The 127,804-nt window shown below is 49.9% G+C and overlaps 5 protein-coding genes and 2 long non-coding RNA genes across 15 annotated transcripts in view; 4 read left to right on the top strand and 3 right to left on the bottom strand.

Moving 5' to 3' along the window:
* The first annotated feature begins 8,663 nt into the window (after positions 1 to 8,663).
* Positions 8,664 to 62,356, top strand: SLC23A2 (solute carrier family 23 member 2). Of its 2 annotated transcripts, none has more exons than XM_027736635.2 (16): positions 8,664 to 8,777; positions 33,221 to 33,500; positions 34,786 to 34,884; positions 40,403 to 40,519; positions 41,870 to 42,027; positions 46,322 to 46,410; positions 47,680 to 47,750; positions 48,874 to 49,055; positions 52,223 to 52,343; positions 53,003 to 53,159; positions 55,873 to 56,020; positions 56,568 to 56,673; positions 59,570 to 59,699; positions 59,822 to 59,959; positions 61,106 to 61,201; positions 61,701 to 62,356. In XM_027736635.2, exons 2-16 carry the CDS (start codon positions 33,369 to 33,371, stop codon positions 61,931 to 61,933), a joined length of 1,977 nt encoding a protein of 658 aa, XP_027592436.1. In that variant the 5' UTR covers positions 8,664 to 8,777; positions 33,221 to 33,368; the 3' UTR covers positions 61,934 to 62,356. The 2 variants fall into 2 exon arrangements, with proteins under 2 accessions (XP_027592436.1, XP_027592438.1); XM_027736637.2 differs by lacking the exon at positions 8,664 to 8,777 and adding an exon at positions 31,807 to 31,823.
* A 6,886-nt stretch (positions 62,357 to 69,242) lies between these two features.
* On the top strand, positions 69,243 to 85,478 carry RASSF2 (Ras association domain family member 2). Of its 5 annotated transcripts, XM_039384629.1 has the most exons (13): positions 70,192 to 70,435; positions 70,542 to 70,707; positions 72,084 to 72,225; positions 73,750 to 73,837; positions 75,553 to 75,628; positions 76,257 to 76,408; positions 77,964 to 78,052; positions 79,871 to 80,022; positions 80,496 to 80,597; positions 81,501 to 81,552; positions 82,383 to 82,504; positions 83,960 to 84,057; positions 84,256 to 85,478. In XM_039384629.1, exons 4-13 carry the CDS (start codon positions 73,779 to 73,781, stop codon positions 84,323 to 84,325), a joined length of 972 nt encoding a protein of 323 aa, XP_039240563.1. In that variant the 5' UTR covers positions 70,192 to 70,435; positions 70,542 to 70,707; positions 72,084 to 72,225; positions 73,750 to 73,778; the 3' UTR covers positions 84,326 to 85,478. The 5 variants fall into 5 exon arrangements, with proteins under 5 accessions (XP_027592464.1, XP_027592463.1, XP_039240563.1 ...); XM_027736663.2 differs by lacking the exons at positions 70,192 to 70,435; positions 72,084 to 72,225 and adding an exon at positions 69,243 to 69,326; XM_027736662.2 differs by lacking the exons at positions 70,192 to 70,435; positions 72,084 to 72,225 and adding an exon at positions 70,001 to 70,067.
* Positions 78,859 to 79,714, bottom strand: LOC120323887. Its single transcript, XR_005564800.1, has 2 exons — positions 79,529 to 79,714; positions 78,859 to 79,237 (listed from the first exon to the last, which is right to left on the bottom strand). It is a non-coding gene; the product is annotated as an uncharacterized LOC120323887 (long non-coding RNA).
* A 9,714-nt stretch (positions 85,479 to 95,192) lies between the features above and the next one.
* LOC113996032 (prion protein) lies at positions 95,193 to 98,980 on the bottom strand. The gene is made up of 2 exons (XM_027736645.2): positions 98,887 to 98,980; positions 95,193 to 96,112 (listed from the first exon to the last, which is right to left on the bottom strand). Exon 2 carries the CDS (start codon positions 96,099 to 96,101, stop codon positions 95,316 to 95,318), a length of 786 nt encoding a protein of 261 aa, XP_027592446.1. The 5' UTR covers positions 96,102 to 96,112; positions 98,887 to 98,980; the 3' UTR covers positions 95,193 to 95,315.
* Positions 98,981 to 110,534: 11,554 nt separating this feature from the next.
* Positions 110,535 to 116,240, top strand: LOC120323886. Of its 3 annotated transcripts, none has more exons than XR_005564798.1 (4): positions 110,535 to 111,647; positions 112,194 to 112,260; positions 113,134 to 113,292; positions 113,742 to 116,240. It is a non-coding gene; the product is annotated as an uncharacterized LOC120323886 (long non-coding RNA). The 3 variants fall into 3 exon arrangements; XR_005564799.1 differs by having other exon boundaries at positions 113,134 to 113,866; positions 114,164 to 116,240; XR_005564797.1 differs by having other exon boundaries at positions 113,134 to 116,240.
* PROM2 (prominin 2) lies at positions 111,649 to 119,476 on the bottom strand. Its single transcript, XM_027736641.2, has 23 exons — positions 119,242 to 119,476; positions 118,737 to 118,786; positions 118,411 to 118,613; positions 118,196 to 118,316; positions 117,934 to 117,997; positions 117,763 to 117,852; positions 117,460 to 117,659; positions 116,857 to 116,931; positions 116,715 to 116,778; positions 116,441 to 116,600; positions 115,873 to 116,025; positions 115,404 to 115,527; positions 114,762 to 114,853; positions 114,593 to 114,677; positions 114,325 to 114,471; positions 114,149 to 114,220; positions 113,951 to 114,043; positions 113,798 to 113,851; positions 113,367 to 113,447; positions 113,118 to 113,186; positions 112,875 to 112,964; positions 112,228 to 112,334; positions 111,649 to 112,117 (listed from the first exon to the last, which is right to left on the bottom strand). Exons 1-23 carry the CDS (start codon positions 119,474 to 119,476, stop codon positions 112,054 to 112,056), a joined length of 2,493 nt encoding a protein of 830 aa, XP_027592442.1. The 3' UTR covers positions 111,649 to 112,053.
* Positions 119,477 to 122,211: 2,735 nt separating this feature from the next.
* Positions 122,212 to 127,804, top strand: part of DUSP11 (dual specificity phosphatase 11) — a 5,778-nt gene continuing 185 nt past the window's right edge. The window contains exons 1-9 of one of the 2 annotated variants that reach the window (XM_027736668.2): positions 122,212 to 122,269; positions 122,768 to 122,843; positions 123,843 to 123,974; positions 124,456 to 124,579; positions 125,184 to 125,244; positions 125,537 to 125,583; positions 125,760 to 125,835; positions 126,378 to 126,506; positions 127,640 to 127,804. The exon at positions 127,640 to 127,804 is cut by the window's right edge and continues 185 nt beyond it. In XM_027736668.2, the coding sequence (XP_027592469.1) occupies positions 122,235 to 122,269; positions 122,768 to 122,843; positions 123,843 to 123,974; positions 124,456 to 124,579; positions 125,184 to 125,244; positions 125,537 to 125,583; positions 125,760 to 125,835; positions 126,378 to 126,506; positions 127,640 to 127,804 (845 nt within the window). In that variant the 5' untranslated portion in view covers positions 122,212 to 122,234. Of the gene's footprint in view, positions 122,270 to 122,767; positions 122,844 to 123,842; positions 123,975 to 124,455; positions 124,580 to 125,183; positions 125,245 to 125,536; positions 125,584 to 125,759; positions 125,836 to 126,377; positions 126,507 to 127,639 lie in introns of those variants that run through there. The other variant, XM_027736672.2, reaches the window with a different exon arrangement.

The raw sequence follows: 127,804 nt of genomic DNA, 5'->3' as shown, positions 1-127,804 counted from the left end.
GAGCAGCACAAAGGCAGCAGCACAGACCCACGAGGTTCATGGAGAGCTTTTCCAGCTCTGCACTTACAGAGAGGAACCAAACTGTGCTGAGTCTTCTTTGGGAGGACATTCAGCTCCTGGGAAACAGCAGGTTTGGCACTGAAGCCAAAGTTCTGAGGAGGAATCACTGTTTCATCCTGGGCTGTTAGAACAAAGGAGAACAAATCCACCAGTCACTACTAATTAATTTTATTTTGAAATATTTACTTGGGCTGAAGTAGTAGCTGCTCTTAAGTATTTAAAGGATTAGCTTCCTGCTAGTCTTTCGTGCCTGCAACCATTTATTTAAGCTGTTGCTGCAAATCGTGCTGTTAACCTGTCAGGAGAGGCTTTAACCTTCCTTCCCCTGGCAGTGGGAAGTGCCTGGTGCACGTAGTCCTGCTGATGGGACAGGGAGAATTAATACACCCCCAGGCTGGTCTTCTGGGCTCTTTCCCCAGCTTCTTCAAGGAGGGGGAAGAAGAAATGAAATGTGGTGATAATTGTCCACACTAGGATATTGTAAAGCCTAGGGAGGGGCTGTGAAAAGTTTAGGGAACATGAGCTGTTTGGAAATGCATCCCACTCCTGTTACCAGGGTAAATAATTCCCGCCCCTCCTGCTGAGCTGCCAGCAGGCAGCAGCTCCACTGCACTCAATGCAGCAGCCTGACCTTCACTCGTGTTTCTCAGACCTTCCTGCATTGTGTTTGGTGCAGGTGGTCAGACCAACCCACCCAAACCAGCTGCCCAGGGAGAGTTCACTTACACAGAGCAACAGATTCTGAGCCAAGGCTGTGTTTGGCAAAGGGAATGTCAGTGGATCTAGAACAAATCCATGAGGAGTTGAGAACTCACCTCAGCCAGGATTATTTCTTGCTCTTACACACATATTTAGTGTAAAAGGGAAAGATCTCAGGTCCTTAAACCTTCAAATAGTAATTAGCATCACCATATAATTTTCTAGCAGTTGTTTTCATTAACATGTCATTAGAAGGAGTCTGCCAGCTCCTATAATCCTCATTTCTCTTGTCTCTCAACACTAACAGTCCATGTCACAGCACGACTCCTTCCCTGCTATTTTGGGTGGTTCTTTTCCAGACAAATGCCTTATTTTCTCTGTATTTGGTACTGCAGGTCAAGTGAATCCTCTCTGCCTTTCGTTGCACGAGAACAGAGGCAGGATTGTAACTCGGCCAGTGCAAATGTGCTCCTAAAAATAGGCCAGTGGATGGTCTCCAACTTCAGACACAGAAAGTGTGTTTGTAAAGGTTTCTCTTTGTTGTGTGGCCACATTTCAGATCGCTGAGGAGACACTTCAAAGTTCAGCTCCCAAACAGCTCGTGGGTTAATCCTCCCGCATGAAACAAAGGCAGCTCTTTGACTGGACCCGCGGTCGGATGTGACTCGGAGCACTCGGAGCTGGCAGCAGCTCCACTCGGGATTTATCATCCCTTTAGCAGGGTCAGTGCTCCAGGACACTGTCCCAGACAGATGCCTCCCCCCCCCCGGATACAGGCCGGGTCTCCAGAGGGAGAGGAGGGCCACATCCCTTCTCCCACCTCTGCCTTAGGCATGGAAAACAATTTCACAGTGGCAAGAGGGGCCAGAGCTTGCAGGACACTGCAGTGACACTGTTTGGCACCAGTGATGAGCAGCAGAAGTGGCACTTCAGGCAGGGAAGGAATCAATTGATTAAAGGGCAATTTGGGAGGAGAAGTTGGAGTTCATTGTTCCAGGCTCTCTCTGGATTTCCTTTTTGTCCTTCCTCTCCGACTTTGTTTGGGCTGTGAGCCCTCCAGGGCATGGCCTGTGCCTTCACCTGTGTGCAGGAACCCAGTGGGGGAGCTGTGCCGAGTGAACTATAAATAGGAGCCTGTCCAGCCCTGTGGCATCCGAGCTTGCTAAAATTGCCTGCTCTGCACTCCTGTGACAAGTGTTGACTCAGCTGTCGGGGAAAGGAGGAACTGAGAAGTGTCTCCACAGGCGGTTCCAGCGCTGGGGCTCCCTGTTGAGCTCTGCTTTGGGCTCAGTTCTCCCTTTGCCTCTGGGAGTTCTGCTTTTTCTGTGTGTCAGTGATGATTCCTGGTGTCTGCCCAGTGACATCTGGGCAATTCAGTTTCAGAAGGACTTGTGGTGTCACCTGTTTCACTGCCCAGCTTGTGCCTCAGCACCTCACGCTTTTATTTCGCCTTTTGCCCCTTGCTGGAGGAGGTTGACTCTGCAGCAACGTTTTTGTGCCATTCCCGATGTCACTGTGTGGTTTTGTCGATCTCTGCTCACGCTGGGGATTAAATGAGTGACAGGGATAAAAGGAATGAGGAGGTCCAAGCCCATCCCTTCTCTCTGAGAAGGTTGTGGATGTTCTTTGGGAATGACTTTCAAGGGGGTTAAAGCAGGGATTGTGCCTGCTCTCACTTCTCTGCCGAGGGATGAGTGAGCAACCACGAGGGTGCTGCCTGTGCTTTGCAGAGTACAGGACCTTCACTTGAACTCCCAGTGCAGGTGGCTGAAGAAAACCTCTTTTATTCTGTACTAGAAAATTCTTCTAATGTACTTAAAATGATTTTGTGCACCATGTCCACACCCTGCTCAAAGTAGTTGAAGTGGGAATAAGTTGCTCTGGTCCTCCCTACCCACACCTGTCCACAGAAGCTGCAGTTTATGGACACAGCTTTGAACAGCCACACGTGAACGTGACACGAGGTGGCAAATCCCAGCTTGGCTCCTGCTTGGAGACCATCCCTGCAGATGCCACAGGCTCCATCCTGGCACAGAACACCAGGGTGAGTGGGAGCTGTCAGCCCTGGGCTCCTGCAGAGCCTCTGCTGCTGCCACCACCGCTCAGAGGCAGGAGATGTGGCCCCAGCGACTCAGCATTTTGGCAGGACAACCTGGCAAAAAGGGAGCAGGGGGGATAAACGCATCCTGCTGTCCTGGGCCCCTCCTGCTCCCACTCTTCCCGGGATTTAAGGGCTCTCTTGGTTAATTTGAGGGGCTGTGCTTTTGAGAAGAGGACTGGGAATGAACTCGGAGAGGTGACTAAGCCCATCTCCTCCTCTGTCTGACAAATCCAGGCTTTGCTCCTGACTCAGCAAATGCAATGTCATCCCTTGGGTACAGCCCTGAGGTAGCAGGCAGAACAGCATCAAGGAAATCAGCTTCTCCTCCAGAGCACAGCTGTCCAGCTGAGTTAGTGTCACTGGGAGCATTCCTTATTACCCTTCCTTCCTTGTATTCCTGCTAAAGCTGGGGTGAAAACCCTGTGGCCACTGTGGTTTGAGCACCACTGAAGGGAGCAGAGGAACCTGTCCTGGGTTGTTTGTACTGTCTTGGATTGTTTGTTCTGTTCTGGCTGCCAAAATCTCCTCTCCATTTACAAAATACTTTGCATATCCCAAGCTGAAGGAAGGTCTCCTCTCTCCAAAAGCCACAGAGGTGAAACCATCATGACACGACCAGCAGGGACCCAACAGTTCTGCAACAAGGCAGATTTTTGTCTCCTGCTCACCTATTGATTTATTTATGATGTGAATTCAGGCAGCTGTAACTCTGCAGTCTCTGCTGTTTCTCCCCTGATATCACAAGCACAGCAGCACCTCTTGGATCTCTGGCTGAACCCTCTGTAATTTGAGTACTTGGCCCAAAGTGGCCTGAGAGCCTTGAACCAAAAGCTCTCTTTGCTACCAGGAGCACTTTGCACTAATTAGACTTCATAAAATTCTTCCTGCTTCCATTTTCAGATGACAAACTGGAGAGTTGAGCTCAGCTGACAGACCAGAATTATGTCATTTCAGCTTCAGAAATCGTTCTGAGGAAAAAATACAGTTTTTCTAACTTTATTTCCATGTAACATTGGGGGGAACAGCAAGTTACGGCTGCTCCCAAAAGAAATGATAAATTCCTGTGGCTCAGGGAGCAGGAGGTGTTTTCCACTCAGGTGGCATTTTAACCAAAGGTTGTTCACTTGCTGTCCTCCCCCCCAGAGAACAGAAACCCAGGGTCTGCCCAGCTCAGAGTCCTCTTCCCTCCCCAGTCACCACTGCAGATTACAGAGAGAGAGAAGCAAAAAAATCACTGCTGGTGAGTTGTTAATTTTTTTGCCATATTTTGGGGAGCTTCCATTCAGCCCCAATGCAGCTGTTGAAATAGCAGGAGTTTCATTTTTATTTTGTCTAATCCACTAAAAGATGTTCCTGTTATCCATATCCATGTGTGCTGGGCTCTTCTTAACCTCTGGACTCCAACTGTGGGATTCACATAAAATATTGTTACTATGAGGTGAGGCAGACTCTTTTATTTTTATTTTATTTTATTTTATTTTATTTTATTTTATTTTGTTTTATTTTATTTTTTAATGTTGTAAAAACCAAACTCAAAACACACCAAGAAAACAAGATGGGGGATTGCAAATGAGCTCTGGATCCCAGACCCAACCCAGCCGAAGAATCACCAAATGGTTTGGGTTGGAAGGGCCCTTGAAGACCATCTCATTCCAAGCCCCTGCCATGGGCAGGGATGTCACTCACTAGACACCACCCCCGGATGTGAAGTTCTGAGTTGGTGTTTTGGAGATCCAGTGCTCAGATCAATGATTCACATCCCGACTGAGACAACACTTGGGTTTGAAAGGGAAATTCTGAGCAAGAGACGGCGGCCAAAAACATTTCAGAGTTTAAATTTATGCCAGTAATGTCCATGCTGCACCTCAGGAAAACCCTGACCTGCAGCCCTGTCCTTCCCATTGGATTCCTACAGGGCCATGAATAAAACTGGTGTGCTTGGGAAGTGTCCTTATGAAAGATCCATCAGATTATTGCGATAGTTTCGTGTCCCTGGCTGTGGAGAAGGACACACAGCCTGGGCTGAAGGCTCAGCTGTACTGGTGAGTACAAAGAGAGAAACTGGGATCCCAGAAAGCCAGGCTTACAGGAATTTAGGCCAGTTAGGGCAATTCCAGAAGAAACTGAGGCTGTATAGTTTTATTTAACACTGGATGGAGTGGGAAGACTGGCAGAAACCTTCTGTAGTGAGTAATTGTCTGGGTGCAGCAACAGCTCAGCAGCTCAGGTAAATCCCTGAGTGAGCTTTGAGGAGCTCAGCTAATCCAAGTTAGATGTGGGATAGAAAGGAAAACAACGGGAATGTGCCTCGGATCTCAAAGGTCTGCACGCTAAATGTTTAATGGCTGCTAATTTCTTTTCCTCGTGAAGGACGTGCATGTGGCATATCCTGTGGCTCCAATTCCAGCTTTTTTATGGTCCTGTGAGTCATCCAGGCAGAAAGCAACTGAATGCTTTGATACATACCTAACTTCAATAACAGGAATCATATATGCCAATAATGCCCGTAAAATGATCCCTACTTCTGTAGCAGGACAGCGTGACAGCATCAGCTGGGCTCTGGCTCCCCGAGCAAGTGAAATGCCAGGGAATTTTCTCAAACTTTACAGCACAGAAGGTCACCTGGAAGGGAATTTATCTATTTAAGAGGAACAATGGACTGGAAACAGCTTTACTGGCTTTGAGACTGTGGTTCCAGGAAGTCCAGCTGTGTCAAATTCAATTCTTGGAGCACTAAATCCACCTTTATCATCTTTTCCCTGCTTGTCCTTGGGATTATCATGACCCCGAGGTCTCTTTATCTGTTAAATTCCAATGTGGCTGATGCATTTGAACTTCCCCCTAGTAGATCTCTCGCTGTACTACCTGGATTTCCCTCTGCCACCTTTCACCTGGGGAGGGCGGGTTGGAAAATTATAACCCTTAAAATAAAATAAACAGAGCTGTGTCTCTGTCACTGATTTCTGAGCACGGGAAGGCCTTGTAGGGAGACCGAATAGACACAATCCATCTTCCTGCACAAAGTCCTGTCGACAGCAAAACTGCTGCAGCCTTAATCAATCTGGTATGACTAAAATGCCCCTCACATCACTCTCCACCTGACCAGCAAAGGCTTTTAACATTTAAAAGCTGCACTAAGTCTCTGTATATGCTTGGGACGAGGCCAAGTATCGAATGATGCCAAGGGATCGATACTGATGATCTAGAGCAGCGCTGTGACTTGGCCCTGCCCTACATAGTTCTCCATATGGTTCATTGGAAAACCTTTTAGAGGCTTAACAAGGAGAGCATTGCAGTGAACGTGGGCAAAAATGCACGAGGATAAGCACAAAGGCTCCAGGGGCCTCCTGGGGTCTCTGGTCTTACAGTAAGCCCTGGGGTTTAATGGGATCGGATGAAACCCTCTGTGCAGGGAGGTGGGATGGAAGGGGTCGGACAGCTGTTGAACAAACACTCTGTAAATGTTCCTGCTTGGCAAACACTGAGCAGACAGCCACGGCGGAGGCAAAGACCTGGAAGATCAACAAAGACCTGCAGGTCTGGGTGAAAAGCTGCACTGGAGCACAGTCAGTGGCAGGGCTCGGGGAACACAGGCTTTGGGATCCACAGGCTTTGGGATGCGCTTGGGGCTGTGAGGGAGGAACCTTAATAAAATAAGCAACAGGATTTGGGGGCTGAAAGCTCAGTGTGGGTCAACATTACCTCAAGGACACTGTGTGAGGGAGCAGGGTGAGAGTTGTGTTGTGCAGTGGGGAGAAGAGGCAGAGATTAGCAGAGGTGGCTCTGGGGGCTCAGCCCCAGCTTCCCAGGAAAGCCCTGAGCGGCGGAAGGTGCCGTGAGCTGGTGTGTCAGAACTGCATGTCCTGGAAAGCGCAAGAGGCAAATTAAAGCAGTTAACGCTGTCAAAACCCATTAGGAAAGTGAGATGTTGCCCAGAGGGACGTGAGGGAGGCAGCGTCCAGTGCTGGTACCAGAGCACAGATGTCAGTGGTGTCTGAAAACAGTGGTGTCTGAAGTCCCGCCATGGGCTGGGGGGAGATTGTGTCAGATTTGTCCCATCTCCCTTCCAGGAAACCGTGGAAATCTCAGAAAAGTGGGATTGTAGGAAGAAGGATGTGGGTATGGTGGAGGTGTCATCTTTTGGGGGACTCAGCTTCCTTAGCCTCCTCTAGGATGAGAGGACATGGCATTATGCTGTGCCAGGGGAGGTTCAGGTTGGACATCAGGAAGAATTTCTTCACAGAAAGGGTGATTAGACATTGAAAGGGGCTGCCCAGGGAGGTGGTGGAGTCATTGTCCCTGGAGGTGTTCAAGGAAAGACTGGACATGGCACTCAGTGCTCTGGTCTAGTTGGGATGGCAGTGTGGGGTGATAGGTTGGACTCGATGATCTCAAAGGTCTTTTCCGACCTAATTGATTCTGTGATTCTTTTGCTGCTCCTTAAGCTCACTTTCCTATTGTAAAAGTCGGATTTTTCTTAAAAAATAATAATTTAAAAAAATCCCAACAAACAAAGCAAAAACCCAAAGCAAACCCCCAAGAGGGCCAGGGCCACCACTGTGGTCCCTTCCAACCTTACACATTCCATGTTTCTGTGGTTCCATGACTTGTCTTTCTAGGATAAACCCCTAATATGTGACTATAATTTGAGATATTCCAGAACCACCTGGACACAACCTTGGGATGACCCTGATGGAGCAGCGAGCTTGGACCTGATGCCCCACTGTGTTCCCTTCAATCTGACCCTTCCTGTGTGTCTGTGATTTGGGTCTTTCTAGGATGAACAGTTAATAAATCGCTGTAATTTGAGATACTCCAGAACCATGTGGATGCAATTCTGTTCCACGTGCTCTGGGATGATCTTGCTTGGGCTGGACCTACTGTGGTCCTTTCCAACCTTATACATTCCATGTTTCTGCAGTTCTGTGACTTGTGCCTTTCTAGGATAAACCATTAATATGTCACCGTAATTTGAGATACTCCAGAACCACCTGGACACAACCCTGTTTCTTGTGCTCTGGGATGACCCTGCTGGAGCAGCGAGGTTGGACCAGTGACCTACTGTGGTCCCTTCATCCTGACCCATCCTGTGTTTCTGTGACTTGTGTCTTTCTAGGATAAACCATTAATACATCACTGTAATTTGAGATATTCCAGAATCATGTGGATACAATCCTGTTCCACAGGGATGATCCTGCTTGAGCAAGAAGCCTGGACCCACTGTGGTCCCTTCCAACCTGAAGGCATTCCATGTTTCTGTGGTTCTGTGACTCGTGTGTTTCTAGGATAAACCATTAATATGTTACTGTAAGTTGAGATATTCCAGAACCACCTGGACACAGCTCTGTTCCATGTGCTCTGGGACCTTGAGGTCCCCCTTCTATGGTGCCTTCCAACCTCACACATTCTGTGGTTCTGTGACTCCTGTCGTTCTAGGATAAACCATTAATATGTTACCGTAAGTCGAGATATTCCAGAACCACCTGGACACAACCCTGTTCCATGTGCTCTGCTGGCCCTGCTTCAGCAGCAAGCTTGGACCAGATGCCCCGCTGTGGTCCCTTCGACCTGACCCCTCTCCGACTGGTGCTTTTCTAGGGCAAACCGTTACCACGCTCCTATAATGTGGGGTTTTTATTAAGGAAACAGGGGAGCTTTTCCCCCGCGGAGCCGCGGGGCCGCCATGGCGGCCGAGCCCTGAGGGCGCGGGCCCGGCCATCTTGTCGGGGGGCGGAGCGGGGCCCGTCCCGCCCCGTGCTCTGCCTGCCGGGGCCGCCCGGCCCCGCCGCACTCGCCGCGGACGCCGAGGGGAGCGGGTGCTCAGCGGCCGCGGGGAGCGGAGCCCGAGGGGAGCGGAGCCCGAGGGGAGCGGAGCCGCAGCCCCAGCGCCATTGCCGCCCTCAGCCCGCGATGGCAGGTGAGCCCGTCCTCGCCCTCCTCCCGCCGCCGCCCGCCCTGGGGGAGCAGCCCCGCCGCGCTCTGCCGTCCCCGCCGCCCCGCGGGCTCCCGCCCGCTGGCAGCCCCGGCCCGGCCCCCATCCCCGCGCGGCTCGCCCCGAGCTCCCCGCGGGCCGGGGGCTCTCCCCGCAGCCTCCACCATGTTGCCCGGCCGCGGTTCACCTTGGCCGCGCGGCGTCCGCCCCGTCCGCACCTCCGTGCCCTGCCTTTCATTTCGTATTTCGCGTGCTGAATAAACCCTCCCGTGTTCGCTCTCCTGCGGGCTCGGCATCGCCTGCGGGGGCTGGGGAAGGGGCGCGGGGGGTGCCCGAGGTGGCACCTGCGGCGGGGTCACCTGCCCGGCGGGGCCGCGGGGGGATCGGTCCCCGGGTGGGGTGTCGGGGGTTCTCTGCCTTCCTTTGGCATCATTGGGGTTTTTTATTTGATAATTGGTTTTTTTTTTTTCCTCCTTTAATCTGAAACAAAATGGGTGGCAGAGCCGTGAGCTTGCAGATGGGATGGAGAAATGCAGGTTAATTCTCCCCTGGTCCTGAAGGGGTGGCCTCGCTCTTCCCTGATCCCGTTCTCGTGATACGCTTTAAAGGTTTTTTTTTCCCCCTCTTTTAATTATTTGTATGCCTTTTTCTTTTTTTCTTTTTCAGTGCACATCGAGGTAGTAAATATTTCAGTTTTCTGCTTTTGACTTGAAAGCCGCGTTCGATATCATGTGTGGTTTTCTTTTGTTTTAAGGTACATTTTGGGTAGAAATAAGTGATGTATGTAGCTCAAAAAAATGCCTGAACAAAGCTTGTTGAAAGCCTTTGATTAGATTTCCTCACTAGAATAACAACTAACAACCATTCCTGTTATTAGTGGCTTTTGCCTTTTCTCGGAAAAGCTGGGAATGAGGCAGAGGCTTTACAGTTTCATTCTTATCCCTTCATTTTGGAGCTGTCGGTGTCATTTTGGAGACGGGGGAGCCCAGCCCTGGGGGCAGTTTGGGTTCCCCTGGCCAGGTGAGTGCAGGCAGGGCTGACCCCAAAGGCAGCAGCAGCAGAGCCAGTGGAAGATTCTGGCAGGGAAGGGAAATCCCCAGATGTGTTTTAAGACAAGGTAAAGACCTTGCCTGTTAATTTTTTCCATCTTATCATTTCCCTCACACAGCTGAGTCTCACTACAGTTCAGTGCCAGGTAAATACAAGGTTTCCTGTTGCTGATGAGCTTTATTTTTCAATAAAAACACCAAATGCTGTGTTTTCACAGGGAGCTTGATATGTCTGTGTGTTCTCACTGCAGCACAGTGCTGCCAGGCTTGAGCAGGCTCTAAATTACCCAGTTTAAGCTTACAAAGTAAGCTGGTTTGGGTAGAGCTTTTCCTGGCAGGTGGGGTTTGATGCAGGCTGTAAAACGAAGTGGAGGAGCAGGACAAATGCTGGAGTGATGAGCTGCCCAGTGCCAGAGCCAGACTTAACTGCACACCTTGATCTGCCAGGTGATTTCACTGGATCAAGGATTATTGCAACAAGTAGCTCAGGTTAGCAAACTGGAAAATAATCCTGGAGATATGTAGAACAATTGGATTAGTAGTTGATGAGCTCTCACCACCCTACTCCTACCTCCAGTCATGATCCAGATAGCTGGAAATGAGAGCAGTATTAACCTGGAGATGCACTGAAACAAATTCAACCTTGGGCGAGCAAGGAGGTTAAACAAACCCCGAGATTTTTATCGTGGATTTAAACAAGCCTCTGGCATTAGTCAAAATGCCAGTAGGACTTAAAAGTGTCTTGTCAGAGCCCTGGGGATAAGAGGAGTTAACACTGGGATTCTCAGGGGTGTGTTGTGCTCTTACTGGGCCTTAACAGGCCGCATTCATATGGTTTAAATCCATGGCAGTCTGTCACCGGGCTGTAAACCCTGCCCTGAGCCAGGCTGAGCCTTGCTGAGCTGCTCTCTCGAGGCCCCCGGCTCTCACCGAAGGAGCAGGGTGGGAATGAGGTTCTCTGAGCAGGGGCCTGTTGCTCGTTCTGCATCTTCGGCACGGAAATAGATTGGAAGGGAAAACAGCTTTTCGAATGGGATAATTTGGACTGCAGGTTGATGGGTGTTTCCTTTGAGGACAATTTAAACAGCCCCCATCCATCACCCCCTCCCGGCCCTGCGATGACCCCCTCGGAGCTGCGACCCCTGGGTGGCTGCTCAGACCCCTGGGTGGCTGCTCAGCCGGGGATTAGCCCCTAAAAACCTTGTGTTTGTATGGAAAACCGCTTCTGTCTGGGGAATTTTTACCTGCTCCTGACCCTCCCTGAGCCCAGGTAGATCTCAATGTGCCTCCCTAAATCCGTACTGGGTGGAATCTGTGTCGGGGGGACACACGCTTTTTAAAGCTGCTGAAATGAGCATTTCTGTCTTCTGTAGTTTAGTCTAACAGGGAGTTGAGTTCCAGCGGAGAAACAAAAGTCGTATCTTTGTTGGTATTGTTTGGGTGGAGAAGCTGTTCTTCGGGGGGAGCTCGAGATAATGGCAGTGTTTGAGGATTATGTTGGTTTTTTTCCTAATAGAAAACTTTGACTGTGGATTTTCCCCACGTTGTTTAGAAGACTCGTTCGAAGATGCTGCATTTGTATGCAGTTGCCATTTCAAACGTTTTCTGCCTTCCATTCTGTCAGTATGTTTTGGGTTTTCATTGATTTTCTTCCTGGTGTAGCCAAATCTGCCAACTTCCTCCACGTGCTGGACTGTCCTGTAGTGCTGCGTGGCTTTGTTGTGCTGTGTAGGTTGATTGGAGACCATTGAAAACTAAAAGGGGGTAACTTCACCCATTCTCAGTGTGGATTCCTCTGCAGGGGGCTGTTAAGCTGCTCTGACGACCTGGTCCGACCTGCAGCATTTAACCTCTCCCAGTCCCGGAGTGCAGGGAAGCCACCTGGAACACCCCTGGGTGACAAACTGCTGTCCCACCCAAGGTGATTTTTGGAAGATCATTGAATCAGGGAATGGTTTGGGTTGGAAGGGACCTTGAAGTTCGTCTCATCCCACCCCCTGCCACGGGCAGGGACACCTTCCACTAGCCCAGGTTGCTCCAAGACCTGTCCAGCCTGGCCTTGGACACTTCCAGGGATCCAGGGGCAGCCACAGCCTCTCTGGGAATTCCATCCCAGCACCTCCCCACGAGCAGAGGGAGGAATTTCTTCCTGAGGAGATCTTGTTCCACTGTAGCTGTTCTTTGTGTGAACCACGTTAAGAAATCTCAAGCCCCGAAAGTTTCTGTGGGGCCATTTCTTCCGTAGATGTATTTTACTTCCAAACACTTTAGCATTTGTCCTTACTGGAGAAAATGCAGATGGCTGCACAGGGCCCTTGTACTTCCACTGAGGATGATGGTTTATATGTGGCTGGAAAAATGTATTTTTGTATCAAGTGTTGTTCTTTATGAAGCCTTAGTGGTCAGGACACTGACTGACAAATTACAGGGGGGTTTATTTTACTTAAAAGCTGCAGGAAAAAAATATTGACAGTTAGGATGAGTAGAGAGATGTGCTCCATGATGTAGGGAAGGCAGGAAGGAAACAAATGATTCCAGTGGAAGCTCTTGCCGTGGTCCCCAGCATTCCCGGGGTGTTCAGACACTGCCAGCCTGGTGGGGCTGCACTAAATATTTCTGTCAGGACCAGGGAGCACATTTGCTTTATGGCCAAATGTTTTCAGTTGTTGTGAACTGTCTCGGGACAGGCTTTCTTTGATGGCAGGAAAGAAATGTGATGGTGTTTGGCTGTTTTCAGGTTATGGGAAGGAAATGCTTGCTGTCTGAATGTTCTGCTGGAGATGGATCTAAATGGGGATTTCTTGCCACGGTAATTTGGCCATGAAAGGAGCAGAGCTACTTCTTTGGAAGGGGAACTGGGGTGTTGAGACATCTCTGGCAATTGGTGGGGGAAGGAAGGAGGAGGGAGAAACCCGTCTGCTAGTTCAGAAACCTCCTGTTCTAGTTTTATTTCTTCCTCTCAACATTAATCTTGACCATTTCTGTTGCCAAACAGCAACACGAGTGTGTGTGGCACCAGGAATTCCATGTGCCTGGTCATGCACGACCTGTCCCCTGCGGTTTCCTAACCCGAGGTGCTCCAGAGGGCTGATGAGCTTATTTTTTGGTCCTGAATGTTGTCATCAGTCTCGTAAATAGTGACTCATCCTTCTCCCTGTTCTGCACAGAGCTGTGACTCTTTTCCTGGCTGTGCTGTGGCCCCAGAGCAGGGTTGGGCTGCTGGGCTTGGAGAGCTCTGGGATGGTTTTGGGAGGGAGGAATTGGCCACCAGGGTCCCAGCCAGGCTGTGCTGGGGAGTCCCAGAGCACGATTTGGTTGTCTCTCCATCCTGTGTTGTGGGAGAGGATGGAAATTGGGTTCCTATCCCACAGCTCCTCTGCTGCAGAATGACTGGGCTTGAGGTAATCGTAAAACTACTATTTAATGGGTTTATAATTAGAAACTCAATGATCTAAATCTCCCTGTGTCTCAGTTCTCAGGCCAGAAGATGCAAGTGCTGGCTTAGGGAGGGGAATGCACTTAACCAACCAAGCGTCTGCTCTTTAAAATTTTATTATTATTTTTAAAAAGCAGCTTCAGGACAGAATAAACATTGTCCTATTTTGGTAAAAGGGAGTTTCACCAGAGTTCCTTCTCACCACATTCAGGCAACCAGGATATTTTATTCCTCCCCCAAAACCTGTGTTACTGTAATAATGTCGATGTGTATTGGTAAGAGAGTTACACGGAGGGAGGGCATGGCTGGGCTTTAACTTGCGTGTTTTGGAGACTGATCCATCTCTCTCCTTGGAACGAGGGATGTTTGCATCTTGAACTTGCGTCACCAAAACGCCTGAGAAAACAAGCCTTGTCTGAGACTTGTATTTTTAGGAGCAGAGGAGTCCAGTTGTAGTTGTGGAGGAGGAGCTGAGAGTGGCCACAAGGTACCTGGGAGTATCTGAGCTCTGAAAGCAACAACTAAGCTGGTTTCTGTGTGTTTGGATTTATCCAGCATTTCCCTGTTATCTCCTCGGTGATAAACGGGACTGTTTAAATTTCTCACCCACTTTACACTTGCTTTAGATTAAAACTGCTTGAAGGATGGGCTGGAATGAGTCTAAATGGTGATGGGGGGGTTGACTCACCATTATTTAGTTTTGACTGTTTGGAAATGTTCTGACTCACTGAACTGATGCCGACTGGCTCAATGTCCCCTAGTTTGCGATTTGGAATTTATTTTTAAATCAAACTATTGCAGGGCCTGTGTCGTTGCAACAGTTGGCTGAAGCATTTTGGGAATGCCTGGTAGCAGGAAAGTAAGTGAAAAGCGACTTCAGGGGGGGGTTTATGCCCTGACATTCCTGGGCATTAACCTCGGGTGGGGAGCTTGGAGTCCTTTGGGCTCTAAATGGAGCGACACATTTTAATTGGATTTACTCCTGTTTTGCATGGCCGTGAAATGGCAGCCCAAGGCAATAATGCCCGTTTTAGTGGTTTGCTGGCTGTTACACACCCGGGAGATTGTAAAAGTTAAGAGAATAAAGTGCAGCTTTAATAGGGAGGTGCCTTAAACACTAATGCTCTCGGCTGTGTTTATGTGCTGAGGTGGTTAATGTGCCTTTAGTGGATTTATCCCACTTTTCCAGCTCTCTGCAAGTCCTGTTCACCTGCTGTTAGCAAAGGGAAGGAGATGCTGGAGATCTTTGACCCCCAGAGCCTCCATCAAGCACATCTTTGCTGAGCACTCTCTTCTCTAGCCCAGAAGTCACCCTCTGAAGGGTTTCTATTTTTACTGATCTTACTCCTTTTATCCCTTACCTGGCTGGTCCTGTATTGAAGATGAAGCTCGGTGGTGCTGCTCTGCTGTGGTTTTCAAGCAGATAGTGTGTAAATGTTCTGAGCAGCATTCAAGGTCACAGAGGGGATCTCAGAAAACAGACACGTGACTCCCTGTCATGACTTTCACTTTTTATTTAGGAGCTTGGAAGGGGAATAAAATGCTGCACTGCAAAGTTTTTTTTTGTGTGCTGAATGAAGTGCAACTGTCTCAGGGCTAATAGCACTTAGTGGACTGTGCTGTGGGAAAGTTTAAATTTCCACGGAGTCTTTGAATCCCTATGACAGGAAAAAACATCATAAATTCTAAGTTTGCTCTGTTTATTATTTTCCCTTTGTGTGGAGAATCCTGCATTCAGCCCCTCACTGTGCCTGAGCAAAGGAAACACATCCTTGTTTTTGCAGCCTCTAAAGCACCAACCCTTCACAGGTTATAGCAGTTTTTTTCTCCCCCTCTTTTTAATTTTTTTATACAAAATGAATTGTTTCTGAAAGTTCACTAAATATTCCTGATGCAAGAAGCATTTGCCTGGTCGTATTTTAACAGAGTGGGAATTTTGATAGAAGCTGAAAGACTGTTATTTCCTGATAAGCATTTCATCATATAAAGGCAAAACCTAAAGAATAATTGGGACTGACAAGAAAAAACTGAAGATGCAGGTCTGGATTCTGTAGGCTCTGACTGCAAGACATAGTTGCAGTATTTTCATGCTGTTCTGTGTCCTTTCATATATGGGAAGAACAACAGTTACCAGTAGTTTGCTGATATTGGATGTATTTGCTTCAGTACCATTTCATTTTGTGTGGAATTTTGGGAGGTTCTGCTGAGCAGAATCGTTATTATCAGTATAATTTTACAGGGCTCTGGTCTGGTTTATTCAGCCTTTTAGACACTTTCTATCTGTAGTTTAGTTCAGCTGACTAACAGATGATTTTAAAGCTCAAATAAACCATTAAATGGCTGGATGAGTGAATGGATTTTGATATTTTTAATACCCAGGTGCCGGGGGGTTGTTGTGGTACAAGTCAGGATGTTTTCCTCGTCCATCTGTCCTGTTGGCAAATACCAGAAAAGGCAGAGGACGGGGGGACTGAGCTCTTCTGGAGTCGTGATCCTGCTCATAAAAACAGATGTAAAAAGCCACCCCTGCAGCAGGGGAAGAAAGAGCTGCTGTGATGGGGAGCCTTGGTCCTTGTAAACATCCCCTGCTAATGAGCTGCTCTGCCTTGGAAGGGATCAAACACATCTAATGCTTTTCAGGGAGATGCCTAATCAGGCACAATCGAATCAAGCAAAGCTGTCAATTAAGCCCTTCTATTAAATTTCTCAGAGTTATTAGAGCTCAGTATTATCTGAGCTCTCCTCCTTGGCTGTTGGGGTTTGGTAAAGATTTTATGATCAGTTTAACCCCAATTTTGGTTCTCTCTTAGGTGCACTCCATCTGCGTCGGGCTTTTCTCCTAATTATTCAAAGGGCAGAATGTGTGCTGAAATCATATTCCTCCAAACAGCAGCAGCAAAGAGACCTTGCATTTAGGCAATGCCAGTTAAGGAAGGATAATTGAGATAATTTTTTAAAAGCAGTGCTGTACACACATCTGCCAAAGAGCCCTGAAGGTGAAGCAACCAGTAAGGTACAACGTTAAACCCACAGTAAATTGGCTAAGAAAGGATTGATTTCCTGGCAAAAATCACGAAAAAGTATTTCACTAAAGTTTGCTTTTTTTGGACTTCTTTCTAAAAGTCTTGCTGAAAACAAAAAGTTTTCCTTCAGTAAACCATACATTGCATAAATATTATTGTAAGTACTGTGAACACTGCTAAAATATTATAATTCTCTGTGCTTTTCCTGAGCAGTCAGTTCGGTGTTGAGAGCACTGTTCCACTTCTGTCACTCCAGCTGCAGAATTCACTTAACCTCCTTTAACAGTCCTGTTGCTGGGAGGGATATTTAATGCATTAATATATATTTAATGCATTCTTAATTACCCTCTTACGCAGGGAGGAAAATGTTCAAAGCCACTGAGCTAAATTACCTCCCCCATCCCCGCATGGTGACACGGTGTGACGTACAGGTGGGGTGGCAGCTGGGTTCCAACAGGTCCTGGGTACCTCCTGCTCCACTGTAACCCCTGTGGATCCAGGGGATGGATCACATGATGTACAAATGCACATTTATAAGGAGTTGATGCTGGTTGCTGGGAACGAACCACTTCCACCTGAGCCTGCCTGGAACAGGAGCAGGGGAATCACCCAGCAAGCCTGGCTGAACACAGGCTCCATAAACACTCCAGGCTTGTTGGGAAATTAATAAATTAGTAATTGGTTGGCTTAACGTGTGGGAATCAAGTGCAGGGCTGCTCACAGTTGTTTGGTGTGTGGGCAGGGAGGAGGGAGGGCTGGGCTGGCTTCAAAGTCATTAATGGCAGTAATGACTTCATTTTTCCCTGTGGCTGTGGGAAACCAAGCTGTGCTTGGGGCCAAAGCTCCTGGGGCAAGCAGTTGGTCAACAGTTATACCAGTAGTGATATTAGCATCTATTACTGGTAATAAAATGAATAATAGCACCTGGTATTGATAGTGTAATTCATAATAGCACCTATTATTGGTAATATAATTAATAATTGCATCTGTTCTTGCTCTGTGGCACCAATAGATGATCTGCTTGTGCTCTGCCTTTTACCAGTTCCATCTGAAAATGATTCTTGTGCCATTTGGGAGTTTGGCTCCACGTAGAACTCCAGGGGCTCTAAATCCCAGTGTGGTGACATCTCACTCTGGGAAGGGCTCGGGGCAGCTGTGCCAGGATTGCACTCCCAGCAATCCTGGAGCCAGAGGACACCTTTCCTGCAGAACTGAGGGGACTGGGAACCCAGCAAAGCGCAAAAAGCACGTGGAAAAATCACACTGACTCTCCCCCTCAGCGCTTGGAAGCCTTGAAATGTTTCCTCTCCAAGTGGTATAAATTTGCTGATTATTCCCAGGAAAGATTTGGAAGTAATCTCGAAGGAGTGAAAGTTCACAGAGCAAGGAGGGCATAACTCTCCCAAGTGGATAATTAAAAAGAAAATTAAAAAGCGTGCTAAGTTGAGATTGACTTGTGGCCATGCTTTGAAGATTAAAAGGGCTCTTTTCCTTTGGGATGCAGGAGGTTGGGGTTGGTGGGAGCTGCTGGAGCACTTGGGCAGCACTGCAAAGCTGCATTTGCTGTTTGCTTCCTGAGCCATGGAAGAGATCCCAGGATCACTGCTCAGAAATAGGGGTCTCTGCTGTTTTCCTGCTTTTCTAAGACACTTAGTCTTGCAGCTGGAGTTTTTTAACCTGCCTGCTCACAGTGTAGTGCAGGGAGATTTTGAGGCGTCCAAGCAATTGGTTTATTGAATGCAAAACCCTGTGAATGACTTTGGGTAGAAATGTTTTGCTTTCAGAAAATGAAAATAACGGCAACTTCAGCAAAAGGATGGGACTTTGCACAGCCTGTAGCAAGATTAGTCTGCTGGAATTTTCTGTACAGGAATGTAGCCCACACTTTAGAAAGTTATTAGCACCAAAATCGAGAGAGAAAGCGGAAATGGGAGTGTGCAAACGAGGTGGGAACAGCAGTGGAAGGGTCCCTGCAGGTTGTTCCAAGCCCCATCCAGCCTGGCCTTGGACACTTCCAGGGGTGTCTGGGAATACAGGAAGGTAATGATGCCTTCAGAGCAGCCACTTCTCATGGTGCTCTGTTGCCCAATAAACAGGTTTTCTTTTGTCAGTTCTTACAGAAAAATGATTTGAGCTTTTGCCTTTAATTCCCAGCATACCTTGAGGTCCAGGAAAGATCTGGGATCTCACTTAGTTTCTGGATGTGGTGAATACAGTAGCAGGTCCCAAAAAGCACATTCCTTCCCCATTAATTTTGGAAGTGCTTTGATCTGTGCCTGTGGAGTGTAGGGCTTTGGCTTCAGTACCCTTTTGTTGTTGTTCCTCCTTGAAAATGATGCCTTACTTCTTGCCCAGAAATCAGCCACAGGTATTTTTGAAGGCACTTCCATCTTGTAATTAGTTTTTTACTTAGAACTGTTGGTCTGCTTTGAACATCTGGGTTCCTCTTATAAGGGTTTAAAAAGACACAGTTGCAGGAAAAGTTCTAATAAACACTGCAGTGGGAGCTGGGAATTAATTAGGATTTTAAGAACAGAAATTGGGGCACGAAGCTGGAAAAGTGGAATTCGCCTGACATGGATTATCCCCAGGTGTCCTTTCTCTGGGAGAGGGGGATGTACATTTGGGTGTGTGCAGGCAGGTACAAGGGGGGATGTGTCAGTAGGACCCAGGACTGTGCCTCACTCTGGAATTAACTGGGAAGCTTTCAAAGCAATTACAGTAATTCCTGCTGTATATTTGATTATTCAGCATTAGGGAAGAGCAGTAGATGGTTTCATATTAAAGCAGATCTTCTGGTAAGTGCTTTTTCAAGGAATTTGTAATTCAATGGATTTATAAACATTGCTCTAAGATCAAACTTAATAACTTAGTCTTACTGCTGCTCCCAGTTGTGGGTGGAAGTGGATCTATTTATTCTGCTGTGTGTGATGCTATTTTCTGTGTTTGCTGTATTATGTTTAGTGTGTTCTGGAGGACGTTCATGGGAGGCTGCTGATTAAATTGAAGCTGATGTAAAAGATTACATATTTGCTGTGGCTTTGGGAGGAAGAACACTTAAATTAGGAGATTGCTACAGAAATGTAATCAGGAGACTCATTGAGCTGTCAGAAATGAGGCCTCCTCCACCTCACCCTCCGGATGAGACAGGATGTTCTTCCAAGGAAGATGTGCCTCTTCTGACAGTGCTTGTGAGGCATCTGCCAGGCTGGGGCACTGAGATCATGGAGCAGGGAACCTGGGAGCAGTGTTCCAGGGACTGCATCACTCCTGCCTTTCTGGGAAGTGTTTTTCTTGTTCCTACCTGGACAGATGAAGGTTCGCAGGAGGGATTTGGTTTCCAGGTTTTGCAGTCACTGGGTCACATCATGATCACTTTAAGTGATGGGAGATACCCATTGTGTGCCACCCCTGTGCAGAGTTGTCAGTGCAGGGAACTTCAAAGAAGGGTTTTATCCTGCCTGAGCTCTGTAAAACTAGAGAAAATATCCTCAGAATAAATATTCCAGCTTGGAACATTGTCAATACTTCACCCATGTGTGCCTGACAGCAAACGTAATTTGGCTGGAGCACTTGGAAGTGTTGGTTCGTCCTCAAACTGAACACTGGGTATCTGAGAAGAAGGCAGAAAAATGGATTTTCTCATAATAATCAAAGTGAACTCCTCCTAGGAGTAACATTTCCAAGCAAGAGAAATGTTCCTTTTTGCATTTCTGATATTAAGCAGGTGATAAAAATGATGAGTGGCTGTGTCTGATCATCACAACAGAGCTCCCTGTGCTGAAGAAGAGCAAGATAAATTGTCTGCTGTGATTTCAATAAACACAGAGAGCTCTCAGCTGTTTATTCCCACCTGTCACAGCATTTTGAAATTTGAAGCTGCACTGTAAAATACTTCAGTGCTTCAGACAGTGGAGTTATATCTTGAATTCACCTCGAGCGTGGCTGTGATCCACTGTGAGGAATTTTAACCCCAAACTCCACAAGTAGATCTGTCCCAATATTGGTCATGGAAGCTGGGATTGAAGTGGAAATATCCAGATATTGGTTTATTTGACTTTAATCACTGAGTGTAAATGCTAAGTAATCAGAAATAAATTGTTTGAATGATGAAATTCTCCTCTCACTGGTGATGAATTTTGGAGCGATTAGTTTTAATTGCAAGGTAAATAGACAAGTCTTCTTTAATTGGATGCTTAAGTAATGTTAATTGCATTGAACTCAATTATACTTTGAACTGTGATATTCAGGGCAAGAAGCATTTGAGTGCTTGGCATTGTTTAATCCAACTGTTAAAAAAATTCTGGACATTGGAGTAAGAAAGCAAAAGTCGTTTTTCTTTCAACACCTAAAATTTTTCTCTTGCCATTGATCACTTAGTCCTGTGGCTCCCTGTGAACACATCAAATGCCTTGAATCTAAAATCATTCCCAGCATATTCCTGAAAAATATCATAGATCAGGGATCTTCAGGCAATGTGGGGACCTGCAGTCCATCAGTTTGTGTTTTGGGGTCTTAAGATATGATGATGCTTGTGTTAAGGGCTGTAAAAACTCTCCATGTTGAAATTTAGATGTTTGTGATTGTGAAAACACTTGGAATTCGGAATGAAAAAGTAAAGGGAAGAATCATTGGAACGGGAGCAAGTGGAGGAGGAAACTTTTCACCATCTCTTTGCAGTGGGGATTAAACGCTGGAACATCCGTGTGTTTGTGTGCACACATTGCATAAAGTGGAGATCCTTGGATTCCTTCCATGGATCCCAGCGAGGGATGAACCAGGAGCCTTGCCCAGGACAAGTATGTCCAAGATGAACCAGGAGCCTTGCCCAGGACAGGCTCCCAGTTCTCCGTGCCCTGTTCAGGCGTTGGTGCTCTGCTGCAGGAACAGGCACCCTGCGATTCCTGAGCCGCGGCCGAGGGACGAATCCCAACTTGTGTTTGGCTGCGGGGGCTCTGGGGCCGGGGCAGCTGGGCGGCTCCACACCTCTGGGTGCAGAAGGGGCGTTTCGGGTGCCCTGAGCTCGTCTCTGCCCTGCAGTGCTGGCTCCTGGCCGGCTCTCAGCTGGGTGCGAGCGGGGGAGGCACTGCCGGGACATTGGGGCAGGAGCTGCTCCTTGGGGCTGCTTTGTGCTGGTGTGCTCTGGTTATCACTTCTGTGTCAGTTGTAGACTGATGGTGTCTCATGAACAGTGCAGGAGATGATGTGTTTGGAGAGGTGAATCTGGTGAGGAGGTGGTGGAACTCGGTGGGAACTTGTGGCAGGGGCAGTGATGGGGTGAATTGTAAAGTTCAGAAGTGTGAGAGCAGCCTGAGGCAGTGCTGTGCTCCCTCAGAAGGGGAGATGGGTCAGGGAGAGAAGAGGATATGCGTGGGGAGGGACTGGACATCGATTATGGAATCATAGAATCGTTTAGGTTGGAAAAAAATCATCGAGTCCAACCATTCCTCCAGCACTGCCAAGGCCACCACTGAACCATGTCCCCGAGTGCCACATCTGTGTGCCTTTTAAACACCTCCAGGGGTGGTGACTCACCCGCTTCCCTGTGGGTGTTCCAGTGCTTGACAACCCTTTATTTATTTTCTGTTGGATTTGTTGTTTCCAGTCTCTCACTTCTTCCTGTGTCCCTCTGCATCTCACCCCTAACACTACACAGTTTTCCGCTGGGGAGGTGAGTGAGCCTGGCACAGTTGTGTTGGGTGCTTTCAGTTCCCGCCAGGTTTTGCATCACTAACCCTTGTCTTGGGAAAGAGCTTCGGGACCTGTGACCTCTCCAGAACGTGGCTACTGCTAATAAAAATATTTTCGTGCAAGTGCACAAGGGCAGCTCCTGGAGAGGAGAAAACCCCCGTCCAGCTCAGAGCTGGGGCAGCCAGGCATGTCAATATTTACGCCACTTGCATTTTGGGGGCTGGGATTTCTCCCTGCTGCAGTCTGTGTCAAAGCCCGGAGGCTCCCCTCGGGTTCCTGCCATGCTCGGGGCTGTTTGCTTTGCGTAAGCCCGGCGGAGGTGTGGAGGAACCGTGGAGTAACCGGGCTGTGTGTGCAATAACCCCACGTGTGTAACTGTGTGTGTGCAATAACCCCACGGGTGTAACTGTGTGTGTGCAGTAACCCCACGTGTGTAACTGTGTGTGTGCAATAACCCCACGTGTGTAACTGTGTGTGTGCAATAACCCCACGTGTGTAACTGTGTGTGTGCAATAACCCCACGTGTGTAACTGTGTGTGTGCAGTAACCCCACGTGTGTAACTGTGTGTGTGCAGTAACCCCACGTGTGTAACTGTGTGTGTGCAGTACCCCCACGTGTGTAACTGTGTGTGTGCAATAACCCCACGTGTGTAACTGTGTGTGTGCAGTAACCCCACGTGTGTAACTGTGTGTGTGCAGTACCCCCACGTGTGTAACTGTGTGTGTGCAATAACCCCACGTGTATAACTGTGTGTGTGCAGTACCCCCACGTGTGTAACCAGGTGTGTGCAGTAACCCCACGTGTGTAACTGTGTGTGTGCAATAACCCCACGTGTGTAACTGTGTGTGCAGTACCCCAGGCTGTACCCGGCTGTGTGTGCAGTACCCCAGGGGTGTAACTGTGTGTGCAGTACCCCAGGGGTGTAACTGTGTGTGCAGTACCCCAGGCTGTACCCGGCTGTGTGTGCAGTACCCCAGGCTGTACCCGGCTGTGTGTGCAGTACCCCAGGGTGTACCCGGCTGTGTGTGCAGTACCCCAGGGTGTACCCGGCTGTGTGTGCAGTACCCCAGGGTGTACCCGGCTGTGTGTGCAGTACCCCAGGGTGTACCCGGCTGTGTGTGCAGTACCCCAGGCTGTACCCGGCTGTGTGTGCAGTACCCCAGGCTGTACCCGGCTGTGTGCAGTAACCCCGCGTGGCCGTGTGTGTCCCTGCCCGGCGTTGTGTAACCGTTTGGGATTGGCCACACCGCAGTTACACAACGTGGGGAGCCCCGCCGCTTATAAAAGCGCTCCCAGGGAATGTCTCCATCCTTCCCGGCCGCGCCTCCCTCTGCTCCCTGAGCTGGGAGCGCTGGGGGCACCTCTCCACGACTTGGGTTCTGAGGTAAGACCTTGGGACTCACAGAATTGCAAAAATTCAGCTGCTGTAGTGTCAGCATTATTAATCTGAAAAACCTGAGCTTGTCTGTTTTAATAACTTAAGTCCTCAAATCTTTAAGATGCTGAAATGTTTCATTTTAAAGTGTTTATCGCTGTCTGCTTTTAAAATGTTTATCACTGGAAACGCAGAGTCAAAAGTGTTTCCCCTCTGTCCTGTTTACATGTAAACTTCTCCTTCCTTTTAACTTTTAAAATGGGAAAAATTTATGTGAGGTTTATGTAGTAAAAGGGAGATTTTAAGAAAGCTTGAGCACGGAAGTGCAGCCTCTTGGTTAGTTTTTGGAAGTTCACTGAATTCCAAATCTTACTAAGTGATGTTAAATGGAAGTGAAATATTTATTTCTGGAGAAGCCTAATAGATAATCAGTGTAAAACTTTCCCAGTGTGTGACCAGCTGCTGGGTTTGTGTTGCTCACTGCACTCAGTTCTCTTTCAGGAGTGAGGACCTGGTTCAAAAGTAACTGTAGAAATCAGCCTTTGGGAAGGAGCTTCGTACCCAGAGTTGAAAAAGTTGGCACATGACCCCGATTTGCTTAATAAATGGAATTTTTCCTAGATGAGCCTCTAACTTCACCTTTGTTTTAATGTGATTAAAGTCCTGGAAAGAAGGGAGCTTTCATCAAAGTGCCAAGTGCAAGTACAAAGCAAGCTGAGAAAGGACCCAGTGTGTGCTCAGGTTGCTTTGAGGGCCGTGAAGGAGCTTAACGAGCTGTGTATTAATATCCATAATAACGGGGAGGTATCGGAATGCTCAGGTTATTAATTCTCCCCAGGGACACTGCGAGGACTCCATACCATTATAAATCAGATTAATGTGCCATACACTCTGCTGGGCTCCAGGTAGGACTGTAGAGTTTTGTAAGGAACAGTGATACAGGATTTCATTCTTATTCCCCAGGAGTGTCGTTGCCACCCAGAGAACTCTGCAGGTGTCAGTTCAGAGCAGTCACTTGATAACAGGCTCTAAAATCGTTATGTCCTAGATTTTCCTTGGAATTCCACTTCTTTGGAATTTATCTCAGTGCTTCAGCTGTGTCCTGCTTTCATGGTCAGACCTTCTTCTCTGACCGTGCAGAGCAGTGATGGGATCTCATCCTGGGGAGGGTGGCAAACACTGCACGGAAACTGGGCAAAACTGCTGCCTTTTGGAGCAGTAAAATGAGAGTAATGGGGTGAAAGATGAGCAAGGGACAGCTTGGCCAACAGTGCTTTGACCAAACACACCTTCAGGTTGACCTACACTGGAAAAACTCATATTTCATATATTTTAGTTTAGAATCACAGCCTAAATAAGCTCCTTTTTAATAATTTGACTAACCAAATTTGTAGTTTTTGAAAGCTGTGAGATCCTTTGTTAAACATCTCATTCAGCTGGATTTAAGTCCCCTTCTCAACCAGCTCATTCACTCAGGAAGTTAATGAGATTTAACTAATGTGCTTGAAATCAACGGAAAGGTTTGAGCTCGGCATAGCTTCCCTGCCTGTCTTTGTGCAGACTTGCCCTAATAATGTTGGTCAGTTATTAAGACACTGTTCTGGATGGCAGTCAAAATACCAACTACTTAAAAATTCATTAGTGCTTACAAAGAAAGAATATGTTTGTGCTTTGAAGAGCTACTTTGAAGTGAAGTGAGAAACCAGCTCAGGACTGAAACTTCTTGACGTTCCCATCAGCTCTTTTGAAAACAGAAATTTAACTTTTAAAACTCAGATGTTAGGAAGTTTGGGTGTATTTAGCAGTATTTTGTCTGCCTCTGCTGCAGGTAAAGTGACGTCTCTTTGGGTAGTTTTGCATTAAATGTGGAGCCTGCTGTCCTTTTTCAAGTGTGGCTGCAGTTCAGTGGAGGAGGGGAATCATCTTCTCTGGAGCTTCTGAGGATGTGGTGGCATCTCAGGGCCGTTTCAGGCCATGGGAAGGAATTCTGAGTGCAGGAGGCGCCTGGTGAAGACAAATCCCAAGTAATCCTGGGAGCAAAAGGCTCAGTTTCAGACAGCCTGAGGGAAAACTCGATTTAAGACTAAAGCAGGAGGATGTTTTTTACATATAGCAACAGAAGATTTAAGTGTGGGTTCTGGGCACCTTTTTTCAGACCTTTGAGATGGTGAAAATCCCCCAGAAGGTATAAAAACACCCTTTGGGCGCATCTACAGATCTGGACAGTGGGTGGGACCTCCCAGGTGCTGTGTCCAGGTCCCAGTCTGGGATGTAGCTGTGAAGGAGTTGGAATTGTGGTTGTGGTTCTGCAGACAGGGCTTTGATTGCATCGTTGAAGGACTTGTTGGGCTTGATGAGCCTCGACGATGAGAGGCTTGTGGAATTTTTTTAACCGGGGGCAACCTTTTTGCTTTGTAGGAATACATCCAGCAGCTCTTTGGACAGCTTTGAGTAGCAGAATTAGTGCTTTTTTGGTGGCTCGTAATTTGGTCATTAATACTTTAAACCCCCTTGCTTTGTTTCATGTGTAAAAATTTATAAAAAACAAGTTTCTCAGGCAGCTTTAATGTTAATTTATCTGTGCTGTAAGGTGGGAGGTGTGAACAGCTGTGCCAGGCTGGACAGGGAGAGGGGGAGCCTTGTTCCAAGGTTCTTCTGGTGTTAAAATAACATTAAAGTGAGGATCCAGATAAATCCAGTGCCTGGAGCTGGTGCACAGCAAATAACAAAGAAGAGCCCGTTGTTTTTAATACCTTAATGGCACAAAATCAGTGCAGAAGTTTTGGGCGATGGTGTAACTACAGCCAGTGGCAATCTGGAGAAAGCTGTTATTCCATAATTAACTGGGAATTGCCTTGCCTTTGTGTGGAGTTGTGTGTCTGGCCAGGGGTAGCTGTACCCTGTGAGCAAACTTTGTCTAATTGGAGCCTCCACAACATTCCTTAATTGTCTGCTTTGGAGCACTCCTGTTTCCCTGGTCTTTGGTACAGTGTGTTGGTGATGGAATTCCTTTCAGAGCTCCCCCGATCTCTTGGCATCCGTCCTGCCACTCCCTGCAGCCAAACACAGCTCCCTGGATACTCCCAGCCCTGCCCCTTCCCGTGTCCCAGGGATCCAGGCTGTTGGCAGCTCTGTCCCACAGCCTGGCCTTTCTCCATCCTTTGCAGAGCAGGATGAGCTGCTTGGCCTAAGCACACGTTTTTAAACCAAAGAAAATCTGGTGTGTTTGTTATTGGTTTCAGTTCTTCACAGCTCTGACACTGCAGGAACTGAGAGTTTGCTCTTAGTTGCAGTTTCCAGCCTGTCCTTCCCAGAAGGAGCTCCCCAGTGCTCCCAGCCTTGGGCCTGAGTGACTGAAGTGGGTTTTAAAGCTGGTTTTATCTTCTGCTGAGGCTTGGTATGTTTAGCAGTAAAATGCCCTGATGTGCAAAGAGTCCAAGTCCCTCTGCATATCTCTGTTGTGTGTCTGTTGCCAAAAATAGAATCTCAGACCTCGAGGATGCCTCGATTTGAGTTTGCCCTGAGTTTGTGGTGCCAAACACTTGGAAGTGCCACAGGAGCTGGAGGAATTCCAGAGGCACCGCTGCAGTTCAGGTCACCCCAAGTGTGGCAACTTCTGGCTGAGCATCATCTCTCCCTGCAGGGGAAAGGCAGTGCTGTTCACATGAGTCTGACAGCTAATTAAAATAATAAATTGATGATTGTAATTAAGCAGTGACCTTAATTTGATTCTAATCTCCTTAGTGTGTGCAGCAGCCAGAGCTCTCCTGGCTCCCCAGCCGTCTGTGACGGCCAAGAAGGGCCTGGTTGGATCTGCCATCGCTCCTTCCCGGGGCGGTGGGATGTGGGACATTCCCACCAGGGTGCTCCTGGCAGCTTTTCCAGCAGGGCACTGCAAAGGATGGGCTGTTCCATCGCCAGCTGGTTTTATAACCACACTTGTTGTGCTCCCTGTACCAACATTTCCCTTGTGCAGCACTGAAGGGCCACCAAATGCAGGACAGTTCCTGGTTTTCCACAGCTGAGGTGGAGAGAGAGGCCCACAGGTGCTGGCTGGGGACCAGGGGAGGGATTGTCCCCCTGTGCTGGCACTGCTGGGACCACACCTCAAGGACTGTGTCCAGGTCTGGGCCCTCATCCCAAGAGAGACACTGAGGGGCTGGAGCGTGTCCAGGGAAGGGAACAGAGCTGGGAAGGGGCTGGAGCAGCAGGAGCAGCTGAGGGAGCTGGGGGGGCTCAGCCTGGAGCAAAGGAGGCTCAGGGGGGACCTTCTGGCTCTGCAACCCCCTGACAGGAGGGGGGAGCTGGGGGGGGTCGGGCTCTGCTCCCAGGGAACAAGGGACAGGAGGAGAGGGAACGGCCTCCAGCTGTGCCAGGGGAGGGTCAGGTTGGACATGAGAAGGAATTTCTTGCTGGAAAGGGTGATCAGGCATTGGAAGGGGCTGCCCAGGGAGGTGGTGGAATCACCATCCCTGGAGGTGTTCAGAGCACTCAGTGGAGATAAGTCACAGGTTGGACTTGATGATCTTGGAGAACTTTTCCAACCTCAGTGATTCTGTGATTAACTAGTTCCTACTGTTTGACACGTGAACCGTGTGCAGAGGAGGGAACACACCTTTCAGAGTAGCTGGGGCTCTCCTTTTAACCTTTTCACCAGCTTTTACTCCTGCCTGACACCTGCAGCACAACTTGGTGTTTGAGGGAAAGAACCCATGAGGTACCCAAATCCCACTTGTTTGCAGACAGTAAAACATTTGTGGCTGTGCAGCAGCTCCTGTGTGCAGCTGTGGCTTCAGGGGACCTGGTGCCAGCTCTGAACCACTGCGGCCCCGGCACACAAAGCTCTGAACGAGGCTGCTCGAGTCGGGCTCAAATGTTGTGCCCGTTGTTCGTCCTTATCTGCTGGGTTTGTGTTGAGTCAGCAACCTCCTGGCCTTTCAGACAGCTGCTCAAATCCACCTGGAAAGTCTGAAGTCTTTTGGTGGACGCTGTGTAGAGAGCCTCGGTCCACTTGGAATTGGAAAGATCCTCATGGTTTTAGAAGGTTTTCGGTTTGAGTTTGGCAAAGAAGGAAATACATAAAGCTGCGTTTTGGTAAGAATACCTGCATCATCCTGACACCTTGGAAAACCAGGGATTTCAGGGTTGAAAGTCATGGAGGAGCCTGAGCTCCAGGCTGAGCTTCTTCCAAAGGGTTCATCCCTAGGTCTGCTTATTGCAGAGGAGCTTTACACTACTGACATGTCCTGAGCCCAGCTCTGCTGCCCAGTCTTGGTGCTGCCAGGCCCACAGCACCTGGCAGAGTGTTGGCCCTTCTAAAGGATGTCTAAAAAAACCCAAACCAACCCAAACAGAGAGAAAAGCCCCAGCAACCTGCTGCTGCCCCAAGAATGTCACAGCCTGCAGGTCAGGGTGGTTTTTTGTTTTCCCCAGTCTTTGCTTTGCCAAGCTCTGGATTCAAATGTTAATGTTAAAGATCCTCACACAGCACTGTGGGGATGAACTGCCATCACAGCAGATCTGATTTAGGGAATATTTGTAGTGTGGTTCAGCCAAAACTTATATTCTGCTGCTTTTAAAGAAAACAGTGCACACAGGGAGAAGGTGTCTGGATTACAGTTGCCTCCTCCTTTGATGAGTTCATGACCAGTTCTCCTTTCCATGGTAATAAACCCTTTATTTGTATCAGGACCTTCTGTCCTGCCCAAGCTAAGCCTTGAATCTACTGAGATGAGTTTTCAATTGATTTTTTTTAGACAGACTCACTTGTGAGATAGAAAATTTTCATGCAACCTGGCTTGGCACATAAGCAGATTTTCCTGTAGGAAAACCTTTGCTGTGCTCTCCAGTGGATGCTTTTATTTGTAACAGAGGTTCCAGAGCAGAAACTCAGAGGCAGAAGGTGCAGCAAGGAAAAATATGTTCAATTACAGTCTTGTACATCTGCATCTCTGATGGGCTTCATCTTTCTTTCTTTCTGTGGACTTAGAAATGCATTGTAACTTGTTCAAACAAAATAGGAGCAACCTTGGTAAAAGGGAAAACCGGTGTCAGTAGAGTCATGGAAATGAGAAAAGGATGATGTTGTGTCAGCACAGGCACTGCCACTGCTCTGTGTTCCCTCCTGATGGCTCCGAACCTGGAAGGAGGTTTGTGCTGGAGAAAAGGCACAAAGTGTTGAGGATGCAGAGGAGCCTTTCCCTGCCCAGAAGGGTTTTCCTTGTGAACTTGCATCTGGACTATCCCCTGCTCTTAGTCTAAATCCTAATCTTATCTTCAGCCCTGTAAACCCTGGCAGCTTCTGGCCTTACTGAGTTAATCACATTGGAGGTAGTTTGGTTCAGAAAGGTGAAAATTAATCAGTGTCCTGATTTCACTTCCAGCCTTTCCATTTGATCCAGATAATTCATTTTACAGTGTGTACCTGCCTGATTCCAATGGGATGAGGTTCCCCAAGGCCAAGGGCCGGGTCCTGCCCTTTGGCCACAACAACCCCCGGCAGCCCCACGGGCTGGGCCAGAGTGGCTGGAGAGCAGCCAGGCAGGAAGGGAGCTGGGAGTGGGGATGGACAGGGAGCTGAACAGGAGCCAGAGTGTGCCCAGGGGGGCAAGAAGGCCAATGGATCCTGGCCTGGCTCAGGAACAGGGTGGCCAACAGGGCCAGGGAAGTGATTCTGCCCCTGGACTCAGCGCTGGGGAGGCCACCCCTGGAGTGCTGTGTCCAGTTCTGGGCCCTCAGCTCAGGAAGGACATGGAGGGGCTGGAGCAGGGCCAGAGAAGGGCAACAAGGCTGGGGAAGGGACTGGAGCACAAGTGCTGTGAGGAGAGGCTGAGGGAGCTGGGGGGGCTCAGCCTGGAGAAGAGGAGGCTCAGGGGAGACCTCCTCACTCTCTGCAACTCCCTGCCAGGAGGGGGGAGCCGGGGGGGGTTGGTCTCTTTTCCCAGGCAACCATCAGCAAGACAAGAGGGCTGGGTCTGCAGCTGTGCCAGGGGAGGGTTAGGTTGGAGATTAGGAAGAATTTCTTTGCAGAGAGGGTGCTCAGCCATTGGAATGGGCTGCCCAGGGAAGGGGGGGATTCTCCATCCCTGGAGGTTTTTAAGCAGAGACTGGATGTGGCATCAGCACCGTGGTCTAGCAACCACGGCAGGGTTGGATCAAGGGTTGGACTTGATCTCAGAGGTCCCTTCCAACCCAGCTGATTCTATGATTCTATGATTATGAATGAGTTTTATCTCTTTTTCCATGACTTTTCAGCTTCTGAGAATTGGTTTTGCTACAGAGGCTGTAAAAATGTCTGAGTCATGTGTAGCTGAGCTGGGTTGGTGGGACACAAGGGCTGATAAGGAAGGATATCTCAGATGACCTCATCTGCTACCTCTTGATTTCTGTTTCCCTTTGACACTCCTGATCACGGAATAAAAGTATTACAAAAATCTGATTATCATCTGCGCCATTAAGTGCAAGTTTAATTGCTGAGCAGAAGCAAGAAGAGTTGAGAAATTTGTTCTCCTGGTTTTTCTTGGAGCACCCACGTGACACACACGTGTACACACTCACTCCCCTCTGCAGGAAAAGCAGCAGTTGTTTGTAAATTTGGAGTTGCTTGATTGGGAACCTTCATCTAAACACTGGTTTAGCTGTCGTGTATCAGCTCTCAACAATTAATACAAGGCAAGCCTTGCTGCTCTCCTGGTGGAATTCTCAGGGCCGGTTCCTGAGGTGATCCCAGCCTGGAGGAGATGGCAGTGCTGCTGGTTTGCAGTGCACAGTAAAATGGGATTATAGGGTCTTTTCTCTTTTGTCAGTGGAGATGCTGGTTAATGCCAACTAAGCAGCTTATGGTGCCAGAGGACCTGAAACCACATCTCGTGACTGGCAGGTTTCCTCACTCCGGGGTTTTCTTGGCCTGGGGCCTTGGTTAGGGAGGTGTCCTGCTGCCTTTTCCCTTTCCCTTCCCAATCCCACCTGATAAAGCTGCCAGACTAAACCTTGCCTGTCTCCATCACTGATTTTCTTGGAGAATAAAATAAGTCAACATGGACAGAAAAAGGCAAAGTCTTTTGTTCTTTTGTGCTTGGAAAAAAACCCCTCGTGGCTCCACAGTAAAAGCAAACAAAACCCCTCCAGAAATCCCAGCCCAGATCCCCCAGTGCCCCCAAACCCTTAACCAGGACCTGTCTCTTTTCCACCCTGAGCTGCACTTTGAAGAGGAAATCTGTGGTCATTGTAAAAATGGTCATTGTAAAAATGGGAATGACCGTTTTCTCCCGAGTAACAAGACAGTGAGTATTCAAACCAGTTCGGTTTTAAGTCTAAGTGAGAAGTAATTAATTATGCTAGTTAATATTTACTTTAATAAACAAGTTTTAACCCTTATTTGCAGACACTGCCTTTCATCCCATCTTGATTTAATTAAGGCTTCAAGGCTGTCCTGGTGCCCAAATAGTCTTTCTTGGGTAGGTATATTTTCTCTCCAGAAAAGTTACATTGCTTTGAAAGATTAACATCTCTTTCACCTCAAGTAACCAGAATTTTCTAGCAAATGGGCAATTAACAGCTATTAAGAGGTTCTAAAATACCACTGTTGGAAGAGTCTTTGTCAGGTTTAGTTATTATTGCAATTACAGTAGACAGGAGCTGCTGGCATTTCCTGAGCAGCATTTGAAAGGGAAACTTAAGGAAAAAACCCAAACCCTACTTTTTTTTCTTTCTAATATAAACCAAACTGTGTTTTTGAGTGTCCATCAGCTTCATTTCCACCTCTGTTGATTTACTTGAACATGTCATTACCTTACTTTTGAAGTAACCCCTCTGTGCAGTGGGTTTTGCTGCTTCAATGTGCTTCTTGCTGCAGAAAATTCCCCTTTCTGTGGTTTTTAAAAGGCCATTTTTCAGGTTCTGTCTTGTACTTTCACCTGTATCTGAGCTGATTTCACCCACAGGTGTTTGTGGCTTCGTTTTCTGTTTGAGGCTCAGGAACCTCAGGCTGCAAAACTTGCTTTGCAGCAGAATTTTCTGTGCTGTCCTGCAGGAAGTTTATGTTTAAATCCGTTAAATGCTATTCTTTAGTCCTGGAAATGGCAAATGTGTGGATGATGATGGGCAGGGAGGGCTAATTTAAGGAGCAAATGGGGGAAAACTGTACTGTAGTGACCCATCTGGGAAAACAAAAAGGGAACTCCGTGGGCTGTAAGATCTTCCTGTTCCTGTGCCAAAAGAGTAGTGAAACTCGTTAAAATGCACCAGTTTATCCTGAAGCTGTTGCTTCAACATCATCAGGCAGATGACTGGGAACATCCCTCGAACAACTGGGATAATTTTGGGTGGGGATGTTCAGCAGAAAGAGCTGTTTCTGTCTGAATTAGACTCACTGAAAGGCAGGTCCTTCACTGTCCATCTGGTCTGAGCTTCCTGGATTCTTTTATTTAATAATGAGTTATTTTCAGAAAAAGGATTCAGTTACACAGAGGTTAACTGCAAATTTACACTCCTTGAGGAAGCCCAAGTCCTGTCTGCAGTGGGTGTTCAGCTGTTCTACTCTGCTCCTTACCTGGAGTACAGGTGTACTTTGTTCCCAAAAAATTCCATGGAAATGGCTGTGAAATGGGAAAAAACTAAAGGTTTCAATTTGCTACTACTGATTGAAGATCACCAGAGAAGAATGAGAAAATAATCACAGTATTCCTATCCTGAAAGAATTTAAAATACCTTCAGCTTTATATTTAAATGATAGTCTGTTAATTATTGGGGAGGATTGATGAGAGCTGGTGAGTCATGAGCATGAAAGGGAGCCCAGGCTGTGGGGTGGTGTGAATGTACACAGATCTTAGGGAATAAAAATATCCATCTTCAGTTCCAGGAGCCATTGATGCCAACGACACCCTGATGTCCCAGCTGGATTACTGAGAACTCTGGTGATTCCTGGAGGTGCTGCTGTTCACATAAAGGAATTGTCCTCAGTCCTTGGCCTCTCATCCCAGCAGCATCTGTTTGGGTGCTGAATGCAAGTCCTGGACATTCTGGAAACGATGGGGATTGGCAAAAACACCACCTCGAAGTCGGTGGAGGCGGGAGGCTCCGCAGAGGGCAAATACGAGGATGAGTCCAAACATCCCGCCTTCTTCACCCTGCCTGTGAGTACCACATTCCAGCTCCACGGAGTCAGGCTCAGTGTGAATCAGGCCATAACGTTCTAATCATGTTCTACAAACCCCTCATTGCCACAAGCAGTTGGTAACAAACCTCTTTTGCCAGTGGATGGTGTTTACACGGAAACACGGCCAGTTACCGAGTGTGGGTGTTCCCTGTGTGCTCCCCAGCTGGGCTGCTCCCAGGACAGGCAGCACCCCAGGCACTGCAGGACTGGAGCAGTTACCTGTCCTCCTGCAGCATGAGCACGAGCCCCTGGTATGGAATCATGGAATCATTAAGGTTGGAAAACACCTCCAAGATCATCAAGCCCAACCTTTAACCAAATCCCACCACATATGTCACGAAGTCTGCTTGATTTCTGAACACCTTGAGGGATGGGGATTGCACCCCTGCCCTGGGCAGCCTGTTCCAGTGTTTAAACACACTTTCAGTGAAGAAATTTTCCATGATATCCAACCTGACCCTCCCCTGGCACAGCCTGAGGCCGTTCCCTCTCCTCCTGTCCCTTGTTCCCTGGGAGCAAAACCTGACCCCCCCCCGGCTCCCCCCTCCTGTCAGGGGGTTGCAGAGCCAGAAGGTCCCCCCTGAGCCTCCTTTTCTCCAGGCTGAGCCCCCCCAGCTCCCCCAGCTGCTCCTGCTGCTCCAGCCCCTTCCCAGCTCCGTTCCCTTCCCTGGACACCTCCAGCCCCTCAGTGTCTCTCTTGTTGAGGGCCCAGCCCTGGACACAGCCCTGGAGGTGCCCCAGCAGTGCCAGCACAGGGACGGGCACTGCCCTGGGGCTGTGACACCCCATGGCTGGGACAGCCCAGGGGCCATTGACCTCCTGCCACCCCTGTGGTCACGTTCAGCCCCGTCAACCAGCATGTCCTGAGTTGCTCAACTAAGAGTAAAAGACAACAACGAGGAAACATTTGCTTCTCTTCTTCTTCTTACTCAGATGTTCTGTTGGAGGACTCTTCCAACCAATCTGCTGCTGGTTCCCCCCACCCCCAGCTGGCACTGCACAGGCTTTCAGGAGCTCTCTGTGATGTCTTTCAGGAGCTCTGTGTGATGTCCTTCAGGAGCTCCATGTGATGTCTTTCAAGCCCCTCTCTCTCCCCAGACCTGCTGTTACAGAAATGATGACTTGCCGTGCTTGTCATGTTTTCTGACAATGTCAGAGGCAGATGGCAAGTACCAAGGGAGAAAACTGAGAGACACGAGGTGTGATTGCAAAGACAGTGTTTATTTTGAGACCTCGTGTTTGCTATTTGTTGTGTTTTTAAGGTTGTGATAAACGGCGGAGCAACGTCCAGCGGTGACCAGGATACAGAAGACACGGAGTTGATGGCCATCTATACCACAGAAAATGGCATAGCAGAGAAGGTATGTGGTGGTTCCCTTGTAGATGAGGACTCGTTCTTGCTGTCTCAGTTCATTCTGTGCCCACCCCAGTCCCTCGTGGCTGTGATTTCCCATCTGAGCAGATGGTGCTGACTCCAGACTCACGTCATGCTTGGCCCCATGACTGCTCTGGTCACACACTGTGGTTGCAGGACACGGGGCATGACTCAGGGGATGGCAGCAGTGAATGCACTTTGACCTGGCACCAGAATTCATAATATGCAAGTTTTTGATTTCTTCATTCCCACTGGCCTTTTGTGTGGTTTCCCTGGGAAGGTCACTGTGCTGTGCTCATCAGTTGTTAACCTCCTCTGCATTTCTCCAGGGAGGCTGGTGGTGCTGAGCACCTCTAAAAGTAGGATCTTTCCCACTCTCCAAGCTCCAGCCTCATAAGATTAATTTTTCTAGTCCTTTTTCCAACTAGAGGCTGCTCATTATTATTGAGTGGCAGCTTTATGAATGAACTTGAGGTCATAAAAACCCTTGAACATTTTTCCTTAGGAAAACTATGACTCCCTGTTCAGGGAGACCAGTTGAGGCCTCAAAGGACACCAGTTTGGTTGTGATTTTTCCAGCTTTTTACTCCATTCCATCATCCTCTAAGCCTGTTCAATAATAATCCTGCCAGCTGAGATGGTTTGAATCTGAGCTTTTATTTAAAATAAGGACGAGGATTATGTAAATCTGAACAGCACTTTCTGAAATGTAGACTCCAGCTGGCTTTGTGGTGAAGCCTTGTCTCTGAAAAGCCTCAACTTGACCTAATTTTTCAAGTGTCCCAAGTGAAACAAGACCAAAGCTCTCCTGATTCCAAGAAAGAGCATCTTGGTGCTCATCTGTGTGAGGCTGTAACTTGTGATGGGGCAAGGATGATACCAAGGGGTGCAGTGGGGGTTTTCCAACTCAGACACCAAAATTCTCCTCTGAATTTCAAATTTAAAATACCCCTAAATAGATGATTGTCCAGAGGTCTTTTAGTGGTGCATTTCAGAAGAGTGTTACGAACACCCGCGTGCCTCAGACACATCTCTGTGACCGTCGTGGTCGTGCTGATCTTCAGTGGACAGATTTTGGCAACTGTTGACCTGCATGTCTGATGGCTGATATTTGGAGCGTGCTTGGACTGGAGTGGAGAGACAATCTGATAAAGCCCTGAGCAAAAGGTGTTTGGGTGAAATTGTGCAACCAAGATAAGCGATCTCCAGACACCAAACCGTGTCTTCACGGCCTGGTTTTACCAAATGCCTGGTTTTTCTGCTGTCCAGTTGATCCATGTGACCAGAACTGTAAATGATGGGGAATAATTCACCTCAGAGAGACCCATGAGCTTCTGAGCAACCAAATCTACTTGACTTAAAGCTTTGTTGTGGTCACAGGGAATGAACAGGGTGGGGAGGCCCTGGCCCAGGTTGCCCAGAGAAGCTGTGGCTGCCTCGTCCCTGGAAGTGTCCAAGGCCAGGTTGGACGGGGCTTGGAGCAACCTGGGCTAGTGGGAGGTGTCCCTGCCCATGGCAGGGGGTGGGATGAGATGGGCTTTAAGGTCCTTCCAACCCAAACCATTCCATGATTCTGTGATTCTATGTTTGATCTTGGCTTTCCTTTCTCTTGAGAGATGATTCCCTAACGAAAGACCTTTATAAAGGCCTTTTATATATTTATATATTATAAAAATATATTTTTATAATTTTTATATATTTTATAATTTAGCAAAGAGGCCTGAAATGTCCTTAATCACTGGAGGGTGCCCAGTGCTCACATTGGCTCCCAATATTTGTTAGCTGAGACAGTAAACTGTGAGCCCAAATGAGAAATAAGTGTTGCTGCATCCCTGTAAAATAAACAATGTGATGTTGCTTAATAGAATCCTGGAATGGTTTGGGTTGGAAGGGACCTTAAAGCTCATCCAGTTCCACCCCCTGCCATGGGCAGGGACACCTTCCACTAGCCCAGCTTGCTCCGTTGTGGGTTCTTTATTGAAGGTATTTCTCCCAAGGGTTTGCTCCCCACACTTCATCAGTTTTCTCATCAGAGCCTTTGTCTTGCACTGCTGGGGTTTGTTTCTTTGCATTTTGCACTCGATTGTTGTGGGGTTTCTTCTTTCCCTCCAGCATTCTTTCTACAACTTTATCTGTCTCATCCCCTGTTTATACTTAGCAGAAAAATGAAAAAAAAAAAAAGCACAGCATGTTCCACCTTTGGCCAGTTAAAAATAATTAAAGGAGGAATTAGCCTGTGATCAGTATCTTGTCCAGGGAGGTGCTACTCATTCCCAGCAGTTCCCTTGGCACACTTGGCAAACACCAGCTCTGAGTCAGGGATAGACCAGCAGGCACATGCTGGAGAAGCCAAAGGGCCAGTGGCTGCCCAGTGAGTTACTGGGATGGCCAGGCCTCACCTGAGTTCTGCAGTTCCTCATTGTTCAGGCTTGGTCTGCTCAGGGTTTGACCAAGGTGAGACTTCCCTGTCCAAAGGGATCTAAGTCTGGCTTTGGAAGGAATGAGGAGTATCCTGGTTGTTTTCTTTATACAACCCCTTTACTGTGTAGACATTGCCATGACATTTATGCCTTGGAAATCGGAAGGTCTTTTGTTAGAAGACCTGTAAGCTTCACTTTCTGAAGGAGAGCTTGAGTTGGTTGGCACTTGTTGATCTGTACCCAGAGAGACCTTTCTCCGTGCCACGGAGCAGCTCCCTTGTGCCTGCTCCTGGTTTTTGTTCTTTGCAAGACTAATTTAGGAATAATGTAATCCCAAGTGGAAAGCTCTGAAAGGACTAATACCCTTGCTGTGTGTGCTGTGGCCTTCCTGGTGGAAACAGGCCATTGCTTCTGCTTTCTGCTGCCCAAAGAAGAGGGAGAATAGACTAAGACTGACTAAACTAGGACTGACTAGGGTAGGATAGACTAGAATAGGATGGACTAGAAGGGCAAGAGGAAAAGTTAAGGAATGCACTTGATGCAACCTCATCAGTCCAGTGAAGAAAAATAAGTGTTTGGCACCAAGTGGAACACTGGGACAGCTTCTGGATACTGGTCTGGCCAAACTGGAAAAGAGCCCAAAAGATGGGTTTTCCAAAGTCCAGAGTCACCAACCTGCACACATCTCTGACTGGGTTTTAGACAACCTGGTGTCCTGCGTGGGAACAGCGTGAACTTTGGCAGTCCCATTTCTGTCCATCCTTGGCAGGGTTGTGGAGGTTTCTCAGTGCAGGGTGGTGGGTGTTTCATCCATTCACTGTCCACAGCTGGTTCTCCTCAATCCCTGCTGCTCTTTGGGTGGCTCCAGCCAACCAGCACTGACGTGATTCCTGAAGCAAACAGTTATTTCTGCTGGTGCTTCCCTGTTCGTCCCTCACGGGCAGGTGGTGTAACATCCTCACTGTGCCCCTCAGAAAGTGTGTGGTGCCCTCTGGGTCACAGTGCTGGATAAACACAGCAGGGCTGGTGAGCGAAGTCCTGCAGTGGAGCCTGTGGCCATGGAAGAGGGGAGGGACGAGGCAGTGGGACACACGGGGGGTTTCTTGGTGTGTAACTCAGCTTTTGGGCTCCTCAGGACAAGAAGGACACTGAGGGCCTGGAGTGTGTCCAGGGAAGAGACTGGACTGGGGAAGGGGCTGGAGCAGCTGAGGGAGCTGGGGGGGCTCAACCTGGAGCAAAGGAGGCTCAGGGGGGACCTTCTGGCTCTGCAACCCCCTGACAGGAGGGGGGAGCCGGGGGGGGGTCGGGCTCTGCTGCCAGGGAACAAGGGACAGGAGGAGAGGGAACGGCCTCCAGCTGTGCCAGGGGAGGGTCAGCTTCGACAACAGGAGGAATTTCCTCAAAGAAGGGGTTGTTGAAGGTTGGAATGGGCTGCCCAGGGAAGTAGTAGAGTTGCCGTCCCTGGAAGTGTTCCAAAAACATGCTGATGTGGCAGCTGGGGACATGGCTGAACGTGGTGCTGGTGATGGGTTGACAGTTAGACTTGATGATCTTAAATGTTTTACCAACCTTAACGATTCTATATTTCAAATTCCTGATTTTTTCAGGATTTTTTTCAGGATTTTTTAGAGAATTGGGTCAGGAGAGAAAAAATTCATGTTCCAGTTGATGAAAGAGTGTCAGTGGTGCTGCAAATTGACCTGATGAGTTGGGCAGGGAACAGTTTCCCTAATTCCTCAGTTTAGGAGCTATACCCTGGTGAGAGGATTGCCTGGTGCTTAATGTGGTTTAAAAGACTTTTCTGAGATTAGTGTTCCTATATTTTACTTTTCCACTGCAATACCCCCAACCTCTCCATAATCCTGTGGTCAGGAGAATTATCCCAGTGGCACTTGTTTTCCCAACAGAAAACTGAGGTGAGAGGGAAGGACCAGGAGGCAGTTTGGCTTCCCTGGCCTTGTAGGTAATCTGCAGTGGAGGTTCCCTAAGTGTGACCTGTGGATATGTTGGGATTTCTGGAGAAGTGGAGACCATCTGAGGCAGTCACAGGTCTGGCAGAACTCCCAGTCTTGGTGTGAGGCAACTTCACGTGGGCTTGTTGTGTCCTGGTGTGGATTAGGGCAGAACAGTTCTTACATAAGGGGATTTTTGGTTTCTTGGTAATGATAAAACCTGATACTTCCTCCTGCTTTTACTGTTGTGTTGGGGCTTTGGAGCAGTGTGGTTTTGCTCTCAGGAATTCCCAGACTGGAGAGTTGGAAGGAAATGATTCTCCATAGTTCTGAAGGAGAAATGATGGAGCTGGATTTTGTTTTAGTGGAAAACCCACAGGGATGTGGATGTGTGAATATATGTGGTCAGTTGTCTGTTGGCCCTCTGGGCATGTGGTGGGGCAGAGTGTGGTCTCACTGAAATTCCTGCAGGGATTTAAATTCCTGGGGGAAGTCTGACACAAATTGGCTGGGGATGTGTTTGGTTATAATAATTAGCATTTTTCTTGACTGCTTGAATGTGGGGTGGAAGCAAAAATAATAAATCCTTTGGCTAAAAAAGGTTAACCAAGATGGAATTGGGTAAGAATTACCATAATGAGGAATTTTTTTGTCTGTCATTTTGGTCTCTTATGCAAGGACAGAGCCCTTCTACTTTGGGAGCAGCCACTTGTGGCTCTTCTACTTAGTTCCAATTCTTCCCTAATTCCTTTTTTTTGTTTGGTTTTGTGGTTTTGGTTTGTTGGTTTTAGTTTTTTTTTAATAGTCTTGTCATGATTATGCCTTTTTTGGTCACCTTTTGGCTGCCAGATCAGTTCTATGATAAACCAGCAGTTATAAATAAGTCACTGTGTAAATAAGCAGGGGATGGCTGACAGCAGGGAGCACGTTCAGGACAAATTCAGGAGCTGGAGCTGAGCTGGTCAGAGGTAAAAGGCTTTAAAAATGTCTCGTGTCAGCATTGTTTGGGAGTGTTGGACCAGCCTTGGAGTATGGGGAGTTGCCTGGCAGTTGAGACTCACTTTGTTGGTGCAGAGCAATAACCTGCTGTGTCCTTTGTGTGCTCCCCCCGTTTGCCCCCTGCCACCCCCAGAGCTCCCTGGCAGAGACCCTGGACAGCAGCGGCAGTTTGGACGCCCAGAGGACTGACATGATTTACACCATTGAGGATGTTCCTCCCTGGTACCTCTGCATATTTTTGGGGTTACAGGTATGTTCCAAACCAGGGGTTAATTCTCCCTCTGTACCTTCTAAAGCTTGTTTAGTATTTTCTGCCCAGTTCGTTGCATTTGTGTGTGTGATAATTTTATTCTTCGCCCTCTCGGGTGTTTGAAGAAGGTGTTAAGAGGCTTCTTCTGAAGCTGATCACACACTGGGATCACTGTGTTGATAATGATCTGTTTTCTGCTCCTGCATTTGTGAGATTCACTCAAATATTTAGTTCTTATAAGCTGCTGTTAGTAAGTAAGTGAGGAAATGCTCAGTGATGACCTTTAGAAGTGACATTTGGCACTTGTAGAATTAAAGATGGAGAGGGATAATGGTTTAGTCCTGAAATCTTGAATATTAAAGCTGCTACTGTAGTTACTTCAATTCTGAGTAGTTTTTTCAGCAAATACTCAGTGGAGACCTTGAGAAGTGACATTTTGCACTTCTGGAATTAGAGAGAGACGATGGTTTAGTCCTGAAATTTTGAATATTAAAGCTGCTAGTAGTTATTTCAAGTCTTAAGAGCATCATTGTGGGCCTGTCTTGCTGGGAAGCAGAGCAGGAAACTTCTGTGTTCCTTGGAGAATCCTTGGAGTAAGAGCATGTGCTTCATGTGCTTCCTGCAGTGAGTAAGGCTGTAGTAGAGAGCTGGACCCTACTGCCAGCTCAGCCCCTCACTTGTGGGAAGCAGAACAGCTCCAGTTTCATCTCCTTCCTTTCTCCAATGGTAATAATATCTGTCCCACAGGAATGCTGGGAATTTGGTAATATCTGTAAAACACGTTGAGCTCTCCAAACAAATACATTCCAAAGCATCCTTTTTATTTCTGCCTTTCCTGAAGGACAGGCAGTTCTGGGGGAATTCTATTTTTACTTGCTTTGCTCAATACAGTGAATTTGTTTGTTTGTTTGTTTTGCTTCATGTGGTTGGATTGAGAAGGACCCAATGAGTGCCTGGTTTCTGGTCCCTGGCAGCTCCTTTGCATCCTGCTTTGTGTGTGCTCCGGGTTCATTTGTGAGCAGAGGGTTTTTCACATGGGTGCAAGTGAATGCAGCTACTCCTGTGCTTTTCTCTGTTTCCAGCACAGTTACCTGGATACCTCCTGCTCAAGAGCAGCAGCCCTGCAGCTATTTAAATAACCTGGGTTATGCTACAAAGCCAGGGATCGTTAGCAACTGGCGAGTGGTAGCTGGGGGAGAATATTTGAAGAAATATTTGAAGAAAAGCTTAGGACCAGGAAGAGATCCTGGGTGGAAATTCAACATATCCAAAGCAAGAGAAAAGATGGTGATAAATGAATTTATTTTTGAGCAGTGGCTGCAGAATTAACCGAGCTTTTGCCTCTGGCAGCACTACCTGACGTGCTTCAGCGGGACGATCGCCGTGCCCTTCCTGCTGGCCGATGCCATGTGTGTGGGCTTTGACCAGTGGGCCACCAGCCAGTTGATTGGGACCATTTTCTTCTGTGTGGGCATCACCACGTTGTTACAAACAACCTTTGGCTGCAGGTGAGGTTTGGGGCTTGCTGGGGTGGTGGCAAGGCCAGGCACGCGTTGAGGTTTCCAAGATCCGAGAGGGAGGGGATGTGTTTTCAAAGGATAAACATGAGGCACAGGATAGGTCAGATACAGGGCAAGCTTTAGAAAGCTGCTCCCAAAAAAAGGTGGATCTGAAATAACAAAGGGCATTCCAAGGGTAAGAAAATACAGCAGGGAAACAGGAGAAGGAGGAGGGAAACTCATGAGAACAGAGAAGGCAGAAGTGTTTCTGGGGAAAAGGAAAAATTCATACACTGTGGTAAAGAGCAACTAATTTGGGTGTTATTATTTATTTGTTATTTGTTTCTTGAATGATATTTTATTCTTTCTAGTATTAAGGTGGTTGTGATCAGTCCTGCACCAAATTACGTCCTTGATCCTGTAAAGGGCTGGGCAAATTAAAGAGGTGGGGAAAGATGATGAGGGTAACATGTAATTCTCTGAACTGAGTCTCTGTTACCTTCCAGTGCATCAGATAATTTGTTTTTATTTGTTAGTTGCTCTGAGTTGCAGGTCATGATCATGCCTGGAGTTAGGAGTACCCACACACAAAGGTGTAGCTTTCCAGGGATGCCTTTACCTCTCCTTAGGAGGAAACAAGAGCCCACTTGGCAAATACTTGGATAAATCTGGTGTTGGCAAGGACAGGATGTTGTAAGTTTTATTAACATGAAGATAAATCTTCTTTAGAAACCTGTGTTTCACAGTGATCACTGCAGAGATGTTCGATGTGTTTATTTAAACTTTGGGAATAACTAAAACCTGTGGAGTTACTTCTGCATGTTATTCAAGGGGATAGACCAAGAGTGATAAGGAAAACCAGAACCAAAGTGCATATTTAAGAGGATTCCCCCGTTTTTTTCCCTGAATGATTCACGGGCCATTTAGTTCCATTTCAGAACAATTTTCTGTTTTCCAACAGCAAGTGGCCAAACACCTCCCACATTTTCCCAGATTAATCTGAGAACCAGGATTTTTGGGTGTCAGAGGTGTCTCAGGGGGTGCAGAAACCAAGACTGTGGGAGATCAGCTTTTCATCTAAAAATTTGCCAAATATTTCGGGTTTTCCAGTGTAGTCTTTGATTGCTATTTTAGTTAACTTTGATTTGCTGTCTGTTCTTTTTCCTTAAAAAAACCCCAACCTTCCCTGTATTTTTTTTATATCTTACTCAACTCAGGAGATCACTCCTCTATTTTGAGTAAAAAGTTCATTCTGATGACAAAACAACATAGTGAAAATTGTTGAAATTGGAGAAAATTTTCTTTCCCCAATATATTTTCTTTAAGTCAAGACTCCCCAGAGTTAATAATGGTATTTTCAGCCCAATTGGCTCTTTGTGCTGTAACCACAAACCCTCCAGCAGCTCTCCTGGAGGAGCAGAGTTGTCCCCCTTGCTGATTTGAATTTCCCTTTCCATGGGAGTGATGGATTTTCCTCCCATCTTCGATTTGTCCTTTTTTTTTTTTTTGGGAATGGAGGGATTGTGGACCCAGGCAGGAATTGGAGTATAAGATTTAATTGTTCAGCTTTGAGTGTCTCCTCCTTGGATTTCTTGAAGTTTGAAACCTTCCAGTTGTGTTGGAAGTGCAAAGTTGTGGATGGGGATGAGCTTGGAGGGGGGCTTTGTTTTCCTCTACCCCTACTAGCTTTCCTCCTCTGCCTCAAATTTATCAGAAAAGCTTAATTTTCATGTTTCCTGAGACTTTATCTCCTCACATTTGTCATATTTCAGTTTTTTCCCCCTAACTAATTTTGGCTCTTTATTACTTACCATGACTTTATTTTATTTTTAATTTCTTTTTCTCTATTTTATTTTTTAAAAATTATTAATTTTATTTTTAATTCCTTTATTACTTAATGAGTTATTTTGGGCTCTTTCAGAAATAAAAGGACTAAACTGATGGTCCCATCATATTGAAATTCTCTGTTCCTTGTGTATAATCCCACCCCTGCCCTCCATCTGTTGGGATTTTCCCCTTTTCAGCGGCTCCCACTTGCACTGGAGTTACATTTTTTTATATACTTGAAGGCAATTGTGTTTGGGCCTTAAAATAACTTGTATTTAAGGAGATAATCTCCACGCTTGGCTGTTTTATAACTATTTACCACGTGGTTGGGGGTTTATGTAAGGCTGGGAATGGGATATAGCAGCAAAGGCCTTTAAATGAGATTTTAAAGTATTCATTGGCAAGTCTGTCAACTGCAAAGTATTTCAGCAAATAAAGGTTTCAAAAGGTCAAATTCCGTGGTTGAAAGGTCCTTCCAGAAGGATTTAGCTCAGTTATGAGGCAGAGTTGTGGTCAGTTTGGTACCCAGACTGGTTTTAGGAATTCCAGCTATTCCCCATTGTGGGGTGAGCCAGGAGCCTTGGCAGGGATCGAGGGTAATTAGTGACTGAGACAATCAAACCCAGCTTTAATCTACCTCAGATTTCAGGGTTGTTGCTGTGCCCATCACTGTCTGAGCTTTCCTGCATCCCTGGGACATGTTGGGATAATGAGATGTTTCCAGGTGACTTTAACTGCATAAACCCCTCTGTCCTCACGGGAGCTGCTGCCAAAACTGAGCAACTTGATCATTTAGTCATGAAATTAAAATGATGGCCCAGTCAAGCTTTAGGACTTTAACCTTTTGGGGCTTTAGCTGACTAGCAGTGGGTGCCTGGCTTAACATCCATAAGTCACATTCCAGACTGGAGCTGTCTCTTCAGAAAGAGTTGGCTGATTTTGAGGAATAAGGGTAAAAAATAAAAAAATTAAAATAAAATACCTTTTTTTTTTCCCCTGCTTAGGGAAAAAACCCACTATTTTGAGTCTGCTGGTCCTTTTGGAACTGTGTCATGTAAGGGTTAAACAGGACGTGCTGAGATCTGATTATTCAGGATATTTTATGTGATACAGAACAATCTGGACCCAGGTCTCAGTACAGCTGAGTTCATCACTGGAGAATGTGTTTGCAAAGTGTATTTACAAGATCTCTGGAGGTACAGAGGGCTGTGTAGGTGGGATGGAGCAGTAACAGCTTGTCTCAGGTGTTGCAGATCTTGCCATGGGCACTAGCAGCTCAGTTTGCTTAATGAACCTGCAAAATAAGGTGAATCATTCACTGAGCTGCCAACCATGTCTTTCTTCCCAGAGATAAAACTGGGATTTGTGCTTGGAGAGACTCCCAGGGGGAATTGCATCCAGTCAGCCATGCTTGGATGGCTCATGAGTTGTATGAAGTTGGAGTTGCTGATACCCTTTCCAGTGGGTTTTTAGGGTGCCCAAGGCCCAAAGTGCTTCCCAGTGGTGCTCCAACTCCTGCCTGTAAACTTAACAACTATTAGTAACATGCTTCTGGTTTGATCTTTTTTGTGTTCAGTGTGTAGAGGATTTTTTCCACGTATTTTTTCTCCTTTGAGCCTTTTCTGGTCTTCGTGTGATTCTGCTGCAGTTCTGTCTCCTCTCCTGGTGTTTGCCCTCCCTCGAGGAGCTTCACTGTGGCTTAAAAGCCATAACATGGAGCAGCTCAGGGGCAATAACCATGTGTTCCACTTTGAGATCTGCTATTAAAGGGAATCTTATTGCAATTACTGTCAGTATTTATAGAATAGTTCAAAGTGAACCTTGCCTGTAGTTAAGTAACATCTGCGTATTTGTGTTACACGACCTGCAGTGAGGTCAGTAAACACGTAGTTGGTGCTGGTAGATGCTCTTTCGATCTTAAATCTTTTGGGAAGTATAAACACCAATGCTAAGAATGTCATCTTGAAATTCTTGCAGTGTTTGTATTTATTGGTGGTAAGCACCTGGAACATCTAATCTGCTTTTATCAACCTCGCAGTTATTTACACACGCACTTCCAAATGAATGTTTGAGTGACTGTGCTTGGAGTCATGCAGAGGGGAGGCACTGAGCCTGCAGGCTGCCCCTGCAGAGGGCTTGTGAGCTGTGGTGGGCTGGGAAAAGCTGCCTGTTCAGCAGTCTGTGTGGTGGTTACCCCAGATGGTGCATCTGGATCCCTGAGCTCTGAGTCAAAACCTGCCATCACCCCCTGGTGCCTGGAATGACCCGGTGCAGATTGGTTAAGAACTCGTGTGGGTGGTGTTGGCTCTTTGGCTTGGGGAGTCTGTGAGTATTTCACTGGCTGGGTTTGTTTGATGAGGAATTCTCCCATTTCACACTTTCCTGACTCGCTGAGGGTTTGAGTCTCAGTGCCCACCCTCCTGCCACGGTGCTGGGGCACCACCGAATGTCACCATCTCTCCTTTCCCTCCAACAGGTTACCCCTGTTCCAAGCCAGTGCTTTTGCATTCTTAGCACCTGCCAGAGCAATACTCTCTCTGGAGAAGTGGAAATGTAATAACACAGGTAATTGTCGTTTGTGCTTGTTCAGGGGGAAGTGACCAATGGCCCAGATCACTTAAAGTGCAACAGCCAAACCTTCCGAGGGGGAAGCTGGAAGGCAGTAGGAAAAGTCTCTCCTTTTATGATGTTAATCTTTGTGCCTTAGAAAAAGATTCCTAAAAATGCCCTTGTGGAGTTCTATTTCTGGGGACTTTTTAATATTAAAAAAATGTTGTCAAAAGAAATCCAACAGTAGCACAAAGTAATTCTTCTGTTACATTTACATTCCATAAATGTTCCTTCCCAGTATTTGGAAATAGCAAGTTCAGTCGAATCCTTTGAAGTTGAGTAGGAGGAAGTTTGATGTTCAGCATCACCTCAAGACCAGGATTTTTCCCTGTTTAAGTCATACCTGACAGGTTTTGACAAGATTTGGGTGTTCATTTGAGCTCTTCCTTTGCTAATGTCATCATCCTGAAAGGTTTTAACTTCAGAGGGGAAATATGCAGTAAAGCTCATTGGGATGGGGTGTTTGGCTTTAAATTGGGTTAGAAACTGAAGTGGAAACTCCTCTGGCAGTTTTCTTTTTAATGGGGTGTGGTTATTCAGTAACAAGGCTGTGGGCAGTGGGAGGCAGCCCCATAGAGAATCAAGCTGCTTGTTTCTACCTAAAGTTCTTCCCAGGGCTCCTTTGGATTCTCTAATAATTTAATTTATATTATCTATATGTTTAAGCATCTCTGTTGGTTCACATTCAGAATGTGCCAGTAACTGAATACACATCTTGTTGAAAGAAAATCCTGTCTGATAACCTTGGATGGCAAAGCCATTTTCCCACTACTCCAGCCTTTCCAAAAGAGCTTTGCTGCATCTTCCTCTTGGACCTTTTCACCTTCAAAAGATGCCAGTTGGGGTTGTTGCCATGGGTCAGTTCATTCAGTGGGTGACCTAAATTGATGGAGTTGGAGCCTGTGATTCCAGTGTGCACTTGAGTAATTCTCCATTCATCTGTTTATTGGAGTGGGAAGGGAATCCCCAATTGACCTTCCTTCCTGAAAGTTAGGATTTGTTCCCACTTTGGTGTGGTGGGTGGAATGAAGGGTTGGTTCTTGGGGAATGTGAGGCTGTTGCTACTTCATTCGTAGCACTGCAGAGCTTGTTCTCCATGTAAATCCAGGCTCCTTTGTCAGACCCAGCATGAGGAGGGGTTTATTTAGTAGGAAATGATGGCAGAGTGGCTGAGGAATAAATAAATAAATAAATGCCTGTGTTTTCTTGTCTCCTCTCTGTAAGATATAACAGTTACAAACAGGACAGCAGAGCTGCCGCACACTGAGCACATCTGGTACCCCCGGATCCGAGAGGTAATGTGGGAGTTGCCTTTAGCTGTCCCTCTGTCCAGTTCCAGTTAAGTTTCTCACCCAAACATCTGTGTGTCCTTGTCTTTAAGTTGGTAATTTCTTCTTTCACTGCGATTTCCATTTGAATATATCCCTTTACTCATCTCATGGAAGTCTTTCATCTTTCCAACCTGTTCGTACTGGACAGCAAATACCAGGAGTTAGTTACCACATTCCAAAAGACGTGCAGTGAAATGCTCAAGTGAGATGAAAACTCTTCTTGTACCTCTGCTTTGTGCTCATTGGCAGCAGTTCAGCTGCTGCCAGACCTGCTGCCTGCTGGCCCTGTGCAGTGGGCTGGCCCCTGGAAGATGAACCCACAGTTTAGCAAAGCTGGGTCATCCCCCAAGAGTTTTTAAGTTGGAGACTCTCCTGATAAGATGTTGATTCTCCCGAGAGACTTGCAGAGCTCCCCCAAAGTCCTTCTCCACTCTCAGCCCTGCAGGGCCCAGGATGAGGGTTGTACCACGCTGGAGTGGTAGATAGCCAGGTCCAAACGAGGGCGTGTGTCATGGAATTTATCTCCCATCCCGTTGCTTTGGGCTGCCAACTTTTTCTTAATTAAAAACAACCCCTCTCTCTTCCCCATGTTCAAACCATAGCTACATCCTGCCAAGAGCCCTGCAGCCAAGAGGGCTGACAGTCTCCTGAGACCACAACGCTGCTCTAATCCAGCTTCTAAGGAGCACTTGTGACCAATGCAGACACACTCTGCCCCTAGGAGCTTTAGGAGCATCACCTCGTGGCGCACCAACCCTTGCCGTTCGATCTGAGAGCTTAAAGGTTAGCCTGGACCCCAGGTCTCCTGTCTGACAGTGTGATGTGCTTTCCACACAGCTTCCAGACTGGCCCACTGGTCTGTTGTGTAATAGTTTTGTGGAGAAAAAAAACAAACCATAAGTGTTATGCTTAAGCAATAAGTCACTTAAACATAATGAGCTGTTTTATGACGAAAAATATACTGAGTTCTTCTGTGTCACTGAATTCTTTTTAAGTGCAGTTTGTAATCCAGAGCAGAAAAAGAAACGCTTTGGCTTTGCCTGTCAGAGGGGACTGAGGTGGCTCTTTGCCCTTGTTGTGTGTTCAGATCCAAGGTGCCATCATCATGTCCTCCCTGATCGAGGTGGTGATCGGACTGCTCGGCCTGCCCGGGGCCCTGCTGCGCTACATCGGCCCCCTGACCATCACCCCCACCGTGGCCCTCATCGGCCTCTCCGGCTTCCAGGCTGCTGGGGAGAGAGCTGGCAAGCACTGGGGCATTGCCATGCTGTAAGTACTGCTGGGGGGTGCTCCTGGCTCAGGCCAGAGGGGTGAGTTGGTGAGTTGTCATGGAGGAGTGTTGGGTGTCAGGGAAGCGCTGGGGTCGGCTCGGCTGCCAGAGGTGGCATTGCAGTGCTGCCAGCAGGGAGGGACACCAAAGGTGACATTGCAGGACTCCCCAGCAGGGAGGGACACCAAAGGTGGCATTGCAGTGCTGCCAGCAGGGAGGGACACCAAAGGTGGCATTGCAGGACTCCCCAGCAGGGAAGGACACCAAAGGTGGCATTGCAGGACTGCCAGAGGTGGCATTGCAGTGCTGCCAGCAGGGAGGGACACCAAAGGTGACATTGCAGGACTCCCCAGCAGGGAGGGACACCAAAGGTGGCATTGCAGTGCTGCCAGCAGGGAGGGACACCAAAGGTGGCATTGCAGGACTCCCCAGCAGGGAAGGACACCAAAGGTGGCATTGCAGGACTCCCCAGCAGGGAGGGACAACCTGTGCAGGAATAGGGATGTGAGTGGGTCTGGGTAAGGTCAGCTGGCACTTTGGCAATGACAGCAGCAACTCAGTTGCCCAGAGAAGCTGTGGCTGCCCCATCCCTGGAAGAGGCCAGGTTGGACAGGGCTTGGAGCGACTCGGAACAGTGGAAGGTGTCCCTGCCCATGATGTGAGGTGGAACTGGGTGGGTTTTGAGGTCCCTTCCCACCCAAACCATTCTGGGGTTCTGTGTTTCCGTGACCTTGAGGAGGCAGGAAAGGACAATAACTGAAGGGTGTGGAGAGCAGAATTTTGTAAAGCAAGAGTTGGTCTGGGAGCCACTGGCTGGATTGGCTTCAGTGCTATAGGAAGAGATGATTTAGCAAAACACCAGAGAGATGAGTGACCCATTTGTATTTCTGGTTTTGTGTTTGTGTCAGCAGGCAAATCCCATTGGTGGTGCTGGTCCCTTTGTCACTGGGACTGCTTTGCTTACCTGTGTCCAAGAGAAATCTGTGTGATGACAGGGAGCAGCAAATATTTCCATAAATGCCATCAGTAGATGAGCCAGAAGTAGAGAGGTTGCTATTTAGTGGACAGAAAGGCTTTTTGAGGGAATTTCAGGGCCTGGTGTGTGTGTGCCAGGGAAATTAAAGAACTGGGATCAGTGGTATAAAAAGGAATAGCTGAGAAAACGAGATGAAGACAAAAGCTTCCCATGAGCTGGATAACCAGCCAAATAAGGCTGGAAAGCAAATTTTAGGGAGAAGGGAACTGGCTGAAGCAGTTGCTGCAGTCAGTGTTCAGCACCCAACTGTGCTGGCTCTGGGAGGAAGGAATGCCTTGATGAGATCAGATTCTGATCTGACTAATCTGTTTGCACAGTTCTTTGAACATGCAAAGTATTCTGTAAGTGCAGCTTATGATTAAAAGGGCTCTTTAATTCTCTTTTATCTTGGATGGGAGCATCATGAATATTTTTGTAATTCTATTATGTTAAGCAGCTGATCCAAAGGAACGTTTTATTTGCCTGTAAAACAAATTCCCTGCAAGTTGGGACTCCCATGAAATGAATGATCTTGGAGTTGGACATGGAAACGTGTAATTCAACTTGACATTTTGCAGATGGAAAAAACCAAATCAATTTAGGAGCAGCATTTAAATATTACCCAGTCAATAAGTATTTCTGGCTTCTGGCAGAGCGAAAATGTGGGTTGTTGGAAATAACTCCCATGGCCTCTCAAAAGTGACTGTGAGCTCTACAAGATGTGGCTCTTGAAATTGTACTGAGGTAAAAATCCTTCCTTCAGCATCACCTGTGGGAGAGCTGGGACCTTCTACAGGTGCTATTGGATAATATTCCCAGTTTCCCAAACAGTTTTCTGACCTCTCTTGTTCTGCAGGAGCCAAGCTGGAATAATTTAATCCATAAAGCACATCTCATCATGATCTATAAAAAGGGAAATTATTCCTGAATTGGACTTTTTATCTGGTGAATAAAACTTTTGGGATTTAAGGGATTTGGGGATATTTTACTGGCAGGAAGCCCCTCTGCCATGGAGCCAATGTAATGTTAATTGCAATAATATAATAGTACTATGTTTTTTACAACTCTGTGCTAAATAAATCAAAATACAAAGCTACCTGTCCTCAGAGAGGGGAGCCCATCTTTCCATAATGGACTTTGGGAGAGCTGCCAAAGTGTTTCCTGCAAGGAAAAGGTGCCTTTCATTCAACAGTGGGGGCTGTAAATGCCCCTCCTTGTGCTCTGTGTTCTGCAGACTGAGGGAGAATAAAGCTGGTTTGTGTGTGACACTGGAGCTGAGCTGGGACAGAGAAGGGAGAGAGGCTGAAAATCCACTTTTTTTTAAAGTCAGCTGATAAAAACATAATCTCAGATTTCAGGGAAGCTTTGCTTCTTCAGACAGCTCAGTCTTTGTGAGGCCTTTTCAGAGCAGAGCTGGGGTTGGCTCCCTCAGAAATGAGCAACGTGCCCTGGCTTCTTATTTTGCATTGCAGTGGGGGCTTATTTTAGCTGTAAAAATGGATTTTTAACATGCAGAGGAGCTTGGCAGTTTCAGTGAGGGGGGAAATGCATAATAATTAAGCATCTAAAAGTGGTGAATGCAATTGCATCAAATCTTGGTTTTTTGGGCTCTATTTTGCTTCATTTGCAGCTGTTTAGATGCAAATACAAAAAAAAAAAAAAGGATTCTCAAGAATAGAAGAAATAATTTCCCTCACAGAAAATTTTCAAGTGCTTTTGAGTTTTATGCAAATTTTGAGATTATTGTATACAGGCCTTCAGTTTTCCTTGTTTCCAGCAAGTTTTGGTCCTCGTACTCAGCAGACCTGGAGCACAGGTAGAGTTTGGGAGGAAAAGAAGCAGGAGCACAGAACAGGAAGGGCTGGAAATCTCCCTTCAGCCCAAATCCTTGTCCTAGTTCATTTACCTGTTTGGTGCTGGCTGTTTTTGCAGCACTTTAGAATCCAAATTGTGTTGTTTTGGCCTTTGTGGAATAATAATTTATTTAAAATTATGTTCTCTTAAAATGCCTTGTCTCGTGCTAAATTGAAAATGTACATTTATGTCTCGTGTCTGAAGAACCTGAACAGGTTAATGCTGGGAGGGATTTATAATATATTGGTGCTAATGACATGTCTTTTTTGTCCCACCCTCCTCCTCTTTTTTTCTCAGGACTATTTTCCTAGTGTTGTTGTTCTCTCAGTATGCCAGAAATGTCAAATTCCCCTTACCCATTTACAAATCCAAGAAAGGATGGACAGCATACAGGCTGCAGCTTTTCAAGATGTTCCCTGTAAGTCCTTGAACTTGTTCTTCACTTGGCAAAGAAAACCCTGATTTGTGTTTCAGGGTTTTTTTAATCTCAGTTTTGATTTTTCTTAATAATACAATAGATCACAAAGGTGAGGTAAAAGCTTAAATGGATTTATTGGCAACTAAGTGGCTCTTTGGCCACAGGAAATATTCTCGTTGCCAGATCCCATTCTGATGTCTGATGAGGGGCTGTTGGAGTGATGAAGATCATGGAGGGGAGGGAAGAGGGAGAGAAGAAGGGATGTTTGTGGATGCAGGGAAAGCCTAAACTGAGCCCTCCAAAAAGGGATGGTGAGATCGTTATCGTCTCATTTTACCAGAGCAATTCTCAGTTCCCCCATGAAAGGCTTCTTTTCATTCCTCTGGTAAAACTGAGACTAATTCCCGAGTTTGTTAAAGTGCCCACTTGGAGTCTTTCCCATTTGTTAAGGAGAGGAGAGACTTGCTCCAATTCCAGAGCTTTTGTAACAGCACCTTCCTGGGGGCCGGGGGGAAGCACCCAAAGGATCTGTTACAGCATTTGCTGCTTGTTCAGACCTCAAACCCCGCTCGGATCCAGGGCTGACAGTGTTGGAACTGTTGGTTGATTATTTGCTGCCGAGGGTTGATTTTAACAGCTTGACTTCTCCTCTCTCCCAGATTATTTTGGCAATTCTGGTGTCGTGGCTGCTGTGCTACATCTTCACGGTGACGAAAGTGTTTCCCTCGGAGAGGTCCGAGTACGGCTTCTACGCGCGCACCGACGCTCGCCAGAAAGTGCTGCAGGTGGCCCCCTGGTTCAAGGTCCCTTATCCCTGTGAGTTGGGCTGCTCTGAGGGGCAGTTTTCCCAATTACACCCCCGTTTTTCCAATAATACCCCTGCGAGCGTCAGTTCTCCTGTTTCAGAAGTGTTGCTGTTTCAGTGATAAATTCCGAGGAACTTCGACAGCGGCTGTGGATGGGCTGGGCCTGGAATTGTCCAAGGCCAGGGTGGAGCAACCTGGTTTAGTGGAAGGTGTCCCTGCCCATGGCAGGGGGTGGCACTGGATGATCTCCAAGGTCCCTTCCCACCCAAACCATCCCATGTTCTTGCCCATCTCTGGCAGCTCCAGCTCCATCCCAGCAGCAGCACTGGGGGTCTCAGACCCTCCTCAGCTCCAGCCCAGAGGCAGCTGAAAGACTTGGGTTTAACCTGTCACTGTAATGGATTCAAATGCCAGGGAGTGGGGTGAGATGGGATTTGGGGAAGGCCCTGGCACAGGTTGCCCAGAGAAGACCTGAGAGCCCCTTCCAGGGTCTGAAGGGGCTCCAGGAGAGCTGGAGAGGGACTTGGGACAAGGGGTGGAGGGACAGGACAAGGGGGAATGGCTTCCACTGCCAAAGGGCAGGGCTAGATGGGATATTGGGAAGGAATTCTTCCCTGTGAGGGTGGTGAGGGGCTGGGATGGAATTCCTAGAGAAGCTGTGGCTACCCCATTCCTGGAAGTGTCCAAGGCCAGGTTGGAGCAACCTGGGCTAGTGGAAAGTGTCTCTGCCCATGGCAGGAGATGGAACTGGTTGATCTCCGAGATCCCTTCCAATCCAAACCATTCCATGATTCCAGCATGCACTGATCTAACAACAGCCATGGGGGGCTGATGGTTTTTTCTCGTTAAGATCTCACCCAGGAAAGGCTTTGTTTCTGACACTGGAGTTTGTAGGAGGCACTTGCAGGGTTTATCTGGGCAACTCTTGATAGCATTTGGTGACTCTCCATAAAACGTGGATTCCCAGTCCTTGCTGTCAGTCCTTGGCAGTGCTTTGGTGTTGTGCAATGACAAGGTCATGTTACTTCAGCTCCCGTAGAGCCACTGCAGTCATTGAGTCCTGTCTAAAGAATCACTATTGTGTGGAGGTTTTCCCAGCTTACTCTACTTCCTTGCCCCAAAGACACCCATCCCTGAATTGGCACAACTGTTAATGACAAAAATGTCCTGACTTGCCAGAGAGGGGTTGGAATTGGGCCGATGGGCAAGTCAGAGAATGCCAGTCCCTGCTTATCAACAGGCAATGAAAGTATTTACAAGGGAACACCAAACACTTCATACAACAGTTGGATACTTGTATTCTTTTATTGGCCATCTCTGAGTTTAAAGCTGTTAAAGGCTGGTTTTATGCCATGAGATAGAGTTACACAACTGGTTCACCTTGTGCTGCTCAGAAATTAAGGGGTAATAAGAGAATAAAATATATAAATTGTTAGGAGTGTCGCTCCACTGTCATGAGGCAGCTTCGTTGTGGTTTCCCATATGCTTTGGTTCTGATTAGTTCTTAAAAGAAACCACTTGTAAAGCAAAAGATGAAGCATAGAAGCTTTTGGGAAAGAAGAGGAGGAAAACTTCACTGTGATTAGACCTTTCCTATTTGTGAACTTCATTCACGGTTGTGTGATTTCAAGCTCCTTTTGTTGCAAGAGGCTCATCTATTTCAAAGAGATAAAAGCATCGAGGCAATTGCTGTGGAAAACCTGCCAAGCTTTTCTGCAGGCTTAAATTAATCTTATTTTCTCTACTACAAAAGTTTGGAGCGGGGAGGTGTTTGTGCAGTGATCAGAGCTGGTTGTGGCCCATCCTGTTTGATAACCGAAATTCATAACCAAAGGCTGAGTTTTTTAAGCAGTAATAATTAAGTGGCATCTGCCTCACTGACCAGAATTGTTTTCCCACAAGCTGTAGCTCAAATTCCTGCCTTCTGAACAGGAGGAATTCTTTTTGGTGGGGTTTTGTGGTTCTTTGGGACTTTTCCAAGCAGGATCAAAGCAGTTGGCTTGGCGGATTTTCCTTTGCTTCTTTCATCTACGTGGACTTGCCAGTTTGTATTTGAGTGAAGGGAGCTTGTTGTTTCCATTAAAGATGCATAAATAGTGTGGCCACGGGCCCAGGGCAGGGACTGTCCCCTGTGCTGGCACTGCTGAGGCACTTTGAATCCTGGGACAGTTCTGGGTCCCTCAGAACTAGAAGGACATTGAGGGGCTGGAGCATGTCCAGGGAAGGGAACGGAGCTGGAGAAGGGGCTGGGGTACCAGGAGTGGCTGAGGGAGCTGGGGGGGCTCAGCCTGGAGAAAAGGAGGCTCAGGGGGGACCTTCTGGCTCTGCAACCCCCTGACAGGAGGGGGGAGCCGGGGGGGGGTCGGGCTCTGCTCCCAGGGAACAAGGGACAGGAGGAGAGGGAACGGCCTCCAGCTGTGCCAGGGGAGGGTCAGGTTGGATATTGGGGAAATTCCTTCCTGGAAAGGGCTGTCCAGCCCTGAGCAGGGGTGGAGTCCCCCTGCCCAGGAAGGATTTAACATCCCTGGGGATGTGGCACTCGGGGACATGGGTCAGTGGTGGCCTTGGCAGTGCTGGGGGAGTGGTGGAACTTGATGATCTTAGAGATCCTTTCCAAGGATCTTTCCAAGCCAGACAATTCCATGGTTCCGTGAAATGGCTGTATTTTTTGATACCTGAGTTGTTTTTGGGCCGGGGAGATCTCAGTGTTGTTCTCCCCACAGTTCAGTGGGGGCTGCCCACCATCTCTGCTGCCGGGGTGATCGGGATGCTCAGCGCCGTCGTCGCCAGCATCATCGAGTCCATCGGGGACTACTACGCCTGTGCCCGGCTGTCCTGTGCTCCTCCTCCACCCATCCATGCAATAAACAGGTCTGGCCAAACCAGAAATGTTTGCAGTGTCTTCAGCTACTTGGGGTTTTGGTTTTTTTTCCCGTTGGGATGTGCTCCGAGATGAAACGTTACAGTTTGGTCAAACACAAGCTGAAATACAAGATGCAATTGTCATGTGGAATTATTTTGTTGCAAATGGAGCATTGGAATCCCAGTCCTGTTCTTGCTGGAGTCTGTGGAAGTTGATAGCTTGGTTTCCATAGGGACAGAATTCTAAATCAGGTCTGGAATTTGGGGTGTTTTGTCAAATTCACCTGAAATGCAGCTGGAGAAATAAAGAGCAGCTCTTAAGTTTGACTTGAATTATGTTGTAATTTCCTCAGTTTAAGAATGTGGGTATCTAAGACTCAGAAAACAGAACTCACATGGGTGTTCCAGGTTTGTTGGAGCTGGAAACATGAATTACAATAATTCCATAATGGAACAGGTGCCCTGACAGCCCCCCTGTAACCCTGAGCCATAAAATACCCTCTGAAGGAGTCTGTGCTCAACAAACTGACTCTTGGTTTCTGTTTGTGGTTTACAGGGGGATTTTTATCGAGGGTCTCTCCTGTGTTCTGGATGGGGTATTTGGGACAGGGAATGGATCCACCTCTTCCAGCCCTAACATTGGTGTCTTGGGCATCACAAAGGTATGTGCTTTACCCTGAGCTCTCAGGGACTCACTTCATCTCCTCGGGTGTATTCCTTACGTTCACGTTTCACAGCATGATCCTCTTCCAGGAAACCATTCTGCTCGTGCAGACAAACTTTACACATCATTCTGAATTCACCTGCCTGTCTGTACCAGCTGTTCTCTGGTGGAAATGCATTATTCTGCATCAGGGCCTCAAAGATCTTTTTATTCAGAGTAAAAGGCAGTTAGAACCTGCAGAAAGCAGATGCTGCCAAATGAACTGTCCCTTGGAAAACCAAGGCAGCATTCCAGGGCTCTGGGGTGGTTTGAGTGAGGCATAAACACTGTGAACTATGTAGAAATTGGTACTTTTTGGATGTCTTGGCTCTGAAGGCATCAGTAGGGAAGTGACTGTTTTTAATGCCTCATTTGAACACAGTAAAGTGCAGTTTGTGGTCCTTGGGCTTTATCTACATCTGTACCAGGACAGACATCTGTACACTGACACAGACACTGCAGTCAAGGTGATTTGAGAGTTAAATGTACCCTAAATGTTTGTTTTTAAGGCACTGATTAAGGGGTTACGTATTTTTTGGGGTGTTAATCAACAAAATATATTGAGGAATCCCTTTGTTCACATGTGGGACTGGATGAGTGCCTTGAACTGGGAGGCCTTGGGCTGCAGAGAGATTTGCTTGATATTGTTAATTTAACCTTGTTAAGAAATACCAGCAACATTGGTAGCAGTAATTTATGTTGTAAATTGGTACATCTTGTTGTGGATTTTGCATGGAAGCCATAAATCCTTCATGCACATGAGGTGGAAAATGTGTGTTCTGTGCTTCCAATAACTCATCCCTCTGACCTAATACAATATAAATGATATATTTATCTTCACCCATTTGTTTATCATCTACCACCATTTGTTTCCTGCACAAAGGATTATTCTGCTGGGTTCAGGATGAAATATAACACTAACAGCACCATCTGCTGTCTGTACCAGTTGCCATTCAGCTGCTGATGGAAATTTCCTAGAAGAAATTTTAGTCAGAAAAATCCTTAAAGAAAGGTTTATTCTGTTCTGCTTCCTTTCTGGTGTTATTCATGGGGGTTGATATGAATTAACAACACTTTTCTATTAACAGCCCACAGAAATGAGTGGGCATTTTGCTTTGGGACAGTAAAAAATGAATGTTTGATGGCAGCTGAAGCAGGGTTGACCACAGTTAGTCTGTTCAGAGCATGTGGTGGAGGAGTGAATGTGCCTTACCCAGAGTGGCACAGCTGGATGGCTCTGCTCCAGTGCTTCCTCTAGCTTTCCTGCCTGCACACTCATTCCTAAATTCCTAACAGTATTTCAACTTCATTTCTGCCTAAATAGATTTTTGGCACGTGGATACTCTGTTGTTTATTTGGGAGGGGAAAATCCTTAGTGCTGTATCATCCTGGTGATCCCATTCTGTCATTTCAAAAGGCATTTACCCTCCTTGAAATTGGTATAGAATGACACTTGGAACTTAAATTTCAGGCTCCAACTGGATGTAAATACTGCCCAGTCTCTGAGCTGGTCTGTGAGTTTTATTTGATGAGAGGAGCATCAGTTACCTCTGATCAGTTGGGGCTGAAGTCTGGGCAGCTCATGCCATAGTGGTGGTGGGGAGCTGGAGGTACCAGGTCCCACCTCATGCACTCCCAAATAATCACCTGAAGTGTGTGTGCTGGCAGTAAATATGCAGGCAGAGCTAAGTGCTGCCCAGGGTGTTTTCAGTAGCTTTCCAGAGGAGCTTAATTTGTTTGCCTTGCAGTGATTGAGCATTTGCATAAATAGGTGTCACCAGCATGTGGGTCTCTAAAGAATTTGCCTCTTTCGTGCAGGAAGATAATTTTAGAGCAAGATATTGGTGATACTCTATTTTAGAGCAAGATATTGGTGCCCCTAAGGAAATTAATGTCTTCATAAGGTAGAGAAAGGTGCAAGTTAAACTCTGTTGTAATTTAGTGAACTCCCCAATTTGCTGGTGTAGCTCCTGTTTGCAGGTGAACAATCCCACCTGAGAGCTCAGCAGTGAGGAAGGGAGGGAGAGAAGGACCATTCTTCAGGCCTGCTCTATCTTGTGTTTCTCATTTCACTCATTTAGCTCAGCCACACCTGGTCAACAAATTAATCTCTCCTTTGCTTTGAACCCGAATACTCTGTACCAGGAGACCTGCAAAGGGCTTTGCCAGAAACCACCTTACAGTGTAAAAGGGGTTTTTTTGTCCCTGGGGCACCTCTTCTGGCACTGGAACAGTGTTAAAATATCAACTGTTCAGGTTTATCATCTACCACTGCAACACAGACAAACACTGCCTGAAGTTCGGGTGCTTAAAATAAAACTGGGAAGGAAGTGCAGGCCCTTGGTTTCAGTGTCAGCACAGCCCTGATTTGCATGTGGGGTGAGCTCAGTCCTGGTCTCAGAGGGGTTTTGCAAAACCTTGGTAATGTCAGCTTAGAAATCCCACTCCTCTTTCACCTCATCCACATCTTGCTGTGTCAAAGGGCAGCAGCACATGGAATTTATTTGTTCCATTTTCCATCTCTCCCAGGTGTGGCCTCTCTCTCCTTGCTTTCTCTCTTGTAGCTGGGCCTGCACCACATTTCCTGGTGGTTGTGCTGTAGCATTTACACGTGGTTTTAAAGCTGACTTGGTGTTAACAAAACCCAAATTAAAGCAAGTTCTGTTAGGCTGGAGCACAGCCCTGTCCCAGCTGGGCCACTTGGAAAGGCTCTGCAGCCTTTGAGCACCAACAAAAGCACACAGGAAGCTTGAGAAGAAATTTAATTGGGAAGGAGAATAACAAAATAAACTTCCAGGTGTGAAGTTGGACCAAGTGCAGACTTTTTCCAGTGTCTTTTCCTTTTTTCCCTGCAGGTTGGGAGTCGCAGGGTGATCCAGTATGGAGCTGCCTTCATGCTGCTCCTTGGGATGGTTGGGAAGTTCAGTGCCCTCTTTGCATCCCTGCCCGACCCCGTGCTGGGGGCTCTCTTCTGCACCCTCTTTGGTAATATGGACTTTACTTCTCTTTTTCACTCTGATTCTGTGTTTATATGTATTTTTCTATCTGTTTTTGAAGGAAAAGCCTATCTAAAAGCTGATCTTTGGTTTGTTTTTTTTTTTATGCAGGGATGATTACAGCTGTGGGTCTGTCAAACCTCCAGTTCATTGATTTAAACTCCTCTCGGAATCTGTTTGTCCTTGGATTTTCCATTTTCTTCGGGCTTGTCCTCCCAAGTTATCTCAAACAGAACCCCCTGGTCACAGGTACGTGTTCCTGCTCACCCACACAAAACCTGCTTTTCCCTTCCACTCACATGGGAAGTACAAACAGGTACAAAGGAATGGAAAGGTCAGTAAGAGAAAACCCAAAGTCTTTGGAGACAATAAAAGCTGTAGATACAGATAAGCTTTATATGTGTGTGTGTATATATATATATTCTCTGAGGAGAATTAATTAGGATGTTGAGACCTGAATTAAATGTTTCAGTGGGATACAGCTGAAGTTTTCCTGCTTTTTCTTGGTATCCATAGAGCAATGAAAGGGGGCAAATACCAGGAAAAAAGACAAAAAGGGTGAATCTGAGATGTAAAAGATGTTAAAAGACTAAGGGGAAGCACCAAGGTAGAGTTTGGGAGGGAGGGATTTTTTTGGGGGGTTGAATTTTTTTGTCACTGCAGACACATGTTCTGAATGGGAATTTTAATTTTAATGAACTCCAGGCTGTTAATCAAATTGTAGCTTTGGGGAATCCATGGGGAAGGTTTTCTGGTTTAGTATTCCCCTCTCAGCGGTGATCATGACATCCTGTGTCATCAGAGATGGGCTCTCTAAAGGAATATTTCACTGGTTTGGGGTGTTTTTAAAGGAAATATTAACTGACAGTATTTATCTGTCGCTTCAGACCCGGATTTAAGGGCATATCTGTCCTACTTTAGGTGGTTCACAAAGCAGATTGTTCAGGCAGAGGTGGGTGATCACACACTAATAGAATGTTCTGCCATGAACTGCTGTTTTGAAGTCTTGCCCTTTTAAAAAAATAAAGATTTATAAAAAGAGTTACTTCAGTCCCACACCATTTTACGTTTTGGACATTTCTCTTTTCCATTTTATAGTTTTCTAATAATAAAAAAATATATCTGTAAAAAAAATCAATAGTTTAAATTAGCTGTGTCTGCAGTAGACTCTCAAATGGTGTTTTGTGACATTTTTATGAGCAACTGAAAGTTCATGGAGTTACATTTTGGGGCAGAATGTCCCATGGGGGGCTGTGTTAGGTGAAGGTTCTTCTGCGTTAATTCCCACGTGTTTTCCAGAGTGCTGTTTGAACAAATCCCTCACTGAACTTGGCAGGATGTGTGTGTGCATGATAAAAATGCCAAAAGGTCGGTATTTGTGCCTGTTTTTTGCAGGAATAGCAGGAATTGATCAGGTGCTGAACGTCCTGCTCACCACAGCCATGTTCGTCGGGGGCTGCGTCGCCTTTATCTTGGACAACACCATCCCAGGTCAGCTTGGGCTTGTCCTTATCCTGAGCAACAGCTGCCTTTGTGCAGTACCAGCACTCCAGGGAGGCAGGGGAGCAGGGGGACATCCCTGCTTTTCCTGTTCCATCCTCACACCTGCAGGCCTGGCTTTCCCTGGGAACCCCCGGGATCCTTTCCAGGCCGAGCCCTCTGTCCTATAAACATCCCAAAGAGCTGATCAAAACCAACCCACAACAGTCTTCAGAAGGCAGAGAAAACTGTTTTAAGATCCAAACCTGCTCCATTCAAGAGGGAAAATTTGCCTCGACTTCCACTTAAAAAATTAAACATGGTATTTTTTTCCCTCCTCCTGCCTTTCTGAGGAGTCTGGAAGATCTTTTCAGAGCTTTGCTGAACGTGGTGGCTGAGCCTTGAGCTTTTCTTCCTTTTTTAACCTCTGCTTTATTACTTGTGTGTACACATAAAGATATCCAGGAATATATATCTTTTTTTTTAATTTCCCTTTTGTTTTGCCTTCTAGGAAGCCCTGAAGAAAGGGGAATACGGAAATGGAAGAAAGGGATCGGGAAAGGAAGCAAATCCCTGGATGGCATGGAAACGTATGATTTGCCTTTTGGCATGAACTTCATTAAAAAATACAGGTGTTTCAGCTTCCTGCCCATCAGCCCCACCTTCATGGGATACACGTGGAAAGGCTTCAGGAAAAGCAGTAACTGCAGGAGTTCAGACGAAGACTCAGAAGCTACAGTATAGCCTTAGTTGAAATTATATTATCTAGTTGTAGTAAAAGATGTATTTGCAGTTTCTTGCTGATTAAGAAGCATTAAAATATATGTTTTGTATATCTGCATTTAAATTCTGGAACCAGAGCTGAGACAGATTTAAAAAAAAAAAAAGAAAAAAAAAAAAAGAAGAAGAAGAAAAAAAAGGCTTTTCCTGTTGTGGGTGGTGGGAGCCAGATCTGGTGTCTCTGGGGCAAATTCCAGGGGTTTGGGGGAGTTGTAGTACCTAAGTCTGTTTATTTTAAATGGGTTTAGGTCCTGGAAGTGTGTAGGTGCTATTGAAAAACTTTAATTAACTTAAATTTTGATTTTATTGGAGCCCTCACTTGGCACAGTCATTGCTGGCAATGTTGGTTATGCCAGGAAATCTGAATCCATGGGAAGGGGGGGGGGGGGAAGAAAAGAAAAAAGGAAAAATAGTTAGTTACTTCTAGTCATGTCAAATCCCATAGATCTTGTTTTTTACTCCCTGATTTGCACATTCCATATTTGCAGTACCCTGAAAACTGGATTCAGTTGATAAAGGCAAATCATGAAAGTATTGTTTTGAATTATCCACAATTCCAGTGGCACATCCCGTGCTAAGACAGGAAGTTTCTGCACTAACTTTGCCCATGAAAACCAGGACTGCCTTCTGCTGGCTCAGTGCTGCAGGAGCCACTTCTTTCACACCATTTCTCATTTTCTGAACGTTTGCTTTTTCCACCTGGGATTCCCCCAGCTAATCCCAGTGTCCAGGATTTCTACCCAGGGACACGTGGCTGGAGTGTTACAGGGATGGGAAACTTGAACTTCCCGACAGGACTTGGTGGTTTTTTAGTCCGGTGCCTGCACCCAGCAAGATGTTTCCCAGCCAGCAGGGGCAAGGAATGGAGCAGTTCAGCAGTTAGCCCCTGTCTCTGTGCAGGGAATGCCGGCTGGTGGGAATGCTGGCTTGGAGCTGGGCAGGAGGTTTTTATGGGATATCAACAGCTGATGCTGCACAAGCAGCTGACGTCGCTTTGCCTCTTCCTTCTCTCCTTGTGGGGCTTGTCCAGAGGCTCATTCCTGCTGGGAAGGGGGTTTGGAGTGGCAGAGACACTACATCTGGTGGCCCCACCCACGGATGGTTTCACGGGTATCGGGTCCAATCAGGGCACCACTCAGAGATTTTTTTTTCCTGGAATAGTCTCAGCTCTGCTGTTTTGTGGGTGTTCACGCTCATCATGCATTCATAATTAACAGTTTTATTCCTGTTTAATGTTCTTACTATTGCAAGTTAGTTTTAGACTTCAGTGTGGCCCCAAAAAGCATTTTCAGCTGTGGAATCATCAGGGAAATGTCGTGTAATGTAATTTCGAGGCCAGTAATGCTCTACGGTGCTTGCGTTTTGTATTCCTGGAAAACCATAGCAGTGGATCCTGTAATTCCCTGAGATATTTATCAAACTTTGACTACTGGACAGGAGCGCAGGAACTCTGTTTTCTCTGCTTCCAGGTGAATTTGTTCTGGGTTTTTGAAGCATGGAGGGGTTGGGGTGGGAGGGCAAGGCAGGAGCGTAACGGATCAGTACTGAGTAGTGTAGAGTCGGAATGATTCCGTGGATATTCTCAGCATGCCATGGCTGTTTCCAGAACCTATTTTATCCCGCTTTTTCCATATCCAAGCATGCCTTTGTTCCTACTTCGGGGAACTTTCAGTAGTTTGCAGTCTCGGTGTCAGTTGGGCTGTCTCGAAAGCTGGTCAGAAGAGTTGTTGTGTAGTAGACGAGGTTTGTTTGCCTGTGAAACAAAGTCATTTTTCCTCATTTTTTAAACTTTCCCTCTCCAGGTAGTCAGGTGTTCCATTCCCACGTCCACCTGCACACAGTTGGAGTGCAGACACCTCTGATCAGTGGCACGAAGCTTCCAGATTTCCCAACTTTAAGTTCAACCAAAGATGTGTGGGAGACGTGGGGGAGTTAAAAATATATATAACAAAGGAAAACAAAAGCCACCTCTGGTGGTTGTACAACCCAAAGGGTTGTGGTGATGTAAAATGCCAAAGTTGATTATCTTGTAAAAGTTGAGAAACGGAGAAAAAAACCTTTTTATTTCCAGTGGTGCCACTTCAGAGCAGCTGAGCTGCCCCATCCAGCGGCACGGGAGGGACACTCCTGTTCCCAGGCTTTCCAACTCCTCCCCCAAGCAGTTTGGAGAACCTCAGAGAGAGGAGGTGATGAGAGGTTTGTCTCCTCTCACCCTGGCTGAGGTCAAGCCACGTGTGTTCTGTGTTGCCTCACCTGGGATTTGCCAAGACACTTCAAATTCCAGGGCACTGAATCCAAGGGGAGTTTTCCTCCTCCCTGGAGCAGAACACTCCTCCTTTCCTGCAGCACTGGAACAACTCTCTGAACAAGTGCAGTCCAGTTCTGTGTTTAACTGTTGGGTTTTGTTCTCTTGGTGACTTTGGGCCCTCCTGTGCCCGTTCCCCCTGGCTGAGGGCGGGCAGGCCTGTCCTGCAGGGAACACTGAGGAGCACTTGAGGTTCTGGTCATTTTTGTAACCCTGTCTGTCAGTTGAGGACTCTCCACCTTATCCCGTGGGTGAATGGTTAAAGGTGGGCCTCAGGTTGGGAAAGGAGACCTGCTGGAGCCCCTGGGATGTGCAGGGAAGGGTCGGGATGGAGCCAGAGGCAGCACCTGGAGTGACCTGGGCTGAGGTGAGCGAGGACGGAGCTGATCACAGGTACCTTGGGAAGAGCAGCTCCCTTTTCCCTTCCCGAGGCACCTGGACCCCACCAGTGCTGCCAGTGCAAGGAGACCCGTTGCTTTTCCTTGTGAGGGAAATAACTGAGTTTCCCCTGGGTTTGTGCAGCTGCAGCAGGTGATTTGGGGCCTTAAACCCTCCCGTGGCCACTTTTCCTGGTCCCTTTTCCACCCCAGTGGCTGCTGTGAAATTCCAGGGGAGCTGGGTGCCCATCCTGAGCTGCTGAAAGGTGTGTTGGGGGATTAAGCTGCAGTTTGGAAAAGCATTTAAACACGTCATGTCATGTTTGCTGGTGACATCCGGATGTAACCTGACTGTAAATGCAATACTGTATTTTCCTCTCTGTTTTCTTCCCTGCCTTTCAAACAGCCAAACTCCAACCACCCAGGGAAAGGCAACACCTGAGAGGTGAGTTAAGAGGTGATGAGATGTTTCAACCATAAGAGGGAAGGGCAAATATTCATGGTAGAAATATCATTTTGTCATATCAAAGGTGGCATCAATGTATACAAACAAAGTAACTTGGGATTTTTGTAATTGATATTCTCTTGTATTTTTTTTAGGTTAAATTAAGGATTCTTGCTGACATGTTGAAACTCGTTTTCTAAAGCAAATACTTGCAAATTGTACCTATAGAAATTTAGGTTTCGTAGCTGCCGGCTGTGGCTGACTCACGTTGTCATATTAGAGGGACTTCACCTTGTACCTCGCTCAGAAAGTTCAACCTTTTAAACCCCAAATTTGCTTTTATGCCTTTTAATACTGACTTGAAATATGACAACTTGGTTTGTACATGAATATATTGCAGTATTTTATTTCCATATATTAAAAATAACATTTCCACTCAGGATAACGGCGGCGCTTTCCTGGGAGGGAGTGGTATGAGTGTCATGACAATGTCATGTGATGGTAGAATTTCTTCATTGACGAATCTATAGTGGTTGTGTATACTTTATTTACCCATGTTTGTGTTCCTACCCAAAACTGAAGGGTTTTCTCGTTCCTTTCCCCACTGAGCCCTCGGGGCTCCCGGTGCACAATTGGCGCTTGCACAGAGAACCCTCCCCGAGGAGCATCAGTGCGACCCCTCATTGATACATTTATCCCTCCAAAGTGTGGAAATCACATCATTTCAGGTATAAACAGCACTCCAGGCACACGTGGCCCCAAACCCCTGGTGTCTGATGGTTTGGGTGAGCCTTGGATGCCTCCACCCACCCCAACTGTGCTCGATATAATCAATCTCTTGGTGTGTCAAACGCGTGTGTGAGACCAGCACGACCTTCACGTTTCTTTTCCGTGGCCTTTTGCAACCAAAAGCGACTTCACTTTCCTTTTTCCTTGATTTTTTTGGAGCAAGGGGAGCTGTGGCTCACTCTTTTTTGCAGAGAGGTCCCACTTGGGGCAGGTTTCTCTGTGTTTTTGGAGGCTCACGGCCCCCTCAGGGCTGTGGGGTCGGGGAGGCCACGAGTCCCCAGGGGCTCCCTGGGCTGCTCCAAGTGTTGGGATCCGTGTTGGGAGCCATCCCGAGTATCCCTGGCTGGTTCCCATTTGCCTGGGGCTGTTGCCATCCGTACCTATGGATATCAGAGGGAAATCTCGACTTGCCTTGTGTACTCTGGCTTTTCCTCCACCTTTCCAGGTCAATCATCTTTACTGCCAGTCCAAATTCTTGTATTTGTCTGTTCATAACAACCTTTGGCGTAACAAACTATTGACTGTTCTTAGGCAGTGGGGATAAATTTTCTTTTTCCATGACTTTTTGTGACTGACTTTGGCTGTAAAACTTTTTTTGTTAAACAGCAAGAGTTTATTTGGGGGGGGAGGTGTTGTTTGATTTTTTGTTGTTGTTGTTGTTCCAAGATGTGTAATTCTTTTATGGAGTTTTGGTTTGGGGGTTTTTTTTGGTTTGTTTTTTTTTGTTTTGTTTTTTTAATTCATGGTTTGTTTGGGTTTTTTTTCTAACATTGCTTCATTAAACAACTAAATATTTAAAAATGTAATATTTGGACCAGATGTTGTGAATAATAGTAGATAAAGCTATTTTATTCTGTATTTTTAAAGCTGTTCAGTATAAATAAACGCGGGCATAGATGCAATGTGGTGGTGTTACAGTTCCTTTTAAACATCCCTTTTGATGGAGAATCATGGAATTGGAGAATCCTGGAATGGTTTGCGTTGGGTGGCACCTTGAAGCCCATCCAGTGCCACCCCCTGCCATGGGCAGGGACACCTTCCACTAGACCAGGTTGCTCCAGCCTGCCCTTGGACACTTCCAGGGATGAGGCATTCTCTGGGAATTCCATCCCAGCCCCTCCCCCCCATCCTTACAGGGAAGAATTTCTTCCTAATTGAGAATTGACGATTTGGGAATCCGGGTGATGGGGAGACCCAGAATCCCTTTGTAGCAAGTGCCACCCAAAAATACAACCCCCAAGCACCTTCCTGAGCCTTCCAGCTCTCAGCCCCCAGCTCATGCCACATGGACTCGTTACATCCCTGGATTTATTGGGAAGAGGCTCTTCCTGCCCATTCCTCTCCTTATTGTCCTTCCCTGATTTTGGTTCAGGCGCCTCCCAGGTGTCCCCGAGTGCTGAGAACCAGCCGAGTGTCCCCTTGGCTCATCACCAGCTTTTAAAGGAAGCTGAGAGCACCTCAGCTCCTCCCCTGCCCTTAAATGAACTCATCTGGTTCATCTGCAGCTCTGCTGGTAAATTCCCAGTGTTATCCCAGAGCAGCAGCACTGCCTGCAATGGATCAGGGGCTGGAGAGTCCAGCTGAGGCACCTTCAGGTGTCTGTCGGCCTTCTGCAGGAGCTACTCCTGCTTTGAGGGGAAGGAAGACACCCAAGTGCTTTCCCAACTTGGATGTAGCCCCTGGTGATGAGTCCAAAAGTGGTGGAGTCAGATGGGAACTAAAATGGCCAAAAGTCACCCAAATTGGCAGTGGGAGCAGGGGAAAGTGGATTTGGGATCAAAGCCAGGGGAGCAGCTGCGTGACCAGGGCCAGGGATTTCTCATCACTTCAGGTTTGGGTCTGGGATGAAAACCCCTCTGATCTTAATCCTGACTAATCCCCTGTGCTGCTGATCAGAGCTGAGGGAATAACTGTGTTTTCTCCTTGTGTTTTGCCCAAATCAACATTCTGCATCGACCCACGGAGGGCTTTATTTATCTGGGGCAGAATCCCAGAATTTGAGGATTTTCAGAACGACTGAAGCACCTTCAGACAGGGCCAGCAACTGTGTGTCAAAGCAAACCAGCTCAGGTCCAAGGAAAGGCTTTTCCAGAGCCACATCTCTTCCCATCTGGTTCCCAGAGGCTCTGTAAGAGCTCCCAGATGCTCCCACACAAACGTGCATCCAAGTGTGTAATATCGCTCCGCGTTTACTGGCGATCAGCGCGGGGGGCTGAAAGCTGAAATAATGGGAAGCTGCCAAGGTAGCAAGGAAGGGATTTTGGGTGTTTGCTCAGTCTGGGAGGAAACAACTGAAATCTGGGAGAGTTTTGGAGCTGGTGCTTCATGCTGATGAGGCCTGACTGAGGTCCTTGGTGGGAGCAAATCCATCCAAGATGACAGTTTAAAAGGCATCAGCTGCGATCCCTGTGTGGCATTTGGCACAGAAATTCAGGATTCAAGGAATTCACCTGCAGAATAGGTGCTGTAGCATCCCTGTTTGGCTTTTCGTGGGAGATTTTCAGCAGTCTGGAGTTATGCTCAGGCTCTGGGGGGATGGAAGCTTTGGTCTCTTCCATGTGGATTTGGTTCCACATGTATTTGGTTCCTCATGGATCTGTCTCATGCTCGTCTGTGGATAAGGAGGCACTGCCAGCCTGGCCCAGCCTCTCACACTGCAGGGTGTCCACACAGCAGGAACGGGTCAAATTCCTTGTCCTTGATAACTAAATCCCTCCATCCAGGCTCGAGCCTTCCCAACCCACCACAGCACGTCACAAAATCAGGATTTAACCCAAGTTTGCAGCCAGATCCCCCTGTGCTCCCACAGGTGCCCACTCCAAACCCTCTGTTTATTTTTACTTTTCCCTCCCTGTGCACCCAGCCCACAAGCTGAGGGTCGGTAGAAGCCTCTCTTTGGGGTGAAATCCCTGGGGTTTGGGGCCAGGGCTGGCTCTGCTCCATTGTGAGCCTGGCCGGGCTCTTCCCACGACAAAGGGCCTCTGATCCCGCCAGCCCCGAGATGCTGCTGGAATATCAATCCCGACCAGCCTGGCTCACTTTTACTGAGTCAGTGCTTCCTCAAGCCAGATGGCTCCTCCAGAACTTCTCATGTTTTACATACAAATCCAAGAAAACGGGGGGAAAAAAGGCTGATTGCAGCCCATGCCTGCAGAGACGCCTGTTTGGCTCAAGCAGCTGCTTAGATTATTTCTTTGTTTTGGGATTTTTTTTCCCCTTCGTGTGGGCTGTTTCTAGGCAAATTCCTTCAAAAGAAAAAAAAGCCCAGAGAAGCCACACGGCACTGGGAAAGGTCAGGAGCAGACAAAGGAGGAGGGACATGGCCACTGCTCCTCTGGAATACTGAATACCCCCAAACTCCCCCGACGTGCCCCCGCGGTGTCAGGGCCGGATGGGCAGGATGGGACCCCCATCCCGGGAATGCTGAGCACCAGTTCAGAGGTAACTTTGACTCCCAGCTGCAACAGCTGCTTCCAGGCAGATTTTATTTCAATTTTTTTCCTCCCCAATCCCTTTCCCGGGGGTAGTTTTGGATCCAGAGGGGATCCCACGGCCGTGGCTGGGAACCAGTGCACGGCTCCATCGCTCCGTCCCGACGGCAGAACTGCGAAGGGTGATGCCTGCCTGGCGCTGGCACTGGATAACCCGGGGCTGAGGGCATTTTAAGGCAGAAATAACCACTTTAGCCTGCGTGATACAGCCCACAAGGCTCCTTCTGGGAATTCTGCATAGAGCTGGAGCTCTGTAAGAGCGTTTCCAGCCTGGATGCGTGGGATGGGGATTCATTTGGAATCCTGCTCCTGGCAGCGGGGATGGAGCATCCTTTGGGATCCTGGTCTTGGAGCGCAACCCAGGTACCAGAAACGCGTCCTTTGAGAACCCAGAGCCTGAACCAGGGATGCGGGACGGAGCATCCTTAGGGATTCCGGTCCGCGCGGGAACAAACCGGGCGCCTGAATCCTTTGGGTTCACCAGTCCTGGTCCCCGGAAAGGGATCCCGGAACCGGGCTGTCCCTTGGGATCCAGGTTCCGGGATGACCCTGGAGCCGGAGGGGGGGTGTCCCCCGCGCTCCCACCCCCGCGGCCCCGCCCGCGCCCCTCCCCGTCGCGTCCCGCCCCGCCCCGCCCAGGGGCGGCCCTTGGGGGGCACCGGCTGCGGAGCGGGACCGGCACCGGCACCGGGTGAGTGCGGCTGGGATGGGGCGTCTCCACGCTCATCCTCATCCCCATCCCGTCCTCCATCCCCATCCCCATCCCTGTCCCGCGGGGAGCGGCCCGGGGGCTGAGCGGAGGAGGTGAAAGCCGCGCTCGCCGCGGGGAGCGGGGGCGTATCCGGCCCCCAAACCCCGGGGTGACACCTCGGCATCCTCCGCGCACTCTCGCAATCCCCCTCCGTGCTGGGGCCGCCGGAGCCGCAGCGCCCGCGGGTCCCACCCCGGGCACGGCACCTTCGCCGCGGCACCGCCGGGACCCGCCCGCTGCGGGTCGGTAGCCCAGGACAAGCCCTTGGTGGCCACCGGCTCCAGCCGGAGAAGTCCGACCTGCTGAGTGTGCGATGGGTCCCTCGCCCGTCCCCGAGTGCCCCCCCACCCCGGCTGCACCGCCGGCTGTGCCAGCGCTCAGCGCTCCCCTCCTTTTCCCCCTTTCCCCTTCCAGGACGGAGCAATTGGGCTGGAGAACAATAGCGGCGCTGGAAAACAATGGAGCTGCCGCACCTTGGCGCGTAGGGATGCGGGACGGACGCGGGGAAGGGATCCCAGCCCCGGAGTAGCGCCTGAGCCGGAGCCCCCAGCGCCAGCACAGGGAGGATCAGCGGGACGGGGTGAGCGCTCGGCCGTGTCGTGTCCTGTCCTATCCCGTCGTATCCCATCGTATCCCATCGTATCCCATCGTACTGCCGAGCAGAGCCTGGTGGAGGCTCCCGGGAGGAATTGTCGCCTTCGGATGATGCTTTGCTACCGATCGCGGCGGGATCGAAGCGCCCTTGGGCCGGGTAAAAGCCGCCCTGGGCTGCGGGGACGCGGCGGCGTTTGTGCAGGAGGGAATATCGTGGCCTCCCCGGGGACAGGGATATTCCCACAATCCCTCGCACGGCCGGGGGGAGCCTCAGCTGCGCCAAATCCGCCTCGGCGGGATCGGCCGGGGATGCAGCCAAAGCTTCCGTGCGCTGCCGGGGGGGACCAAGACAGCACCCCCACCCCCCCAAAATGCTGATTTCTTTGCAGGAGCAGGATCGAACATCCCTCTCCTGCTAAAAAACACAATATTGAGGGGGGGGGTTCCTACTTTTCCCCTTGTTTTGTTGTTGTGTTTGAGTTGTGAATCTCCCTGGGAGCTTGGCAAAAGTGAGAGCTCATCCCTTCTCCACGTGAGGGGCTGGGAGCATGACCAGTCTCCCTCTGCCCCACGGGGCACTTGGGGCTGTAGGGATGAGGGAAGGGGCTTAGGGAGGTAATTTTTAGGGAGTGGAACAAGTCTGGGGGCCGTGGGGTGGGCCGTGCCTGAAAGCACTGGCAGGAGCAGCTGGTGCTGGAAGGCAGAGAGGGCTGAAATCCTCCTGCCACGGGGGCAGGGCATTGATTTATCTGCTGGTGGTTTAAAAGCACTTTGTGAGGCCTCAGCAGAAGCTCAGCCTGGGCAGGGACGGGGGAAATGCGTCAGCTCAGGGTGGGGAAACTGAGGCCCAGCAGGGCCGGGGCTGAGCTGCCCTGGCCGGGCAATTGGGCAACTTGCACTTTGCCAGCCCTTCTGCTGGGCTCATTTCCAGCCTTTTGCCAAAGCTGTGGAGGAATACTGGGGGCTCGGCAGTGGCTGCTCTCTGGCTGGGCCTCTGTTCCCCTCCACCCACCACCCAGAGCTTCTCCAGACCCAAAAAAGGAAGAATTTGCCCCTTTCCTGCTGCTCGGAAGGGGATGTGATGACGGAGGCGAAGGTGGCAGCGCCGGGGCGTAAACAGGAAACAGGATCCTCAGCACAGGAGGATGAACCTGCCTTTTGGAGCTCCCCTTCCACCCCAAAATGTGCTTTTTTTATGGCTGGAGTTCACCCCATGTCCCCTTCAATGATCCAGGGATTTGGCTTTACCCCTTTGCATTGCTGTGATGCTCCAGAGTGAACCTCCCTGTGATACCAAAGGCTCCACCTGGGGCTGTGCTGCTGTAGGAGGTTTTTTTCAGCCACTGTTTTTTTTTTTTTCAGCCACTTGGATATTTCTGGCACCGTTTTTGCATGAGCCAACAGCTCTGTCCTTTAAGCCTACCGGGACATCTCCAGAGCTTTGCCATCCGCTGTCAGGGGACACCCCTGAGATCCTCATTCCTGCCATTCCTGCATCTCACAGGTGCTGAACCCCAAATTTGGGTCCCCACAAGCACTGACATTTGTCCCAAAACCTTGAAGCCAGCTGCAAAATCCCTTCCCACTCTCATTTCTGAGGGATAAATAGGATTATTGCTGGGTTTATTCCCTGTGGGAGGATGGATGGATGTGGAGAGGTGGCTGCCAACCACAGGAGGAGGGTTTGGCCAGGTTTTGCCAGGTTTTCCCGGGGTTCTCCTGTGGCTCCTCAGGAAACCCAAAGCTCTGTCAGCCCTTCCACTGCCCTGTGCGATTTTTCAGTGCTGAGTTTCTCTTCTGCTTTTTCTCCGGAGCAGCTTCCTGCCCTTCCCCTCCTGCCCCACCTCCAGCGTGGCCTTTGCAGCCTCTTCTGGGGTTTGAAACACGTCAGGGAATATCTTTTGTCATTGCCAATCATTTATACGCTGGAATTTATCCCGACTCCAGGATTGCTGCTGGTTTTAGGGGCAGGTTCATCCTCCGACACAGGTTTTACCACACGGCCTTGGCTGAGCCATTTCTCCGCCTGCATTTGTTGTGGGGTTGTGTGTTTTCCTTGCAGGAAAAGGGGTTTGTTTCCCAGGGGACTGGGAGGAAGCACATGGGGATGTGGGAGGTGGAAGAAAACAGGGGTTTGCAGAGTAAAGGCTTTTTTCCTCGCCTCGATTTCTCTTTCGGGACAAGGGAAGGGAGTGGAGAGACCCTGGAGAAAGGGAAGCCCCTCTGTGGGGGAGGTGGCACAAACATCCAAGGAAAAGCACAGCCTGAGAAGCCCTTTTTTATCATTCAAAACTGCCCCAATGCTGCATTTCAAGGTCTCTCTGGTGCCCCATTTCCACAGCGCTCTGAGTCCACAAGTGCTCCAAGGTCTTCATCCCGAAGCCCATTTTAATTCCCCTTCGTTGTGTCCAAAAATCACTCTGGAGATCTAAGCCAGGGCAAATCCCAAGGCGGGATTTTTATGGGACTTTCCAAGTGTTTTGCACAAGAGCAATGGAGCTGTTTTGGCACAAAAATCCAACTGGCAGCGTTAAAAAACCCCCTGAAGGACCAGCCCAACCTCTCTGGCTGCTTGGAAAATCATCCCCTGTGCCACCACCGGGTTTGGGATGGCACAGGGAAGCAGCAGCCAGATCCAGACTTCAGTGCCCAAAGCCCTGCAGAATAAAATAATAGTAAAATAAATACAGGAAAGGAGCAACTCCCACTTATAACCCTCCCACCTCCTTGTTTGGCATCACGGGGACATCCATGGATGCTCCAGATGCAAATTCCATGTAAGTGAATCCACCGGGATTAAATTTTCAGTGAGTTTGTGGCTCCTCTCCCTTATCTGATCTCCCTCCTTTCCCATCATCTTCCCCGGAGAAGCCACATCAAACTGCACATCTGTGTCCTCTGGAGCCTTTTCCCAGGAGCTCTGCCAGACCCAGGGGCTTTATTTTCTCTCACTTTTCCCTGGATGGGGGTCAGGGGTGTGGGAATGGGGGGGCTCCCACTGATGTTCCTCTCTCCTCCCTCTCTCCAGCTCAGCTCCCATGACAGAAGTGTGGGGGGATGGATTTCGGAGGTGGAGAGGACCTGGTTCCCTGCGGGAAAGATAAATTCATCTCCAAGTAAGAGGCTCAACAGGGCTGGAATTCAGGAATACTGGAGGAGCTGGGAGCTGGGGGGCTTGTTTGGAATGTTCCAGGGGAAATATATATTCATTTTATATATATATACACACACACACATACATATATATATATTATATATATATATACACACATACATATATATATACACACACACACATATACATATAATTAATATCTTTATTTATATATTTATATAGTGTATATATTTTATATATATTGATTATATATTTTTATATAGAATGAACATATATTCTATAATATATAATATATATTATATATTGTATTATATTATATTATATATAGCAGAGTATGGTATATTATAATATATTATAGTATATTGATTTATTCTACCTGTATATTATATGTATGTATTATCTATAATATGTAATATAATATACAATGTATAATGTAATATAATATACAATGTATAATCTAAAAATGTAATGTATAACTATATATAATATTATAACAATACATAATGTTACATATATATAATGTTATATAAGAATATATAATACTATAAATGCAATATATAATATATTATTTATGACCTATACCATGTTATCTATGACCTATAATATATAATATTCCATCGAGCTGGAAGAATGGAGTGACCCTGGGATTTAACTCAGTTCAGTTGGATTTGGAAGGAAAAAACCATTCTGGGGCAAGAAATGGTGATTTTTCTTAAATAAAAAGGGTTGTTGATGGGATTTTGAACTTTTCCTTGGGGGTGTGACCAAATGCTCGATAAACTTTCTTAAAAAAAAACAGGTTTTGCTGAAGAAGTCCTGATTAAAAACTGTTCTTTTATTCTTTGAAAAAGAAGTAAAATGGTTCTTAAGTTTCAGGGAAGATTTTGGAGGAGCTAAAGCAAATTTGTGATATTCCCCCCTCCTTTTTGCCTCCTGATAACCCCAAATCCCCGTGGATTTGTGCTTGTTTATGATGGTCTGGTGGTGCTGAGCATCCTGAACCTCCACCAGCCAGCCCAGCTCTGGGAATTCATGCCAGGGGCATCACTACCCTGCCATCACTATCCTGGCTGGGTTTGCCAGCTGGGGATGGCTTATTTTTATCTTTTCAGTGATTTTTATTTATAATTTTAAATTTTTATTTTCATCTTTATCTTCGTATTTTATCTTTTAAACTTTGTTTCTGCCTTTATTTTTATTTTTATGATTACTTTGCCACCAGAACAAGGCTCAGACTTTGATTCTGAGCTCGAGGTCGGGCTCTGGCGCCCGGAGCCAACGTGATAAACCAGCCTGTGAGAACTTGTGATTCCACGTGACCCCAGGGCTTGGGGGCCCCGAAAATGGGTTTGTTTTTCAGCCTTGTGACCAACTGCCCCGAGGTCTGATGGGTTTTCCTGCATCTCTTTGGGAAATTTATGGGGGACACGATCACAGGGAGCTTCTCCCCCTCGCTGTGGATTGAACCCACAGCCAATACCTTCAACAAGGGAGGTCTAGAGGTGCCAGAAGAGCCAAATTTGCCTCAAATTCAGCTATTTTTGGGTCCCCCAGCAGCGTAGCAGGTTCTTCAACCAGGAAAGCAATCCCTGCTTTCTCCCAGATCCTCAAAATTCCCTCCCCATCCAGCTCAGGAGTCAGTGGGTGGTGCCTGCAGCATCTCCTCTCCTTCCTCCAAACCTCTTCTCAGCATCTTTCCCACGTTTTTTCCCCCAGAAATGAGCTGCTCCTGCACCTGAAGACCTACAACATCTACTACGAAGGGCAGAACCTGCAGCTGCGGCACCGGGAGGTGAGAACGGCCCAGGCAGAGGGAAACCAAGGGAACTGGGCTTGGTTCGGGCTTAGGGAGTCATGGAATCGTGGAATGGTTTGGGCTGGGAGGGACCTCAAAGCCCATCCAGTGCCACCCCCTGCCATGGGCAGGGACACCTTCCACAGGCCCAGGTTGCTCCAAGCCCCGTCCAACCTGGCCTTGGATCTTCTCTCTAAACTGGAGAGACTGGATTTGTTGAATGGAGAAGGAATTCCCTGACTGGTCTTTAAGGTCCCTTCCAAACCAAACCATCCCACGATTCCATGTCATGATTCCCTGTCAAATGCTTTGCCCAAGCCCAGGTAAATGCTGCCCTTCCCTCACCCCCCAGTGCTGTAGCCTCATCCTGGAAGGCCACCAAGTTTTCCAGGCATGATTTGTCCCAGGGAAGCCATGCTGGCTGTCACCAATCCTTATTTTCCACGTGCCTTCTCAGAGTTTCCAGGAGGATCTGCCCCACGGCCTTCCCAGGGTGAGACTGGGTGGATTTGGGGGGTCCAAAAAACGCCTTTTAATCGCAGAATCACTGAATGGTTTGGGCGTGAAGGGGACTTAAAGTTCATAAATTCCAATGCCACGTTCCTGGGTGTTTTTTGGGATGCAGGAGGAAGGGGAGCTCATCGTGGAGGGGCTGCTGAACATCTCCTGGGGGCTGCGGCGCCCGATCCGCCTCCAGATGCAGGACGACAACCAGCGCATCCGCCCGCCCCCCTCCTCCTCCTCCTGGCACTCCGGCTGCAACCTGGGAGCCCACGGGTGAGCTGGGGCTGGGGGAGACAACAACACCCCAAGATCACCCCCAAAAACCCCCTCAGGGCTGTCGGGATTCGCTGGTTCACCCCCTTTTGCTGTCTCTGGGCAACACCTGCAAGGAGCCAAGTCAGAAATAAAGGAGGGGGGGTTTGCTTTGAAAAGTCCCCCCCCTTTACAAAGACCCCCAATTTTTTTGACCTCCCTTTTGCAAAGACCTCCCTCTTTTGCACCCCCCATTTTGCAGAACTCCCCTTTCGTAAAGCTCCCCCTTCTGCTACGACCCCTCTTTTGCAGACACCCCCCTTTGCTAAAACCCCCCTTTTTGCAACCTCCCCTTTTTTCAGACTCCCCTCTTTTACTTAAATCCTCCTTTTTGCACCCCCCTTTTTACAAACCACCCTTTTTTGCAAATCTCCCACTTTTCTCACCCCCTCTTTTTTTAAAAACCCCTTCTTTTACTGAATGCCCTTTTTACACCCCCTTTTTTTTGCACCCCTCTTTTTGCAAAGACCCCCTCTCTTTTACCAAGATCCCCCATTTAGTTTCAAAAGGAAAAAAAAAACCCATTTTTCAGCTCCTCCCTTTTTACAACCCCCACTTTTTTGCAAATCTACCACTTTTTGCACCCCTTTTTTTTCAAACTCTCTTTTGCAAACACCCCCTTCTGCCAAAATCCCCCTTTTTGCAATGCTCCCTTTTTTCAAAGACCTCCCTCTTTTGATGAAACCCCCTTTTTTAACCCCCCTTCTACAATCCCCCCTTTTTTGCAAAGGACCCCCTCCTTTGCTAAGACCCCTCCTTTTGTTTAAAAAAGAAACAACCCCCCCCCCTTTTTGCAACCCCCCCTTCGAAAACTCCCCCCTTGCGAAGACCCCCCTCTTTTGCAAACCCCTAATTTTTGCTAAACCCCCCTTTTTGATGAGACCCCTCCTTTCTGTCCCACTTTTTGCAAACATTCCCCCTTTTGTAACCCCTCTGCCAACACCCCCCTTTTGCAGCCCCTGCTCTTGCAGCCCCCCCTTTGCAGGGACTCCCCTTCAGGACCCCTCTTTTCCTGCAGGAATCCCCCCAGATCCCACCTGGTTCTCACTCCCATCCCTAATTCCGTGCTGGCTGCTGCTCTGGTCCCAGTGATCCCGGGGGATCCTGGAAAGCAGCAGAGCTGGGATTTGCTGTGTCTGTGCAGAGGGGGAGGGTCTTCCTGCTTTTTCCCTGATTTTGTAGACATCTCCCAAGGGAAAGAAGGGTCAGGTTCAGCTTTCCCTGTGCTGGAGTCAGGAAAATACCGTTTGGCACCTCAGCATGCCTTCCTGGGAAGAGGGCAGTTGGGATAACACCCTCCAAGGATTTTTTGGGAGTGGGGCAGGATAGGATTCAGGATTTATATTGCAACCAGCCCGTGCTGTGACCCTGCAGGGCTGGTTACCTGCTAAATCCACAGGGAGAACAGGCAGCTTCCCAGGTGGGAAGCTCAGGGAGGGTGGAGATTCCCTGGATTATCATTCCCTCTGCAGCCACACGCTGACAGGGCCCCCCCCTCACCTTTGCCCACTGCCAGGTCCGTGCTGAAGCCCAGCACCCTGCCCGACATCCAGGTGACGGATGCAGAGGCCACACCCAACACGGAGGCTCCCGGGAATGGCACAGGTGAGCCGGGCTTGGATCCACCTGGATTTATCCAGGAGCTTGGGAGCAGCTGCCTCAGTTTAACTTGAGAAAATACAAACCAGGCTTGGTTTTAACTCCAGACTGTTTCCCGTCCTGCTCCAGGTTCCTTTAAGCCACTTCCAAAGAACTTCTGTTTATTTTGTTTAATCTTAGCCCCATATGGCCCAAAACTCAATGATTTAAAGATTTTTTTTCCTACCTAAATGATTCCACGATTCCCAAGGGTTTTTGCTCAGTGGGATGTGGTGGAGAAGAGCTTGGAAAGAAATCGGGGGGATGGAGCAAAGAGCCCCGTGGGATAGCAGGGAAAAGGATGTCAGCGCTTCCCCTTCCCGGAGGCTCCGCTCCTGGGGAAGAAGAATGGGAGCACTGGGAATGGGAGCATTGGGAAGCGCCGTTACCAGGGGAAGTCAACAGAGCTGCAAAGTGTTTGTCCCCTCCCTGGTTTTTCCTCTGTGGAGGGGGAAGAGCTCGGCCAGCGCTTCATTAACCCCTTGTTCTGAGCAGGGACAGCGAGGAACGGGACACAAACTGGAATTCCCACAGGGAAAAACCTGCTTCAGGCATTTTCCTCACTCATTCCGGGCGTTCTGATGTTCTGGCTTTTGGGGGTAATTTTTGACAGGCGGTAGAGAAGAACCAACTCATCCTTTTGACTTTGAGGTGCTCATCCACATCCCACATCAGGGAGGAGCTGAGCCCTTGCAAAACTCGCTGATCCATGAACCCTCATCCCCGATCCTCCAGCTTTTTCCCTTTTTTCTTTTTGATCTTCCCACTCATGATGCTTTTCCTCCTTTAATCAAAGCTTTCCTGGGTGATTGCCACCCCACATCACCCCACTGCAATTGCCCAGCAGCTCTCTCAGCCTTATGACCTTAATTTGCCAGCACATAAAAAAGCCTTGTATTACATTTTTCCCTAAAATCCAGTAAAACTCAGCTCCCAGTGTGCGTTCCTGGCTCCTCAGGAGTGCTTAGTCACCGTGTGTGCATCTGGAGCAGCGTGTCCCAGAGATTTTTCCCTGCTGCAGACATGCTTTGAATTAAAACATCCAAAGCTGGAGCCCAAGAGGTTCATTAAAAATGGATGAAGAGCTGGTTTATAATAATTTGGATCCAGGCCAGTTTTCATGCAGAGATCTGAGGCACTGCCCTTGTTTGCCTGTTCTCATTAAAGGGAGGGAGAAAAGAGAAAGTTAAACTATGGAAAAGGCAGGGAAGATGCTCAAGCTCCCAGGAGAAGAGGTTTTAGCCAGGTAACAGGACGGATTTAGGCAGTTAATTGTGAATTAATCACCTCCTTCAGGAGCTGGAGGAGAATAAACCAGTTGCTGTGCTTTAAACTGGGGGGTTAAATGTGTTCTGGGAAGTTTATAGGGCTGGGTTCCTGGGATGGGGATTTCTGCACCCTTGGGGGGACTCCCAGCAGCAGGAAGATTCAGGAATCAATCACCTCCTTCAGGAGCTGGGGGAGAATAAACCAGTTGCTGTGGTTTAAACTGGGGGGTTCAATGTGTGCTGGGATGTCTGTAGAGCTGGGTTCTTGGGAAGTTTATAGGGCTGGGTTCCTGGGATGGGGATTTCTGCATCCGTGGGAAGACTCTCAGCAGCAGAAAGATTCTGGAATCACAGACTATCCTCAGTGGGAAGGGACCCCCAGGGGTCACGGATCCCGCTCCCGGCCCGGCTCAGACACCCAGCGATCCCTCCCTGTGCCCGGGGCGGTGTCCAGGCACTCCGGGAGTGTCGGAGCGGGCCCGGGGGTGCTCAGCCGGCTGCCCGGGATGTCTCCCAGCCCCCAGGCCCGCGGCCGAGGAGGCCCCGCAGCTGATGCGGACGCGGAGCGATGTCGGGGTGCGGCCCCGCGGCAGCGCCCGGACGGCCGGGGAGCAGCGGCGGATCCGCCGGCACCGCTTCTCCATCAACGGGCACTTCTACAACCACAAGGTGAGCCCGGACCCACAGCCCGGCCCCACAGCCCCACAGCCCGGCCCCACAGCTCCACAGCCAAACCACACAGCCCGGCCCCACAGCCCGGCCCCACATCCCAGCCCCACAGCCCCACAGCCCCACAACCCGGCCCCATAGCCCGGCCCCACAGCTCCACAGCCCGGCCCCACATCCCTGCCCCCACAGCCCCACATCCGCCCACCACATCCCGGCCCCCCGCCCAGCCACACAAGCCCACAGCCCGGCCCCAAATCCCGGCCCCACATCCCGGCACACAGCCCGACCCCACAGCCCCACAGCCCCACAGCCCAACCCCACAGCCCCACAGCCCGGCCCCACATCCCTGCCCCACAGCCCCACATCCCGGCCCCACAGTCCGGCCCCACAGCCCCACAGCCCGGCCCCACAGCCCGGCCCGGCGGAGCGGGGCAGCCCCAGGGAGGGGTTTCACCGCGATTCGTGTCCCGCAGACGTCCGTGTTCACTCCAGCCTACGGCTCCGTCACCAACGTGCGCATCAACAGCACCATGACCACCCCCCAGGTCCTCAAACTGCTGCTCAACAAATTCAAGGTGCGTTCACTGTCCCCCCCGAGGCTCCTGGATTGCTCTGCGTGGGGATTTTACGGATATAAAATATGTATTTTTAAAATATTTTCATTATATTAAATATATTATATATCATATATGCTATATAATATTTAACATTATATAACATTATATTGATTATAATAATTTTAAGATATTGATCTATATATGAATATATATTTACAAATAAATCTATTTGTAAATATATTTATATATTTTAAATATTTTAATTATAATAATTATGTAGTATATAATATTATATCAATTATATATAGTATATTGTGTATACTATATTATATGTAGTATATTATATGTTATATGTATTATGTATAGTATATTAGTATTTATATGTATAGTATATACATACATATATACATATACACTATATATACTATATATGTACTATATATATACTGTATATATATATACACTATATATACATATATATAGTATATATATGGACATTATATATATAGACATTATATATATACTGTATATACTATATATGGTATAGTATATATACTATATATATAACATTTATATTAGTATATTAGTATATATAACACACACTATATATCATTATATTAATTTTAATAATTATATATATGTATTTATCTATGTATATATATAAAAATGTCTGACATATATGCAGTTATATACAATGTTACATTAAAATACTGTATTAATTTGTTTCCTGCTGTAATTAATTCATTGTATTAATGTATAAATATTTTATATATTTCATTAATTACATATAACATGTATTTATATATAAACAGATTTATACATAAAATACAACAGCACAGCAAAATAGTGGGGTTTGTTTATAATTCCTTGGAAGGCCTGGGGTAAAACCTGGACATTTGACAGTGATTTGTGTGTCCCCAGATCGAAAACTCGGCGGAGGAGTTTGCTCTGTACATCGTCCACACCAGCGGAGGTGAGTGGCCCAAATTCTCCCCGGTGCCACCCTGGTTCAGTCAGGCAGTGCCCCGAGTGCTGGGCAGTGCCCCCCGTGTCCCAGGCAGTGCCCCCCGTGTCCTGAGCAGTGCCCCCTGAGTGCTGGGCAGTGCCCCCGTGTCCCAGGCAGTGCCCCCCTTGTCCTGGGCAGTGCCCCCCATGTCCTGGGCAGTGCCCCCCATGTCCTGGGCAGTACCCCCTGAGTGCTGGGCAGTGCCCCCCTGTCCTGGGCAGTGCCCCCCTTGTCCTGGGCAGTGCCCCCATGTCCTGGGCAGTGCCCCCCATGTCCTGGGCAGTGCCCCCATGTCCTGGGCAGTGCCCCCCTTGTCCTGGGCAGTGCCCCCATGTCCTGGGCAGTGCCCCCATGTCCTGGGCAGTGCCCCCCCATGTCCTGGGCAGTGCCCCCCATGTCCTGGGCAGTGCCCCCATGTCCTGGGCAGTGCCCCCCTGTCCTGGGCAGTGACCCCATGTCCTGGGCAGTGCCCTCGTGTCCCAGACAGTGCCCCCTCTGTCCCAGGCAGTGCCCCCATGTCCTGGGCAGTGCCCCCCCTGTTCTGGGCAGTGCCCCCCTTGTCCTGGGCAGTGCCCCCATGTCCCGGGCAGTGCCCCCATGTCCTGGGCAGTGCCCCCCCTGTCCTGGGCAGTGCCCCCATGTCCTGGGCAGTGCCCCCATGTCCCAGGCAGTGCCCCCATGTCCTGGGCAGTGCCCCCATATCCTGGGCAGTGCCCCCGTGTCCCAGGCAGTGCCCCCCTTGTCCTGGGCAGTGCCCCCCGAGTGCCGGGCCCAACCCCGGGGTTTTGGCCTTGCAGAGAAGCAGAAGCTGCGGGGCAGCGACTACCCCCTGCTCGCCCGTGTGCTGCAGGGCCCCTGCGAGCAGGTCTCCAAGGTTTTCCTCATGGAGAAGGACCAGGTGGAGGAGGTCACCTACGACGTGAGTGAGCCGGCACGGGGGGGTTGTCGCCCCTGGGGGGTTTTGGGAAAACTGGGGGATCACGGAGTCATGGAGTGGTTTGGGTTGGAAGGGACTTTAAAGCCCATCCACCCCCTGCCATGGGCAGGGACACCTTCCACTAGACCAGGCTGCTCCAAGCCCTGTCCAACCTGGCCTTGGACACCCCCAGGGATCCAGGGGCAGCCACAGCTTCTCTGGCAATTCCAGCCCAGCCCCTCCCCACTCTCACAGCCAACAATTCCTTCCCAATATCCCATCCAACCCTGCCCTCTGGCACTGGGAAGCCATTCCCCCTTGTCCTGTCCCTCCATCCCTTATCCCAAGTCCCTCTCCAGCTCTGGAGCCCCTTTAGACCCTGGAAAGGGCTCTCAGGTCTCCCTGGAGCCTTCTCCTCTCCAGGGGAACCCCCCCAGCTCTCCCAGCCTGGTTCCAGAGCAGAGGGGTTCCAGCCCTTGGAGCAGCTCCGGGGCCTCCTCTGGACTTGCTCCAACATTGACATCACTGGATTTTTTTTCTTAGGAAGGGCTGTGTTTTGGGGTTGAGGAGATTGCAGGCAGGCTGGGTCTGCTGCCTTCTCATAGAATCATGGAATCATGGAATGGTTTAGGTTGGAGAGACCTTAAAGCTCATCCCATTCCACCCCCTGCCATAGGCAGGGACACCTTCCACCAGACCAGGTTGCTCTGCCCTTGGACACTTCCAGGGATCCAGGGGCAGCCACATCTTCTCCGGGAATTCCATCCCAGCTTGTGACCACCCTTCCAGGGAAGAATTTCCTCCCGATGAATGGATGTCTCCATGTGCTGGGACTGCAGGAATTGCTTTGCTCCCGCATCTTGCCGTGAAAACTCCCCATTTTATGGGAAAAGCCTCGTTTTGTGCTCATAGAGCAGCTTCCAATTCCAACCCAGAGCCAACGCCCCCGGCCCTATTGTGTCATCCCGAATCTGCTCACGGGAGAGCGATTTCAGCGCAGCCTGTGCGGAATTGATGTTTTTCCAACCGGGAAAGCTCCACTGTGCCATCTGCCGGCTTCCCAGGGCTGCTCTGCTCCGAAATCCGAGCTCAAACGAGGCACTTTTGGGGTATATTTGGGCTTAAATCGGCTCTCTGCGACGCTGGGGATGCTCAGGGCTCTGACTGATCGAGCCACGTCTTCCAGCCAGTGGGTAAATTAAAATAGATAAATAAAAATAAATTAATTAATTAATAAATGGAGAGGGGGGAGAGATTTTCCCAATAATTATTCAGCACTTACTCATTTGCACAAGTTAATGTTCACACTGAGCAGAGGAAACATCCCTTTTTTTTAGGATTCTTGCAAAAACTGGGGAATCCTTGACTAAAATCCAGGGAGAGGACGCTGCCTTCGGCCTCGCAGGGTCGGTTCATCTCCCTCTTCATCACCTTTCTTGCCGTTTCCCTCCCATCCAGGTCGCTCAGTACATCAAGTTTGAGATGCCCATCCTCAGGAGCTTCATCCAGAAGCTGGAGGAGGAGGAGGATCGTGAAGTGAAGAAGCTGATGCAAAAGTACGTCGGGCTGGTGGCACCGAGGGGGGATGTGAGAGGGAAGGGCATTGCTGGGGGGCTGTTTGGTCCCAGAAATTCCTTTGTGCAGCCCTGCACCCCTGATGTGGGCAAGAGCCATTGGGGTTTGCGTCATTCCAGGGTTTTCTTGGCCAGCTCGGTGCTGAAAATTCCTCTTCCCCTTGTCCTGTGCCTCTCCAGGTACACCATCCTCCGGGTGATGATCAAGCAGAGGCTGGAGGAGATCTCGGAAGGTCCGACTGCGATGTGAGACCCTTCACCAGAGCCATGTGCCTGTAGGATGTACTGTACCGAATCCCAAAGCCCCAGCATTCCCAGAACATTCCCGGTGTCCACCTGGATCGCTCCAGCTCTGAGCCAGCCCATCCTCCCGTGCCTTCACCTGCGCAGCGTCCTCGGGAGGTTCCTCCTCGGCACGTGGGGCTCTTCCCAGCAAGGCTCTGGCTGGTGGCAGCTTCAGCCAAAACCTCAAATCCCTGGAAAACACAGGGAAAAACAGGGGGGAAAAAAAAAAAAGAGAGAGAGAGAGGAAATCCATGAGCAGCACAATGAGGGCTACAGGTGTTCCAGAGCAGGAATTTGGGGCTGAGTCTGGGGACACCCGCACGGAGGACCCGCTGCTCGGTGGCAGGAGAGCACCAACAGTTATAATTCCTCTTTTTTTTTCTTTTTTTTTTTTTTCCCCCTTAAGAAAAGCACATTTCTATTGCAATAATTCGCGGGTGATGGGAAAGTTGTTGTAAATCCAGAGTGTTGACTGAGATTTTGGGGGGTTTAACCCTGACCTGGTGGATTTACAGCACAGGAGTAAACGGCATTTTCCCACACGTTCCCTAAACCTGCATCCGGTGGCGTCACCCCCTCCCTCCCCCTTTCTAATTTGCACTAATATTAGGGATTTTTAAGGAAATCGTGATGTCAAACCTCTCTGGTAGCTGTAAATGCCAAATAGCACTCGCAGGGATAGTTGGGGGCATCTCAAGGGATGCTGGATGGAAAGGGAGGGAGACAGGAGGAGGAGGAGGAGGCAGAAATAAAGAGGGTTTTATTTTCCAGATCCATCTTCCAGCGGTGCCAGCACATTATCCTGGTGAAACCAGACTGGCACTGTTACCACCATCACCTGGAAAAACCTCTTTCCTCCCAGGCTAAACCAGCAATATCAATTTTATACCTCGATGTGAACTAAAACTCTGACTTTCTCCCTCCCTTTGAGTTTTTGCAATGTATCTTTGTAATTTTTTTTTTTTTAAGTGTTAATGGTACCTTTTCCACCTCTAACACGTGTTCAGGAAAGTGTTGTACAGCGAGAGGAGCCTTTTATGTGTTTGAAGGATGATTGTGGCATTGCTGCGTGGATTAACAAGAAAATAAAATATGTAGCAACTTAATGCAGAATAAAACCCCTGAGTTGGAGCCTGGTTTGTCAAAAATAAAGCAATCCGTGGATAGAAATACCTTGGGAATGGGTTCCATGGGGGCTGGGAGTGATGAGGGAGAAGAGCAAAACCTGCCTGAGTCCCAGTGGAGAAGCTTCCCAAGGAGAAATGGTCCTGCCCTGCAGATTTGGAGACTCACAACTACATTGCTGGAGGATTTGGGGGTAATATTGGACTGGTTTAGGGCCCTTCCAGCCTTCAGAGACTATTTATCCCTATTTATCCACATGCACCACGGTCGGCGAGCTCCATCCTCTGGGTATTTCTCTTCCACAAGGTAAAACTCCCGATGGATTGAATTTTTTTTGTCCTCCTGCACCCCCCAGGTCATCCCAGCCACGCTTTGCTGCCTCCCCGAAGCCGCTGGCCCGGCGTTTTCCAGCCCATTGAAGCCCAATTATCCCTCCCCAGTGACGTTGGCCCCGTTTATCCGCCGGGAAAAGTCCGGTGGGAGCCGAGCCCGGCGGGCACAGACGGGAAGAGCCATCACCGGCACAGCACCGGGGGCACGGGTAAGGGCGGCACCCTCGGCACGGAGTGGGGGCAAAAGGGAAGGAATTGGGCAGAGAGCGAGGCGGAAAGTGGAGGGGTTTAGCCCACACCTGAGCTGGATGTTGGGATGGGGAGCCGGCGGATTTTCCCTGCTTGGTGACCTCTAAGTATGGAGATATATATATATTATATATATATATATATATATATATTATTCGGGGAAATAAAGAGAGAGGGAAAGTAGGAAGGGAAAAATCCATGTATGTAATTGTCGGGGGTTTGCTGCCCGGTTCTGTGGTGTTTCCAGCAGTGAGGCAGCTGCAAACAGCTGGAGAGGGGACACTTCTCCGGGCTTTCCTTAAAGCAACGCTTTGGCTGGAGGAGCAGGGCAGCGAAAGGAGGCAAATTCAGTTAATCAAGGCAGATATTACTGTTTGGAGCGCTGGGTCCGGGGGGTGGTCAGGCCTGGCACCTTCCAGCAGGGCAGGGAATCGCTGACACAGGGAAGCCGCGGCCGGGGCGTGCGGCCAGGGGGGCTCTGCCTTTTCAAAAGGCTTTTGTCAGCGCGGCTCCGGCCGCTTTCGGGCCGCCTTTGGGGCCGCGATGGCTCAGCAGCTTCCCCACAATGGGGCTCTTTGCTCAGCCGGCGGCTGCGGGGGCTGCGGGGCGGGGGGATCGCGGGGTTTGCGGGGGGGAGAACAAAGGTGAGAATGGGGTGGGAAAGTCGGGAGTGTTTGTTTGCACCACGGCGCCCACCTCCCTGTTCGTTAAATATATGGACTAGGGGAAATACGCACAACAATACATCAAATCGTGCAATGGGTTGGGTTGGGAGGGCCCTTAAAGACCATCTAGTCCAACCCCCTGCCAGGGGCAGGGACACCTTCCACTAGAAGTTGTGTATTAACTATGTATAGTGTACTTAAATCAACATAAAGTATATATAAATGTATATATTGGTTTATATAAAAATATAAATATATAAAATATAAATATAAAATATATATTATATACTATAGATAATATAATATATAATATATAACACATAATTTAGTATATAATATATATTGGTTAGTATATTATGTATTATAGATTATATTTATACTATATATTTTATATAGTAATATATATATATATATACACTATATAAATATAGTGTACTTAAATCAACATAAAGTATATATAAATGTATATATTGGTTTATATATAAATATAAATATATAAAATATAAATATAAAATATATATTAAATACTATGGATAATATATAATATATAACACATAATCTAGTATATAATATATATTGGTTAGTATATTATGTATTATAGATTATATTTATACTATATATTTTATATCATCATGGCTAGGCTTCGCTATATTTTATATAGTAATATATATATATACACTATGTAAATATAGTGTACTTAAATCAACATAAAGTATATATAAATGTATATATTGGTTTATATATGAATATAAATATATAAAATATAAATATAAAATATATATTAAATACGACAGATAATATAATATATAATATATAACACATAATTTAGTATATAATATATATTGGTTAGTATATTATGTATTATAGATTATATTTATACTATATATTTTATATAGTAATATATAAATATATACACTATATAAATATAGTGTACTTAACATAAAGTATATATAAATATATTTATTGGTTTATGTCTAAATATAAATATATAAAATATAAATATAAAATACATGTTGTATACTATATATAATATGATAACATAATTTAGTGTATAATATATATTGGTTAGTATATTATGTATTATAGATTATATTTATACTATATATTTTATATAGTAATATACTATGTGTATTTATATTTATATATAAATACATAAACCACGAAGTTATATACATATATATTCATATATAAATATATGAATATATAATTATATAAATATATAAATATTACACACGTGTATATATATATATGAATACATAAAATCCGAAATTCTCCCAAACCCACGTTTCCATACAAAATGAAACCTAGTGTTTCAGCCTTATGCTTTTCTTCTCTTGGCTGCAGGTTTCTTTCCTCCACTCTTAGCATTATTCCTGTATTTTGCTTCCAGTTGGGCCAAAAAGTCATGCATTTCGCTTTCTCGAGCTCCACTTCAGCTTTGAATCAGCGCTTGCAACATATATTGCAATTTTATAATATGTGATACGTAATAATATTATAATATATAATAAATATAATATATAAATAGATAAAATGGATAAACATATAGATAAATAGATAAATTACATATAGATAAGATATCTAAAAATTACATGTTTATATATAAATAAAAATACATAATATATAAAATATATAGGGATATAAAATGTATAAAAATTTATACATCAACAATATTATAAGTAAGTTGGCCCAAGACTGAGGAAAACCCCGCGACCCCCTCGGAGCCGGGATCCCCGAGAAACTCCGGGAGCGGGATCCCCGCGAGCCCCTGGTGACGGGAGCCCTGCAAATCCCTCGGAGCGGGATCCCTGTGAACCCTTCCGAGCGGGATCCCTCTAAACCCCTCAGAGCGGGATTCCTGCTACCCCTTTGGGAGCCGAGATCCCCGTGAACCCTCGGAGTGGAATCCCTGTGAACCGGGCACGACTCGGAGCGGGGATCCCTGCGAACCCCTCGGGTCGGGATCCCTGCAAACCCCTCGGGTCGGGATCCCTGCAGCCCCTTTGGGAGCCGGGATCCTTGCGAACCCCTCGGGTCGGGATCCCTGCGAACCCCTTGGGTCGGGATCCCTGCGAACCCCTCGGGTCGGGATCCCTGCGAACCCCTCGGGTCGGGATCCCTGCGAACCCCTCGGGTCGGGATCCCTGCAGCCCCTTTGGGGACCGGGATCCCCGCGACCGCCTCGGAGCGAGACCCGTCGGGCCCGGGGGCTGCTCCGGGCGATCTCCCCGCGCTCACCGTCCCTCCTTGTGCCCCTCTCGCAGGTGGGGCAGGATGAGGCCCCTGGACGGCTGGTGCTGGGTGGCGATGCTGCTCCTCGCCCTCTTCAGCGACGTGGCCGGCGGTCGCCGCGGGGGCGGCGGCAGAGCCGGGGGTCGCGGCGGCGGCGGGGCCGGGGGGCTCCGCGGGGGCTTCCGCGCCGTGTCCCGCGGCGGGGGCACCCCCGGGCGCGGCTCCAAGGTGGCCGGAGCCATCGCGGCCGGGGCCGCCGCGGGCTACGGGATGGGGCTGCTGGGGCGGCCGCGCCCGTCCCGCCTCGGTCACGGCATCCCCGCGGCCCGGCAGCCCCCGCCCGCGGGCGGCTTCCACGCCGCCAGTTGGCCGGACGTGGGGGGCAAGCGGGGACCCCCCAGCCGAGCCCCCCGGGACCGCGGCGGCATCGGCCTCGCCCTGCTCTTGGCATTCACCGCCTGCTTCGCGAGCCACGGGCTGCAGCGCTGAGCGCGGCGAGGGCACCTCGGGACCCCCGGCCGGCCCGGCCCGCCGGGATTTCTTAGTGGATAACTTTCCTGGGAGATTAGATGTGGCTTGGGGGAGGTGGAAGAGATGCTCCGCGGCTGCCTCAGTGTCCCTTCTCCCCGGAGCTGGGCAGCCATCCCGGTGCTCACGAGGACATCTGGGAGCTGGATGGATCCTGGAAACCCCCGTCTGTGCAGGCACCTACACGAGCAAACCCAGCCCTGCAAGGACCTGGGGATACCTGCGCCTGGAGCGATGCTGGAGCGGCCCCGCCAGCGCTCGGCTCTGGTTTCCCATGGCACTGCTTTCCCAAAGAAATCGCTCCTTTCCCCCCGAAAGAGCGCTGGGACTTGTGGGGAGGGGGGATGTGGGGTTTGGAAATGGACCCCTCTGCCTTGCAATAAAGTTTGGCCTTGAAACATCCTCTGTTTTTAACCAAATCCTTTGTCTTTAGCACCCGGAACAACTCCAGGAAGAGCCACATCTCCAAGGGATGCTGCGGGGGGGGGGTGGGGTGGGTGAAGGTGGTGCCTGGAGATAAACCCCCCTCGGTCCCGTCTCTCGGGCTTTCACATACTCAGTCCCAATCTTTAATATCCCGATCTTTAGCATCTTCTGCCCAAAACACACACGGATCTGGGACTGTCCCTCTCTCAGGTGTTTGGCAGAGAGGATGCAAATCCTCCCTTGAAAGAGCTTAAAAGGAGCAGGGAGGGATGTTTTGCCCTCCAGCGGCTGCAATTTCTTCTCTGATCCCTGTCCTGGGTGCTTAAACCTTCCCTAAATCCTGGTTTAGCTGAGCAGCTCAACCACTGCTGCGAGAAAAGAAAATAAGGAGGTACTAAGTGAAAAATTTGGAATCCCAAAGAAGTTTGTGGGCAGGTATAACCCCCATCCTCCAGCAGGTAAGTCCTCACTGAAAGATTTTTGAGCATGGATGTTTGTGAGAGCGTCACCTCTCCTTGGAATTGGTATGTTTTGGGGGTATAAACATCCTTATCTCCTCCTCAGGTCAGTCAGCTCTCACCTCTGTCAAGGAGTGGAAAGAGCCCTGGCTGATGGACGTTGATTTTTGGGGCTCCTTTACAACATTTTCTTAAATTTTACAGAAGTCATTTGGCTCCTGAGGGATTCAACAGCATTCTGGAGCAGGGAATGTATGCAAGGCCCATGACCTTGTCCAAATCACTGTAACCCCTGGCTTAGGAACAGCTTTTAGGCTGGACAAACCCATCCATTCCTATAATGCACTGAGGGGTTATTTTTTTCAATGTTCTTGCTTAAAATACACAACAACCCCGGCAGAACCTCCAGCCACAGCTTAGATTTGCATTTTTCCAGCATCAATTTTGCATCCAGACCCAGGTTATGCTTCAATGTCCACATCCCATCATGAGCATCCTCTGCTCACAGTCCTGAGCTCAGAAATGCTTCAGGGATGATCCTGAACTTCCTAAATTATGACATTCCCAAATTTTTCTTGCTTTTTCTCTCCTTTTTCTCGGCATGCAATGCCTGAGGATGGATAATTTTTACACAAGAAGGACTTTCTACAAGGACGTGGAGTGACAGGACAAGGGGGAATGGCTTCCCAGTGCCAGAGGGCAGGGATAGATGGGATATTGGGAAGGAATTGTTGGTTGTGAGGGTGGTGAGGGGCTGGGCTGGAATTGCCAGAGAAGCTGTGGCTGCCCCTGGATCCCTGGAAGTGTCCAAGGCCAAGTTGGACGGGGCTTGGAGCAACCTGGGCTAGTGGAAGGTGTCCCTGCCCATGGCAGGGGGTGGCACTGGATGAGGTCCCTTCCAATGCAAACCATTCCATGATTCCATGATACACTCCTGTGCCCACCCAGTTTAATTTCCAACCCCTGTAAAGGCCTGCACTGCAGGAAAAAAGCCTTAAAAGCCATGAACAGCCTCATGAATCACCTCATGCTGAGGATTTTGGGGTTGTATGGCAGCTGGGACAGCGGGGCTACTCCTGAGCCTCCCCAGGCTCCAAGATCCCTCGGGATGTGCAGTTACATCAAGGCATTTCCATGCACTTTGCTCTGAAACAGAGCGAGCTGGAAAGCTCAGCCAGGTTTCTGGAGTGTCCTTTGGGATCTCCAGCCTTGTAAAACACTCCAGGGCTGATTCCAGGGGGAGCGGGACCCGGGGCTGGCCGGGAGATGGAGCTGTTCGCCCGGCGATCCCGACCCCGGATCCGGGCACGGCTCAAACCACCCCGGATGAGGTTCGGGCTCTCGCTTTGCGTTTCAAGGCTCTAAATCAGACCATTCCTCCCCCAGCTTTCCTCAAACTGTGCAGCTGTGCACCAAAATTCTTCTTTTCGCATTTTTTTCCTGCAGGAGAAATACATTCCGTTACCTTGTCTGGATGGGAGACGCTCGTTTGTGGAGATGAGGGATGTTTATCTGTGGAGATGGGGAATGTTATTTGTGGAGATTAGGGGTGCCAAACGCCGTGTGATGAGAGAATTGGAAGAGAGTATAAAAAAAAAAAACAACGCTCAAAATGTTATTGTATTTATATTTGGCTTGTATTTAGTTATTATCATCCTGATAAACACTCCCCATCCTGGCTTTGCAGCACAGCTCCTGCCCATGACGCAGGATTTGGAGCATTTAGCTAATTAATCTGGTTCAACAGATCATTCTGGGGGGCCAAGAGGGCTCCAGGGTTGTTGGATCCAGCTGTCCTTAAAGGACACAAAGGTTCAGACCATGTCCCCATATCCTGTTTGAGTGTCCTCAAAAAACAGCTCCAATAATCACCCAAACCCCAATACCCCCATGAAGGGTAGAAGCATTGGGTGCTGAGTGTGCAAAGGGGGGAAATGTTATTTTTGAGCTCATTACTGCCAGTGTTGGTGTTTCCCCTGCTTGGGGGGGCTGGAGCAGCTTCCCTGTGCTGGGAGGGGGAAGGAAAGATGTGGAGGTTTGGGTTAAAAATTAGCATTTTTAATGCTGCTACCGAGGTCAAAACCTTCCTGAGGAGAATTCATTCTGCAGGTGCTGCCAGCCCCTTCCTGGAAATATCCATGTACTGACCTTGGAAAACAGAGATTTTTTTTTTTCCATTGTCTTAGGGGATTTCTATTTTTTTCCCTTCTCTTTCGTGGGGGTGGGCATTTCTTCCTACCTTATTTTAGGGGATTTTTCATCCACCCACTGGGCTGCAGCTCGTCAGTGCCAGGTCTGTTGGGGGATGGGTCCTCTGGTTGTGTGGTGGTTGGAAAATGCAATTAAAGCTGGAAATTAATTGCACTGAGACTGATTTTATTGAGCCTGGGTTGGCCCCGCAGTGTGGGCAGCAGGGCCAGGGGGGGATTCTGCCCCTCTGCCCCCTCAGGTGAGACCCCACCTGCAGAGCTGCTCCAGCCCTGGAATCCCCAACACCAGAAGGATTTGGAGCTGCTGGAGCGAGTCCAGAGGAGGCCCCGGAGCTGCTCCAAGGGCTGGAGCCCCTCTGCTCTGGAGCCAGGCTGGGAGAGCTGGGGGGGTTCCCCTGGAGAGGAGAAGGCTCCAGGGAGACCTGAGAGCCCCTTCCAGGGCCTGAAGGGGCTCCAGGAGCTGGAGGGGGACTGAGGACAAGGGAAGGAGGGACAGGACACAGGGAATGGCTTCCACTGCCAGAGGGCAGGGATAGATGGGATATTGGGAAGGAATTGTTGGCTGTGAGGGTGTGGAGAGGCTGGGCTGGAATTGCCAGAGAAGCTGTGGCTGCCCCTGGATCCCTGGGAGTGTCCAAGGCCAGGCTGGACAGGGCTTGGAGCAGCCTGGTCTAGTGGAAGATGTCCCTGCCCATGGCAGAGGGTTGGAACTGCATGGGCTTTAAAGTCCCTTCCAACCCAAAGCATTCCAGGATTCCATGATTAAGCAGGGCTTGGGTCGGGCTTAACACCACCAAAACAGCAAATGTAAAAACTCTTTTATTAGACAGAAATTAGAATTAGACAGAAATTAGAAAATGTTTTGTTGGACTTCAGCGACACCATTAGTGGGAGCAGGGGGAGGGGGAAGGGTTAACTGAGACTGTTGGGCTGAGATTGTGGGATTGAGGCCAAATTTGGTGTCCAATGGGAACAAAGGGCTCCCATAGGCTGGAAAATGCAAAATGCAGCTTTTGCCTCTGGGGGATGGGCCCAGAGCTGTTTCCAGGAAGGAGGCTGATGGTGCATCTTGGCTTTATCTGTTTTAATCTGTACCAGAACACTTAGAAAAGTATCAGAACTGCAGATCCCGAGCATGCGCCGCCAGGGGTTTACAAAACATCCGCGTATCACAAAGTACGGGGAACCTCAAAGCCCTGCTTCTCCAGTGGGTACCCCGAAAGATTCCTCTCTATTTGTCTGTGTATATATATATATATATATATTTATATTTCTTCACTTAGCTTACACTGATGCAAAAAAAACAACTCATTTAGGACGGTGTCATTCAGTGCCTTGCAAAAAAAAAAAAAAATACACGAGATATTAAATAGAACTGGGTCAAACAAGCATTGCAGATGCTGCGGGTCCCCCACGACCCGGCTCATGAGAAGCGAGAATTCCACCTGCTGCTTCCACGTGCCACAGAAATTACTCACAAGTGTGGTTTTTATGAAGCATCTCGCATCCCAGGCTTGTTTTTCCTGGTGCTGTAACTCTATGATTCAGCTGATTTAAGTCTCTTGCTAAGTGCTTGACCCACCCTGAGCATCCTTTTGGCTGCATTTTAACTTCCTCTAGGTCAAGGCGCTGGAGTATGAGCGTGACTTGTCACCTGTAGCATCCAAAATAGCTTTTTCTCAGGCTGTAACACCCCGTTTTGGGGGTATTTTGGGGCATTCAGCAGCACTTTTTGCCTTTGGCAGGCTGAGAAAGACCGACCGGCGCTCCAGCCTCACCGAGGGGGGAATAAAGAATGACTTTATTTTGGTGTGTTGCTGCAGGAGGGTTTTGCAGCATGCAAAGGTGTGGGAATATGTACATGGGGAAGGGGGTTTTTTTTAGGATTAAAGGGTTCAAATTGCAACCTGGCAGCTTGTTGCTTGAAAACCCCATATCTGCCCCTGTCCTGGGGGATAGAGGTGCTTGGGTGCCCCAGGGAAAGGGGTGGCAGCGGGACTAAGGGGGTTAAACAAAACCCTGCTCATTAGCAAAGGGCATTTTTGGAGATGCTCTTGCAAGGATGCCAAGGAGAGGTCCCCTCTGCCTGGTCCCTCTCGGGGTGGCCCCGAGGAGGAGGAGGTGGTGAAGGCCATGTTTTTTGGGGTACATCCAGCTGTCCTGCCTCACTGGGGACGTGTTTGGAGCGGAGAAGGAAATTTTCATTCAGTTGCCTAAACCAGAGACAACCCCAAGGAAGCGATGGGGGTAAACCCCAAGGAGGTGATGGAGGTGAACCCCAGGGAGCTGATGGAGGTGAACCCCAGGGAGCTGATGGAGGTGAACCCCAAGGAGCTGATGGAGGTGAACCCCAAGGAGCTGATGGAGGTGAACCCCAGGGAGCTGATGGAGGTGAACCCCAAGGAGCTGATGGAGGTGAACCCCAAGGAGGTGATGAAGGTGAACCCCAGGGAGCAGATGGAGGTGAACCCCAAGGAGCTGATGGACGTGAACCCCAAGGAGCTGATGGAGGTGAACCCCAAGGAGCTGATGGAGGTGAACCCCAGGGAGCTGATGGAGGTGAACCCCAGGGAGCTGATGGAGTGAACCCCAAGGAGGTGATGGGGAGCGCCAGCGCCCGCGCGCCCCAAGGGCTCTTCACCGACGATGACCGCAAGCAAGAACGGGGAGGGTGGGGGGTCCCCACGGGGCCACGGGTGACATCTCAAAGCCGTGGGATCCCGGGATCCATCAGTGCATGGCGAAGAGGACGAGGAGCAGGAGGGCGGCGAGTGAGGCGTCGGCGAGGTGCAGCCGGATGCCGTTGGCCAGGCGGTACTCGCGGTACTGCTGGATGCACATCTCCCGGATCACCTTGGTCACCACCCTGTTCTCCAGCTCCACCTCCGTCTGGTTCACGGCCTGCCCCGCGTCCGAGGCGTTCTTCTTGGCGGCGGGGCCGATGCTGTGCTCGGTGACGGTGATGTTGAAGCAGTCGGCCACGAAGACGTCCTGCGGGACGTAGCCGCCGTAGTCGCGGTAATACACCTGGTTGGGGTAACGCGCCGAGTTCTCGTTCCACCAGCGGTACTCGTCGGGGCTGTCGAAGCGATAGTGCATCCCCGACATGGCCTTGCCCATGGCGTAGCCCCCCAGCCCCCCCACCACGGCGCCCGCCGCCGCCGCCCCCGCCACGTGCTTGAAGTTGGTCTTGGGTTTGGGAGCTTTCCACGGCTTCTGGTTGTGGTAGCTGCCCCCGCTGGAGGGGTTGTAGCCCTGGCCCCAGCCTGGGTAGCCAGGGTTGTGGGGGTAGCCCGGGTTGTGTGGGTAGCCGGGGTTGTGTGGGTAGCCGGGGTTGTGGGGGTAGCCCGGGTTGTGGGGGTAGCCGGGCTGGCGGGGGTAGCTGGGCTGGCGGTGGCTCCCCGTGCCCCACGTGCCCCCGCCGGGTTTGCCTTTGCCCTTCTTGGAGAAGGCGACGTCGGTGCAGATGCCGAGGAGCAGGACCACCAAGAGGCAGGTGAGCAGGAGCCTGGCCATGGCTGTGGAACCTGAGGGCACGAGGACAGGGAGTGTCAGGGCAGGAGGCAGAGACCCCCTGGCTCCCACGCCGTCTAAAACACACTCCAGCCCCCTAAATCCGGCTGCAGAATAAACAGCTTTGCACTTAAATGCATATTTATCTCTCCCCCAAAGTATTAATCCTCCCCCCAAAAATATATATTTATTTTATATATATATTTATTTTGTTATACATATATATCCCCCCATGGGTTTTCAGCAGGTAACGACAATTTTAAGCAGTGAAAGAAAAACCTTTTGGAAAAAAAAAAACCGCTTCAACTAACTGGGAGGTAAAACCCCACTTATCAAACCTGCTCTGCCTAATCAGATGACAGAAACGGGATTTCTGATGTGCCAGGATCAATGCAATGAGTGGATCCAGCCCAATCCCAAAGCTTTTGCATACCCAGTGCTGCCAGGAAGGCAACGCCCAGCCCGGCCCCAGAGGTTTTATATTCCCAAGGAACAGAATTCAGCGTATTTTGCCCACATCCCTGTTAATGTGCAACAGACCTGAAGTGAAAACCAACATTTTTTGAGTTTAACATGTTTGCAATTATCCCTTACTCAGCGTTTCCTGCTGGCATTGCAGGGACATGCCAGGAATCTCCCACATCAGCTGGTGGGCTGGCAAGGCTGAAATCCTATTTAACGAGCCATTTCTCTCCCTATGTGTATAATCCAGCCTGTATGACACACACCAGGTCTGCAAATCCTTTGGAAAGCACCTCCAGGATTCCTTTGGATGCCCCCCTGCAAAGCCAAGGGCACCAAATTGCTGCTCCCCTCGTGTTTAATATGTGAGTGCACCATAGCAAAGAGTTTTTCCATCCTTCCTGAGCCTGAGCTATCCCCCAAAATCCCACGCCAGGATGCTGGGTAGGGCGAGAGAAGCATTCTCAGTGTGGGTGGGTGTTTCACAGCACCCTTGGATGTGCTTTCTGGCTCATGTTACAGCAAGAAACAATTAATTATAAGTCCTAAATGTTTTTGTTTTTTTTTTGCAGCAACTAATGGACCAACTTCCTTAAAATTCACCCCTTTCCCCAGGGATAACCCTAATGCAAGTAGGAGGTGATGGTCTCTCCTGAGATATCACCCTTAACAGCCAAAGAGGCCAAACAACCCACTGTTTAAACCAGAAATTCTTCTGTTGCGACCTAGATATGGTTTTATGGGCTACAAAAAGCAAATTAATCTCTCCTTGGGTTCAGATAATGATGTTTTTCTCTCCACACTCCCTAAAATCTGGTCTCATGTCAAGAAACGTTTGATTTAAAGCCTTTTAAACGTCTATGTTTGGGTGGGATCGTTTGCAAAAGGCCTAAACGAAAGAGCAGGGAAGATGCACAAGCCTGTCCCTGGTGATGGGGAGGAATTCCAGGCTTGGGCTGCCTGCTCATGGAAAAATCTGGGTGCAAACCACCCTCTTTGGAGTGGGTTTGCTGCCTCCTCACCCACCCGCTGGGGGCAGGGATGAGATCAGGGGGTTAAAAATAGCTGAAAGACACGGCAGAAACAACAAAACCTGGGTGAAAATCAGGAAATGGGGGGGGGGGGGAGACAGCAAAATGGCAATTTTTAATTTTTGTTTTGAGATATCACTCCCCACAGTGAGTTCCAAGGAGGAAAAATCGGCCCCCGGATGAAAACAGGTTATGGTAAAGCCCTGGAGGATGTTCCAGCCCAGCAGCTCTGACCTGCTCCTCTAATTGCCTTCGCAGAGCTGAGCTCTGATAAACAGGGCAAAGGCTCGTTAGCGTCGCGCTAATTAACCAGCTCTGAGCTTCGCCCCGAGCAAACGGGTTCCCTGGCAAAAACCCGGGGGTGATGGGCACCAGGAGCCGCTTCCCCGGGCTTGGAGCTGTGATCCCTCTGCTTGGAAACAACATTTCTGCTGTGACCATAATATCGATATTAAATTATGCCATCGAATGGCTTCGTAGGTATTTTGCCCTGACTCTGTTTAACCTTCCTCTCCTCTCTGCGGATGTGGGAAACGAGGAATTAATTCAGGTGGTTTAGACCGGGGCGGTTTCTCTCCGTGCTGGAGAACGGGAGGAATTCTGTGCTCCTTCAGGGCACAGGGGGAGTGGAAAATGGAGGCTGCGAGGAGGGATCACGAGCAGCAATTACGTGCTCAGGGTCGGCAAGGAGGAGGTTTCGGGTTTAGAGGGGAAAACCAACACCCCGGTGCCAAAACAAGTGTGGAAATAACCTTGGTAAGGTGCCCGTGGAGAGGGAGAGGGTGGGGGAGGAAGCACCGGGAGGTGTGGAAGGTGGAGGTGGGAAGATGCTCGGGAATGGGGGTGTCCAGACCCTCCTGGCGATGCTGGGAATGTCTCGGCTTGTCGGGGATGGAAATTCCAGGTCGGGGGTTTTGGGAAAGGGGGCTGCAGGCTGGCAGTTTGCTCTCTGAAAATGTCACCTCTAGTTTTAGAAATCCTCCCCCCTCCCCTTTTTTTTTTCTGTTAATCCCCCAAATAACGGGGGAGCAGCTGGGAGACGAGGGAAAGGACAAAACCCTCCAAGGGAAAATTCCCCGCCGGCATCAGCGCTGAGCAAGCACCGAGTAAACAAGCACCGGGCAAAGCCGAGCTCTGGCTCTTAAGGAGACGCTGGAAATGTCTATTTTTAGGCAGCGATGGCAGGGAAAGGAGGCAGCTCCCGATCCCCGCGATGCTGCTCGGCCTTCCAACCCCCCTCGCCCCTGGGTTTATCCCACCCGGAGCCGCCGCGTCCCTTTTTCCCCGGCACTCACCGGCCGGGAGCTCCTTCCCTGCTCGGCTCGAGGTGATTCAGCCCCAGCAGCTCCGGGGAGGAATAAATAGCGAGAGGGAGGAGCTGGGGCTGCGCAGCCCAGCCCCGCACGGGCTCCAGCCCCGTCCTTCCCCGGGGAATACCGCGGCCGGAGCCCCCAAAACTGGGCTTGGCCCCGGAGCAGCCCTCCCGCACGATCCGGGAGCGGGGAGCAACGCCGGAGGCCAAACGAGTGCCTGGGAAATCGCAGCTCTTGGATGGTTTCTCCGAGAAATAGCAGGGATGGGGAAACCTTGGGAAATCGCAGGGCTCGAATGGTTTTGTTGGAGAAACGCCAGGGTTTGGGGCTGGTTTGGAAATCCTGGAATACTGCGGCGTTTGGGTTTTGTGCTGGAGAAATATCAGGATTTGGGGCTTGCTTGGGAATCTTGGAATGGTTTATTGAAGAAATATCAATGGGATCAGCAGGGTTTGGGCCTGGTTTGGAAATCTTGGAATATTGCAGCATTTGGATGGTTTATTGAAGAATATCAGTGAGGCCAGCAGGATTTAGGGTGGGGCTGGAAATCTTGGAAAATCGCAGTGCTTGGATCTTTTTATTGAAGAAATATGAGGGTTTGGGGCTGGTTTGGAAATCTTGGGAAATCACAGAATTTGGATTGTTTGTTGAAGAATATCAACGGGATGAGCAGGTTTGGGGCTGGTTTGGGAATCTCACGGTTTCCTTTCTCTGGGAAAGGAAAGGATGCTTTCAGCACTTGCTGGCTGCAGCTCCAAACCCATTATCCATTATCCTGTGAAACAGGGAGCTGTTCTGTGGATCGATGGAGAGGAAATAAAACAGGCTCAGACTCGTGGGAGAAAGGAGAAATCTGCCTCCAGAGTTTGTCTCACTCCAGAGGGGGAAAACTCACTCCTGCAGTCACAGTTTCTGTTGAGTTATCCTGATATTTAATGGGAGGAAACACCAGAGAGGGCAACTAAAAGTTCCCTGGGATGCTCATGGCAAACTGGGGCTTTTTCAGAGGGTAAGAATATGTGGTTGGAATATACAGGGACCTAAAGAGCAGGATGGGGAGTTTTCCCATCCTTTAGGGTTAAGGTGGGCTGTAATAAACAGTTGGAGTCCAGAGAAACCTGGGCTGGTTGCGTGGAGGTTGGGAGATGCAAATAAAGCTGGGAATTAATTACACTGAGACTGATTTACATCAGGCCTGGGCTGATCCTGGGGGGATTCTTCCCTCTGCCCCCTCAGGTGAGACCCCACCTGCAGAGCTGCTCCAGCCCTGGAATCCCCAACTTCAGAAGGATTTGGAGCTGCTGGAGCGAGTCCAGAGGAGGCCCCGGAGCTGCTCCAAGGGCTGGAGCCCCTCTGCTCTGGAGCCAGGCTGGGAGAGCTGGGGGGGTTCACCTGGAGAGGAGAAGGCTCCAGGGAGAGCTGAGAGCCCCTTCCAGGGCCTGAAGGGGCTCCAGGAGAGCTGGAGAGGGACTGGGGACAAGGGATGGAGGGACAGGACACAGGGAATGGCTTCCCAGTGCCAGAGAGCAGGGCTGGATGGGATATTGGGAAGGAATTGTTGGTTGTGAGAGTGAGGAGAGGCTGGGCTGGAATTGCCAGAGAAGCTGTGGCTGCCCCTGGATCCCTGGGAGTGTCCAGGGCCAGGTTGGAGCAACCTGGGCTAGTGGAAGGTGTCCCTGCCCGTGGAATGGGATGGGTTTTGAGATCCCTTCCAACCCAAAACATTCCAGGATTTTATGATTTTAACTCAGCCACTGATGCAGCCAAACCTCTCCTGAGGTTTTGCTGGGCCAGGAACATCCATCCCAGCACTGCTCCCACCCCTGGACCACAGAGCACATCTGGCTGTAAAGGGGATTTTATCCTGATGCTCCATTCCCTTGTTTATCCATCTGGCTGGATTATGTTAAAAAAATTAAAGTGATTTCTGTCTGGTAGGGAAATGGCCTGTACTGGGAGCTTGGGCTGTGCTGGGAAGAACTGGATATTAATTTCTGGAGGAGAAAATCAAATAACAGGGCAGGATTAAGGTGTGTGAGCCTGTCAAGGCTCTCTCCTGCAGGAGATATTTATTCCATGTGTGAATGCACAGATGGTTCCTGATTCCCTGGTTTGGGTTCTAATACTCTTCCCTGGGATGTCTAAAATCCCAAGCCAGGAAGGGAAAGAAATACAGCACTGGGAATGAGATGTTTGGGATTAATCCATCCACAGCTTCTAAAAATAATGATTTTTCTGTACTAAAATATTTTGAAGGAAGTTTTGGTCTTGTTTGGTGAAATACAGAAACTCTGTTAGATTCCAGCTGCAAATGGAGCAGGAGCAGCCTATGGATTATTAATTAATTTTTAATTTATCCTGGAAGTTGCAGGGCTAAACACACCCAGCCCAGTGTATCCAGGGCTTCTCTTTAATGGGGCCATGTGGGTTTTTAGCTTCTCAGCAGGGTAAAATTTCTCTCAGCTTCAAGGCAGGAGCTGCATCGATCTCCACTGGAGGTTTGGCCCTTCTTCATCCACGGGGGATGGTGGAAACACAACAGGCTCTGTGCCAGCTTAGAAATCATTAATGGGATGAGTTTTTCTTGTAAGGGATGGAAAATGCTGAGTTTGGGTTAATGGTGAGCTGGGAAAGGGGGTGGGTTCATCTCCTTCACTGCTCCTCATTGATTTTTAAATTTTTTTTTGTGGCTTTAATTCACACAAAACACTTTTATTCACATGACTCTGGGCTTACTTGGAGAAGCAGCTGCAGCTTGTGAGAGTCTGTGAGGGATTTCCTGGGGTTTTGGGGTAATCTGGTGGGGTTTGGAGGCGGGGATGGAGTCCCACAGCCTCACCCCATCCCAATGTCACTCCCTGGAGCTGGCAAAAAGTCTGGGCTCAGGCTCATCCCATCTCAAATCCCACTGAGTTCATCCAGAAACATCTTTGAACCCTCCAAATGCAAAAATAATCGGGAATAGGTGCTGTGTTCAGAGAGTTAATGGAATGTGTTTTGCAGAACTTGGGTTACTTTCCAGCCTCACCACAGAACAGGCTCCTCAAAGTAAAACTCCTTCATTTGTCTTGGGATCCAGATGTCTCTGTAACATTTGGCTCCTGCCTGGATGGTGGGAGCCTTGCAGAGGAAAGGTGATTTGGGGACTGAGTGGGGTGATGGCAGCCCAGGGAAGGAAAGCACTGGGGGCACTTCCTTCCCTGCCAGAAGAAAAGATGCCACTCAGGCTGTTGCTTTCCCATCTCAGTGTGTAGTTAAAACATTGAAGTTTTGTTAGGGTATTTTGCATTTTTTTTTTTGGTGGCAAGGGCTTCATTGCACACCTGGGGTGAAGCTGTGCCGGGGCTGCAGCCCTGCAGAGCCCAGGAAGGAGAAAGGACAGAAGAGAAATGTCATTTTTGGCCGATTTTTAGTGGAGGAGGGTCTTTATCTGCACCAGCTGCAGGATTACACAGCTCGTGGGTGGTGTTTCTCCTTTGCTCTTGACATCCTTAATTTTACCTGTAAAAAGAAAAAAATAAGATAGAAGGATTTAAAAAGGGATAAAAGGTGTCCAAGGCCAGGTTGGACGGGGCTTGGAGCAACCTGGTCTGGTGGGAGGTGTCCCTGCCCATGGCAGGGGGTGGCACTGGATGGGCTTTGAGGTCCTTTCCAACCCAAACCATCCCAGGATTCCATGATGATATAAATTTTTAGCCTTTTCCATGGATGAAATCAGGCCAGGAGGAAAAACTGGCAGGAGCAGGGTGTTGAATCCACACACTCCCAGGATATCCGTGGTTGTGTAACCTGTGATGGAAAGCAGGAGAAGTCCCAGCAATTCCCTAATCCCAGAGACACGTCAGGGCACGAGGAACGTGCCAGGGGAGGAACCACAGAGGGGAAAAATCCATCCAGCCAAACTTTCCATCCAGCACCTCCTGTTGCTTCCAGGAGGGGTTTTCTTCTTGGCCAGAGGCAGCTCTGCTGCAAAGCCAAGGATCTCATGGAAAAAAGGAATCAGCTCGTGGCTCTGCAGTCGTGGGGGGGGTTGTCCCTTCCGTGTGGATCTGCTTCCATCAGCACTGATGTCATTTTGGAACAGGATCCACGGGCAGAAGTGACTCACAGGCACCAGGACCCTGCCAGCACCCTCCTGCTGCTGGGAGGCTCCAGGGAGAGGTTATTAAAGGTGGTTTTGGGGGGAGAAAGCAGCAAATAAGGCAAAGCTTTTCCTTGTTGTGCTTCAAAGACAAATCCAGACCCTCGAGGAAGCAGATGAGCCACGTTAATTTATTATTCATTTCTTTTCCTTGGGACTGGCAAGTGGAATATGAAATATTGGGGGCTGCAAACACCCTCCTGCTCCTCATTGTTGGACAGTGTCTTAAAGGGACTCTAAATGCTCATCCATGGGGTTAAAAATGTTCATTATAGGGTTAAAAATGTTCATCCATGGGGTTAAAAATGTTCATTATAGGGTTAAAAATGTTCATCCATGGGGTTATAAATGTTCATTATAGGGTTAAAAATGTTCATCCATGGGGTTAAAAATGTTCATTATAGGGTTAAAAATGTTCATCCATGGGGTTATAAATGTTCATTATAGGGTTAAAAATGTTCATTATAGGGTTATAAATGTGCATCCACGGGGTTATAAATGTGCATTATAGGGTTATAAATGTTCATCCATTTTTTTAAAAATGTTTGTCCATAGGGTTAAAAATGTTCATCCAGGGGGTTAAAAATGTTCATCCATGGGCTTATAAATGCTCATCCATAGGGTTAGAAGTGTTTATCTGTGGGGTTATAAATGCTCATCCATAGGGTTAGAAGTGTTTATCTGTGGGGTTATAAGTGTTCATCCATGGGGTTAGAAGTGTTTACCCACCAGGTTGTAAATGTTCATAAACAGGGTTATAAATCTTCATTCGTAGGGTTAATAATGTTCATCTATGGGATTATAAGTGTTTACCCATCAGGTTATAAATGTTCATTCATGGGGTTAAAAGTGCTAATCCATGGGGTTATGAATGCTCATCCATAGGGGTTGGAAGTGCTCATCCCTGGGGTTATAAATGTCCATCTGAGGGGTATTAAGTGTCTTTCCACCAGGTTATAAATGTCCATCCAGCTCTTCAATCTGATTGGGGGTGTAATAACTCTGCTCATTGCTATTCCAGGCAGGAAAAGCTCCTTAAGGATGGGAGGAACCCTCCCCTCCCCTCCCTGACTCAGGGTGATGCCTTCCCAGTGATGCACTGAGGCTTTGGGAGAGAACCTGCCTGAGATACAGCTCCCAGAAATGGGCCTTTGACCTCTCCCAGGCATGGCAGCATCACCTGGGTGCTAGAAGGCAAAATAACAGCTTTTTATTAAAATAAAATAAAGTAAAATTAAATTAAAACCAAAAAAAATTAAAAAGATAAAATAAAATAAATTAAAAATACAATAAATTAGATTTAATAAATAAATAAAATAAAATAAAATGCTTATTTGGAAATACTTTCTCATTTTGGAAAAAGAACTGATAATAAAAGTGCTTTGAAACGCAAAAAAAAAAGAAATCAGGTTTGTCTGTTCGAGCCTCCATCTGGGTTGATTTGTGGGAGATGGGAGCAGTCAGTCCCACTTGTTGAAGATATTTGGTGTCTGCTCCAGTTTCCGCCCAGCATTGGAATTAAAAATAACCTTTCCCGGTGCCTTGGGAGCAGGACACGAACAATCCCTGCTGTGTTTGGGAAAAGGCCGTAACCCTGCCCGGGAAGGGCTCCTTCTGTCCTTGCTGTCAATAAACCTCCTGTTCCTCACGCAGGGCAGCGTTTGGGGGAACACGCTGTTCCTCCCCAGAGCTCCAGGACAAACTCCTTCCATCCATCCCCAGATCCAGCTCCCCATCCTTGCTGTCAATAAACCTCCTGTTCCTCACCCGGGGCAGCGTTTGGGGGAACACGCTGTTCCTCCCCAGAGCTCCAGGACAAACTCCTTCCCGGCCATCCCCACATCCAGCTCCCCATCCTTGCTGTCAATAAACCTCCTGTTCCTCACCCGGGGCAGCGTTTGGGGGAACACGCTGTTCCTCCCCAGAGCTCCAGGGCAAACTCCTTCCCGGCCATCCCCCCCAAGCTGAGCCTCCCCCCGAGCGGCTCCTCCGCGGGACGAGCCGAACATCCCCGCTTTCCTTTCCATCCCCGCTTTCCTTTCCATCCCTGCTTTCCTTTCCATCCCCGCTTTCCTTTCCATCCCCGCTTTCCTTTCCATCCCCGCTTTCCTTTCCATCCCTGCTTTCCTTTCCATCCCTGCTTTCCTTTCCATCCCTGCTTTCCTTTCCATCCCCGCTTTCCTTTCCATCCCCGCTTTCCTTTCCATCCCCGCTTTCCTTTCCTCGGAGCGGGCTTTGCAAGGCGTGACTCACCGGAGGTTTCCTCTGCTCTCCTCTCCTTCTCTCCCGTTTATTTTTACCCTGCAATCCCCTCTCCGGGCTCGGAGCCACCGGGGGTGACACGAGGGCCGGGCTGAGGTCACCTGTCAGAAATAACCCGGGCACAGCCGGGCTGGGTGAACTCACACCGGTTTGGGCTCAGTGAGCCCTGTGAGCTCAGCCCCTGCTCCGGGAAACTGCTCCTCTCCCGGAATTCCTCAGCTGGGAGCCCACAGCTTGTGGGAATTCAGGAAATTCAGGCCGAGGGGTTTCAATGTGCTCCCAAGCGGAGGCAGGAGCAACTTTTGGAGGGGTGATGGATGCAGGGATAATATCCTTGGGCTCTTCCTGGCTGGGTCGAGTTGGGAAAAGGACAGGAGAAGTCAGTTCTTGGGGCTCCTTGTGGATTCCTGGCTGGGTCGAGTTGGGAAAGGAGCAGGAAAAATCAGTTTTCGTAGTGGGAAAATGGGCTGTGGGTGAGCTGGAGAAAGCTGAACCCCAGGAAATGCAGGTAATTGCTTGATTTTTATTTAAAAATAAACTAAGTCGACCAATAGACTGAAACAAGGACCAGGTTGGAGAGGGAGAAATACTTTTTTAAATATATATTTTTAAAATATTTTATTTCTAAAATTTCTTTTTAAAATATTCATTTTTAAATATTTATTTTTAAATATTTATATTAAAATATTTATAATATTTATCAAATATTTATAATATAATTAATAATGTTTATATTTTAAATATTTATTTTAAATATTTATATTAAAATATTTATTGTTAAATTTTAAAAATTATTTTATTTTTAATTTAATTTTTATTTTTATTTGATTTTAATTTGATTTTAATTTGATTTTAATTTTCTCTTTTATTTGTTTGAATTTTAATTTAAAATTTATTTTTACATTTTAAAAATGTATTTTAAAATATTTTTTAAATTATGGTTTTCTCTTACACATCTAATTTTGGCCCAGGATTTTACCTTGTTTATTCACCTGAGAACAAAACAAGCTTTTACCTCCCCTGACCTGGTTTCTCACTCACATGCTTGGTGAGGATGAGATGATTAAACCCAGCTGGCTCACAAAATCGTCATGTAAATCCTCTTAGATGAGCTGGGGAGGATGTTTCCACTCAGATTTTCCCCTCTCCCTCCATGGAAAGTGTTCCCAGGGCTGGGGTTTTGTGGGGTTTCATCCCCTTTTGCTCTGGGTGTAAATGAGAACAAGCAAAGACAAATTGGGCGTGGGAAATGCATGTTGAGGGAAATTGGGCCAGATTTTTAGGATTAAATGGTTTCCCATGGGATGTGCCCCCCCATCCCTTTTGGAGCATCTTCCAGCTGGGATGTTGCCCCAGGATGACACGACTTTGTCCAAAGCCTTCCTTTCCCCTAAAGCAACAATGTCAAGGCTTGTGGTTTATAAATGTACCACAGGGACCTTTATACACCAAATATCCCGGCATTAGGTGTCAAATCTGCTCCTCCTCAGGCCCTTTTTTCTTGGAAAGGGAGCTGCTGCTGAGGAGCAGCTTTGCCATCGGCTGTGTGGGAGCAGGAACAAGCCACCAGGCGTTGTCTGGCACGAGGAGAAGCCCAGGGAGAGACTGGGCTGCTCTGGAGATGCTCAAGATGCTCCTGTGGAGTTGTCATGGGTACGATGCTCATCTCCATGGCTACAGGGGAATGTGAGGGATGTGGGAACGGGGCTGGGAGCTGAAATGCTGCATGTTCTCCCTCAGCTGGTGTAAATAAATAATGCTTGGAACCATCCAAGAGGTTTATTTCCAGGGTTAACAGCTGGGTTTTAGCTGGAGCCTGGAGACAGCTGAGATTCCAAACGGTTTTATTTGTGAACGACTGAGATTTGCAGCATCTCCCCTGAGGTGTTTCCATGGTGGATTCCCTGAGGATCCAAGTGTGATGCACTCAGAGGAGGCTCAGGGGGTTTTACTCACCCTTAGCCAATGTGATTGAAAATCCCAGATAACATTCCTGCTTCTGAGCCAAGATTATGTGACGGGAATGGCTCCCTGAGAAATAAAGTCGTGTGCAGACAGGGAAGTTCAGTTTTGACAGGGATATGGAGAAGGAAACATTTTGAAATGAGGTGTTGTTTTTTTTTTCCCAGTTAACAATATTTTGGATAAAACCAAAGATTATGCACAGCAGGACCATCTAGTTAATACAGTCTGGATTTTGGATGTGCCAGTTTTGGGGGATGAGTGGAGAGACACCAGAGCCAACAATTCTCCTGAAGGATTTCTCCTTAATTTTATCTCTAACTTTACCAAAGCAGGTCTCAGGCCACATGGAGAATACCAGGACAACAAAGTTCCATCTGTGCAGAGGGCTGGGATTCCAGGGGAAGGAGCCCACAGGCTTTTCAGAGCCTGGGATTGCCCTCTGTGCCCTCGAAAGGAAAAATCCAGAGGTATCAAGCACAGGATGCAAAGCATTTTATCTGGTGATGCTTCAAGGGGATGGAGAATGGTTTAGATGATGAAAATAAACCTTGTTGTGAGTCTGGTGGGAGGAGGACCAGAGGGCAAAGCCCAGCTTGGGAAATGTTTTACTCCATGATGGGCAAAGAGAATTTTTTCTCACCCTGTGATTATCCCCAAAGCTGCCTCTGACTGAAGGACACAACAGGAAAGTGCCCTTTCCCAGTAGCTCTGGCGACCTCGGCTTGGTTTGCAGAGCATTTCTCAAGCCCAGAGGGACCCTGAGTACAAAATAATGATCAAAAGGCAAAAGAGGGAGGAGATTCCATTTACAGCAGAGGATCAGGACTGGCTGCTTATCCCGAGCTCACTCTGGGTTTGTTTCACAGCATCATCCTGAAAGCAAAGCCTCATCCAGAGCCACTAAACAGCAAACAACGAGCAGCACTAATAAAGCAACACAGTTTATTGTTCTCAAAACTTTATTCTGGCCTGAAAAATCTGTGCCATCCAAAATATTCTCATGGCATCGAAATTCCAAGGAGTTTTTCATGTTAAAAACAAAGGAAACTGGAGCAAAGCCTCTGGGACCTGGATTCTCACAAAGCTGAGCTTGTTTGGGAATTTGGGTTAAGGAGTCAGTAGGTAATTCATGGCTCAGAAAAAAAATGGGATTTTGGTATAATTACATAACTCCTCAGCTGAGATTAAATGAAATTTAAGATGAGAATTGGGATCTTATTCCTCCCTCAGTAATTACTGGAGATCCGCTGCACAAACAGCTTGAAAATGAACATTTTGGGGATGGGAATGAAATTCTGAACAACCCTCCATGGCAGCTGGTTTGTATCTAAGCTTCCTGAGCTGTTTTTAGGGGATGATGAGAAGAACAGATGGAAGAGGTCATGGATCCTTTTTCTGGAGGAAAAAGGGAGGTTGGTGTTCATTGAAAAACCGGGAGAAAAGAAGGGAAACAAAATAACAATGGTAAAATTGGGTACTATTGTAATTGCAGGAATAGACTGATTCTGGCAAAACTGGCTGCACTTTTCCTGTGTTTCTCCTTAGTTCCGGGAATAGAGGAGAACAATTTGGATCCTGAAATAGGTGTTGGGGGGGGAAACACACCTGGGGTGAGCAGAGATGCCAACCCAGGCAGAGTTGCTGCCTCCAGCCTTTGAATTATTAATTGGGATCTATTAATTATAGACACTTCTGGGGTCAGTGGGTGCAGCACAAGGAAGGTGAGGTGTCCCAGGGGTTGAATTCCAAGAGGAGGATTTGAGAAGGGAAGTGGTTTAATCAACACCAGTTTGGTTCAGCCTTTAGAAGTCGCCCAACACAGATCCAGACAAACTGAGACAGGAAAAAAACCTCTCTGACAGAGGAGACACCCACTTTTCATTAAAAAAAATACTTTTAGGAGCTGGAAACGAGTCGATTTCAGTCTTTAATTTATCAATACAAATAATCAAGCAGAGGGAAGGTGCCTGTGTGGGGTGGGAGTGGAGGTTAATCATAAATCATGACCTGGCTTTGGGTGGGGAATTATTATCCAGCTTGTCCTCACTTTTTTTTTTTTTTCAAAACCAAAGTGCCCTCCAGGTGGTTTAGAACAATTTTCTGGATTATTCCTTGGTGATTTACCATTAACTCAAAGTTCTTCACATTTTTAATCCACCTACCTTCCAGGGAGGGAGCAGAGATAATGCAGTGCTGACCATACACATAATATGCATCTATTTTGGGGTGAATCTCCCTGTTATTCATTATTTATCTGTTATTTATTGTGACCCACCTACTAGAAATGATTTTAGGAAGAAGAACCAGATGAATTCACTTTGTTTGTTTGTGGGCCTTGATGATCTCAAAGTTCTTTTCCAACCCAAACAACCCTGTGATTTTGTGATTTTTTTAATCAATGGATGAACTAAATAAATACTATTGCTTTTATGTTACTTAACATTTAAAGCAGATAATCCCTGTGCTCTTCTGCACCACAAAGTGGATATTACTGTGTTTAAAACGTAACACTGCCATGGAGAGGAGCTTATAAAAACAAGGCAGACCTTTCCTTTTTAATTATCTCAGCATTTCATGACTCTAAGCCTTCAAAATACACCAAGCTGGGAGCAGGAAAGTCGGGAATGTATTTCCTGATTGAATCCCAGGTATGAACATCACTTTTCCCCACCACCAACCCTCCTCTGACCACAAAATACTCCGTTTTAAAGCTGATTTTTGCACATGACGCCATCACATGTTTTCCAGATGGGCCGAGGGCATCCCTGGAGACGGGGTTCCTGCAGAAATCCTCCTTCGGGCTTCAACTCCCTAAATCCCTTTGGAAAAAGCCTTTCCAACACTGACCTCTGCAGGAGAGGAACTGCCTAAAACCAGCTGACTCTGGGCAACAATAACCTAAATAATACATAAACCAGGTGTTTCCTGCTGGCTGTGGGTAGGAAGAGCCTTTTAATAATGCATAAAAATGGGGCACTTCTCTCTTGGTTGGCAAACAGAGACTATTTCGGGGAGGGAGATCCTGGGAAATCCTCGTTTGGTGGATCTGCAAACTCCTGTATGGATTTTGTAAATAATTTGCTGTTGGACAAAGCAGTTTGAAACGAGGGGGTGAAGGATATGAAAGAAAAGCAGGAATTTCATGCCATAAATGTATAAATTGGGAGGCAAAGCCCTGCCTGGGCTTCCCTGGGAGCAGGGGAAGAGCCCCCTGACCACGGCAAGGGGATGGAACGACGGATTTTTAAGGTCCCTTCCAACCCAAACCATTCCATGATTCCATGACTGAAAACACAGCAACCCCCTTCGCCTGCAGTTTTGCCCCTGAGCCCCCAGCTTTAATTAAGCTCTAATTCAGCTGTAATCCTGAGGGCAGGAGAGCCCCGAGCCCCACAGTAGGAGGGGGTTTTGTGTGCTGGATCTTGGGGAGATGGAGTTGGGGGTCCCGTGGGCCACTACCAGGGGCTTGCCCATTCACCTCCTCAGCCCCGGAGCCCCCTCGGCCCTGGAGTCTCCTTGGATCCAGCCCTGGAGCCCCCACCTCCATGTCACCCTCTCAGCCCTGGAGCCCCCTCGGCCCCAGAGCCCCCTCAGCCCTGAGACCCCCGTGGCCAGGGCGATTCCTCAGCCTTGGAGCCCCCATTCAGCCCCTGAGCCCCCTCAGTCCCTGAGAGCCCTCAGCCATGGGCTCCCCTCATCCCCAGAGCCCACTGAGCCCCCCTCAGTCCCTGAGAGCCCTCAGCCATGGGCTCCCCTCATCCCCAGAGCCCACTGAGCCCCCTCAGTCCCTGAGAGCCCTCAGCCATGGGCTCCCCTCATCCCCAGAGCCCACTGAGCCCCCCTCAGTCCCTGAGAGCCCTCAGCCATGGGCTCCCCTCATCCCCAGAGCCCACTCAGCCCCAAAGCACCTCCAACTCCGGAGCCCCCTTGGCCCTGGGCCCCCCCAGACACAACCCTGGCCCCGGAACCCCCTCAGCCCCAGGGGCCTCCTTGGCTGTCCCCCCCCTCAGCCTTGGAGCCCCCTCACCCCTAGAGCCCCTTGAGCCCCAGAGACCCCTCAGTCCTGGAGACCCTCAGTCCTGGAGACCCCTCAGTCCTGGAGACCCTCAGTCCTGGAGACCCTCAGTCCTGAAGACCCTCAGTCCCGGAACGCTCCTCAGCCCCAGAGCCCCCCTTGGCTGTGGCCCCCCCCGGCCCCAGAGTTCCCTTGGTCCCAGAGCCCTCTTGGCCCTGGAGCCCCCTCAGCCGCAATCGCGGCCCTGAAGCCCCCCCTTGGCTGCAGAAATTCCTCAGAACCCCCTCAGCCCCGGGGCCCCCTCAGAACGGTTCCCTGTGGAAAGCAGGAAGATGGAGGGTGCGAACAAAGGAATCAGTGGTGGGTTTGGCTGGGAAGGGCTTTAATGTGCCCCACAGTGCCCGGGGGTCCCGGGTGTGGGGAAGTGTTGTGGGGCAGTGGTGGGTGTCCATCCTTGGGGGTCTGTGAGGGGTGAGCTGGGGGTGAGAGAGAAATGGGGACCCTTCCCCTGCACCCTGGATCATCCAGGCTCTGGGAGCATCCCTGAGGGGTGCTTAGACCCCGAAGGGTGCAGAGGAGGGACCCCAAACTCCACAGAGCACCCCTCAACGGGGAAGGATGTCACACCCGAAACAACACCGAGGAAGAGATGTCAGAGGGATCTGAAGCCCTGCAAGATGTCAGAGGGATCCAGAGCCCTGCAGTGGTTGGGCACAGGTTTGGTGGGAGCTCATGGGGTGTGAGGCACACTCAGCAGACCCCCATCCTACAGCTTGAGTGCCGTGACACGGGGGATGTGGAAGGGACAGGTCTCCTCTGAGCCCGTAGAGCTGCAAAGGAGAAGAAAACATGGGGGGGTGGAGTCAAGGAGGAACTGAATTCCCCTTTCCCTCTGTCCTCCTACAGCCCACGGTGTGCCCACCCCGTGCCCACCACTCACATGAGCCGGTTGCGGATGGGGCGGAAGTGTTTGGTGAGTCTGATGGCAAAGATGATGTTGGGGATGAGAAAGAAGGTGCAGCAGCCCAGGCTGAACCAGAAGGCATTCTGCAAGGAGAGAGCACGGGGGTCCTGCTGAGCTGTGGGGAAGGGGCAGCCCCCAGGCTCTGGGGGAGCTTGGGGAGTCATGGAATCACAGGATATGCTGAGTTGGGAGGGACTCACAAACACCATCAGTCCAACCCTCAGCCCTGCACAGGCCCAGCCCCAGAGTCACCCCCTGTGCCCCAGAGGATCATCCAAACCCTCCTGGAGCTCTGACAGCCTTGGGGCTGTGCCCACTGCCCTGGGGAGCCTGGGCAGTGCCCAACCAGCCTCTGGGGGAAGAACCTTTCCCTGAGATCCAACCTGAGCCTGCCCTGACACAGCTCCAGCCATTCCCTGGGTGCTGTCCCTGGTCCCCCAGAGCAGAGCTCAGTCCCTGCCCCTCCTCTGCCCCTCCCCATGGAGTTGGAACTGCACTGAGGTCTCCCCTCAGTCTCCTCTGCTCCAGCTGAACACACCAAGTGCCCTCAGTGTCCTCACACCGGCCCTTCCCCAGCCTGGTTTCAGGTCCCCTCTGGCCCCCCGGAGGGATGGGATCCTTACCCAGGGGTCAGCGATGCGGTCACACAGGATGACCCTCCCGTTGTCCAGGGCTGTGGCCAGGGGCTGGCACGAGGCCACGTCCTCCCTCAGCTGGAACAAGGGGTAGAGACAAGGCATAAGTGCTCTTCTGGCCCGGGGGGATGCATTTTGCTGCCAAGGCTCAGCTCAAGGATTGCATGTGGGATCTGTGGGAGGGTCCTGGCCCCAAGAATCCCCCTGGGTTGAAGGGGAGCACTCACTCACCGTTTGCCCCACCCAGTTCAGGTACTGGGTGAAGTACCGCAGCTCCTTCCTCGTGAAGCAACCGATCTCCTAGGAAGGGGGAAGGCAGCGTGGAGGGACAGTGCCATGATTTCCAGCCCTGCTCCAACCACCTCCGGGCTAATGTCAGACTTGGAACAAGAGCTGGAAGCTTCAGGTGCTCCTTCCCCTCTTGCGCTCTTTCCTTCTGGAATTTTGTACCCCCTGAGGGCTCATCCAGCCCCGTCTCACCTGCCGCAGGATCTGCTGGGCTTGCACGGGCAGCCGGGCTTCCACCGAGGCCGTGGTAGCCAGTGTCCTCTTCACTCGCTCCTGGGGGGGCACAGCAAGAGCATCCTTAGAGCAGGGAGCAGCAGGATGGGTGCCCCGGGGTGCTGGGAGCAGGGCGTGCCAAGCCCTAAGCTGGGTCTGGTTGCCGGAGGGCAGAGAAAGAGGGATGTGCCCCTGTTGCAGGGGGATTTCTGATTTGCAGCAGCAAATCTAATCACCAAAGGAGATTGATCCTCCCTGGATGGTGTTTTTCCTGGCTCTCCCATCACCCTGTAACTGGTGTTTTTCCTGGCTCTCCCATCACCCTGTAACTGGTTTTTTTTGGGACACTGGCAGACAGGACCCATAGGGCACCACATATTTTTTGGAGCTGGAAGAAGATGTTGAAGTACCTTGAGATGTGGTGCCAAGCGGGAGAGGAACTGGACGCTTTCCCCCAGCTTTGCCTGTGGGACAGTGAGGTGAGAAGGATGAAAAAGCCTTCAAAGGGACACCACTGGGCAGTGCCAGTGGTACCACAAGCCACCAGCCTGGCACAGACTCACCACCAAAACCTCCTGTGACTGCACTGTGGAGTTTTGCATCTGCCACAGGGCTCGGGCCTCGGCTCCCAGCCGTCCTGCCACCGTGCTGTTCCTCTGCGGGGGGACAGTGGGGTGAGGACACCCCCATGGGCACAGAGGGGCACAGAGGGATCCCCCAAGGACATGGAGAGATTCCCCACCACCCACCCTGCTGCTCACCTGCATTTTCTGCAGCCCCTCGAGGTTCCTGGCCAGGCCAGGCAGGCTGGTCTGCACCAAGGGGTTTTTCATCTGAGGGAAAACAGAGTCGGTGGCTGCCCAAAATCCAAACCTGGAGGACTCTCCCGGTATGGGGCTGCATCCTGCTCCCTGCAGAGGGATCCAGCTCCCCTCACCTCCTCCTGGAAGCGCCCATAGTCCACCTCGTCCAGGCCGCTGCGGGCGAAGGTCTCCAGGTCCTGCCTGCCCTCGCTGCGCAGGAGCCGCACGTCCCCCAGGTGGGCAGTGAAGTCTCCCAGGCGTTTTTGGAAGTCAGCCGTGTACTGTGAGGGTTGGACAAGGGATCCTGCAGGGCTGAGGCCAGGCACCTCCATCCCAGTAACCCCAGTAAAGCTCCTGCATCCCTGAGCCGTTACCAGCAGCTCTGGCTGGTGCCGCCCTCACCTTGGGGGTTTTCAGGTGCTCATCCAGGTCGTAGGACCTGTCGAGCTGCAGCACCTCCCACAGCCCTGCACCGCTCTTGCAGTCCCTGGAAGGCAAAGGGATGTTGGCAGCATGATCCCAAATTTGCCCTGGATGTGCAGGGACAGGGGTGGGCTCTTGCAGCACCCACCGGTACGTGGCACTGAGGTTGGAGTCCCTCCTCAGGTTGAGCTGGCGGGTGAGGTTCATGGATGGAGGGAGATTCCCAGGGGTGTCAATGAACTGGGCCAAACAGGAGGAAAGAGAGGGTCAGGGTCAGGCACAGGCATTCCCAGCAATGATTCTGGGGGTGTTCTGCCCTCACAGTTGTGTCCTGAGGTACCTCATCCCATCCAGAACTAATCTTGCCTTTATTTGTACGGTCCCCACTGCAGAGACTCACCCAGTGTGTTCAGAGGGAAAGCAGTGGACAGCCCTGTGCTGGGACCTGTCTGCATGTGTCCAGCCATGGGATGAGTCCCGATCCCATCCCCAATCCCCCAACCCCTCTCTCAGCACCATCACACCATGTGCCAGCCCCAAGCACCCCAGAGATCCCCAAGGACCAGGGAACAGGGATCCCACAGGTAGCAAATTAACAGCCTGAAGGAAATTCCCTGCTGCTGCTGCAAATCCAAGGACATCATCCTAAACTTAATCTTCTGGTCTAGGATGGGGCTTTTCCAGTCAGGTTTAGTGGGAGGATTAGTGGGAGGACAAAGAGTGTTTGGAGTCATTTTGGAGCACACAAGCAGAGATTTATGTGGCGACAGGTGCATGTGTGGCCACCCACCTTATAAATCTCCTGGTTGACCCAATTCCTGCAAACCAGCGTCTGGATGTTGCCCCCAACCAGGAAGGTGGCGAAAACGAGGAGGATGAGGAGCCAGGAGAACAGGAAAGCCAGGCCCACGCCGCTGCAGGAGGGAGAGGAGGGGGTGGGTCTGCAGCCCCGAGAGGGCAGGACCGGGGCTTGCAGGGACCTGCCCGTCCAGCTGCAGCCCCGCGGCTCCTTCCCGAGCCCGGGCACGCTGGGCTGGGAAGGGCCCTGGGAGTGGGGTGTGCCGGGCAGCGGGGCCAGGGCACAGGAGCTGCCAGCTCCCAGGGAGGAGCCGCTTCTCCCACTCCTCCCGGCGCAGGCGGTGGCATCAAAAGCCTTTCCACTGGGCTGCCTCCCAGTTCCTCCCTGGGCTTTGCCCTCCTGGGGTTTTTTGGGGGGGATGAGATGGAACAGCCCCTTTGGGACACAGGGGGATGCTTACACCAGGAGGAACTTGGCACCAGCCTCTCCTCGGCACTCGTAGTCACTCGGGTCCTCACGCTTGGAAAGCCCGTAGGCTCCCAGAGCCATTCCCATCACGTTGCAGGCAAGGATGAGGAGGATGATGGAGCACAGCACCGTGCCCGCGATCCACCTGGGGGGCAGAGCAGCAGGGCACAGCCTCGAGAGAGTATCCTGTCTGTTTAATCCTGAGAACCAGCTGAGGAACAGCTTTGTATCACAAGACCACTATGTAAAGGAGAGTAAGGTGCATCACTTCAGAAAAGGAAAGGCAGCACTCAAAGTGCTTGATCAACAACGACTTCAAAGTCTCTAAATCCATTAACTTGATGTTACCACAGTTCAGTTCAGCAGCACCTTGAGTGTAATATTTCTCAAAGTTGCTTCAAGTTGTTAGTTTGTGTTCATGTTTGTGTTGCGTCTGGCTGAGATGGAGCTCATTTCCCCACAGCCCTCATATACGGGGCTGAGGCACCAGCTGGGGCTCAGCAGGGCTCAGCACCCACCCCTGCTGCACCCCTGCCCCCCTCCCTGCTCCCCAGAGTCACCTGTAGTGCTCGAAGCGCTCCACCTCCCGCAGGTAGGGCCGGCTCCGCTCCTCCGCCGTCACCAGGGCTTTGCTGGCGGGCCGGGTGTAGTCAGGGAGGGGGAAGCTGTCAGCGATGGATTGCACCTTCTGTGCGGTGCGGGACAGCTCCTCCCGCAGATCTGCGGGGCCAAGGCTGTGCTGGAGGTGTGGATGGTTCCCTCATCCCACCCTGTGCCCCCTCAAATCAGGGTTCGCCCCTTGGAGGGTGTCCCTGGTCCGACCACCTCACTCACCCTGGATGACCTGTGCCATCCTCTCCACGGCCAGCTCTGGGATGGAGTTGAAGGTGCCATTGCCCTGCAAGGAAAGAGGGGGTGCTGAGCTGGAGCTGCACGTGGGCGCTGGACCCCCCTGCTCCACCCTGGCCCCCCAAACCTGGCGAATCATCTCCTCAAAGTCGCTTCGGGGCAGCCCGGCCATGGCCTTCAAAACCTTCTCCACCGACGGCACCTTGGGGTGGAAGAATCACAGAATCACAGAATTACAGAGGCTGGAAAAGACCTCTGAGATCATTGAGTCCAACCTGTGACCCAACCCCACCTTGTCCCCCCCACCATGGCACTGATGCCACATCCAGGCTCTGCTTAAACCCCTCCAGGGACGGGGACTCCCCCCCTCCCTGGGCAGCCCATTCCAAGGGCTGATCCCTCTCTCTGGGAAGAACTTCTTCCCCAGGGCCAACCTAAACCTGCCCTGGGGCAGCTCCAGGCTGTGCCCCCTTGTCCTACTGCTGGTTCCTGGGAGCAGAGCCCGACCCCCCCGGCTCCCCCCTCCTGGTAGGGAGTTGCAGAGAGTGAGGAGGTCTCCCCTGAGCCTCCTCCTCTCCAGGCTGAGCCCTCCCAGCTCCCTCAGCTGCTCCTCACAGCACTTGTGCTCCACACCCTTCCCCAGCCTCGTTGCCCTTCTCTGGACACGAGGCAGACAAGAAGGAACCCGTGAGCCCCGGGGAGGTGGTGGGTGCCCCTCGCCCCGTCCCACCTTGCCGTAGTCAGCGCCCAGCTCCAGGCTCTGTGCCCTGCCCAGGGCGCTGGCGCAGGAGGTGCAGCGGGGATCGTCGAGCAGCGCGACCACCCGGCCCCGCCGCTCCCGCAGCGCCGGTTCCAGCTCGGCCCGCGCTGCCGCCAGCGCCCGCGAGGTCCCGTCAAGAATCTGTAAATGGTGCAGCGAGGTCTGTAGGTCTTAAAGAGAAAGCCCAGGGCTAGTTCACGCTGCTCCAGAGGCTCGGCCACCCCGGCTCCCCCTTTGGGGTCGGGCCCCGGCGGAGCCGCACTCCGGCCATACCTGCAGCCCTGTCCTGCAGGTCTGAGAGCGCCGCGTAGGTCATGGCCTTGAGCTGTGTGTGGATGGAGAGCCCCACGCTCCGGCTGAGGCCTGCAAGGCACCGGGAGCCGCGTCAGCATCCCCGTGGGAAGCTCGGGATGCGCCCTCCCCAGTGCCCGGCGAGGCGCTTACCGCCCAAATCGGAGATTATCTGCTTGCGGGGCACCTCGAACTTGTCCACCACCATCTGCACGCCCTGCCGGGAGAGAGGAGCCGCTCAGCCCGGGGGGAGCAGCCGCGGGGAGGGGAGGAAGCCCCGCGTTGGCCATTCAAAACGCATTTTCAAATACAGCCACGTCACCTCCTCTCGCCTTCCAAACCACCTTCCCTGAGGGAAATGCGGCCACCTCCGGGCAGCGCCCTGTGCCCGGGGCGAGGCCGCCTGGGGACCCACCTGGGGGACGTTGGCGAGGTGCTGCCGCAGCGTGCGCAGGGTGGTCGGCACAGCCCCCAGCCCCGGCTCCATCTGCCCCTTGACCCGCTGGCTGGTGACAAAGGCGCAGGTGACGCTGATCCTGCCGGGGATGAGCGGGCGGTCACGGGGCTGCCCCGCGGGACACGGTTCCCCCCCACCCAACACGAGTTCACGGGGCGTTCCGAGGGACTCACAGGATGACGAGGGAGGTGAAGGACAGGCAGGCCAGCAGGCAGTGCCGCCGGCAGCCCAGCGAGCGCCGGTGGGCGCGGAGGCGGCCCCCGCAGCGCCGGCGGCTCCGGCAGTAGCAGAAGCACATCCCGGCCACCGGCATGGCCACGGTGAAGAGCAGGGCCACGGCGGCACAGACCACATAGCCCAGCTCGTACTGCACCACCTGAGTGATGGGAGAGCCTCATCAGTACTGGGACACCGAGTTTGGGGTGCTCTGTGCACCCACGTGCCCTGTCCCAGGTGGATAACACTCCCGTGGGATCCCCTGCCCCACATCCCGGCTCACCTGCGATGTCCGCACTGATCCAGGGTCATTCAGGGCTGCCCGGAGCAACTCTGCAAAATAAATCATGGCACTGGTGAAATAGGTCCCACCCGATGCTCCCCCAACCTTCCCGGGGCAGCGGCACCAGGATGGAGGCAGAGTCCTCCTCCGTGGAGTGTCTCAGAGCCCCTGGAGCAGCTCCGGACATGGAAAAAACCCTGGGATTCTGGCACTTGCAGCAGTGGGATCTCGGCACGCACGGCAGTGGGATCCCAGCACCTCCAGCAGTGGGATCCCGGCACCCACAGCGGGGGGATCCTGGCACCCACAGCGGGGGGATCCTGGCACCCACGGCGGGGGGATCCTGGTACCCACGGCGGGGGGATCCTGGTACCCACGGCGGGGGGATCCTGGCACCCACGGTGGGGGGATCCTGGCACCCACGGCGGGGGGATCCCGGCACCCACAGCAGTGGGATCCTGGCACCCACAGAGTGGGATCCCGGCTCCCCGGGCTCAGGACTCACCCGTGGGCAGGGGGTTCTGCTGGATGAGGTCCAGGCAGCGCCGGACGAGCCCATAGAGGGGGTCGAGCGGGCTGGGCACGCGGTGCAGCGCCGGCACCCGGATCTCGGCGTGGCGGTCGGTGAAGCGCAGGACGGTGGCAGGGCCGGCGGGGTGACACTGCTGGGTGCCCGCGGGGTGCAGCAGTGCCCAGGCCACCAGCAGCGCCCGGGCCAGCAGTAGCCCTGCCGCCCGCATGGCTCCGGCGGCGAGAGGAGAGAGCCGGGGGGCTCCGTCAGCTTGCGAGCGGGCGGAGGGGCATTCCCAGCTCCTGGACGGCTCTCCCCAGGCACGGCTCCTGCCCCGGAAACCTGCCTGACGGGTCGGCCGCCGCGCACAGCCCAGACGCTGCCGTGGCTTGTTCCCCCGATGGGCTCCCCGGGGCGGCTGGGCTTGGCGAGGCTGCGTGGAGGCGTCTCCCAAACCATCCCGGGCCTGTTTCGCAACCCCCCCGGCATCCCTGAGTCACCGTCGAGGGGTCCCCCTCTGTCCCGCCCCTCCCTCCTTTCCCAAAACTGGTGGCAAAGAGGGGTAGGGGGTGGTGAACCCTGCGTGCCTGGGCTGGAGGGTGATTGTCCCTGTCACAGATGCATTGGAAGGAGGGATTTGGGATTTGGGCATCCCTTCGGGGGTGAAAAAGCCCTTGTGGGGGGATCCTCATCTGTGAGTGGGGTCCCTGTGTGGCAGAATCACCCTTTGGAAAAGCATCCCGAGACCTGGGGTAGCAACAAGAGGGGAAAACAGGGGGGAACACATGGAAAGGGATGCTGGGGCCCAGCTGGCAATGCCCACTTGCTGGCCAGGTGTGAGATGAGTTTTCCAGGCTCAGCCAGTCCCTGTCCCACACCCCGAGGCAGCCACAGCTCCTTCCCAGGGCCGGCTCCTGCTCCTCGGCCGAGCAATAATTACAGGCTTGGCTGGAAAAGCAGGAGGCTCAACCTGATCTCCTGTGGGGGGGAGCAGCCCCCCTGTGCCCAGACGGCCCCGGGGCACCCCCGGAGCCGGGACCCTGCTCGGTCGGGCGGGTCCAACCGGCCCTTCCCGGCGTGGATGCTAATCCCTGTGCTTCCCCTCCCTCTGGAAAAGGGGCTCTGCTGGAGGTGCCGGCAGGGTTTTTCCAGGCTGGGCACAGGAAGCTGCTCCCCACCACCCTATTGGGAGTAGGGTGCTGAGGACTGGAAAATCCTGCCCTGGCTGGGCTGGGTCCCCATCCCGGGACAAAATTCCCAGGGTCAGGAAAGCCTGGGATCTTAGCATGGTACATTTATATGCGTGTCTGTGCACGGCAAAGGAGCCTCGGCTGCCCACAGTGGGGTGGGGATGGGGATACCAGTGATGATTTCCCATTCCCAACACAATTTCCCACTCCCATGACGATTTTCCAGTCCCACCATGATTCCCATGCCCATGATGGTTTCCCATTCCCACCATGATTTCCAATCTCCACCATGACTTACCATTCCAACCATGATTTCCCATTCTCACCATAATTTCCCGTTCCCATGATGATTTTCCATCTCCACCCTGATTTCCCATTCCCATGGTGGTTTCCCATTGCTGATGGGATGGGGGATGCTGGTACTGGAGCTGTGGGTACTGGGAATGGGGTGGAGATGCAGGTTCCAGGGATGCTGGTGGCAGGATGGGGTAGGGGATGCTGACACTGGGAGTGCCAGTACTGGGATCGAGTCAGGGATGGTGGTACCAGTGCTGGTACGGGGTGGAGATGCCAGTCCTGGGGTTGTGATGCCGGTGTTGGGGTGAACTGGGGTGCTGGGACCGGGACAGCTGTGCTGGTACTGGGGTGGTGATATTGGTATGGGGCAGTGATGCTGGTTCTAGAGTGGTGGTGCTGGTGCTGGTTCTGGGGTGGTGACACCGGTACCGGGACAGTGACATTGATACTGGGGTGATGATGCTGGCACTGGAACCGAGATGCTGGTACAAGTTCTGGAGCAGTGATGCTGATTCTAGTACTGGAATGGTGATGTTGGTACTGGGGCACTGATGCTGGTTCTGGTACTGGGGTGGTGATGTTGGTTCTGGGCCAATGACACTGGTTCTGGTACTGGGCAGGTGACAGTGGTCCTGGTTCTGATTCTGGGCCATTGATGCTGGTTCTGGGCCAGTGATGCTGGTCCTGGTCCCAGTCCCAGTCCTGGTCCTGGTCCTGGTTCTGGCAATGCCCACTCACCGGCCAGGTGTGAGATGACTTTTCCAGGCTCAGCCAGCCCCTGTCCCATATACCGTGGCAGCCACAGCTCTTTCCCAGGGCTGGCTCCTGCTCCTCAGCCGAGCACTAATTACAAGCTTGGCTGGAAAAGCAGGAGGTCTTGGTGCCAGCCCTATCCTGATCCTGATCCTGATCTTGGTTCTGGTCCCGCTCCTCGTCCAGGTCCTGTTCCCTGTCCCTCTCCCTGTCCCGCTCCCTGTCCCGTTCCCTGTCCCTGTCCCTCTCCCTGTCTCTGTCCCTCTCCCTCTCCCTCTCTCCCTTTCCCGCTCCCTGTCTCTCTCCCTCTCCCTGTCCCGCTCCCTGTCCCTGTCCCTCTCCCTCTCCCGCTCCCTGTCTCTCTCCCTCTCCCTCTCCCTCTCCCTCTCCCGCTCCCTGTCCCTCTCCCGCTCCCGCTCCCGGGCCCCTCTCTCCTCGCCAGGTCCCGGGCCAGTGCCCGGGTCCCTGTCCCTGTCCCTGCCCGTCCCTGTCCCTCTCTCTCTCCCTCTCCGTCCCCTCCCGCCGCTGTCGTTCCCATCGTGACCGCTAGGCGGCGCCAGAGCCCCGCAGGGCCGCGGGGGGCGTGGTCTCGCTGCCTGTAGGCGTGTCCTTCCGTCTGGTGCTCACGATCTGTGGGCGTGGTCTAATGACTGTGGGCGTGGCCTTTATCGTGGGCGTGGCCTTGCTCTCCTCGCGGGGCCGGGGCGGAAGCGGAAGTGACGCGCGGGGCGCGGCGCCATCGCTGTCATGGCGGGCAGGGGGGCCGCCCGGGTCCCCGAGCGGTGAGTGCGGCCCTGCCCGACCCGGCCCGGCCCTGACCCACCGCGGTGGCCACGTCATTAGGAGTCGTGGGCGAGGGAGGGGAGAGGGGTGAGGGTCTGCGGGACATGGGGGTTTAAGGGTCCGCGGGCGTGTGAGGGTCGCTGGGTCTGGAAGGGTTTGGGGTCCCGGGCAGGGAGAGTTGGAGGGTCTCGGACCAGGGGGGTTGAGAGTCCTCGGGCCAGGGGGAGTTTGGGGGTCCCGGATTTGAAGGTCGGGGCAGTTTGAGGGTCCTGGGCCTGAGGGGGTCTGAGGGTCCCCAAGCCTGGGGGCGTTTGAGGTTCTCAGAGCAGGGCGGGTTTGGGGGTCCTGGGCCTGGGGGTTTGAGGGTCCTGGGGCCAGGGGAGGGTTTGAGGGTCTCCAGACCTGGGATATGTTTGAGGGTCCCCAGTGCGGAGGGTTTTGAGGGTCCCGGGCCTGGGGTCTCTCCCTCAGTTTAACCCCCCCGTGCCCGGATCCAGGTGGACAGACTACATCCCCCTGGGCAGGAGGATGCCAGGAACCCGCTTCATTGCCTTCAAGGTGCCCCTGAAGAAGGTGAGGGACCCCCAGGGGCCTGGGGGGGCATTGGGGTGGGAAAGAGCCCTGGGAAAGGGGCACTTTGTGGAGATTCAGGGAGTGAATTCCTGATGAACACAGTGCCACATCTGGGGAGTGGGGGCTGTGAGGGGTCCCTGTGGCACAACAGACCCACCTGAAACACACCCAGGGGTGAGTCCAGGGGGGTCCCAGAGCTTGTGGTGGGGAGCAGGGCTGGGTGTTCACCTGGCACAGGGGGGAGAGTCGGGCTGGGGAGCTGGGGGGGCTCAGCCTGGAGAAAAGGAGGCTCAGGGGGGACCTTCTGGCTCTGCAACTCCCTGACAGGAGGGAGGACTGGGGGGGGATTGTCGGGCTCTGCTGCCAGGGAACAAGGGACAGGAGGAGAGGGAACGGCCTCCAGCTGTGCCAGGGGAGGCTCAGGTTGGACATTAGAGAAATTCCTTTATGGAAAGGATTGGTTAAACACTGGAACTGCCCAGGGAGGTGGTGGAGTCTCCACCCCTGGAGGTGCCCAGGGAAGGCCTGGATGTGGCACTCCATGCTCTGGGCTGGGGGGGATCAGTCACAGGGTGGATTTGATGATCTTGGAGGGCTTTTCCAGCCTCAGTAATTCTGAGATTCCATGGGTCTGAGCTGAAGGATCTGGTTTACAGCTTCCACCAAACAGCACCTTTGGTGTCTGGGGGTGTCTCTCACCATGGTTCTGCCTCAGGGGGAAGTTTTTGGTGACTTTTGGAAGCCCACAACTGAGCTGTCCCAAAGCCCAGCCCTGCCCATGGCAGAGGTGCAGCTGGATGAGCTTTAAGGTCCCTCCCAACCCAACTCCTTCCCTGATGCCATGATTGGACCCAGTAACTCTGTGTCTACCTGCCTCAGCCTCTGCTCCTTCCCCGAGTCCTTCTCCCTCGTCTCCTGGAGTTCTGGAGCAGGAAATTCTTCCCACCCCTCACACACACTCCAATTTAATGTCTGCTCTGAAACATGATTTCCCCTCAGAGTTTTGACAGGAATCTCCTTCCAGAGGAGAGGTTTTCCCCTCGTGACCTCATCAGAAAAGTCAGGGAGAGGAAGGAGGAGCTGGGGCTGATCATCGACCTCACCTACACCAGGCGCTACTATGGGCCAGAGGTGAGTCTGGGACGGCTGGGAACGGGCAGGATTTGCTTCCAGGAGGAGAATTGGAAGAGTGTGAGGCACTGGAATCTCTGACAGGGCATGAGATGAACCATTGCAGCCCCATGGGGGTCTTTGTCCTTGCTCAAGTACCACGCTGGGTTCTTCAACCCCAGACCAACCAGCACAAGTTTGGGGATACCCTAAAGCTGCTTTTATGGGATCTTCTGATTGCAAACAGCTCTGAGTGTGTGGATAATTGCTTGGAAAAGTGTTCCAGCCTCTGTGTGCCCTCCCCAGGGAGGAAAGAGAGGCAGAAAAAATAATATGGAATTTTGGTGCTATGTCAAAGGAGTGAAGCAGAGCTTTTCTTACCTAAAACTGTGTTACTGCTCTTTTAGGCTCAGTTGAAAATTTCATTTTCTGGCTTCTGGTTCATTAATAATAAAAAAATCCTTATGCTTTTTCTGGAAATTATGGACTGTGCTTCTTGCAGGAGCTCCCAGCCACACTCTGCTACTCGAAGATCCTGACCATGGGCCACGAAATCCCAAACAAACAGACCATTTTCCAGTTCAAATGTGTGGTAAAGAAGTTTCTGAATGACAACAAAGACAATGGTGAGTATGGGTTTCCCTGGTGGGTGTTCTGGTACTGGGATGGGCCAGTGGTGTTTTAAGGAACAGCAGGAATTTCTTTTCCTTCCCTTGGCACGGGAATGTCAAGGCAACAGGTTGGGTTTGTTTTAGGGATGGAATTCCTGTCGTCCCTGATAATCCAGGCCAGGTTGGACAGGGCTTGGAGCAACTTGAGACAGTGGTAGGTGTCCCTGCCCCTGTCAGGGACTGCCACTGGAGGGGCTTTAAAATCCTTTCCAGCCCAAACCATTCCATGATTCTGGGATAACTGGGCAGTGAGTGGAACTTTAATTGAGTTTGAGTCATGGGACTGTAGCAGAAGTAACGAGTTCTATCAGGGCTGCTAGTTAGACATAATAGACATAAATAAAGTTAGACATAATAAATACAGTAAGTAAGAGAAGGTAAAAATAAATATTAATAAATAAATTAAACATAATTAGACATAAATATCGTGATGTAATATTGTGTGTGCCCACTTCTGTGTAGTTGATTGGTGTCTGATGGAGGGTTAATGCAGAGGGGCTTGTTTGGGGGGGATTTTGGGGAAAAGACACTTAAATATCCTCTGATTTGTGTGTTACAGACAAACTCATCGGGGTTCACTGCACCCATGGCTTGAACAGGACTGGATACCTGGTGTGCAGGTGAGTTGTCCTTATCACAGGGGGTTAAGTGGTGGCATTTCCAGGAGGAAATAATGCCAAGGAAATAGAGTCAAGTGATCTGTGTAATCCCAGACTTCCGTAGATTTTCAGTTTTTATTAGGGACACTTTTTATTCCAATTTCAGCACAGCAGGTGCTGATACTCCAGTCTGGCATGTAAATAAAAGCTCTGCAAACCTCCCAGTTCCTTCTTCTCTTTGAATCATCACCAACCTGTGGATGTTTTCCTCGTTAATTGTGTGTAATTAGGGTTTTCTTGCTGCTCTGCTCAGGTACCTGATTGATGTTGAAGGCATGGAGCCAAACGCTGCCATAGAGTGTAAGTGTGGGTTCTTGATTGGATGTGGGGTGTTTATTGGGATTTGGGATGGTCAGAAGGTTTGGGGTGGCCCCAGGGAGGGGAGCTGTGCTTGGTTGAAGGGGTTAAAATCCTTGTGAAGGGTTTTAGCTGCTCTTCAGCCCCAAAGGCTGTAGCTCAGACCTTTCCCTCTCCAGTGTTCAACAAATCCCGAGGGCATCCCATAGAGAGAACCAACTACATCCAGGATCTCAGGAACAGAGCTGGGAAAAAGTGAGTCCTGGTGTGTCCAGAAGTGAGTGATGGGCCCTGGGAATGCTGCTGGAAAGGAACAGGGGATAAACATGGATGGCTCCAGGAAGGGAGGTGGGACAGGCCAGTGGGGAAGGTAGGAGAATGGGCAGGGAGAACAGGACATTGGGAATGGCTTAAAACTCACAGAGGGTGGGGTTAGATGGGATATTGGGAATGGATTCTTCCCTGGGAGGGTGGGGAGGGGCTGGGATGGAGTTCCCAGAGAAGCTGTGGCTGCCCCTGGATCCCTGGAAGTGTCCAAGGCCAGGTTGGAGCAACCTGGGCTAGTGGAAGGTGTCCCTGCCCATGGCAGGGGGTGGCACTGGGTGGGCCTTAAGATCCCTTCCAACCCAAACCATTCTGGGATTCTGTGATGGCTTTAAAGATCCTTTTCTTTACTCTGCTTTCTTTCCTTGGCCCTTCCCTTTCCGGGTGAGCAGTGCCACAAAGGGGTGGGTTTGGGTGTGGGGAGCTGATGTGGTCACTCAGTGGACACAGGAACACACGGAATTCTCTTTAAGGAAGTGTGGACTGAAGAGTTTGGGCTCGGGCCCCTTCAGAGAAAAAAGCAGCGCCCCAGCAAACCCCAGAAAGCAGATGGTCAAAGCCCACCCTCCTCGCTCAGCCCAGCCCCCCCTGGCAGTGCCCAGGTAGGTGTTTGTCCCTGCCCTCTGTGCCCTGAGCTGAGCAGGCACAGCCAACAGCTGCTCCCTCAGGTTTAAACACCCTGAACTGGACTTTTCCCGAGACCCACCCATTGCCTTCCCAGCTCTGAGGGGGAAAAAACCTCTCTGAAATTATTGTGTCAGTGGTGAGGTTCTTGTGCCTGCAAAGCTCTGCCTCTGAGTGACATTCCTGTGCCTGTGGATGTGGAATGACATCCCTGCCAGGGCTGGAGCTGGTTCTCAGTGGGGCTGGAATGTTCTCCTGCTGAGGCATTTAAAGGATTTTGGATCAGCAAGTGAGGCAGCTCCTCCCTGAGAGTGAAGAGGGGCCTCTCCCTGTTCCTGAGCTCAGCTGGGAAGAGGCTTCCCCTTGTCCTGGGGGGCAAATCCCAGCTGGGAGAGGTGTCCTCCCACCTGTGTGGGAGCTCCAGACCCACTGCAGGGACATGTGTGGAGCCAGGGGGCCTCCGAGGGGCTTGTCCAGCCCCACCCTGAGGGGCAGGAAAAATGATCCCTGCTGAAAACTTCACTTGCTGTGGGAAATCAAGAGGTTTTTTTCCATTTCTCCCCCAATTTTCACCCCATTTCTTCCTGTTTTTCCTGTTTCCTCCCAGTTTTTCCTGTTTTTGCCCCATTTTCCCCTTTTCCCTTTGTTTTTTTCCCCCATTTCACCCCATTTTTTCTCATTTTTTCCCCCATTTCCTCCCGCTTTTTCCCGTTTTTTGTCAATTTGTCCCATTTCCCCCACCATTTTCACCTAGTTTTTTCCCTTTCACCCCATTTTATCCCAATTTTTCCCATTTTCCCCCATTTTCCCCCCGTACCAGGCCCAGCAGGACTGGTGAGTTCTGGCCACGTGTCCCCACAGACTCATTTTACACCAATTTTAACACTGTTTTTCCTATTTTTTCCCATTTCTGCCCCATTCTTTCCCATTTTCTCCCACTTTCACCCTGTTCCCCCCCATTTTCTCCCTTTTTCACTGCATTTTCCTTTGAGCTGGGCGTTCTCCCAGGATGCCCCACCTTTCAGGAAAAGGCACCAGGTAAGCCCAGAGGGGGTTCACAGCCCTCCTTTTTGGGGTTGATTGGGGCTGATTCCTGATTTTTTCCTTCCAGGAATGCTGGCAGTGCCAAGAGGAAGCACCAGCCCAGCCCCACGGCCCTGGCACAGCCCCTGGATTTGGGACACGGGCAGGAGGCCCCGGAGCAGAGGAGGATGTGCAGCCTGGCCCCCAGGAACTGTTGGGTGTCACCCAAGGGACTCTCTTTCCCCCACCCCCA

The sequence above is a fragment of the Pipra filicauda genome, unplaced genomic scaffold, assembly GCF_003945595.2.
Source record: "Pipra filicauda isolate LSUMZ 115617 unplaced genomic scaffold, ASM394559v2 scaffold364_size791107_pilon, whole genome shotgun sequence".
NCBI classification, from domain to species: Eukaryota; Metazoa; Chordata; class Aves; order Passeriformes; family Pipridae; genus Pipra; species Pipra filicauda.
The sequence above is the reverse complement of the archived record's forward strand: the minus strand, read 5'-3'. Positions and strand labels throughout refer to the sequence as shown.

Bases quoted from the DNA above. Each gene is read 5' to 3' on its own strand.
- PROM2 (XM_027736641.2), bottom strand. From the start codon at position 119,476: ATGCGGGCGGCAGGGCTACTGCTGGCCCGGGCGCTGCTGGTGGCCTGG. The intron at 118,614-118,736 runs GTGAGCCGGGAT...CCCATCACTCAG, and splicing joins GATCAGTGCGGACATCGCAG to GTGGTGCAGTACGAGCTGGG. The intron at 116,779-116,856 runs GTTTGGGGGGCC...CTTTCCTTGCAG, and splicing joins TTGAGGAGATGATTCGCCAG to GGCAATGGCACCTTCAACTC.
- SLC23A2 (XM_027736635.2), top strand. From the start codon at position 33,369: ATGCAAGTCCTGGACATTCTGGAAACGATGGGGATTGGCAAAAACACC. The intron at 33,501-34,785 runs GTGAGTACCACA...TGTGTTTTTAAG, and splicing joins CCGCCTTCTTCACCCTGCCT to GTTGTGATAAACGGCGGAGC. The intron at 56,674-59,569 runs GTATGTGCTTTA...TTTTCCCTGCAG, and splicing joins GTGTCTTGGGCATCACAAAG to GTTGGGAGTCGCAGGGTGAT.
- RASSF2 (XM_027736663.2), top strand. From the start codon at position 73,779: ATGGATTTCGGAGGTGGAGAGGACCTGGTTCCCTGCGGGAAAGATAAA. The intron at 78,053-79,870 runs GTGAGCCGGGCT...GATGTCTCCCAG, and splicing joins GGCTCCCGGGAATGGCACAG to CCCCCAGGCCCGCGGCCGAG. The intron at 84,058-84,255 runs GTACGTCGGGCT...GTGCCTCTCCAG, and splicing joins GTGAAGAAGCTGATGCAAAA to GTACACCATCCTCCGGGTGA.
- LOC113996032 (XM_027736645.2), bottom strand. From the start codon at position 96,101: ATGGCCAGGCTCCTGCTCACCTGCCTCTTGGTGGTCCTGCTCCTCGGC.